Source organism: Phocoena sinus, chromosome 19, assembly GCF_008692025.1.
Source record: "Phocoena sinus isolate mPhoSin1 chromosome 19, mPhoSin1.pri, whole genome shotgun sequence".
In the NCBI taxonomy this organism is placed as follows: domain Eukaryota; kingdom Metazoa; phylum Chordata; class Mammalia; order Artiodactyla; family Phocoenidae; genus Phocoena; species Phocoena sinus.
Genome location: NC_045781.1, coordinates 10,187,239 through 10,331,417, shown reverse-complemented (window position 1 = coordinate 10,331,417; position 144,179 = coordinate 10,187,239). Strand labels below are relative to the sequence as shown.

The 144,179-nt window shown below is 41.5% G+C and overlaps 3 protein-coding genes and 1 pseudogene across 9 annotated transcripts; 1 reads left to right on the top strand and 3 right to left on the bottom strand.

The window, feature by feature from the left end:
- The first annotated feature begins 14,430 nt into the window (after nucleotides 1–14,430).
- On the top strand, nucleotides 14,431–15,691 carry LOC116744439 (annotated as a pseudogene).
- An 11,795-nt stretch (nucleotides 15,692–27,486) lies between these two features.
- On the bottom strand, nucleotides 27,487–86,088 carry ZNF235 (zinc finger protein 235). 7 transcript variants are annotated; one of them, XM_032614126.1, is made up of 6 exons: nucleotides 85,935–86,088; nucleotides 85,590–85,629; nucleotides 68,701–68,764; nucleotides 65,114–65,240; nucleotides 64,015–64,110; nucleotides 30,010–32,908 (listed from the first exon to the last, which is right to left on the bottom strand). In XM_032614126.1, exons 3-6 carry the CDS (start codon nucleotides 68,713–68,715, stop codon nucleotides 30,939–30,941), a joined length of 2,208 nt encoding a protein of 735 aa, XP_032470017.1. In that variant the 5' UTR covers nucleotides 68,716–68,764; nucleotides 85,590–85,629; nucleotides 85,935–86,088; the 3' UTR covers nucleotides 30,010–30,938. The 7 variants fall into 7 exon arrangements, with proteins under 7 accessions (XP_032470016.1, XP_032470017.1, XP_032470018.1 ...); XM_032614127.1 differs by having other exon boundaries at nucleotides 85,968–86,084; XM_032614125.1 differs by lacking the exons at nucleotides 85,590–85,629; nucleotides 85,935–86,088 and adding an exon at nucleotides 70,892–72,597 and having other exon boundaries at nucleotides 27,487–32,908.
- A 10,041-nt stretch (nucleotides 86,089–96,129) lies between these two features.
- ZNF112 (zinc finger protein 112) lies at nucleotides 96,130–129,395 on the bottom strand. The gene is given in 6 exon segments (XM_032614107.1): nucleotides 96,130–97,162; nucleotides 97,165–99,552; nucleotides 108,907–108,999; nucleotides 112,554–112,680; nucleotides 115,233–115,277; nucleotides 129,356–129,395. Coding segments are annotated over 5 exon segments (2,652 nt in total). The 5' UTR covers nucleotides 115,248–115,277; nucleotides 129,356–129,395; the 3' UTR covers nucleotides 96,130–97,133.
- An 8,865-nt stretch (nucleotides 129,396–138,260) lies between these two features.
- ZNF285 (zinc finger protein 285) lies at nucleotides 138,261–143,341 on the bottom strand. Its single transcript, XM_032613058.1, is given in 6 exon segments — nucleotides 138,261–139,656; nucleotides 139,659–139,804; nucleotides 139,806–140,021; nucleotides 140,023–140,495; nucleotides 140,498–140,847; nucleotides 142,796–143,341. Coding segments are annotated over 6 exon segments (1,740 nt in total). The 5' UTR covers nucleotides 143,034–143,341; the 3' UTR covers nucleotides 138,261–139,339.
- Nucleotides 143,342–144,179: the final 838 nt, after the last annotated feature.

The window sequence follows — 144,179 nt, the reverse complement described above, 5'->3', positions numbered from 1 at the left end:
CTTTGTAAAAGCCCCTCAGCCAGAGAGCCTGGGGCTGACTGCTGTTCCTCAATAGCTGCTACTGTAGCCTTCCAAGATTCCTGGACCATGATGGGGAGATGGAGAACGCTCCTCTCTAAGAGGGGTATGCCTGCAAACCAGGAGAGCCCTCTAAAGACGCTACGTATTATTTCAGGCTGATCAAGAACTGGGTTATCATAAGCATGTCCCCACCAAGCAGCGGTTTGTTTTTGTCTCTCCAGGACAGGTCTTAAGGCCTCCTTGAGGAAGGACCCAAGGTTGGGAATGCCTCCTGAGGAAGCTAAATCCTTTGTAGTCATAATGGTCACCTCTGGGACCACAGCAATTATTGTGCAGGAGCCCCTCCAAAGTGTGGGAAGATCTAGATAGACCTCGTTACCACATAGAAACGAAAATCCAGTGCACCTCAAGGATACCCCCGTTGTGGGTCCCCAGAGCCAGGCTCTGACCTTTTGGGAGTTTTCCTCTGGAAATAGACTGGGGTCCCATGGCCTGGGATTAGATTGGGAAGGCCAAACTCTGCGGAAGTAATCATCTATACATGAAGGGGAGAATCCGGACTCTGATTATGAGTGTGACCGGGGGATTGGCATTAACATTTCTGAATATTAGCTGAATTATGTTATATGTTGGAGGAGACTCTTGTCAGGAGGTTAAACTAAGTAAGTGTCCGGTGGTCACACCAATCCCCACCTATTTAGTTCCCAGGGCCGAGCTGTTTATGGGGGTATGGTCTTCATTAATATATTTCTTACTCACATTTTTCCTTGAATTTCCCCAACACAAAGTGAAATTACCTTCGTGTACATTATATCCATCTTCCTCTGACCAGGGATCCCATTCCAGGCTAGTCTGATTAAAACTAAGAGTGTAATTACAAAGAGTCATTTAGCCAGCCCAAAATGGGTCCCCATCCATCTAGGTTTTGGAAACAGAGCTGTGCCTTTCCTAAGAGCCTGGAAACTGTACCTACACAAACAACTAGACCTGTGCCAAAAGCGTCAGGTTCTACCCGTCTTTGGCCTCCGTACAAAAGGTAATCCATCCCATAATATTGGCCTGATAGATTATACAACTGTTCGATGGAGGTAAGGAGGGCCAATAAGTAGAGTTCCTCAAAGTTTTGAGTTCCCTGGGGTATATCCAACAGTCGGTTTTATTAGTTAATTTTGCGACTTGATTTATGGTGTCAGCGGATGACGGGGATATGGAGAAATGAAGGGAAAACAGCAAAGTCCAGTAACTGTAAGAAGAAATGCCACATTAGGGAAGTAAGAGACTGTGCGAATTCATTTTGTGACGATATGCAGAATAGGAGAAGGGCAAGCACAACGAGAAAAGTCAGGAGGTACAGTAGACCTGTTACTTCTGCCAACTGTGGGAATGGTGAGTTCATGTACCCAGAGGGCCTAGGTTTAAAAGGCAATGGACTGTTGTGGTGCATAATCTTGGAAGTCCCCTTGGAGGATTCTGTCCCATGATAATTGTACTATGTATTGTCTCTGATAATTTGGGGGCCATAAATGTAACTGAGGTTCTTGGGAATTTACGTCTTTTAGCAACGCCCAGTAAAAATCAAGTCCAAAAGGGGAAATTGAACGCTGGTGTATAGGGGTCAATGGAAAGAGCAGATTTAGTAGCTATCTTAAAGTGTACATTAGTATTAGAAGGAAGTGAGGTTACTGGCATTAGATCCGTGCCATCCTAGCTAGGCAGTCCCTGGAATACTAGGGAACCGAGTTGCAAGGGAGGGTGATAAGTGCAAGCAGAAATGAAATGGTCCAGAAAATAACAAGGAAAATGAAAAAGTTGTAAATCAGTTTCTCAAGATCCAGAAAGCAAGGAGGAGACATCACCTGGTTGTTTTTTGAAAAAGAAGCGAAGACCTTCCAGAGTTTTGCAGCTATACGTTGAGTCCGGCAATTTTTCTACCTCCTGGGGGTTTCGTTCTTCAGGGGTAGGAGCTGCTTTCAGTCTGGATATGTGAATCCAAGGGGTGAAGCCTTGGACTTCTGCCGCCATGGGGGTGGTCAGCAGGACTCGGTGTAGCCCCGTCCAGATCCCACTTAATGGCTTCCGGTCCTTTGGGAGAGTCTTAACATACACTCAATTACCAGGTAGTAAGTTTTTAGATGTTTCTGTGAGATCAGGGTCAGGTTTGGGACTGTTTGGGTCCTAATATTTCCATATATATTTTTTAATGGATAATTATTGGAGTATAATTGCTTCACAGTACCGTGTTAGTTTTTGTTGCATAACAAAGTAAATCAGCCATATGCATACATATGTCCCCATATCCCCTCCCTCCGCAGCCTCCCTATCCCACCCCTCTAGGTCATCGCAAAGCACCAAGCCAATCTCCCTCTGCTATGCTGCTGCTTCCCACCAGCCAACTGTTTTACATTCGGTAGTGTATATACATCGATGCTACTCTCACTTCACCCCAGCCTTGCCCTCCCACCCCATGGCATCAAGTCCATTCTCTATGTCTACCTCTTTATTCCTGCCCTGCAACTAGGTTCATCAGTAACTTTTTTTTTTTTGGATTCCATATATATGCCTTAGCATATGGTATTTCTTTTCTCCTTCTGACTTAGTTCACTCTGTATGACAGACTCAATAGGTCCATCCACCTCACTGCAAATAACTCAGTTTTGTTTCTTTTTATGGCTGAGTAATATTCCATTGTATATATGTACCACATCTTCTTTATCCATTCATCTGTCGATGGACATTTAGGTTGGTTCCATGTCTTGGCTATTGTAAATAGTGCTGCAATGAACATTGTGGTGCATGTCTCTTTTTGAATTATGTTTTTTTCGGGGTATATGCCCAGTAGTGGGATTGCTGGGTCATATGGTAGTTCTATTTTTAGTTTTTAAAGGAACCTCCATACTGTTTTCCATAGTGGTTGTATCAATTCACATTCCCACCAACAGTGTAGGAGGGTTCCCTTTTCACCACACCCTTTCCAGCATTTATTGTTTCTAGCTTTTTTGATAATGGCCATTCTGACCAGGGTGAGGTGATACCTCATTGTAGTTTTGATTTGCAATTCTCTAATAATTAGTGATATCGAGCGTCTTTTCATGTGCCTCTTGGCCATCTGTATGTCTTCCTTGGTGAAATGTCTATTTAGGTCTTCTGCCCATTTTTTAACTGGATCGTTTTGTTTTTGATATTTGAGCTCCATGAGATGTTTGTATATTTTGGAGATTAATCCTTTGTCTGTTGTTTCATTTGCAAACATTTTCTCCGATTCTGAGGGTTATCTTTTTGTCTTATGATTTCCTTTAGTGTGCAAAAGCTTTTAAGTTTAATTAAGTCCCGTTTGTTTATTTTTTTTATTTCTGTTACTCTAGGAGGTGGGTCAAAGAAGATCTTGCTATGGTTTATGTCAAAGAGTGTTTTTCCTATGAAAGTTTTACAGTGTCTGGTCTTACATTTAAGGCTTTAATCCATTTGGAGTTTATTTCTGTGTATGGTGTTAGGTAGTGTTTTAATTTCATTCTTTTACATGTAGCTGTCCAGTTTTCCCAGCACCACTTATTGAAGAGGCTGTCTTTTCTCCATTGTATGTTCTTGCCTCCTTTGTCATAAATTAGGTGCCCATATGTGTATGGCTTTATCTCTGGGCATTCTATCCTGTACCATTGATCTATATTTCTATTTTTGTGCCAGTACCATACTGTCTTGATTACTGTAGCTTTGTGGTATAGTTTGAAGTCAGGGAGCCTGATTCCTCCAACTACCTTTTTTCTTTCTCAAGATTGCTTTGGCTGTTCAGGGTCTTTTGTGTTTCCATACAAATTGCAAGATTTTTTGTTCTAATTCTGTGAAGAATGCCGTTAGTAGCTTGATAGGGATTGCACTGAATCTGTAGATTGCTTGGGTAGTATAGTCATTTTCACAATGTTGATTCTTCCAGTCCAAGAACATGGTATATTTCTCCATCTGTTTATGTCATCTTTGATTTCTTTCATCAGTGTTTTATAGTTTTCTGAGTACAAGTCTCTTGCCTCCTTAGGCAGGTTTATTCCTAGGTATTTTATTCTTTTTGTTGCAATGGTAAATGGGAGTGTTTCCTTAATTTCTCTTTCTGATTTTTCATTGTTGGTGTGTAGGAGTGCCAGAGATTTCTGTGCATTAATTTTGTATCCTGTAACCTTACCACATTCATTGATTAGTTCTAATAGTTTTCTGTTGGCATATTTAGGATTTTCTATGTATAGTATGGCATAGGCAAACCGTGACAGTTTTACTTCTTTTCCAATTTGTATTCCTTTTATTTCTTTTTCTTCTCTGATTGCTATGGCTAGGACTTTCAAAACTATATTGAATAAGAGTGGTGAGAGTGGACATCCTTGTCTTGTTCCTGATCTTAGTGGACATGCTTTCAGTTTTTCACCATTAAGCATGATGCTTGCTGTGGTTTTGTCATATATAGCCTTTATTATGTTGAGGTAGGTTCCCTCTATGCCCATTATCTGGAGACTTTTAATCATAAATAGGTGTTGAATTTTGTCAAAAGTTTTTTCTGCATCTATTGAGATGATCATATGGTTTTTATTCCTTAATTTGTTAATGTGGTGTATCACATTGATTGATTTGTGTATATTGAAGAATCCTTGCATCCCTGGGATAAATCCCACTTGATCATGGTGTATGATCCTTTTAATGTGCTGTTGGATTCTGTTTGCTAGTATTTTGTTCAGGATTCTTGCATCTATGTTCATCAGTGATATTGGTCTGTAGTTTTCTTTTTTTGTGATATCTTTTTCTGGTTTTGGTATCAGGGTGATGGTGGCTTTGTAGAATGAATTGGGAGTGTTCCTCCCTCTGCAATTTCTTGGAAGAGTTTGAGAAGAATGGGTGTTAGCTCTTCTCTAAATGTTTGATAGAATTCGCCTGTGAAGCCATCTGGTCCTGGACTTCTGTTTGTTGGAAGATTTTAAATTACAGTTTCAATTTCATTACTTGTGATAGGTTTGTTAATATTTTAAAATTTTTCCTGGTTCAGCCTTGGAAAATTTTACCTTTCCAAGAATTTGTCCATTTCTTCATGGTTGTCCATTTTATTGGCATATAGTTGTTTGTAGTAGTCTCTTATAATCCTTTGTATTTCTGCAGTGTCAGTTGTGATTTCTCCTTTTTAATTTCTAATTTTATTGATTTGCATCCTCTCCCTTTTTTTCTTGATGAGTCTGGCGAAGGGTTTATCAATTTTGTTTATCTTCTCAAAAAACCAACTTTTAGTTTTATTGATCTTTGCTATTGTTTTCTTCTTTTCTGTTTCATTTATTTGTGCTCTGATCTTCATGATTTCTTTCCTTCTACTGACTTTGAGTTTTCTTTGTTCTTCTTTCTCTAGTTGTTTTAAATGTAGGGTTAGAGTGTTTATTTGAGACTTTTCTTGTTTCTTGAGGTGAGATTGAATTGCTATAAACTTCCCTTTTAGAACTGCTTTTGCTGCGTCCCATGGATTTTGGGTCATTGTGTTTTCATTGTCATTTGTACGTATTTTTAAAATTTCTTCTTTGATTTCTTCAGTGAACTCTTGGTTATTTAGTAGCACACTGTTTAGCCTCCATGTATTGTGTTTTCTACAGTTTATTTTCTGTAATTGATTTCCAATCTCACAGCACTGTGGTTAGAAAAGATGCTTGATACAATTTCAATTTTCTTAAATTTTCCGAGACTTGATTTGTGACTCAAGATGTAACCTATCCTGGAGAATATTCCATGTGCACTTGAGAAAAAAGTGTATTCTGCCACCTTTGGGTGGAATGTTCTATATATATCAATTAGATCTATCCGGTCTATTGTGTCATTTAAAGCTTCTGTTTCCTTATTTATTTTCTGTTTGGATGATCTGTCCATTGGTGTAAGTGGGGGTGTTAAAGTCCCCTTCTATTATTGTGTTACTGTTGATTTCTCCTTTCATGGCTGTTAGCATTTGCCTTATGCATTCAGGTGCTCCTATGTTAGGTGCATAAACATTTCTAATTTTTATATCTTCTTCTTGGATTGATCCTTTGATCATTATGTAGTGTCTCTCCTTATCTCTTGTAACAGTCTTTATTTTAAAGTCATTTTATGTGATATAAGTATTGCTACTCCAGCTTTCTTTTGATTTCCGTTTGCATGGAATATTCTTTTCCATCCCTTCACTTTCAGTCTGTATGTGTCCCTAGGTCTGAAGTGGCTCTCTTATAGACAGCATATATATGGGTCTTGTTTTTGTATCCATTCAGCCAGTCTGTGTCTTTTGGTTGTGGCATTTAATCCATTTACATTCAAGGTTATTATTGATATGTATGTCCCTATTACCATTTTCTCAATTGTTTTGGGTTTGTTTTTGTGGGTCTTTTTCTTCTGTTGTGTTTCCCACTTAGAGAGGTTTCTTTAGCATTTGTTGTAAAGCTGGTTTTGTGGTGCTGAATTCTCTTAGCTTTTGCTTGTCTGTAAAGTTTTTGACTTCTCCATCAAATCTGAATGAGATCCTTGCTGGGTAGAGTAATCTTGGTTGTAGGTGTTTCTCTTTCATCACTTTAAGTATATCCTGCCACTCTGTTCTGGCCTGCAGAGTTTCTGCTGAAAAATCAGCTGATAACATACAAAGGAATCCCCATAAGGTTATTTTTTGTTTTTCCCTTGCTGCTTTGAATATTTTTTTTTGCATTTAATTTTTGTTAGTTTGATTAATATGTGTATTGGTGTGTTTTTCCTAGAGTTTATCCTGTATGGGACTCTCTGTGCTTCCTGGACTTGGGTGACTATTTCCTCTCCCATGTTAGGGAAGTTTTCCACTATATCTCTTCAAATATTTTCTCAGACCCTTTCTTTTTCTTCTCTTCTTCTGAGACTCCTATAATATGAATGTTGGTGCATTTAGTGTTGTCCCAGAGGTCTCTGAGGTTGTCTTCAATTCTTTTTTTTTTTCTTTATTCTGCTCCTTGGCAGTTATTTCCACCATTTTGTCTTCCAGCTCACTTATTTGTTCTTCTGCCTCAGTTATTCTGTTATTGATTCCTTCTAGTGTATTTTTCATTTCACTCATTGTGTTGTTCACCTCTGTTTGTTCTTTAGTTCTTCTAGATCTTTCTTAAACATTTCTTGTATTTTCTCAATCCGTGCTTCCATTCTATTTCTGAGATTCTGGATCACCTTTACTATCATTACTCTGAATTCCTTTTCAGGTAGATTGCCTGTTTTTTCTCCATTTATTTGGTCTTGTAGGTTTTTACCTTGCTCCTTAATCTGTGACATATTTTTTTTTTGCCATCTCTCTCTTTCTTTCTTTCTTTTTTTTTAATGAGTGGGATTGTGTTCCTGTTTTACTGGTTGTTTGGCTTGAGGCTTCCAACACTGGAGTTTCTAGGCTATTGGGTAGAGGAGCTGGGTCTTGGTGCTGAGATGAGGACCTCTGTGAGACCTCACTCCAATAAATATTACCTGGGGTCTGAAGTTCTCTGTTAGTCCAGTGGTTTGGACTCAGATCTCCCACCACAGGAGCTTCCGCCTGACCCCAGGCTCGCAAACCAAGATCCTGCAAGCTGAGTGGGGTGGGAAAAAAAAAAAAAAAAAGTAAAAATAATATTAGACTAGGAAACTAACAGATATGTTAGAAAGAATGTAAAAATAAAAATATACATGAATTAACAACAAGAAGGTACATCATCAGTACCACAATAGTAAAGAAGAGGAGTAGGGAAAAGGAAAAAAAGAAAAAACAAATTGCGGGGGAGGCCTTGGCCGTGGAGGGTGGGGCCTAAGCAAAGCCAAGGTTCGATTGTGGGTGGGGCCAATGCTCAGGACCCACAGGGCTGGGAAAGGCCCTGGGGGCTGTGGGGGGTGGGGCTTAGGCTCAAGGAAGAGAAGGGGCCCAGGCGTACCCCTCAACCCTGGTCTCAGAGGGCGGGGGACCTCACCTGCGAGCCCCGCAGTCTTCCTGGGACCGAGTGGGCAGGGCAAACGCCCTCCTCTCCTCTCCTGCTCCTCCAGTCTGAGGTCTGGGAGAGCCCTTACCACCTGCCTCTCCTGATCTCCCCGGCCTCAGGGGCACCGATCCTGTCTGGCCTCTGCTTCTCCTCCCACCTCGGTCCACCTACTGGTTCACTCTGGGGTTCCTCTTGTCTCCCTGGGCATCAGAGTTCCCCACCAGCGGCTGGCAGGCGCCCTAGTTGTGGGCAGATGCCAACTCCGCGTCTTCCCACGCTGCCATCTTGACTCCGCCTCCCCATATATATTTTTTTGTGGTACGCGGGCCTCTCACTGCTGTGGCCCCTCCCACCATGGAGCACAGGCCCAGCGGCCACGGCTCACGGGCCCAGCCACTCTGTGGCATGTGGGATCCTCCCGGACCGGGGCACAAACCCATGTCCCCTGCATCAGCAGGCGGACTCTCAACCACTGCGCCACCAGGGAAGCCCCTCCGCATATATTTTTGAGAGTTAATCCTAACACTGGGAGGTGTTGAGCCAGGTAGTGAGTTTCTGGATTGACCAGGAGATCTGTGTTTAAAAAGGGCCTTCCGTATAGGATTTCATATGGACTCAGAGGGGTCTTAGATTTGGGGGTTATTTCAGGCTCTCAAGAGGGCGACGGGGAGAAGTGTAACCCATGTTTGATGGGTCTCCATAGCCAGTTTAGTTAAATACCTTTTGAGGGTTTGATTAGCTCTCTGTACTTTTCTGGACGCTTGGGGGTGCCAGGCTGAATGGAGAAAGTATTTAATCTGTAATTCTTTGCTTTCGCCCTGAGTTAAGCTGGAAATAAAAGTGGGCCCATTATCGGATCGTAGAGACCTTGGGAGTCCGAATCTAGGTATGATGTGTTCCACTAAGGCCGTGGTGACTTTTGAGGCTCTTTCTGTCTTAGTCGGGAATGCCTCTCTCCACCCTGTGAAAGTGTCTGCCATAACCAAGAGATATTTGTAACCCTTGCAGCTGTGCATGTGAGTGAAATCTACCTGCCAGTCTTCCCCTGGTTGGTTCCCCCACCTTTGGACTGGTTTGAGCAGCGTTGGGGGCGTCTTATGGCTCCCTCTGAGTTAACCTGGTGACATACCGGGTGAGCCTGTGATGTGGACTGAAGTGCCGAGAGAATTCCTTTTCCAGGGAAGACAGTCTCGGCTAATTTAAAGAGAGATTTGGCCCCCAGGTGGGTGGCCTGGTGGAGAATGGTTTAAGACCTTCCATTGAGATGCTTCTGGTAGAAGGAGTTTATTGTCTGGGCCTTGTAACCATCCTTCAGGAGTTAAGGTGAATCCCCGACTCTTCCCTTCCTTTAGCTCTAGATCACAATACTGGGGTGGGGAGGCTTTAACTTTGGGATCAAGGGAGCTTGTAAGATTCTTTGAGTGGCTTTCTTTGCTTCCCTGTCTGCTTTCTTGTTACCCTTGGTTATCTCTGAGGAGTCCCTTTGGTGTGCCTTGCAATGGATGATGGCCACTTCCTTAGGGAGTTTTATTGCCTCTAGCAAGTCTAGAATGTCTGGCCCATGTTTAATTGGGGTGTTATTAACAGTCCCCTTTCTTCCCAGATGGAGGCATGAGCGTGGACTACATGGAAGGTATAAGCTGAGTCTGTGTAAATATCTATTCAGAGTCCCTCTCCTAGTTTCAAGGCTCTAATTAAGGCAATGAGTTTCGCCCTTTGGGCAGAAGTGATAGCCTCATAGAGTGGGCCCGACTCTATGACATTTTCTTGACGGACAATGGCATAGCCTGAGACCCCGTGTCCCCTCCTTCATGAAACTACTGCCGTCTGTGAACCATTCTGCATCTGGGTTGGGCAAAGGTGCATCCCAGAGATCTGCCCTAGTGCTGTAATTCTGGTCTAGTGTTTCTAGACAAGAGTGTAATAGGAGGGTGTCAGGATTCGGGTTAGGCAGAAAAGGTAGCAGGATTTAATATATTACAAGGTTTAATTGATGTCTCAGATCTTTCCAGAAATAAAGCTTGGTATTTTTGAATTCTGTTGTCTGAAACCCAGTGGTAAGCTTTGGAGTTGAGAACACCTAGGACCTGATGTGGAGTATAAACTGTAAGGGGTTGTCCCATAGTGAGTTTGGAAGCCTCTTCTGTTAGTAATGCTGTGGCGGCCAGTGCCCTAAGACAGGGAGGCCACCCCTGGGATGTCGCATCTAATGTTTTAGATAAATACGCCACAGGGCGCTGGGATGGCCCCAGAGATGGAGTTAGTGCTCCAAGGGTTATTCCTCTCCTCTTGTGAGTGAAAAGAGAAAACGGTTTGGCTAAGTCTGGTAGGCCTAAGGCCGGGGCCGTAACAAGAGCCTCCTTCATCTGTCTAAAGGCCGTCTCCATCTCAGTGGTCCACTCAAGAGGGAGATTTTCTGGTCCTTTAAGGGCCTCATAGAGTGGCTGTGCCAACAGGCCGTAGGTGGGGATCCAGATCCAGCAAAAGCCAGCCACACCCAGGAAGGTTCTGAGCTGTTGTTTAGTGGCTGGCAGGGCCATATCTAGGATTAGAGTCCTTCGGCGTGGAGAAATACTTCTCCTCCCCGGGGTTAATATTAACCCTAGGAAGGTAACCTGCTGGGAAGTAATCTGAGCTTTGGTTGGGGATACTTGGTATCCCCTTTCTGCTAAATGTTTAAGGACTAAAACAGCGTTGTTGTCTGAGGTTTGCCTGTCGGGGCTACAGATCAAGAGATTCTACATATGGGAGCAGGCAGCCTTCGCCTTCCAATCGTAGAGGTAAGAGGGCTTTTGCTCATGCTTGGTCAAATAGGTGGTGGCTGTCTCTGAACTCCTGGGGTAACACTTCCATGTAAGTTGTTGAGTATGTTTAGTGTCTGGGTCACTCCATTCGAAGGCAAATAAGAATTGGGAGTCAGAATGGGTTGGGATGCAGAATAAGGCATCTTTTAGATCCAGGACTGAATACCATTGGGTCCCCGGTGGAATGTGACTCAGGAGGATGTGAAGGTTTGGGACTATAGGGTGGATGGGGACCACAGCCTGGTTGATTGCCCTTAGATCCTGGACCAAACGGTATGTGCCATCAGATTTTTTTTACTGTGAGAATCGGAGTATTGCGTGGGGAGTTGCAGTGAATTAAAAGGCCGTTTTTGAGAAACTTAGAAATTAGGGGCTGTGGTCCCTTTAAAGCTTCCTCTTTAAGAGGGTACTGTGGGACCCTGGGAAAGGAGTTCAGGTCTTTTAATAACTACCGGGGTGGGGGGCGGTAGTAGATTTGCCAGCAGTAGAAGTGTCCCATATTATTGGAGGTACCTGTTGGTAAATACGGGGTGGAATATTGTCCGGAATGGATTCAATGTTTAAAGCCATAGTGGTTGCAGTGAGAGATAGGGTGGCTCTGAGTCTTGTCAGGAGGTCTCTGCCTAGCAGAGTAACGGGGCAGGCCGGAAGAACCAACAAAGAATGTAAGAGTAGGATATTTTCAAGGGAACATGGTAGTGGAGGTGTAAATCGGCCAAGGCTAAGTTGTCCATCTATTCCTGTTAGAAGGATCAAGGAACAGCGGGTAGAACCAGAGAAGGAAGTTAGGGCTGAATAAGTGGCCCCAGTGTCAATCAGAAAGGTTATAGCAGCCCCTGCCACATCCAGGGTTACCTGGGGCTCCTCTAGCCTTACGGGAACCATAGGGGCCTCTATATTAAGCCCCGGGCACCGTCAATCGTCCGCCTCTAGGATGTCGAGACCCGGGAGACTGTCTGGCTCCTGTTCTTGGTAATCAGCGATCACCGATAATGGCAGTTGGGTCTGAACTTTGCTTGGGGCATTGAGCCCCATCATACCCTTGTTACTGGGAGCCTTGGGTGCCGGCCCACTGGCTTGAGGGTGAGAGGGACAGCTCCTTCTCCAGTGGCCCATCTGCTGGCAAATAGGACAAGGGGTATTAGGCGGTGGGGCGTGACAGTTTCTGACGGTGTGCCCTGGCTGACCGCATTGGTAGCAGGTCATCGGTGGCTTTTGACCGGTAGGAAGAGCTCCCGTTGTACCCTGCCAGAGCGGGACTGGGGGAGATCAAGACCAAAGTATTGAGCATGTTTTCTTAATTTTCTCTCTCTGTTCCCTCCTGTTCCTGGAGGCTTCCTCCCTGTTGTTAAAAAAAAACCTTAAAAGCCATATCAAGTAGCACAGGGAATGGGGTCTGGGGGCCCTGGTCTAGTTTTTGTAGCTTTTGCCTAATGTCTGGGGTTGACTTGCTTATGAAGTGGACCGCAAGTATTGCTCTTCCTTTGTTAGTATCCAGATCTAAGTTGGCATATTTTCTCATGGCTTCTGCTAGCCGGGCATGAAAAAGGGCTGGGTTGTCAGAAGGGTCTCGAGTGACTTCCCTAAGCTTATTGTAATTGACAGGTTTAATGACTGCTTTCCTCATGCCCTCTAGAAGGCAGGTGATCATGTAGTCTCTCCTGGTTCGTGCCCCTGCTGGCCCGTTATCATTTGCCTGGTATCTCCATCTGGGATCCGCTCTCAGGACCGCATCTGCTCCCATTCGATTTTCATTGGGATTTTCAAGCATGTGCCTCGTCTGCCCAAGCTTCGCTTGATGCCCATATCCTGTTTTTTCTCTTCCTGAGTACAAGTGGTCGGGACTACATGAATGTCTTGCCAGGTCAGGTCAAAGGCTATGGTGAGGGCCTGAAATTCCTTGATAAAGGTGGTGGGATCCTGATTGAGGGAACCTAACTTGTTTTGAATTTGGGAAATGTCAGACATGGGAGAGGGAACATGGACTCTAATAGTGACCATGTCTTCCCTTAAGGGAAGCATATTACAATCTGCTTCCTGGCGTTGGGCAGTCCTTGATCTTATGTGGGGAGGGGAGAGCGGGCTTTCACCCTGATAAAGGGGGTGGCTGATGCGGAGCTGTGGGTTGAGGCAGGGGCGGGGGCTGAAGCAAAGGGGGTTGATGAGGTGGGGGACAGGAAATGTCAGGTAGAGTGTCGCCTAGGATATTTGATGGAGAGGGAGACAGAGGGGGCAGGGGGAGAAGGTGGCAACAGAAAGACACATGCGGCATGAGTCCCTCAGATCTGGATTCTGACTATGGGCCATTAAGGTCTGGACATAAGGGATCTCTGAGTTCTTTCCTTGTTTCCAGCAAAAGAGATCAAGTTGGAGGATCATGTTATAATTTAGTGTGCCATTAACAGGCCATTGTTCTCGGTCCCCCAGTTTATACTGGGCCCACGCTGTGTTACAAAAGAAAATGAGGGCTTCCATGGTGGCGCAGTGGTTGAGAGCCCGCCTGCCGATGCAGGGGACGCGGGTTCATGCCCTGGTCCGGGAGGATCCCACATGCCGCGGAGCGGCTGGGCCCGTGAGCCATGGCCGCTGGGCCTGCGCGTCCGGAGCCTGTGCTCCGCAATGGGAGAGGCCACAACAGTGAGAGGCCCGCATACCGCAAAAAAAAGAAAAAAAAGAGAAAAAAGGAAAGGAGCCTCTTCTTTTTGAGATTTTCATGGTCAAATGTTTTCCAGTTCCTGAGGATACAGCCTAGGGGTGAGTCTGAGGGAGGCTCCTAGACATACCAGAACCCGTTCTTAGCCTGTATGCCATAGAAAGAGGGGGTACTGAGAGTCACCGGCTGACAGAAAGGTGTCCCCTTTGTCCCAGTGATCTCTCCGTGCGACTAAGGCATAAAATGGGCCGACCGTCCCAACAATCGCGTCCGACCATGAGAGGTGACCCCTGAGCATGTGACTGAGGCACAAACCATGCAACTAAGGCATCGCGTGGCTCAGGCAGAGAAAGAAAGAAAGGAGAGACAGATTCCCAGGACCCAGCGGGTGACTCTCTGTTTGGCGATTCCCTGAAACGTGAAAAGCATTCCTGGGACGGCTCAGAGGCAACACCGAGGCTCCTGTAAATCAATCTGGCCCGAGAAAAAGGTGAAAGTAACAGAGAAGACAGGCTGAAGAATCGGCCTTGTAGTCCTGCCGGGAAGGCGGCGGCCAAGGGGAGGGGGCTCAGTGCTCTGCTTGAACCAATATGTGCCTCACGGTGCGCGGAAGTTGTCTCGCTGGGGGCAGATGCTCTAACAGCCTGGTCTGTTCCGTGACCCCCTTTCCCTTTCACGGGCGTCTTCAAGCGGCAGGTGCCCTAATGGCTTTTAAGTGCCTGACCCGTGCCCGTACGATATTAATTGGCCCGGTCCTGAGCCCGAGAGAGAGAGAGGAAAAGGAGAGGCCTCACCCGCTTGGGTGGCAGTTACTGGGGAGTAATGGGTTGTGAGGCCTTCAGAACACACCAGAGGGTGCCCCTCGCCTGTTCACAGAGGGTTCGAAAAAAGAAACGACAGTGTGGAGGGGGGACCCCCCGAGCGTCCCCGTACGGGCCACCAAAATACTGTGGTCCGTGTGGGGGTTGGAAGAATTTCCAGACACAAAGTGTTTTAGAAAAGAGTGAGTTTATTGAGAACAAAGAGCAGAGTTAGCGAGGGGCGCTGCAAATACAGCGGGCCCACTTCCTGATAGACCAGGGAGAGCCGACCCCCTCTGTGGGCTAGAAGCCAACTTTTACAGCCGCAAGACAAAGAAAACTCCTGCTGGCAGGATGGCATTAGGTGATTGGTCAGGATGCTACAAGGTGAATATTGTACCTAATACAGAGTTGGGGGCTGTCCGGTTAGGTCAGGAGAGCCCATGGCAACGGTTGCTATGGGGGCTTGGTTAATTCTGGAGATTTTTGTCCTGTGCCCTCGATATAGGGCTCCACACTTGTAAATGGCATTGTTTTTAAATTTCGTACATTGCTAGGGCATAGAAATATTATACATTACTAGGGTTATTAAAAATTGTACAGCTTTTTTTGGCTCTCGGAGCATTACCATGGCGGTTGGAAAGAACAAGCGCCTTACGAAAGGCGGTAAAAAGGGAGCCAAGAAGGAAGTGGTTGACCCATTTTCTAAGAAAGATTGGTATGCTGTGAAAGCACCAGCTATGTTCAATATAAGAAATATTAGGAAAACACTAGTCACGAGAACTCAAGGAACCAAAATCGCATCCGATGGCTGCAGGGGGCGTGTGTTTGAAGCGAGCCCTGCCGATCTGCAGAGTGATGAAGTCGCATTTAGAAAATTCGAGCTTATTACTGAGGACGTTCAGGGCAAAAACTGCCTGACTGATTTCCGCGGCGTGGATCCTACCCGTGACAAAATGTGCTCCGTGGTCACAAAATGGCAGACCGTGATCGGAGCTCACGCTGATGTCAAGACTACCGATGGTTATTTGCTTCGTCTCTTCTGTGTGGGTTTTACTAAAAAAACGCACCAATCAGATTCGGAAGACCTCTGATGCCCAGCACCAGCAGGTCCGCCAGATCCGCAAGGAGATGACGGAACTCATGACCTGAGAGGTGCAGACAAATGACTCGAAAGGGGTGGTCAATAAACTGATTCCAGACAGCATTGGAAAAGACGTAGAAAAGGCCTGCCGATCTATTTATCCACTCCATGATGTCTTTGTTAGAAAAGCAAAAATGCTGAAGCAGCCCAGGTTTGAATTGGGAAAACTCATGGAGCTACATGGTGAAGGTAGTAGTTCTGGAAAAGCTCCTGGGGACCAGAGAGGTGCTAAAGTTGAACGAGCTGATGGATATGAGCCACCAGTCCAGGAATCTGTTGAAAAATCAGACTTTTAATGGTGACAAATAAAAGACCTCATTTGTGATATTAAAAAAAATTGTACATTGGTAGGGTATTGAAAAATGATTTGTGTGTGTGTGTGTACTGCCTTCATGTCGAATGACCTTGATAAACTACTTGAAATTCTAGGTTTTTGTAGATTCCTTAGAATTTTCTAGGATAGAAAATTATTTCTTCCTTTCCAATCTGTATGCTTTTTTTTTTCTTGCTTTGGTGCACTGGCTAAGACTTCTAGTACAATTTTGAATAGAAGTGAGAGTGGACATCCTTGCTTTGTTCCCAGTCACATGGGGAAAGCATTCAGTCTTTATTAAGTATGATGTCACCTGCTGGTTTTTGCTAGGTGCCTTTTATCAAGTTGAGGAAGTTCTCTTCTTTCCCTAGTTAGCTGAGATATTTTATCATTACTGGATGTTTTATTTTGTCAAATGCCTTTTCTGTGTCAACTGAAATGATATGATAGGGACTTCTCTGGTGGCACAGTGGTTAAGAATCCGCCTGCCAATGCAAGGGACACGGGTTCGAGCCCTGGTCCGGGAAGATCCCACATGCTGCGGAGCAACTAAGCCCATGCACCACAACTATTGATGCCTGCGGTCTAGAGCCCATAAGCCACAGCTACTGAGCCTGCGTGCCACAACTACTGAAGCCCACACGCCTAGAGCCCGTGCTCCGCAAACAAGAGAAGCCACTGCAATGAGAAGCCCGTGCACCGCAACGAAGAGTAGTCCCTGCTCGACACAACTAGAGAAAGCCCACGCGTGCAGCAAAGACCCAATGCAGCCAAAAATAAACAAATAAGTAAATTAATTTTTTAAAAAAAAAAAAGATAAAGTGTTTTCTTCCTGAGACCAATATTGGAAAACTTTTTCTGAAAAGGATCAGATAGCAAACATTTTAGGCTTTGTGGGCCAAGAGGCAAAATTTAAGATATTATGTTTGCACTTAAAAAACAAAATTCTTGCCCTAACACTGTTTGTGTAGGTGGACTTCCCAAGGGGTGGGCACACTTTGTGTCTAGTTGTTGGAGACATTCTTAGGATACAGAGCATCTGGCCTGAGGAGGAGGAGCTAGAAGGGCTGAGTCTTTTTTTTTTTTTTTTTTGGTATGCGGGCCTCTCCCGTTGCGGAGCACAGGCTCCGGACGCGCAGGCCCAGCGGCCATGGCTCACGGGCCCAGCCGCTCCGCGGCATGTGGGATCTTCCCGGACCGGGGCACGAACCCACGTCCCCTGCATCGGCAGGCGGACTCTCGACCACTGCGCCACCAGGGAAGCCTGGGCTGAGTCTTTTTGACATAAAGAGTTTCACAGAAAATCAGCGTCAGAGAAGGCCACTTTGTTACCATGATACATCAAGGCAAAAACAAGACCACTCTGCAATCATGTCTCAACAGGGACAATACATGATTACCCAAACAAAAATGACCAACCCTTCCCCTCTCCTGGCTGATCTGACTTTTTTTTTTTTAAACCAATAATACCTTTAGACTTGGTCTTGTTTTCTCTTTCTACAGGTACATAAGATTAATTATACCCAAACATAGACCCACTCAAAGGACATAATTCTATGTACACAGACCCACCCAAAGGACATAATTCTATGTCCAAATCTTTTTCTACATCTAAACTTTCTTCCCTCTTCTTGAAGAGAGAACATTATTAGCCTTTTACAGTATAATTGCATAATTGTCTGAAGTTGGATCCCTTTTTATTTCTCCTGTTCCAGTTCCTTTTTATCCACCCCACCCTTGTGAAACTTTTGAGATTTATTATTTAAAAAATCAGGATTTTTTTTTTGGGGGTGTGTGTGTGCCACACAGCATGCAGGATCTTAGTTCCCCGACCAGGAATCGAACCCATGCCCCCTGCAGTGGGAGCACAGAATCCTAACCATTGGACCACCAGCGAAGTCCCAAAAATCATTCAGTTGTTATTCACACACTTCAGTCAAGATAAACTGTCAAAATGATTTAAAAGAAAGAAATGTTATTAAACTCCAAGTTATTACATATTTATCAAAAGAATATGATTTGGGTCTTCTTATATGAAGTGACTAAGTTAATTCATACCCAAATTAATATAGGTTCCTTTTCTGTCACCAAATTATTCTCTTAAACTCTCAGTTAACAGTCAACAGCGTTCTGCTGTTCTTGGGTGAAGGGTTCTGTAAATATCAATTAGATCAAGGTGGTTGATGTTGTCAATATCTGTCTTCACTGATTTTGTGTAGTTGTACTAACAGTTTGTGGGAGAGAGGCTAAAAATCTTTACCTCTGGTGGGTTTTCCTATTTTTTTCCCTTTAGTTTTATAAGTTTTGCTTCATGTGTTTTAAAACTTTGTGATCTGTCCCATAAACGTTTAAAAATTATGTTATTGGTACTTCCCTGGTGGTCCGGTGGTAAAGAGTTCACCTTCCGATGCAGGGGGTGCAGGTTCATTCCCTGGTCGGGAGCTAAAATCCCACATGCCTTGTGGCCAAAAAAAAACAAAACATAAAACAGAAGCAATATTGTAACAAATTCAATAAAGACTTTAAAAATGGTCCACATAATTTTTTAAAGATTTTTTTTTTATGTTACTGATGTACTTGACCTTTTTATCACTGAAAAAAATTCCGTTTCAGCTCTGTAGGAGTCTTTGTAAAGAAATCTACTTTATCTAATATTAATATAACTGCTCCAGCCTTCTCATGCTTATGGGAAAAGTCCTATGGACTCTTCCATCTGTGTACTTTCAACCCATCTGGCTCTTGATGTTTAAGGTACATTTCTCGAAGAGTGCATATAGTTACTTTTTAATCCATTCAATCCTTGCCTTTGTATAGTTAAGATTTAATGTAATTATTTATGTGGTTATATTTAGGGCTACTGTTTTAGTATTTACGTTTTACCCTCTTGTTTTTTTGTTCCTCTGTCTTCCCCTTCCTTCTCTCTTTGGAATTAAGTATCTTTAAATATATATATATATTTTTTGTTTTGTTTTGTTTTGTTTTTGGCTCTACATTGGGTCTTCGTCGCTGAGTGCGGGCTTTCTCTAGTTGTGGAGAGTGGGGGCTACTCTTCATTGTGGTGCATGGGCTTCTCATTGCAGTGGCTTGTCTTGTTGCAGAGTATAGGCTCTAGGTGTGTGGGCTTCAGTAGTTGTGGCATGTGGGCTCAGTAGTTGTGGCTCACAAGCTCTAGAGCACAGGCTCAGTAGTTGTGGCACACAGGTTTAGTTACTCTGCGGCATGTGGGATCTTCCCAGACCAGGGCTCGAACCCGTGTCCCCTGCATTGGCAGGTGGATTCTTAACCACTGTGCCACCAGGGAAGTCCTAATTAAGTATCTTTATGCGTTCCATTTTAATTATCTATTGGCTTTTTGGCTGTACTGCTGCATCATTTAACTAAGTTGTTTTAGTGATTACAACGTTCTTCATAATTTTTCAGTTAAAGTGTCATTTCATGTAAAGCGAATAATGTATATGTATTGCATCAACATACATTATATATTTTGCATCATCAGTCATATGTATATTAGTAAGTGAAGAAGAAATACAGTATATTATGTTTACATATTTACCATTTCTGTCTTTCTCCCTTACTTCCTGGAGATCCATGTTTCCAGTGTCATTTCTGATCATATTGAAAAACTCCTCGAGCATTTATTATGGTGCAGTTCTGCTGGCAGTGAATTCTCTGTTTGCCTTTATTTGAAGATATCTTTACTTTGCCTTTATTTTGAAAGAACATTTTCTTTGAAAGTAAGATTGGTTTGGTTTTTTTTTCTTGCAACACTTTAAAGACATTGCTCCTCTTTTTTTCTGCCCTAGATTTTTTTTCTGGTGCAGCATTTTTTTTTTTCAAATATCAGCTGTCATTTGAATCACTGTTTCCCTCTGCAATATCATTTTTCTTTAGCTGCTTTCATGATTTGACTTTTATCCTTGATTTCCATCAGTTGACTACAGTTGTATAGGTCTGTCTTTCCTATTTGGAGTACACTGAGCTTTTTTTAAAATTTATTTTATTGAAGTATAGTTGATTTGCAATGTTGTGTTAATTTCTGCTGTACAGCAAAGTGATTCAGTTATACATATATATTTACATTCTTTTTCATATTCTTTCCCATCATGGTTTATCATAGGATATTGAATATAGTTCCCTGTGCTATACAGTTAAGACCTTGTTGTTTATCCATTCTATATATGAGTTTGTATCTGCTAATCCCAAACTTCCAATCCATAGCTTCCCCCAAACTTTGGTAACCACAAGTCTGTCCTCTCTCTGTCTGTTTCTGTTTTGTAGATAAGTTCATTTTACACTGAGCTTCTTGAATCTGTAAAGTTATGTCTTTCACCAAATGGGGCAAAATTTTGGCCTTTATTTTTTCAAATTCTTTTCTGCCTCACTCCCCTCACCCCTCTTTCTGGGACTATAAATACACACACATTGGGGCTTCCCTGGTGGTGCAGTGGTTGAGAGTCTGCCTGTCGATGCAGGGGACATGGGTTTGTGCCCTGGTCCGGGAAGATCCCACATGCCGCGGAGTGGCTGGGCCCGTGAGCCATGGCCGCTGAGCCTGTGCGTCCGGAGTCTGTGCTCCGCAACGGGAGAGGCCACAACAGTGAGCGGCCCGCGTACCACAAAAACAAAATACACACACATTACACCTTTTTATTATCCTTCAGATTTCAGAGGTTCTCTCCAATTTTTTTGCGTTTTTTTTCTCTGTGTTCTTCAGATTTGATAATTACTATTAATGTATCTTCAAGGCCACTGACAGTTTTTTTCCATTCTGCTATTTTAGTAATCTAGTGAACTTCCTTCAGTTATTGTATTTTTTTAAATTAATTAACTTATACAACCATAGATTGTATATCCATTCGCTTGTTGAAGGAACATCTTAGTTGCTTCCAGTTTTTGGCAATTATGATGAAAGTTGCTATAAATATGTGTGCAGGTTTTGAGTATACATAAGTTTTCCACCCAGTTGGGTAGGATCCTAGAAGCATGATTGCAGTCCATATGGAAAGACTCTGTCTAGCTTCGTAAGAAACTGCCAAACTGTCTTTCCACATGGCTGTACCATTTTGCTTTCCCACCAGAAATGAAAAAATCATCCCTGTTGCCACCATGTTCTTAACACCATTTGGTGTTGTCGGGGTTTTTTTTGTTTTTAAATTTAATTAATTAATTTTTGGCTGTGTTGGGTCTTCGTTGCTGTGTGCGGGCTTCCTCTAGTTGTGGTGAGCGGGGGCTACTCTTCGCTGTGGTGCACAGGCTTCTTACTGCTGTGGCTCCTCCTGCTGTGGAGCACAGGCTCCAGGCATGCAGGATTCAGTAGTTGTGGCTCCTGGGCTCTAGAGTGCACGCTAAGTAGCTGTGGTGCATGGGTTTAGTTGTTCCACGGCATGTGGGAATCTTCCTGGACCAGGGCTTGAACCTGTGTCCCCTACCTTGGCAGGCGGATTCTTAACCACTGCGCCACCACAAAAGTCCCGTGTTGTCAGTTTTTTGATAGCCATTCTGATAGGTAGTATCTCATTTTAATTTGCAATTCCCTGATGACATGATGTAGAACGTATATTTATATGCTTATTTTCTCTCTGTATATCGTCTTTGGTGAGATGTCTACTGAGATCCTTTGCCCATTTTTAAGTTGGTTTGTTCTTGTTGACTTTTAAGAGTTCTTTGTATATTTTGGACACATCCTTTATTAGATATGTTTTGTAAGAATTTTCTTAGTCTGTGGTTTGTCTTTTTTTCAATAGTGTCTTATGCAGAATGTGTTTTTAATTTTATAGAAGGCTAACATTAATTTTCTTCTTTCATGGACATATGGTAAGTTCTCTATCTATCTACAACTTATCGTCAACCCCAAGGTCATCTAGATTTTCTCTTATGTTATCTTCTAGAAGTCTTACAGTTTTGCATTTTACGTTGAAGTTTGTGATCTGTGAAGTATGTAAAGCCTGTCTCTAGATTCTTTTTTTAATTTGTTTTTGCATGTGGATGTCTAATTGTTCCCTGTCATTTGTTGAAAAGACTCTTTGCTCCTTTGTCAAAGATTAGTTGACTAGTATTTGTGTGTGGGGGGGGTCTATTTCTGGGCTCTCTATTCTGTTCCACTGATCTACTTGTATATTCTTTTGCCAGTACACCATCTTGATTACACCTTTATAGTAAGTCTATACCTTTATATAGTCAGGTCTTCTGACCTTCTTCTTTTGTTGGCTATTCTGGATCTTTTGCCTCTTCATATACAATTTTTTTTTTTTTAATTTTTTTTTTTTTTTTTTTAGTATTTATTTATTTGGCTGCACCGGGTCTTAGTCGTGGCATGCAGGATCTTTACTTGCGGCATGTGGGATCTAGTTCCCTGACCAGGGATTGAACCCGGGCCCCCTGCATTGGGAGCGTGGAGTTCTAGCCACTGGACCACCAGGGAAGTCCTTCATATACAATTTAGAATCCATTTGTCAATATTAACAAAATAACATGCTGGGATTTTGGCTGGGACTGCATTAAGTCTATAGATCACATTAGGAAAACTGACATCTTGACAGTATTGAGTCTTCCTGTCCATGAACATGGAATATCTCTCCATTTATTTAGATATTTCTTTCATCAAGGTTTTAGTTTCCCTCATATGGATCATGTGCCTATTTTGTTAGATTTGTACCTAAATATTTCTCATTTTTGGAGCTAATGTCAGTGGTATTTTGTTTTTTATTCAAATTCCAGTTATTCACTGCTGGTATACAGGGAAGCAGTTGAATTTTGTATATTGTATTCTATACTTGGCTATAATCACTTTGACTTGCAGGAGTTATTATTTTCTCGTCAATGCTTTGGGATTTTCTGCATAGACTATTACATCATCTGTGAACAAAGTTCCATTTCTTTCTTCCCAAGCTTTCCTTATTTTATTACATTAGCTAGGACCTCCAGTACAATGTTGACTAGGAATGGTGTAAGTGAACATTCTTGCCTTGTCCTTGATCTTTGGGGAAAAGCATCCAGTTTCCCACCATTAAGTATTATGTTGCTGCAGGTTTTTTGGTAGATGTTCTTTATCAAGTTTGGAAAGTTCTATTCCTAGTTTACTGAGTTTTTGTTACAAATGTGAGTTAGGTTTTGTCAAATGCTTTTTCTGCATCTATTGATATGATCATGTGATTTTTCTTATTTAGCCTATTGGTGTGATGAATCAATTTTAACGTTCAAATATTAAACCAGCCTTGTATACCTGAAATAAATCTCTCTTGATTGTGGTATAAATTCTTTTCATACATTTTTGGATTTGATTTGCTATTTCGTTGAGGATTTTTACACCTTTGTCCATGAGAGATATTTGTCTGTAGTTTTCTTGCTTCTAATATCTTTATCTGGTTTTGATATTAGGGTAATACTGGCCTCATAGAATATTCCCTCTGCTTCAATTTTCTGGAAGAAGTAATACCAATTTTCTATAATTTCTTTCTTAAATGTTTGGGAATTTCACCAATGAAACTCTGGGCCTGGTGCATTCTTTTTTGTAATTTCTCACTGGTTCAATTTCTTTAGTAGATATAGGCGTATTCAGATTATCTATTTTTTTCTTGATTGTGTCTTTCAAAGAATAGGTCCATTTCATCTAAGTTATTTTAAAGTTCACTGAAACACTTTTCTCTGTCATTTTCACTTTTGTTACAGTGATCTAATAAATTTGTTAGGATATTTTTTAGTTCTAGAATTTTTTTTAAACTTTTTTTGGCTGCATTGGGTCTTCATTGCTGCGCTTGGGGTTACTGTTTGTGGTGCACAGGCTTCTCATTGGGTGGCTTCTCTTGTTGTGGAGCACAGGCTCCAGGCACGTCAGTTTCAGTAGTTGTGGCTCACGGACTCAGTAGTTGTGGCTCACAGGCTTAATTGCTCTGCAGCATGTGGGATCTTCCCAGACCAGGGCTCGAACCTGTGACCCTGCACTGGCAGGTGGATTCTTAACGACTGCACCACCAGGGAAGCCTGTAGAATTTTTATTTTTATTTTTTTGTGGTACACGGGCCTCTCACTGTTGTGGCCTCTCCCGTTGCAGAGCACATGCTCCAGACACGCAGGCTCAGCGGCCATGGCTCACGGGCCCAGCTGCTCCACGGCACGTGGGATCCTCCCGGACCAGGGCACAAACCCGTGTCCCCTGCATCGGCAGGCAGACTCTCAACCACTGTGCCACCAGGGAAGCCCTATTTTGTTCTTTTTTGAGTTCCAGTTTCTCAGCAGAGAATTCTTATCTTTTCCTTCACAGTGAGTATACGTTCCTTTACATTTTAAGCATAGTTATAATAGCTTTTTTTTTAATAGAGTGGCTTTTTAAAATTTTATTTATTTTTTGGCTGTGTTGGGTCTTTGTTGTTGTGTGTGGGCTTTTTAGTTGCAGCAAGTGGGGGCTACTCTTTGTTGTGGTGTGAGGGCTTCTCATTGCGGTGGCTTCTCTTGTGGAGCACAGGCTCCAGGCGCATGGGCTCAGTAGTTGTGGTGCACAGGCTCAGTAGTTGTGGCACATGGGCTTAGTTGCTCCATGGCACGTGGGATCTTCCCAGACCAGGGATCGAACCTGTGTCCCCTGCATTGGCAGGAGGATTCTTAAACACTGTGCCACCAGGTAAGTCCTTATAATAGCTTTTAAAAATCATTATCGGGCTTCCCTGGTGGCACAGTGGTTAAGCATCTGCCTGCCAATGCAGGGGACATGGGTTCGAGCCCTGGCCTGAGAAGATCCCACATGCTGCAAAGCAACTAAGCCTGTGTGCCACAACTACTCAGCCTGTGCTCTAGAGTCTGCACACCACAACTACCGAAGCCCGTGTGACTACAGCCCGTGCTCCGCAACGAGAAGCCACTGCAATGAGAAGCCTGTGCACTGCAACGAAGAGTAGCCCCCACTTGCTGCAACCACAGAAAGCCTGCACACAGCAATGAAGACCCAACACAGCCAAAAATTAAAAAAAAAAATCATTATCTAATTGCAACATCTGAATCATCTCAGGGCTGATTTCCATTGATGTCTTGTCTCTTGAGAATGGGTCATGTTTTCCTGTTTCTTTCATCTGTCTAGTAACTTTGGATTATATCCTGGACATTGTCATTAATATACTGAGGAAACTGGATTCTATTATGTTCTTCCAAAGGGTACTGATTTTCTTTTTTAAAAAAAGTAGTTTTATTAGTCACTTAATTTAGCTGGATTCAGAATGAAAATTGTTTCTTTCCTGTGGGTGACAGCTCAAATTTCAATTCAGTTCTACTGGCTTGGTAGCTTTGTCTCCTCTGCCTTATATAGTTAAAGAATCAGCCAGACTTTTGGGAAATGCTTATACACAGAATTTGGGGCTTTCCCTCTCTGGCTTGCTTCTTTCCAAGGCTATCCTACACACCTCACCTTCCAGCAGCAGTTGTATAGGCCTTGAACTCCTTTGCGGTTTTCCAGATGGTACTGCCCAAGATACAATCCAAAATTTTAGCTGCCCTAAACAGAGTTGACTGGGACGTGCTCTTGGGATAAAAGCCATAAAAAGCAGAAAACTGACCCTGTCATTTCCTTCTTCTAAGCGTTGACCTATCTCCAGGATCTGCCCACTTTTGTTCACTCACCAATGCTTTTGGATAGTGTGTTTTTATGTTTTAAATTTATTTATTTGGCTTCACTGGGTCTTTAGTTGTGGCTCGCAGGATCTTCGTTGTGGTATATGGGATCTCCTTCTTAGTTATGGCATGCAGGATCTTTTTAGGTGCTGTATGCGGAATCTTTACTTGTGGTATGCAGGATCTTTACTTGTGGTATGCAGGGTCTTAGTTGCGGCATGCAGGATCTAGTTCAAACCCAGGCCCTGTGCATTGGGAGTGTGGTCTTAACCGCTGGATCAGCAGGGAAGTCGCTGGTTTTGGATAGTTTTTAAATTAAAAAAAATTTTTTTAAATATTTGGTGTAGAATTAATACTTTATGTGTTGCAGTTTTGATACAGTAGGAACTTACTTGGTCAACACATTTAAAATACAGAAATGAACAGACTGGTAGGTGACTGTATGGAAAAGGAATGGTGGGTAGTTTGATGACATGAAAATTAATGCTGGGGGGGCAGGGGCTGGAATTTAGGAAGAGGGAGATAATAGTTTGGAAGGGGAAATTAACAAGACACCCATCCCATGTCCAAGCCTAGTGGTACAAGGAGTGTGAGAGAGAACACAGGAGACCATTTGAAAGACAGTGCTTGAGGGGGGAAGCAACTTTCTTCATTGAAAATTCAGAGTATTTATTAAGAATGCCTCACTTACAGGCAGGAATATATAATATTACTGTATGAATAACATATAAGTACATAATATTAATATATACTAACATAAGTAAATATAATATTTATAAATATATTAGTAAATTGTCCAAGTCTCATAGCAAGCACATCAACTACAGAGCTCTGCTGTACATTTTCTGACCCTAAATGTCTATACTCACTAGCTCTTTCTCTTTTATATATTTAAAATTCCTGGCGTATTTCAAATATAAATAAATATATAAGAATGAAACAAATATCCTTTTATAAGCCAGTAAATTGTAAATTCACAATTATGTTTTATGTGGAGGACATACTGAGGACTTAAGTCAGGAGACAGCCTCTCAGATAGCTCTGAGGGACTGTTCTGAAGAGGTAAGAGGGGGGGCACAGGATATTTAGGGGTTCTTGCAAAAAAAAAACAGGTAGTTGGAACATCAAAAGATTACTGTTACTTAAAGAAACTACACATCTTAAGTTAATAAATTTAGCACTTTTCTATATATGGTGAGATGCAAGAACCTGGTCTCATGGAAATCATTCCCTTGATATGTACTTTAATTATCTAAGCCAGTAAATTGTAAACTCACCCAGTTTCCACCATGCATTACAATCTCTCCATTCCTGTGGTCTATCTACTCGAATATAATGCAGTCATTAAAGATTAATTTCATGAAGGATGTGGAACAGTGAAAAGCACTTACTGTGTATTTCCAAGGAGGTAAATAGAATATTTTAAATATCTAAGGAATCAACGCAAATGAAATATATTAGGGAATTCTAGTTTCACCTTAATTTAATTCACTTCCCAATTTTTGTAAATCAAAAGATGGGAGGGATGGGAACCTGAAAGAGACTATAAACATAAAAAATAATCTAACTTTATTTCAAATGAATCATATAATTGGGTTGAATGGGGATAAAAAGAACTAGGTGACATAACTTTTAAACAGAGTACTTCATCTCTACATATGATATAAAAAGACCTGTAAAAAAAAATTCCTGAACACAACCAGGTGTGTGTTTTGCAGTGACATTATTTAGCAACTCTAAAGCTACTTGCTGCATATTGGAGGACTGAACAAATGAGTAAGCAGATTGATGACTGGGAGCCTACTTCCAACTATTGAAGACCTAAATATGGAATAGGGAAAGACCAGAAAGCAATAGTTACTTGAAATGGAAGCTATCAGTATTTTACACACACACATATACATGAAGGATGAAGGATTGCTATCCCAGTAACAAGGAGAACATATAGCCCCTAGATCTTGGTTTCCCCAAAGGATTCAGGGCTCTATAGAATCTGTGGTCGCAGCAGACAATATACAAGATAAACCCAACCTTATTGTACCAGAAAACAAGAGTTCACACTGATGATAGAGAAAGAGACGTGGGGGAGAAGGCAAAGCTCTTCTAACAGTAGAAAGCCAATTGCTAAATATAGGAGGGATGATGGAGCAAGAAAGTCATCCTTTTGCAATCATGACAGTAATAACTGATTCACAGAAGAATATCCACGAATGCTGACTAGTAGCTGAAGGTTATGATGAAGCAGTTATTACACAGTCTCCAAGATTTCCCCACAAATTAGTTATTAATTTCAAAGGCAAACAGCAACTTTACTGTGGAGAAATCTAGTAATTATCAGTGTATCCAAGTGATCAAAGCCACCATCACCAATGAAACAAATACATCTTTCCTGTTCTAATGCACTGAGAAGTATGCATCATTCGTGGAACACTCATGCCAGTTAACTTGAATCTAATCATGATGAGTCAAACCCCCCATTTAGGGACACCCTACACATTAGCTCGTGTTCTTCAAAATTACCAGTTTCATGGAAGACAAAGAAAGGCTGTGGAACTGATCCAGAATTAAAGACTAAAGAAACATGACAATCAAATGCAGGTTATGACACACCTTAAGAGTAGATCCTGATATAGGAAAAAAAAAATGCTACCAATATATATATTGGGACAACTGTGGAATTTGAATAAACTGTAGACTAGAAAATATCATAGCAATGTATGACAGTCTTAAAATATGTTTGCAAATTCTTTGACACTCCTCTCATGAAGTAGGGTCCATGTCCCCTCCCCTTGCTCCTGGATAGGCTTTTGTGACTGTCTCAATAGACTGGCAGATTGACTGTTACTTCCAAGGTTAGATTAGCAAAGGCCATGGTACTTCCGCTGGCTTTTCTTGGCAGACTTTTGAGCCACCACGTAGTGTCCCGTTAGTATGAAGTTGTCGTGCTGGAGGCCACACAGATTTGTAAAGACAAGCCAAGGCTGTCTGGGTTCTCAGTTCAGGTACTAGATAAATAGGTCTGCTTGTAATCACAATAGATACCCAAAGGATATAAAGGAATTCTATTATTCTTACATCTTTTCTGAGTGTTTAGAATGAACTAAAACACTCTAATAAAAGCATTTCAAAAAATTAAAAATTTACTGTAATTCCCTGGTGGTCCAGTGGTTAGGACTCCACACTTTTACTGCCAGTGGCCCAGGTTCCATCCCTGGTCAGGGAACTAAGATCCTGCAAGCCACGAGGTGCAGCCAAAAAAAAAAAATTACTATAATGCCCTTAGGTATCTCATATATATATATATATCATGACATACATGTATGATATTATCGTATGTATGGCTATGATCTGGTTACTTTTAAAGGGAGGGCATCACAGTAAATTAGATATCATTTCATAAGATACTCTACGTCTCTGCCCACTTTCCTCAGCATCTTCTGGGTATCTACTAATGTCGGTAACTATGAACTTATCTTTTCTCATTTGATTCTGCATAGTATTCCACAGAATGGCTAAGCCACAGATTATTTTTGTCAGATCCAACTGATGAATGCAAAGTGTGCGATTACCAATAATGCAATGGTGAACATGCTTTATGTACATCCATAACACAAGTTTACAGGCCATGAGATAAAGCAGTTAAGATTTAGCTGTAAGGGATTTTCATTTATTTTATTGTCCCAGTTTTACTGCTTTGGTAAAATGGATAATGGCCACTGTAAATAATTTTTCAAAAAGGTGAAGAAAAATCATCTGAACCCTCTATGCCAGAGAAAACCAGGTAGTATATTAATATCTTTCCACCTGGGACTTCCCTCCTGGCACAGTGATTGAGAATCCGCCTGCCAATGCATGGGACATGGGTTCAATCCCTGGTCTGGGAAGATCCCACGTGCCGCAGAGCAACTAAGCCTGTGTGCCACAGCTACTGAGCCTGTGCTCTAGAGCCTGAGAGCCACAACTACTGAACCCGCGTGCTGCAACTACTGAGCCTGCGTGCCTAGAGCCCATGCTCCGCAACAACAAAAGCCACCGCGATGAGAAGCCCATGCACCGTGACAAAGAGTAGCCCCTGCTCACCACGACTAGAGAAAGCCCACACACAGCAACGAAGACCCAACACAGACAAAAAAATAAACATATCTTTCCACCTATTAGTGCTATGCACATAATCACATCTTCAGGTACACATCCCCTTATTAATCACATCTTCAGGTACACATCCCCTTATTACTTGAATTATACCAGGAAGTCTCTAACCTAGTTTTTTCGTGGATGACAAATTTTTTCCTGGCTATATATTAGAATATATTTATGTAAATATTTTACTGATACTTCCTTTTTAAAAAAATTCAGTATAAACATCTTTGTGTACAATCTTCTTTACTGTTGCTATAATCTCCTAAGCAAAACCTCTAATGCTAGGATTTGCCAGGGCAGACTATTTTGATACATATTGACCAGCAAATGTTCACTCCTACTAATAGGTGTTGAACACAGAATGCTGTGTATATGACAGTTAATTTAAACTGATAACTTTAATGAAATCTCAATCAAAATCCAAGAGGTTTTTTGTCTACCCCATCCCATTTTTAGAGGGGGAACAATGGGGGTGGAATGTGACAAAATTAATATCCTTGGTTTCTGCCAAAGCTCCTGCTTAAAGAGGTCTGGATGAAGGACCATGCATAGAAAAGGCAACGTGACCTGAGCCTGAATGGAAATAATGCAAAGAAACCGATTATTAATTCAAGTTTACTAAGAAACTTTTTGTTACTAGTAACTACTTTTAACACTTTCAGAGTTACAGTAAAACCCTAAGGAATTAAAGAATTAATTAGTGTACAAAATTTCCAATCATGTAAGTTGCAGTATGTTATTAGATTAAAAAAGTCTTTCCGTCTATAAAATACAAACTAATGGTGCTAAATACTACACTGCACACAATGGGTGATTCTGTACATATAACTGAAGCTGGATGGAGGGTGAAGCCATTCATAAGCCTTGTCCAAACCTGTACTATTGTGGATGGCTATTATATGATTCTGATTTCAGGAAATATTAATTGAAGTACAGTCTTGTTAAGGCGACTTGCAGGATTCTTCTTGAGTATGTTATGAATTTAGGATAGGAAGCCAACCAGAATTTTCAAATATTTGTCCTAATTAGAGGGATTTTCCTCCCCTTGGTTCAGTAATTGCCAGGCACCTATTAGGAACCAAGCACAGTTCTACACAGTAGAGACAGAATGGTGAAAAACAGCCCTCCCTACGTGGAGGGTACACTGCAGCTGACATCAATTGTTTGTCCATCAATCATTATACTTTTGTTCAAGTCCTGCCCATAACCTTCAGGTACGGTAGATGCCAATGATTCTTCTCTTGTGTCACATCTTGAGAATCGGGGCATTCAGAGCTCTGGTATAACCACTGACCATATTTATAGAATACGTTTTCTCTCCTCTGTACCTGTAACCTGATGTTTGTTAGTATAAAGAGTTCACCTCCCAACTGGATCTTTAAAAACAGCATTTTATAGAACTTCTTTCCCATGAAGATTCCTTGATGTTTCCAAGTTCTGCAGGCACTTCCCACAACTATGAGCACAGACTTTCCAAGAGAGTTGAAGACGTGGATTATCTGGAGGCCATTCCTCACCTTCCAATTCTACAGGTTCCCTCCAGTGTGGACCCTCTGATGGTAAACAAGATGTGACCTCTGGCTGAAGCCCTTGCAACATATATCACATATGTAAGGCCTCTCTCCAGTGTGGACCCTCTGATGGGTGTGGAAATGTGAGGCCTGGCTGAAGCCCTTACCGCACTGCTGACACGTATAGGGTTTCTCTCCTGTGTGGACCCTCTGATGAGCACTGAGCCCGGCACTCCAGCTGAATTCTTTCCCACACTCCTCGCATTTGAATGGTTTCTCTCCAGTGTGAATTATCTGATGGACTTGGAGATTCGACCTCTGGCTGAAGGCCTTACCACAAGTATCACATTTATATGGTTTCTCTCCCGTGTGGACTCTCTGATGGGCTTGAAGATGGGAGGCCTGACTGAATCGCTTTTGACATGCATCACATTTGAAGGGCTTTTCCCCCGTGTGGACACTCTGATGAGCTTGAAGATTCGAGGCCTGACTGAAGCCCTTCCCGCACTCCTCACATTTATAGGGTTTCTCCCCCGTGTGGACCCTCTGATGGTTGTGAAGATTCAGGCTCCAATTGAAGCGCTTCCCACACACCTCACACTTGTAGGGTTTTTCTCCAGTGTGGACTCTCTGATGGGCTTGGAAATAGGAACTCTGGCTGAAGCCCTTCCCACACACACTGCATCGAAACGGCTTCTCTCCTGTGTGAACCCTCTGGTGGCTCTGGAAGCTTGAGGCCGAACTAAAACCCTTCCCACACTCCTCACATTTGTAGGGTTTCTCTCCCGTGTGGACGCGCTGGTGACTGTGAAGGTTGAAGCTCAGGCTGAAGCACTTGCCGCACTCCTCACATCTGTAGGGTTTCTCCTCAGTGTGGACACGCTGGTGCGTGTGAAGATTTGAGCTACAGCTGAAGCGTTTCCCACAATCTGCACACTTGTATGGTTTCTCTCCAGTGTGGATTCTTTCGTGGGCCTGAAGGTGGGACCTCTGGGTGAAGCCCTTCCCGCACACCTCACACTTATACGGTTTCTCTCCCGTGTGGACTCTGCAGTGGATGTTGAGGTCTGTGCTACGACTGAAGCCCTTCCCGCAGCTCTCGCATCTGTAGGGCTTCTCTCCGGTGTGAATGGGCAGGTGGGCATACAGGTGTGAGGTCTGATTAAAGCTCTTCCCGCACTCGTGGCACGAATAGGGCTTCTCCCCTGTGTGGACTCTCTGGTGAGTTTGCAGGTTTGAGCTCTGACTGAAGCCCTTCCCGCACTCGTGACACCAATAGCGTTTCTTCCCTGGGAGGACACTCTGTTGAATGGGACTAGCTGAGCTATAACCACTGCCCTTCTCATGTGTCCTGTATGTAGGGGACTTCCTGCCCAAGTGTACCTGCTGATGAAGTTCAAGGCTGGTGTGGTCACTGAATCCCTTCTCACGTTCGTTACACTGGTAGGTTTTCGGTCCAGTTTGAATGATACTGCATGGGGCCAGAGGTGATGCCTTTAAGAGATCTCTACCACACTCTCTGTTGCCGTGAGCTTTCTCTCTTTTGTACACTGTGTCATCATCGAGGTGGGGGGAGCTACAACTGAAAATATCAGCACATGGAACAAATATACAGAACTTGTTTTTCACTGGAGTCAGCTTACAACTTCTCTGATAATTCTGAGTCCCATTCAGATAGAGTTTATTCCAGGAATTCTGAGCTCTCCCAGTTGGAAATTCTTGATTTTCAATAACATTAGAATGATCCTCCAGAAGAGTCATTAAACAGCTGTCTTCCACAGAAGCCTGAATGGACACTCCTGCAGGGGAATTATGTTGTTTGGGGGACTGAGAATTCTTTCTGTGAATACTTACCACAGAGTCCTGACTTTTGGTTAATTTGCTCACAACGTGTCTCTTGATGTGCCAGCACGAAAGCTCTCCCAATGAAAGGAATCTGACTCCTGTTTCATGAAGAGTCTCCATCTCATTGTGATTCCTGGCTCCTGAAAGGAAAACAGTAAGGAATTAAGGACGGAGAGAGTGACGGCAGCAAGATGGTGGGCTAGGAAGCTCCAGGCCTTTGCTCCTGCCGTGAAAACATTAAATAAACAACTAGAGAGTAGTGAAAATGACTTCATAGCAATTCTGAAAAACAAAGGTCTACAGCAACCAAGAGAACGTCCAATCAAGAAAAAGACAAATCTGAAAAGGTAGGATATTTGGGGTCAGTCCAGAGTGAGGTTGCCCATATCCCTGGCAGATCTCTTAAGGATACAGACACGGGAAAGACCAAGGGCCTGGACTGAAAAGCAGCAGCTAAAAGCCAGCCAGAGGCATGGAAGTGTAATACCAAAACGTATTTGATCTACCCAAAAGAACGCAGAAAAGGACAAAGAGATGAGATCTCCCTCAACAAAAGCAACTGCAAATATACTCGGTTTCAGTAAGTATATTATGTGGAAGTGCACTCCCCTAAAATCAAAAGGCAGAGATTGGCAGAGAATATAAAAAGCAAGGTTCAACTACACGCTGTCAACAAGGGATATGTTTTAAATACAAGTAAGCAAAAGAAAAAGGGTAGGAAAAGACGTATCATACAAATATCATGCAAAGCCTAAGAAAGCTGGAATGGCTAAACAGACAAAAAGACTTTACAAAATAGAGCACTATTAGATACAAAGACATTTTATGACAAAAGGATTAGCAGATGTAACAATTACAAGTGTGTATGTATCTAATAAAGGCTCCAAAATATATGAAACAAAAAGAGGGAACTAAAATGAGAAATGGACAAATCTACAGACTTGAAGATTTTTTACACACTTATTAGACCATTAAAAAAAATCAGCAAAGCCATACAAGATCTGAACCACTATAACCAAAACGAAACTTACAGGTCACTGCACCTAACTGCAGTACATACATTTTTTTTTCAAGTACATATGCAACATCCATCAAGATAAACCATACCCAGGGCTATAAATCAAATTTTGAAAGATTTTTAAAGACCATAGCAGAATTAAATTCAAAACCAACACGCAGAAAATGCCTATAAGAAATCACATGGGAAACTAGAAAATATTTTGAAATAATAATGAAAGAAAATAGTATCGCAATTTCTGGCATGCAGTTAAACAGCACTCAGATTATTTATAGCTTTAAATACTCATACAGAAAGCAAGAAAGGCCTAAAGTCAATAACCTAAGGTTCCACTTTAAGAAGCCATAAAAAGAAGAGGAAATTAGGAAATAGTGAAAAGCAATTAAACAAACAAGGGGGGAAAAATCAAGGAAAACAAACTGAATCAAGGAAAAAAATAGAAAAGACAAAACACACCATTGTAAAGCAATTATACACCAATAAAGATGTTTAAAAAAAAAAGACGAAAACTGCCAACATCAGGCATAAAAGATGGGATATTACTAAAGATCATAAAAGGCATTAAGGGGATATGTTCAACAACTTAAATAAAATATACCAATTCCCTGAAACATACAAATCTGTTACAAGAAAAGCAAAATATGTAAGTAGTTCATGAACTGAAATCATAAATAAAAACATTCTCACAAAAGGACCAGACAACTTCACGGGTGAATTCCACTTAGCACGTAGGAAAGGAATAATACCAGTCCTACACAAATCCTTGCAGAAGGCCAAAAAGGAGGGTATACTTTCTGAGGTACTGTGTTTAATAAGGCCTGTATTACCTTGATATCAAGATAGACAAACACATTAAGTACAAAGAAAATTACAGATCAAAATCCCTACTTAATGTAGGTGCAAAGATCCTAAACAAAGAGAAAACCTTGTTTTTTATAGTACATAAGAAAAGGGTACTGTGTAATAAATAAGTGGGGTTAACCCTAGGAATGCGAGGTGGTTTTAACAGGTGAAATCATCAGTGCTTCATGCTCCTTTAATAGCATAAAGCAGAAGGAGGACAAGATGGCAGAGTAGAAGGACTTGAGCTCACCTCCTCTCATGAAAACACCAAAAATCAATTACTTCTCAACAACCATTAACAAAAAAGACTGGGACCTATCAAATAAGATATTCTACATCCAGAGACAAAGAAGAAGCCATAACAAGATGGTAGGAGGGGTGCTTTTGTGATATAACCAAATCCATACCTGCCGATTGGGTGACCCACAAACTGGAAACTAATTATATCACAGAGGTTCTTCCACAGGAGTGAGAGTTCTGATCCCCATGGCATGCTCCTCAGCCTGGGGGTCTGGCATCAAGAGGAAGAGCCCCCAGAGCACTGGGCTTTGAAGGCCAGTGGGGCTTGATTTCAGGAGCTCCACAGGACTCGGGGAAACAGAGACTCCACTCCTGGAGTGCACACACAAGGTCGCATGTGCACTGGGACCCAGGGAAAAGCAGTGACTCCATAGGAGCCTGGGCAAGACCTACCTGTGGGTCTTGGAGGGTCTCCTGGGGAGGCAGGGGTCAGCTGTGATCCACCGCAGGGGCAAGGACACTGGTGGGGGAGCCCCCAGGGAATATTCCTCAGCGTGAGCTCTCCTGGAGGTCACCACTTTGGCACCAAGACCTGCCCCCACCCAACAGCCTTCAGGCTCCAGTGCTGGGATGCCTCAGGCTAAACAACCAACAGGGTGGGAACACAGCCCCACCCTGTGTTCAGACAGGCTGCCTAAAGTCATCCTGAGCCCACAGTCACCTTTTGACATGTCCCTGCCCACCAGAAAGGCCTGCACAAGCCCCTGTACCAACCCCACCCACCAGGGGCTAGAAACCAGATGCAGGAAGAAATACAATCTGTAGCCTGTGGAATGGAGACCCACACACACAGAGCGTCAGACAAAACGAGATGGAAGAGAAATACGCTGCAGACGAAGGAAGAAGACAAAACTCCAGAAGAACAACTAAATGAAGTGGAGACAGGCAATCTGCCTGAAAAAGAATTCAGAATAATGATAGGAAAGATGATCCGAGATCTTGGAGAAAGAATGGAGGCACAGACCAAGAAGATACAAGAAATTTTAAAGAACAAACAGATGAACAATAACTGAAATGAAAAATATACTATCAGGAATCAACAGCAGAATAATAGACGCAGAACAACCAATAAGTGAGCTGGAAGACAGAATGGTGGAAATCACTGCTGCGGAACAGAATAAAGAAAACAGAATGAAAAGAAATGAGGACAGTCTGAGACCTCTGGGACAACATTAAATGCACTGACATTTGCATTATAGGAGTACCAGAAGTAGAAGAGAGAGACAAAGGGCCTGAGAAAATATTTGAAGAGATAAGGGACTTCCCTGGTGGTGCAGTGGTTAAGAATCTGCCTGCCAATGCAGGGGACCAGAGCCCTGGTCCGGGAAGATCCCACATGCTGTGGAGCAACTAAGCCCATGCACCACAACTACTGAAGCCCATGTGCCTACAGCCCATGCTCTGCAACGAGAAGCCACCGCAATGAGAAGCCTGCAACCGTGACGAAGAGTAGCCACTGCTCGCCACAATTAGAGAAAGCCCAGGCTCAGCAACAAAGACCCAATGCAGCTGAAAATAAATAAATAAAATAAATTAAAAAAACAAAAAGAGCCAAAAACTTCCCTAAAACAGGAAAGGAAACACTCAAGTCCAGGAAGCGCAGAGAGTCCCATACTGGATAAACACAAGGAGGAACAAGCTGAGACACATATTAATCAAACTGACAAAAATTAAAGACAAAGACAAAATATTAAAAGCAACAAGGGAAAAGCAACAAATAACATACAAGGGAATTCCCATAAGGTTATCAGTTGATTTTTCAGCAGAAACTCTGCAGGCCAGAAGGGAGTGCCAGGATATATTTAAAGTGATGAAAGGAAAAAACTTACAACCAAGAATACTCTACCCAGCAAGGCTCTTGTTCAGATTTGATGGAGAAATCAAAAGCTTTACAGACAAGCAAAAGCTAAGAGAATTCAGCACAAAACCAGCTTTACAACAAATGCTAAAGGAACTTGTCTAGGTGAAAAAGAAAAGCCCACAACTAGAAACAAGAAAACTACGAATGGAAAAGCTCACTGGTAAAGGCAAACATACAGTAAAGGTAGGATATCATCCACACACAAATATGATATCAAAACCAGCAACTGTGAAGAGGAGAGTACAAATGGAGAATATTGGAAAAGTATTTGAAATTAATAGACCAGCGACTTATAGCAGTCTGTGTATATATACAAGATTGTTTTATCAAAACCTCATGGTAACCGCAAACCTAAAATCTACGATAGATACACAAAAAAAGAAAGAGGAATCCAAACAACACTAAAGATAGTCATCCAATCACAAGAAAAGAGAACAGAAGAGGAAGGGAAGCAAAAAGACCTACGAAAACAGTCCCAAAAGAATTAACAAAATGGGAGTAAGAGCATACATATCAGTAATTACCTTAAACCTAAATGGATTGAATACTCCAACCAAAAGACACAGACTGGCTGAATGGATACAAAAATAAGACCTGGATATCAATGTATGTTTTCTCCAAGAGACCCAATTCACATCTAGGGCCACATGAAGACTGAAAGTGAGGGGATGAAAAAAGATACTCCATGCAAATGGGAATCAAAAGAAAGCTGGAGCAGCAATACTCATATCAGCCAAAATAGACTTTAAAATAAAGACTATTATAAGAGATAAGGAAGGGGGCTTCCCTGGTGGCGCAGGGCTTGGGAGTCTGCCTGACAATGCAGGGGACGTGGGTTCATGCCCCAGTCCAGGAGGATCCCATGTGCCATGGAGCGGCTGGGCCCGTGGGCCATGGCTGCTGAGCCTGCGCGTCCAGAGCCTGTGCTCCGCGACAGGAGGGGCTGCAGCAGTGGGAGGCCCGTGTACCGCCAAAAAAAAAAAAAAAAAAAAAAAAAAAAAAAAAAAAAAAAAGGGATAAGGAAGGGCACTACATAATGATTCAAGGGATCAATCCAAGAAGAAGATATAACGATTGTAAATAAATATATGCACCCCACATAGAAGCACCTCAATATATAAGGCAAATGCTAACAGCCATAAAAGGAGAAATTGACAGTAACACAATAATAGTGAGGGACTGTAACACCCCACTTACATCAATGGACAGATCATCCAGCCAGAAAATCAATAGGGAAACACAGGCCTTAAATGACCCATCAGACCAGATGGACTTAACTGATATTTATAGGGCATTCCATCCCAAAGCAACAGAATACATATTCTTCTCAAGTGCACATGAAACATTCTCCAGGATAGATCACAGGCTGGGCCACGAAGCAAGTCTCAGTAAATTTAAGAAAACTGAAATCATATCAAGTATCTTTTCTGACAACAATGCTATGAGATTAGAAATCAACTACAAGAAAAAATACTATAAAAAACACAAACACATAGAGGCTAAACAGTACGTTACTAAACAACCAACGGATCACTGAACAAATCAAAGAAGAAATTTAAAAAAAACCTAGGGACAAATGAAAGTGAAAGCACAATGATCCAAAACCTATGGGACAAAGCAAAAGCAGTTCTACAAGGAAGTTTATAGCAATACAGTCTTACCTCAGGAAACAAGAAAAATCTCAAACAACCCAACTTTGCACCTAAAGCAACTAGAGACAGAACAAACAAAACCCAAAGTCTGTAAAAGGAAAGAAATCATGAAGACGAGACCAGAAATAGAGACGAAGAAAACAAAAGATCAGTGAAAGTAAAATGTGGTTCTTTGAAAAGATAAAGTTGATAAGCCTTTAGCCCAACTCATCAAGGAAAAAAGGGAGAGGGTTCAAATCAATAAAAATATTTACACAGAAGAAAACAGCATGAAGGAGAAACTCTTACAATTGTCTGAAAAAATGCGAATAAGCATTTGACAAATTACCATACCCACACATGATAAAAATGCACATTAAATTAGGAAGAGAAAGGAACTCAGTCCATTAAGGACACTAAAAAATCACCTCCAGTTAACACCATGCTCAGTGAGGAAAGACTGAATGCTGTCTACCTGCAGTCAGGCAGAAGGAAACAAAAGCCATACAGATTGGGAAGGAAAGTAAAATAATGTATTTACAGAAGTTATAAATCTATATATAGAAAAATCTTTAGGAATGTACAAAAACGCTTCTAGAACAAGTGAATATAGGAAGATTGCAGGCTACCAGAATTGATGTACAAAAATCAACTGTATTCCGACAGAAGCAAATAATTGAAAAACAGAATTCCATTTATATAGCATCAAAAAACAAAACACTTCTGAAAAATTAGAGATACAGTTCCTATACGCTACATGCTATAAAAGGTGACATTGTGATTTATAATAAATGTTTCATCTTCTTCCATGGTTCCTGGCTCACAGCTCCCAAAACCCTTGGAATTTCCTGAGAGATAAGAGCAATCAGAGCATCTCTTGTTCTAATATTTAGTCTTTTATCCTCTGTTCCTGAAATGGCTTCAGAGCCCTAAGGGTGAAATGGGTGTCTTCTTATTCATGATGAGCCCTGGGATGCTGAACCTATGATTAAGGCCAACCAGATCTTCAAATTTACTCAGTTGAATTTTGTTTTTTTATCAGATTGGTGGCAGTGACAAGATCCCAAGTGGAACTTCCGAATGCATTCAGAAGAAATACAGGCACGGCGCCCTGGAGAACCATTCTGAGCTCAGTCTTTCTTGCCGTTTCTGAGGGCTGCTGGTACATGTTATAAGTGTTTCAGAAATTGTGTGATATCTCCTGCTATAAAATGTCTGTCACCTAAACTGAGGCTCACACCAAAAGGACTGAACCCTAGCGACAGGGAACTGCCCTCACTTCTCAGGCAAAGGTAGCAGCAGTAGAATCTATAGATTGTGGGGCATGTGGATGAAGTCCATTCTGCTTCTGCAAAGAAAGACCCCTCAATGCCAAACTTTTGCCACGCTGATGTCCTTGTCACCTGGCAACAGTCTGCTTCTGTATCAGATAAACTGAGACAGGTAAACAATGGCTGTAAATTCAACAAACAGTCGGGGCTCTGGGAAAACCAAGATATATGGCCACTTGGTTCTTCCCAGCTCCCTGGCAAACCCCCTTTTTTGGTGTTTGCATTCCTTCACCCACCATGGTGCATTTAAAAAAACATTTCTTTTTAAAAGTCAAAACTCTGTACAGCTTGGCGACTATAGTTAATAATACTGTATTGCATATTTGAAAGCTGCTAAGAGTAGATTTTAGAAGTTCTCATAACAAGAAAAAAAATTATAACTGTGTGGTGACAGATGTCAACTAGACTCATCGTGGTGATATTTTTGCAACATACACAAATGTTGATTCATTATGTTGGACATCTGAAATCAATGTTATATGTTAATTATATCTCAATTTTAAAAATTAAAAAAGAAAAACTATCTTTGTCCCTGGAGGCGTCCTCTTTCTGGACCCTTTGAATACTTTGCAGCTGGACTTCATTCAAGTGCCACTCACTATGGGTCATCAGTCTGGATGTTTTCCAGATAGTAAAGCCTTTCCCTGCTGCAAGACCAATGCCCTCATCGTGGCAAAGAAACTATTAAAGAAGGTGTTTCCTGCTTGGGGTACACCTTCCACAATCTCCAGTGATCTATGTACCCGCTTCACTGGGTATATCACACAGAAACCTTGTAAACTTCTTGGAATGATCACTGCCCTACTGGCTTCAATCATCAGGCAAGGTCAAGAGAACTAATAGAAAAAAACAGATTCAAGCAAAACGAGTGTTAATTATGTGGGACGACATGAACTGGGGAGGATGCTCTGATATTTTCGTTTTCCCCTTTTAAGGAGACCTTTTCTCTTAAGTTATATATGACTTACAGAAATCTGGTAAAATATACCTTTGTGAGCAAAGATGAAACATCTACTTTTTCTCCCTACCTGATCCTTCCAGAATTCAGAAAGTCTCTGAGTACCCTTATTTTCCTGATAGTATATTTGTTCACATAAGTTCAGTAAGAATCTGTTCTCCCTGTGACAGGACACAGTTAGAAACACTGGCTGTATTACCAAGGTTTTGACTGAAATGTCATATTTGAGATATGCGTAGACTCATATATGACCACACAGCTTCATGGAACTACTTGGAAAAATCGAACTGGTACCTTGCATACACGGTTCCAGGAAACCAGTCTTAAAAAAGAGTTTTTAAATAATCAGGCCAAATTTAACAGAAACCTTTTTTTTTTTTTTTAAAAAAAAAAGGGAGGTGGAGTAATTGTAGAGAAAAAAAATTATGTTTCCACCTTTGTAGATATTAGATTCTAGTCCTGCTAATTGTCTTGGAGGTAATGTTATCTGTAAACTGGACTGGATCCTGAATGTTTTCTAGTTTCCTCAAATATCTGGCTCTGACTCACCAAACTAACACTTGCAATTTTCTCCTACCCTTCTGATTTGGAATCAGGAAGAAGGCAGCCCCCGAGCTCCGTCCGAAGGGACCTCACCAAGTGCTCCTGCCCACTGACACTGCAGGGAAACTAGAAGGTACTGAACCCTGGATGTACATCCCACGGCTACAAAGACACCCCACCTGACACCAGGTCCTATACAGATGCTGGGGACCTCCAAATCAAGGTGATGGGCGAGAAGTAGCTGACACACCAAGGTCGACTGCTTCTGCCCAAGAAGCCAGATCCAGACTTTACCTAACCGTGAAACCCCTTCTTTCCTTTACTCTGGCATTGGCCTGCAGAGATTATGCCCTCATCTGCATCCCCCAGGCCACTGCTAAGGGGGGTTAACCTCTGGAATTTAGAATAGATTTTCTCCCAGCCTGAAATATAAGTTAACTGACCCCTGGCTTGAATAGGCACAGGCAACAATTCTTACAAATGAATCCATTAACAGTGCCACCTTCATGGAAGTAGTTTGTGCCCTGACAAGACTTATCTTTGTGGTGGTTATGTTTCTCCTTGGGCCTACAGATGCCTAGATGGCTGGTGCACAGCTGGGCAATGCCTCTTGGTTATCTAACCGTGCCCCTACCTGTTCTAGAAAGGACCTACCAGGAGGCTTTTCATGATTCGGGGCTTGCTTCCTTTGGTAGGGCCCTACTTCCCCGATTATTCGGGGCTTGCTTCCTTTGGTAGGGCCCTACTTCCCCGATTAGGAGTAGATATAAATGAGACTGTCATCAGAAACCACTCCTTAACTCTTGAAGAGACTCTTGAAGAGACTGTAGATTTCATTGCTAAGACATCAGCTGCCCAGCAGAATATGTGGACCCTCTGGCCAAGGCCACTCCTGATAACAGGACAGCCCCTGATTAGCTTTTAGCTGAAGGAGGAGGTGCCTGTGCTGTGGCCAACACCACATGTTGTACCTGGGTTAACACTTCTGAGGAAGCTGAAACTCAGGTACAGAAGTTCATTGAGGAGGCCACTGTGCTTAAGAAGATGACTCTTTTGATACTATACATAGAAAACCCTAAAGACGCTACCAGAAAACTACTAGAGTGCATCACTGAATGTGGTAAAGTTGCAGGATACAAAATTAATACACAGAAACCTCTTGCATTCCTATATACTAACAATGAGAGATCAGAAAGAGAAATTAAGGAAATAATCCAATTTACCATCACATCAAAAAGAATAAAATACCAAGGAATAAACCTACCTAAGGAGGCAAAGGACCTGTACTCTGAAAACTATATTTAAGGCACTAATGAAAGAAATCGAAGATGACACAAACAGGTGGAAAGATATACCATGTTCTTGGATTGGAAGAATCAATATTGTCAAAATGACTGTACTACCCAAGGCAATCCACAGATTCAATGCAATCCCTATCAAGTTACCAATGGCATTTTTCAGAGAGCTAGAACAAACACAAAAGACCGTGAATAGCCAAAGCAATCCTAACAAAGAAAAATGGAGGACTTCCCTGGTGTGCAGTGGTTAAGAATCTGCCTGCCAATGCAGGAGACACGGGTTCGAGCCCTGGTCTAGGAAGATCCCACATGCCACAGAGCAGCATAGCCTGTAGGGCACAGCTATGGAAGCCCGTGTGCCTAGAGCCCGTGCTCCACAACAAGAGAAGCCACTGCAATGGGAAGCCCGCGCACCACAACGAAGGGTAGCCACTGCTCGCCACAACTAGAGAAAGCCTGCGCGCAGCAACGAAGACCCAATGCAGCCAAAAATAAATAAAATAAATTAAAATCCAACAAATCTATGGTTACGAAAGGGGAAACGTGGGGGATAAGAGGGATAAAGTAGGAGCTTGGGATTAACACACACATACTACTATATATAAAATAGATAACCAACAAGGGCCTACCATATAGCACAGGGAACTCTACTCAGTATTCTGTAATAACCTATATGGGTAAAGAATCTGAAAAAGAATGAACATATGTATATGTATAACTGAACCACTTTGCTGTACACCTGAAGCTAACAACATTGTAAATCAACAATACTCCAAACAAATTTTTAAAAAAGGAGGGGGGGAGCTTCAAGATGGTGGAGGAGTAAGACGTGGAGATCACCTTCCTCCCCACAAATACATCAGAAATACATCTACACGTGGAACAACTCCTACAGAACACCTACTGAACGCTGGCAGAAGACCCCAGAATTCACAAAAGGGTCTTGGTGCTCTGGCCAGGTGTCAGGCCTGTGCCTCTGAGGTGGTAGAGCTGAGTTCAGGACATTGGTCCATCAGAGACCTCCCGGCTCCATGAAATATCAAATGGCGAGCGCTCTCCCAGAGCTCTCCATCTCAACACTAAGACCCAGCTCCACTCAACAACCAGCAAGCTACAGTGCTGGACACGCTATGCCAAGCAACTAGCAAGACAGGAACACAACCCCACCCATTAGCAGAGAGGCTGCCTAAAATCATAATAAGTTCACAGACACCCCAAAACGCACCACTGGATGCGGTTCTGCCCATCGGAAAGACAAGATCCAGCCTCATCCACCAGAACACAGGAACTAGTCCTCTCCACCAGGAAGCCTACACAACCCACTGAAACAACCCTACCCACTGCGGGGAGACACCAAAAACAACGGGAACTATGAATCTTCAGCCTGCAAAAAGGAGACCCCAAACACAGTAACTTAAGCAAAATGAGAAGACAGAGAAACACACAGCAGATGAAGGAGCAAGGTAAAAGCCCACCATACCTAACAAATGAAGAGGAAATAGGCAGTCTACCTGAAAAAGAATTCAGAATGATGATAGTAAGGATGATCCGAAATCTTGGAAATAGAATAGACAAAGTGCAAGAAACAGTTAACAAGGACCTAGAAGAAATAAAGATGAAACAAGCAATGATGAACAACACAATAAATGAAATTAAAAGTACTCTAGATGGGATCAATAGCAGAATAACTGAGACAGAAGAACAGATAAATGACCTGGAAGATAAAATAGTGGAAATAACTACTGCAGAGCAGAATAAAGAAAAAATAATGAAAAGAATGGAGGACAGTCTTACTGGGGCAACATTAAACACACCAACATTCGAATTACAGAGATCCCAGAAGAAGAAGAGAAAAAGAAAGGGACTGAGAAAATATTTGAAGAGATTATAGTTGAAAACTTTCCTAATATGGGGAAGGAAATAGTCAATCAAGTCTAGGAAGTACAAAGAGTCCCATACAGGATAAATCCAAGGAGAAACATGCCAAGACACATATTAATCAAACTATCAAAAATTAAATACAAAGAAAAAATATTAAAAGCAGCAAGGGAAAAACAACAAATAACATACAAGGGAATCCCCATGAGGTTAACAGCTGATCTTTCAGTAGAAACTCTGCAAGCCAGAAGGGAGTGGCAAGACGTATTTAAAGTGATGAAGGGGGTGCTGGGAAGATGGTGGAAGAGTAAGACGCGGATATCACCTTCCTCCCCACAGATACACCAGAAATACATCTACATGTGGAAAAACTCCTACAGAACACCTACTGAATGCTGGCAGAAGACCTCAGACCTCCCAAAAGGCAAGAAACTCCCCACGTACCTGGGTAGGGCAAAAGAAAAAAAAAGAAAAAACAGAGACAAAAGAATAGGGACAACACCTGCACCACTGGGAGGGAGCTGTGAAGGAGGAAAGGTCTCCACACACTAGGAAGCCCCTTTGCAGGCGGAGACTGCGGGAGGCGGAGGGGGGAGCTTTGGAGCAGTGGAGGAGAGCGCAGGCACAGGGGTGCGGAGGGCAAAGCGGAGAGATTCCCGCATAGAGGATCGGTGGCGACCGGCACTCATCAGCCCAAGAGGCTTGTCTGCTCACCGGCCGGGGCGGGCGGGGCTGGGAGCTGAGGCTCGGGCTTCGGTCGGAGCGCAGGGAGAGGACTGGGGTTGGCGGCTCAAACACAGCCTGAAGGGGTTAGTGCACCACGGCTAGCCGGGAGGGAGTCCAGGGAAAAGTCTGCACCTGCTGAAGAGGCAAGAGATTTTTTCTTCCCTCTTTGTTTCCTGGTGCGCGAGGAGAGGGGTTTAAGAGCGCTGCTTAAAGGAACTCCAGAGACGGGCGCGAGCCGCGGCTAAAAGCGTGAACTCCAGAGATGGGCGCGAGCCGTGGCTAAAAGCACAGACCCCAGGGACAGGCGGGAGACGTTAAGGCTGCTGCTGCTGCCACCAAGAAGCCTGTGTGCGAGCACAGGTCACTATCCGCACCCGTCTTCGGGGGAGCCCATACAGCCCGCCGCTGCCAGGTTCCCGGGATCCAGGGACAACTTCCCCGGGAGAACGCACGGCGGGCCTCAACTGGTGCAACGTCACACTGGCCTCTGCCGCCGCAGGCCCGCCCCGCACGCCGTGCCCCTCCCTCCCCCCACCCCCCCACCCCCCCCACCCCGGGCTGAGTGCGCCAGAGCCCCCGAATCAGCTGCTCCTTTAACCCTGTCCTGTCTGAGCAAAAAACAGACGCCCTCCAGCAACCTACACGCAGAGCCAGGGCCAAATCCAAAGCTGAGCCCCTGTGAGAACAAAGAAGAGAAAGGGAAATCTCTCCGAGCAGCCTCAGAAACAGCAGATTAAAGCTCCACATCAACTTGATGTACCCTGCATCTGTGGAATACCTGAATAGACAACGAGTCATCCCGAATTGAGGAGGTGGGCTTCGAGAGCAAGATCTATGATTTTTTTCCCCTTTCCTCTTTTTGTGAATGTGTATGTGTATGCTTCTCTGTGAGATTTTGTCTGTATAGCTTTGCTTCCACCATTTGTCCTAGGGTTCTATCCATTTAAAAAAAATTTTTTTCTTAATAATTAATTTTAATAACTCTATTATACTTTACTTTCTCTCTCTCTCTCCCCCCTCCCTCCCTTTCTCTCTCTCTCTCTCTTTCCTTCCTTCCCTCTAGACGAGTCATCCCGAATTGAGGAGGTGGGCTTCGAGAGCAAGATCTATGATTTTTTTCCCCCTTTCCTCTTTTTGTGAATGTGTACGTGTATGCTTCTGTGTGAGATTTTGTCTGTATAGCTTTGCTTCCACTATTTGTCCTAGGGTTCTAACCAGCCATTGTTTTTTTTTTAATTTTTTTCTTAATAATTAATTTTAATGACTCTATTATACTTTACTTTCTCTCTCTCTCCCCCCTCCCTCCCTCTCTTTCTCTCTTTCTTTCCTTCCTTCCCTCTAGACAACGAGTCATCCCAAATTGAGGAGGTGGGCTTTGAGAGCAAGATCTATGAGTTTTTCCCCTTTACCTCTTTTTGTGAAGGTGTATGTGTATGCTTCTGTGTAAGATTTTGTCTGTATAGCTTTGCTTCCAACATTTGTCCTAAGGTTCTATCTGTCCCTTTTTTCTAAATAATTATTTTTTAATTCAATAACTATTATACTTTATTTTATTTTACTGTATCTTCTTTCTTTCTTTTTTCCTCCCTTCCTCCCTCCCTCCTTTCTTTCCTTCTTTCTTTCTTTCATTTTCTTTCTTCTTTCCTTCCTTCCTTCCTTCCCTCCTTTCTTTCTTTCTTCCTACTTCTACTAATTCTCTCTACTTTGTCTCCCTTTTATTCTGAGCCGTGTGGATGAAAGGCTCTTGCTGTTCCAGCCAGGAGTCAGAGCTCTGCCTCTGAGGTGGGAGAGCCAACTTCAGGACACTGGTCAACAAGAGACCTCCCGTCTCCACATAATATCAAACGGCAAAAATCTCCTAGAGACCTCCATCTTAACACCAGCACCCAGCTTCACTCAACGACCAGCAAGCTACAGTGCTGGACACCCTATGCCAAACAACTAGCAAAACAGGAACACAACCCCACCCATTAGCAGAGAAGCTGCCTAAAATCATAATAAGTCCACAGACACGCCAAAACACACCACCAAACGTGAACCTGCCCACCAGAAAGACAAGATCCAGCCTCATCCACCTGAACACGGGCACTAGTCCCCTCCACCAGGAAGCCTACACAACCCACTGAACCAACCTTAGCCACTGGAGACAGACATCAAAAACAACGGGAACTACAAAACTGCAGCCTGCAAAAAGGAGACCCCCAAACAGTAAGATAAGCAAAATGAGAAGACAGAAAAACACACAGCAGATGAAGGAGCAAGATAAAAACGCACCAGACCTAACAAATGAAGAGGAAATAGGCAGTCTACCTGAAAAAGAATTCAGAATAATGATAGTAAAGATGATCCAAAATCTTGGAAATAGAATAGAGAAAATGCAAGAAACACTTAACAAGGACCTAGAAGAACTAAAGAGGAAACAAGCAACGATGAACAACACAATAAATGAAATTAAAAGTACTCTATATGGGATCAATAGCAGAATAACTGAGGCAGAAGAACGGATAAGTGACCTGGAAGATAAAATAGTGGAAATAACTACTGCAGAGCAGAATAAAGAATGAAAAGAACTGAGGACAGTCTCAGAGACCTCTGGGACAACATTAAACGCACCAATATTCAAATTATAGGGGTTCCAGAAGAAGAAGAGAAAAAGAAAGGGACTGAGAAAATATTTGAAGAGATTATAGTTGAAAACTTCCCTAATATGGGAAAGGAAATAGTTAATCAAGTCCAGGAAGCACAGAGAGTCCCATACAGGATAAATCCAAGGAGAAATACACCAAGAAACATATTAATCAAACTGTCAAAAATTAAATACAAAGAAAGCATATTAAAAGCAGCAAGGGAAAAATAACATACAAGGGAATCCCCATAAGGTTAACAGCTGATCTCTCAGCAGAAACTCTGCAAGCCGGAAGGGAGTGGCAGGACATACTGAAAGTGATGAAGGAGAAAAACCTGCAACCAAGATTACTCAGCAAGGATCTCATTCAGATTTGATGGAGAAATTAAAACCTTTATAGACAAGCAAAAGCTGAGAGAGTTCAGCACCACCAAACCAGCTTTACAACAAATGCTAAAGGAACTTCTCTAGACAAGAAACACAAGAGAAGGAAAAGACCTATAATAACGAACCCCAAACAATTTAGAAAATGGGAATAGGAACATACATATCAATAATTACCTTAAACGTAAATGGACTAAATGCTCCCACCAAAAGACACAGATTGGCTGAATGGATAAAACAAGACCCATATATATGCTGTCTACAAGAGACCCACTTCAGACCTAGAGACACATACAGACTGAAAGTAAGGGGATGGAAAAAGATATTCCATGCAAATGGAAAACAAAAGAAAGCTGGAGTAGGAATTCTCGTATCAGACAAAATAGACTTTAAAATAAAGACTATTAGAAGAGACAAAGAAGGGCACTACATAATGATTAAGGAATCGATCCAAGAAGAAGATATAACAATTGTAAATATTTATGCACCCAATATAGGAGCACCTCAATACATAAGGCAAAAACTAACAGCCATAAAAGGGGAAATCGACAGTAACACATTCATAGTAGGGGACTTCAACACCCCACTTTCACCAATGGACAAATCATCCAAAATGAAAATAAATAAGGAAACACAAGCTTTAAATGATACATTAAACAAGATGGACTTAATTGATATTTATAGGATATTCTATCCAAAAACAACAGAATACACATTTTTCTCAAGCACTCATGGAACATTCTCCAGGATAGATCATATCTTGGGTCACAAATCAAGCCTTGGTAAATTTAAGAAAATAGAAATTGTATCAAGTATCTTTTCCCACCACAATGCCATGAGACTAGATATCAATTACAGGAAAAGATCTGTAAAAAATACAAACACATGGAGGCTAAACAATACACTACTTAAACAAAGTGATCACTGAAGAAATCAAAGAGGAAATAAAAAAATACCTAGAAACAAATGACAGTGGAGACACAACGACCCAAAACCTATGGGATGCAGCAAAAGCAGTTCTAAGAGGGAAGTTTATAGCAATACAAGCCCACCTTAAGAAGCAGGAAACATCTCGAATAAACAACCTAACCTTGCACCTCAAGCAGTTAGAGAAAGAAGAACAAAAAAACCCCAAAGTTAGCAGAAGGAAAGAAACCATAAAAGTCAAATCAGAAATAAATGAAAAAGAAATGAAGGAAACAATAGCAAAGATAAATAAAACTAAAAGCTGGTTCTTTGAGAAGATAAACAATTGATAAACCCTTAGCCAGACTCATCAAGAAAAAAAGGGAGAAGACTCAAATCAATAGAATTAGAAATAAAAAAGGAGAAGTAACAACTGACACTGCAGAAATACAAAAGATCATGAGATTACTACAAGCAACTCTATGCCAAAAAAATGGACAATCTGGAAGAAATGGACAAATTCTTAGAAATGCACAAACTGCCAAAGACTGAATCAGGAAGAAATAGAAAATATGAACAGACCAATCACAAGCACTGAAATTGAAACTGTGATTAAAAATCTTCCAACAAACAAAAGCCCAGGACCAGATGGCTTCACAGGCTAATTCTATCAAACATTTAGAGAATAGCTAACACCTATCCTTCTCAAAATCTTCCAAAACATAGCAGAGGGAGAAATACTCCCAAACTCATTCTATGAGGCCACCATCACCCAGGTACCAAAACCAGACAAGGATGTCACAAAGAAAGAAAACTACAGGCCAATATCACTGACGAACATAGATGCAAAAATCCTTAACTAAATACTAGCAAACAGAACCCAACAGCATATTAAACGGATCATACACCATGATCAAGTGGGGTTTATTCCAGGAATGCAAGGATTCTTCAATATATGCAAATCAATCAACGCGATAAACCATATTAACAAATTGAAGGAGAAAAACCATATGATCATCTCAATAGATGCAGAGAAAGCTTTTGACAAAATTCAACACCCATTTATGATAAAAACCGTGCAGAAAGTAGGCACAGAGGGAACTTTACTCAACATAATAAAGGCCATATATGACAAGCCCACAGCCAACATCATCCTCAATGGTGAAAAACTGAAAGCATTTCCACTAAGATCAGGAACAAGACAAGGCTGTCCACTCTCACCACTCTTATTCAACATAGTTTTGGAAGTTTTAGCCACAGCAATCAGAGAAGAAAAGGAAATAAAAGGAATCCAAATCGGAAAAGAAGAAGTAAAGCTGTCACTGTTTGCAGATGACATGATACTATACATAGAGAATCCTAAAGAAGCTACCAGAAAACTACTAGAGCTAATCAATGAATCTGATAAAGTAGCAGGATACAAAATTAATGCACAGAAATCTCTGGCATTCCTATATACTAGTGATGAAAAATCTGAAAGTGAAATCAAGAAAATACTCCCATTTACCATTGCAACAAAAAGAATAAAATATCTAGGAATAAACCTACCTAAGGAGACAAAAGACCTGTATGCAGAAAATTATAAGACACTGATGAAAGAAATTAAAGATGATACAAATAGATGGAGAGATATACCATGTTCTTGGACTGGAAGAATCAACATTGTGAAAATGACTCTACTACGCAAAGCAATCTATAGATTCAATGCAATCCCTATCAAACTACCACTGGCATTTTTCACAGAAATAGAACAAAAACTTTCACAATTTGTATGGAAACACAAAAGACCCCGAATAGCCAAAGCAATCTTGAGAACGAAAAACGGAGCTGGAGGAATCAGGCTCCCTGACTTCAGACTATACTACAAAGCTACAGTAATCAAGACAGTATGGTACTGGCACAAAAACAGAAAGATAGATCAATGGAACAGGACAGAAAGCCCAGAGATAAACCCATGCACATATGGACACCTTATCTTTGATAAAGGTGGCAGGAATGTACAGTAGAAAGGACAGCCTCCTCAATAAGTGGTGCTGGGAAAACTGGACAGGTACATGTAAAAGGATGAGATTAGATCACCCCCTAACACCATCCACAAAAATAAGCTCAAAATGGATTAAAGACCTAAATGTAAGGCCAGAAACTACCAAACTCTTAGAGGAAAACACAGGCAGAACACTCTATGACATAAATCACAGCAAGATCCTTTTTTTTTTTCTTTTTTTTTTTTTTTTTTTTGCGGTATGCGGGCCTCTCTCTGTTGTGGCCTCTCCCGTTGCGGAGCACAGGCTCCGGACGCGCAGGCTCAGCGGCCATGGGTCACGGGCCCAGCCGCTCCGCGGCATGTGGGATCCTCCCGGACCGGGGCACGAACCCGCGTCCCCTGCATCGGCAGGCGGACTCTCAACCACTGCGCCACCAGGGAAGCCCAGCAAGATCCTTTTTGACCCACCTCCTGGCGTAATGGAAATAAAAATAAAAATAAACAAATGGGACCTAATGAAACTTCAAAGCTTTTGCACAGCAAAGGAAACCATAAACGAGACCAAAAGACAGCCCTCAGAACGGGAGAAAATATTTGCAAGTGAATCAACTGACAAAGGATTAATCTCCAAAATTTACAAGCAGCTCATGCAGCTCAATAACAAAAAAAACAAACAACCCAATCCAAAAATGGGCAGAAGACCTAAACAGACATTTCTCCAAAGAAGATATACAGATTGCCAACAAACACATGAAAGGATGCTCAACATCATTAAATATTAGAGAAACGCAACTCAAAATCGCAATGAGGTGTCACCTCACACCGGTCAGAATGGCCATCATCAAAAAATCTACAAACAATAAATGCTGGAGAGGGTGTGGAGAAAAGGGAACACTCTTGCACTGCTGGTGGGAATGTGAATTTGTTCAGCCAGTATGGAGGTTCCTTAAAAAACTACAAATAGAACTACCACATCACCCAGCAATCCCACTACTGAGCATATACCCTGAGAAAACCAAAATTCAAAGAGTCATGTACCAAAATGTTCATTGCAGCTCTATTTACAATAGCCCGGAGATGGAAACAACCTAAGTGCCCATCATCAGATGAATGGATAAAGAAGATGTGGCACATATATACAATGGAATATTACTTAGCCAAAAAAGAAACGAAACTGAGCTATTTGTAATGAGGTGGATACACCTAGAGTCTGTCATACAGGGTGAAGTAAGTCAGAAAGAGAAAGACAAATACCGTATGCTAACACATATATATGGAATTTAAGGGAAAAAAATGTCATGAAGAACCTAGGGGTAAGACAGGAATAAAGACACAGACCTACTGGAGAATGGACTTGAGCATTTGGGGAGGAGGAAGGCTGAGCTGTGACAGGGCGAGAGAGAGGCATGGACATATATACACTAACAAACGTAAGGTAGATAGCTGGCGGGAAACAGCCGCATGGCACAGGGGTATCGACTCGGTGCTTTGTGACCACCTGGAGGGGTGGGATAGGGAGGGTGGGAGGGAGGGAGGCACAAGAGGGAAGAAACATGGGAACATATGTATATGTATAACTGATTCACTTTGTTATAAAGCAGAAACTAACACACCATTGTAAAGCAATTATACCCCAATAAAGATGTTAAAAAAATAAATAAATAAAGTGATGAAAGGGAAAAAGCTATGACCAAGATTACGCAACCCAGCAAAGATCTCATTCAGATTCGACAGAGAAATTAAAACCTTTACAGACAAGCAAAAGCTAAGGCTAAGAGAATTCAGCACCACCAAACCAGCTTTACAACAAATGCTAAAGGAACTTCTCTAGGCAGGAAACACAAGAGAAGGAAAAGACCTACAATAATAAACCCAAAACAATTAATAAAATGGTAATATGAACATACATATCAATAATTACCTTAAATGTAAATGGATTAAATGCTCCCACCAAAAGACACAGACTGGCTGAATGGATACAAAAACAAGACCCATATATATGCTGTCTACAAGAAACTCACTTCAGACCTAGGGACACATACAGACTGAAAGTGAGGAGATTAAAAAAAGATATTCCATGCAAATGAAAATCAAAAGAAAGGTGGAGTACCAATTCTCAGACAAAACAGACTTTAAAGACTATTACAAGAGACAAAGAAGGGCACTATGAAATGATCAAGGGATCAATCCAAGAAGATATAACAACTGTAAATATTTATGCACCCAACATAGGAGCACCTCAATACATAAGGTAAATGCTAACAGCCATAACAGGGGAAATCGACAGTATCACATTCATAGTAGGGGACTTTAACATGCTACTTTCACCAATGGACAGATCATCCAAAATGAAAATAAATAAGGAAACACAAGCTTTAAATGATACATTAAACAAGATGGACTTAATTGATATTTATAGGACATTCTATCCAAAAACAACAGAATACACTTTCTTCTCAAGTGCTCATGGAACATTCTCCAGGATAGGTCATATCTTAGGTCATAAATCAAGCCTTGGTAAATTTAAGAAAATTGAATTCATATCAAGTATCTTTTCCGACCACAATGCTATGAGACTAGATATCAATTACAGGAAAAAAATCTGTAAAAAATACAAACACATGGAGGCTAAACAATACACTACTAAATAACCAACAGATCACTGAAGAAATCAAAGAGGAAATCAAAAAATACCTAGGGGGCTTCCCTGGTGGCGCAGCAGTTGAGAAGCTGCCTGCTAATGCAGAGGACACGGGTCTGAGCCCTGGTCTGGGAGGATCCCACGTGCCGCAGAGCGGCTGGGCCTGTGGGCCACAACTGCTGAGCCTGTGCATATGGAGCCTGTGCTCCGCAACAAGAGAGGCCGCCATAATAAAAGGCCCACGCACTGTGATGAGGAGTGGTCCCCGCTTGCTGCGACTGGAGAGGGGCCTCACACAAAGGCGGAGATGCAACACAGCAAAAATAATTAATAAACTGCTACCCCCAACATCTTAAAAAAAAATACCTAGAAACAAATGACAATGAAAACACGATGACCCAAAACCGATGGGACGCAGCACAAGCAGTTCTAAGAGGGAAGTTTATAGCAATACAGTCCTATCTCAAGAAACAAGAAACAGTTCAAACAACCTAAACTTACACCTGAAGCAATCAGAGAAAGAAGAACAAAAAAACTCCAAAGTTGGCAGAAGGAAAGAAATCATAAAGTTCAGATCAGAAATAAATGAAAAAGAAATGAAGGAAATGATAGTAAAAGATCAATAAATCTAAAACTTGGTTCTTTGAGAAGATAAACAAAATTGATAAACCATTAGCCAGACTCATCAAGAAAAAAAGGGAGAAGACTCAAATCAATAGAATTAGAAATGGAAAGGGCGAAATAACAACCAACACTGCAGAAATACAAAGGATCATGAAAGACTACTACAAGCAACTGTATGCCAATAAAATGGACAACCTGGAAAAAATGAACAAATTCTTAGAAAAGCACAACCTTCCGAGACTGAACCCGGAAGAAAGAGAAAATATAAACATACCAATCACAAGCACTGAAATTGAGACTGTGATTAAAAGTCCTCCAACAAACAAAAGCCCAGGGCCAGATGTCTTCACAGGCGAATTCTATCAAACATTTAGAGAAGAGCTAACACCTATCCTTCTCAAACTCTTCCAAAATATAGCAGAGGGAGGAACACTCCCAAACTCATTCTACGAGGCCACCATCACCCTGATACCAAAACCAGACAAAGATGTCTCAAAGAAAGAACAGGCCAATATCACTGATGAACATAGATGCAAAAATCCTCAACAAAATACTAGCAAGCAGAATTCAAAAGCACATTAAAAGGATCATACACCATGATCAAGTGAGGTTTATCCCAGGAATGCAAGGATTCTTCAATATACGCAAATCAATCAATGTGATAAACCATATTAACAAACTGAAGGAGAAAGACCATATGATCATCTCAATAGATGCAGAAAAAGCTTTTGACAAAATTCAACACACATTTATGATAAAAACCTTCCAGAAAGTAGGCACAGAGGGAACTTACCTCAACATAATAAAGCCCATATATGACAAACCCACAGCCAACGCCATTCTCAATGGTGAAAAACTGAAACCATTTCCTCTAAGAACAAGAACAAGACAAGGCTGTCCACTCTCACCACTATTATTCAACATAGTTTTGGAAGTCCTAGCCACAGAAATCAGAGAAGAAAAAGAAATAAAAGGAATCCAAATTGGCAAAGAAGAAGCTGTCACTGTTTGCAGATGACATGATACTATACATAGAGAATCCTAAAGATGCTACCAGAAAACTACTAGAGCTAATCAATGAATCTGGTAAAGTAGCAGGATACAAAATTAAGGCGCAGAAATCTCTTGCATTCCTATACACTAACAAGCAAAGATCAGAAAAAGAAATTAAGGAAACACTCCCATTTACCCTTGCAACAAAAAATAATAAAATACCTAGGATTAAATCTACCTAAGGAGACAAAAGATCTGTATGCAGAAAACTATAAGACACTGATGAAAGAAATTAAAGATGATACAAACAGATGGAGAGATATACCATGTTCTTGGATTGGAGGAATCGACATTGTGAAAACGACTATACTACCCAAAGCAATCTACAGATCAATGCAATCCCTATCAAACTACTGATGGCATTTTTCACAGAACTAGAATAAAAAATTTCACAATTTGTATGGAAACACAAAAGACCCCGAATAGCCAAGGCAATCTTGAGAAAGAAAAACGGAGCTGGAGGAATCAGGCTCCCAGTCCTCAGACTATACTACAAAGCTACAGTAATCAAGACAGTATGGTACTGGCACAAAAACAGAAAGATAGGTCAATGGAACAGGATAGAAAGCCCAGAGATAAGTCCACGCTCATATGGTTACCTTATTTTTGATAAAAGGAGGGAAGAATATACAATGGAGAAAAGACATCTTCAATAAGTGGTGCTGGGAAAACTGGACAGCTACATGTAAAAGAATGAAATTAGGGGCTTCCCTGGTAGCACAGTAGTTAGACTCTGCCTGCCAATGCAGGGGACACGGATTCGAGCCCTGGTCTGGGAAGACACCACATGCCACGGAGCAACTAAGCCCGTGCACCACAACTACTGAAGCCTGTGCACCTAGAGCCTGTGCTCTGCAACAAGAGAAGCCACCACAATGAGAAGCCTGTGCACTGCAACAAACAGTAGCCCCCACTCACCGCAACTAGTGAAAGCCCACGCACAGTAATAGAGAAAGACCCAACAAAGCCAAAATTAAAATAAATAATTTTTTAAAAGAATTAAATTAGAACACTCCGTAACACCATACACAAAAATAAACTCAAAATGGATTAAAGACCTAAATGTAAGGTCAGACACTATAAAACTCTTAGAGGAAAACATAGGCAAAACACTCTATGACATAAATCACAGTAAGATCCTTTCGGACCCACCTCTTAGAGAAATGTAAATAAAAACAAAAATAAACAAGTGGGACCTAATGAAACTTAAAAGCTTTTGCACAGCAAAGGAAACCATAAACAAGACGAAAAGACAGCCCTCAGAACGGGAGAAAATATTTGCAAGTGAAGTAACTGACAAAGGATTAATCTCCAAAATTTACAAGCAGCTCATGCAGCTCAATATCAAAAAAACAAACAACCCAATCCAAAAATGGGCAGAAGACCTAAACAGACATTTCTCCAAAGAAGATATACAGATTGCCAACAAACACATGAAAGGATGCTCAACATCACTAATCACTAGAGAAATGCGAATCAAACTACAATGAGGTATCACCTCACACCAGTCAGAATGGCCATCATCAAAAAGTCTACAAACCATAAATGCTGGAGATGGTGTGGAGGAAAGGGAACCCTCTTGCACTGTTAGTGGGAATGTGAATTGATACACCCACTACAGAGAACAGTATAGAGGTTCGTTAAAAAAAATAAAAATAGAACTACCATACGACCCAGCAATCCCACTACTGGGCATATACCCTGAGAAAACCATAATTCAAAAAGAGTCATGTACCACAATGTTCACTGCAGCTCTATTTACAATAGCAAGGACATGGAAGCAACCCAAGTGTCCATCGACAGATGAATGGATAAAGAAGATGTGGCACATTTATACAACGGAATATTACTCAGCCATAAAAAGAAACCAAATTGAGTTATTTGTAGTGAGGTGGATGGACCCAGCGACTGTCATACAGAGTGAAGTAAGTCAGAAAGAGAAAAATAAATACCGTATGCTGACACATATATAAGGAATCTAAGTATGCTGACACATATATAAGGAATCTAAAAAAAAAAAAAAGGTTCTGAAGAACCTAGGGGCAGGACAGGAATAAAGACACAGACGTAGAGAATGGACTTGAGGACACAGGGAAGGGGAAGGGTAAGCTGGGACGAAGTGAGAGAGTGTCATGGAGTTATATATACTACCAAATGTAAAACAGACAGCTAGTGGGAAGCAGCCACATAGCACAGGGAGATCAGCTCGGTGCTTTGTGACCACCTAGAGGGGTGGTATAGGGAGGGTGGGAGGGAGATGCAAGAGGGAGGAGATATGGGGATATATGTATAGCTGTTTCACTTTGTTATAAAGCAGAAACTAACACACCATTGTAAAGCAATTATACTCCAATAAAGATGTTAAAAAATAAATAATTTTTAAAAAATTTTTAAAAAGAAAAAAAGATTCTTTCAATGGCATTTCTTTGACTTACTTGATTTTGACTGGTTTGGGTCTTGGGGACCATGGTTCCAAGCATATCCAAACAGAGGGAATTATCCTGCATATAGTTATAAAAAGAAAAAAAAATCACTCTGGCTCATGGGATTCTCTCAAAAGCTTTAAATGCGTGTTCACAGCTGCTGACTGCCAAGCATATGATTTCCCTAAGATGAGAACATCAGAAGAGGAAGAAAAGAGGCTTCCCTGGTGGTGCAGTGGTTAAGAATCCGCCTGCCAATGCAGGGGACACGGGTTCAAGCCCTTGTCCGGGAAGATCCCACATGCCGCGGAGCAACTAAGCCCATGTACCACAACTACTGAGCCTGCGCTCTAGAGCCCGCGAGCCACAACTACTGAGCCCACATGCTACAGCTACTGAAGCCCACACGCCTACAGCCTGTGCCCCACAACAAGAGAAGCCACCACAATGAAGCCTGCGCACTGCAGCGAAGATCCAATGCAGCCAAAAATAATATAAATACATTTTAAAAAAAATTTACAAGGAAAAGGAAGAAGAGTGACTGACTAAAGGATTATGTATCTGGAACCCATGACCTGTGAATGTCACGGGGATTAAATAAAACCACGACCTATGGACTCCACGTCAGGGATCAACAAAGTTGCAAGAATCACAGGGCAGTAGTGGAGAATGGCATTAATGCCTTACATTTTGATGACATCTCCCAGGTAAGTTGAGACTTTGATTAAAAGGGGGAAAGGTTAAGAAATAACAAGCCCCAAATGGGGTCATCTGCCCCCATGACAGCAAACCAAGACATAACTGCAGTTTCAACCCCTCTCAGGAAGGTGACCTTTAAACAGACACTCTGAAATCTCCACATCAGCACTAGTGAGGTAACCTGCATAAGAAGACGCATGCCTCCCTAAAAAGATGAGCTGGCCTAAAACATTTCTTTTCTTTTGCTAACAACTTCCTTCCCCCACCCCCTTTCTGCCTATAAAAAAACCTTCCATTCTGTACAGCTCCTTGGGGGGCCCTTGTAATTGCTAGGTAGAATGCTGCTCTATTCAAGAACTGCCTGCAAACTATTATACATAGGATGGATAAACAACAAGGTCCTACTGTATAGCACAGGGAACTATATTCAATATCCTGTGATAGACCACAATGAAAAAGAATGTATACATATAACTGAATCACTGTTGTACAGAAGAAATGAACACAACATTGTAAATCAACTCTACTTCAATAAATATAAAAAATTAAAAAAGAATTGCTTGATAGGGCCAATTAGATTTTAAAAAGTACTATACCAACGAGAAATTTGTAGTTTTGACAAATTTACCTTGGTCAGGGAGGGTGTTAACAGTGGGCAAACCAGGTGAGGCACTTGCGGGAACTTTCTACACTATCTACGTACCATTTCTGTAACTCTCAAATTATAAATCTTCAAAAAGGGTGAATTTTACTTTATGTAAGTTGTTTCTCGGTAAGGTTGACTAAGAAGCATTTTGACTAAAAAGCATTTTGATTAGTGCACAAATATTATACTATTCTCCACTAAAAGGAACCAGGAGTCCTTGGGCAGATGGCTGATTCTAAGGCTGGGTAAGAAAAATACAAGATGACAGGCAGGACTTTGTAGAGTCAGAAGGAAAGGAAACGCTCCAAAAACAAAAGGATGGGGCGAGGCACAGGGGTATAGGAGCCAACCTGAAAGAGCTCCCAATGGTCAAAGCAGGAACAATTTGACAGCAAAATAAACAATGCCATGTTGGATATAACCCAAAGTAAAAATAAATATACACGCATCCATACTGATCATAGGATAGGCATGAGGTGAGTTCTTGCTGTGGACAGACACTGATGTATCTGTGGGTGATGTGACATACTCCAGCAGAAAAGGAGTGGGAGGATACGTACAACGGGAATGGCAGAAAGTGACGACTGTTGAGACGGTATGAATATACAGACTATGCTATACTATTTTCATTACTTTTGCATTTTAATATTTCCAAAATAAAACGTTTAAAGCCACGGAAAGGAGAAAAACCAGATCATCCAGATGGTGTGTGTGTGTGGGGAAGGCGGAGAAGCAGAGAATTAACTTTTTAAATCGTCAGTTCAATTTTCAATAAAAAACATGATGATGAATGTTAAAACAACTCAACTGTGGGGTTACACGTGGGATCCCGTTAGATCATTTTTTTTTATCACGTACGCCCCCAGGTTGGTGGTTTATTACATGATTATCTTAATGAAGCACATACCCAATTTTAGGATTAACTAACTTTCTACGTTTCATATGTTTTTGAAATTCTTCCACTTCTGTAGTAGATGTTGCACTTTCAGGAAAATGGCAAATTGGCAGTTTGGGGTCCACAGAAACGTTAACAGGTTTAAATCGGCGCCTCTACTAAGAGCAAACAGGCTTTGTGGCCTGACTCACCCACTTACAAGCTATATGACATTTTCAAAGGCATAAGTTTCATCCCATAAAAAACAGATAATCACCCAGGTGGTCAGGACTATTGCAAGGATTAAATGTATAAGGTGCTTCGTCTTTTTTTTTTTTTGGCTGTGCTGGGCAGCTTGCAGGATCTTAGTTCCCCAACCAGGGATTAAACCTGGGCCCTCAGCAGTGAAAGTGCAGAGTCCTAACCCTGAATTGCCAGGGAATTCCCAAGGTGTTTCTTCTAATACTTATGATAAATGAGTTCAGAGTAATACCAAATTACACAAATTAAACTTACTCAGAATTGCAGAAGGTTCATTTCAGTAATTTCTTCTCTTTTCCTACACAGATTCTCCTTGTCTACACAGCTGCATCTGTGACGTCTATAAATATCACATTTGAAATGTCTACCAGAAAACTTCACCTAGGTCATGTGATTGTTTAAGTATCAGGGGAGAGGGGCAGAGAGGACAAGATAAATGGCAGAGAAGATGACTGCCTGGCTGGGAATACGGATTCCACACACAAAAAACTGTTAAAACCAGCAAATGATTTAAAAGTAGCAAGATACAATGTCAACATACAAAAATTAGTTGCATTTCTAGCCACTGTGGAAAACAGTATGGAAGTTCCTCAGAAAACTAAAAACAGAGTTGCCATATGATCCGGCAATCCCACTCCTGCACATACATCCAGACAAAACTACAATTCAAAAAGATGCATGCACCCCTATGTTCACAGCAGCACTATTCACAATAGCCAAGACATGGCAACAACCTAAATGTCCATCAACAGATGACTGGATGAAGAAGATGTGGTTTATGTATACAATGGAATACTACTCAGCCATAAAAAAGAATGAAATAATGCCATTGGCAGCAACGTGGATGGAACTAGAGATTATCATAATAAGCCAAGTCAGAAAGACAAATACCATATGATATCACTTATATGTGGAATCTAAAAAATGACACAAATGAACCTATAAAAAAAAGAACCTATCTATGAAACAGAATGACAGACACAGAGAACAGATTGGTGGTTGCCAAGGCGGAGGGGTGGGGAAGGGATGGAGTGGGAGGTTGAGATTAGCAGATGCAAACTATTATATATAGAATGGATAAACAGCAAGGTCCTACTATATAGCACAGAGAACTATTGATATATTCAGTACCCTGTGATAAACCATAATGGAAAAGAATATTAAAAAAAAGAATGTATATACATGTATAACTGAATCACTTTGCTCTACCGCAGTAAATTAACATTGTAAATCAACTACACTTCAATTTTTAAAAATTGCATTTCTATACACAATGAACAATTTGAAAACGAAATAAAACAATTCCATTTACAATAGCGTCAAAAAGAATGAAATACTTAGGAATGAACCAAGGAGGTGAAAGGCTTGTACACTGAAAGCTACAAAACACTGGTAAAAGAAATTAAAGACATTAAAAAAATGGAGTGACATCTCATGTTCACGGACAGGGAGATCGAATATTACTTTGTCAATGCTACCTAAAGGGATCTACAGATTCAACTCAATGCCTGTCAAAATCCCAACACACAAATAGGAAAGCTCATTCTAAAGTTCATATGGAATCTCGAGGGCACCCAAACAGCCAAAACAATCCTGAAAAATTAGAAAGAAGCTGGTGGACTCACACCCTGATTTTAAAACTTATAAAGCTAATCAAAAGTGTGGTATTGGCATCAAGACAGACATACAAACAGACCAAGGCAACACACCAGAGAGCCCAGAAATAAACCACTGAATAGACGGTCAAATGATTTTGCACAAGGGGGCCAAGACCATTCAATGGGGAGAGGACCATCTTTTCAACAAATGGTTCTGGGAAAGCTGGATATTCACATGCAGAGGAATGAGGTTGGACCCCTCCTTACAGCATATACAAAAATCAACTCAAAATGCATCAGACCTAAACATAAGAGCTAAAATTATAAACCCCCTAGAAGAAAACAGTAAAAGCTGCATGACGTTGGAGTTGGCAATGGTTTCTTAGATATGACACCAAAGGCCCAGGCGACAACAAAAAAAATTGACAAATTTCACGTCATGAAAATTAAAAACTTTTGTGCATTAAAAGACCTTCTCCGGGCTTCCCTGGTGGTGCAGTGGTTGAGAGTCCACCAGCCGATGCAGGGGACACGGGTTTGTGCCCTGGTCCGGGAAGATCCCACATGCCGCGGAGTGGCTGGGCCCGTGAGCCATGGCCGCTAAGCCTGCGTGTCCGGAGCCTGTGCTCCACAACGGGAGAGGCCACAACAGTGAGAGGCCCGCATACCGAAAAAAAAAAAAGGACCTTCTCCATAAAGTAAAAAGGCCACACACAAAATGAGAGAAAATACTTGTAAATCATATACCTGATGAGGGATATTCAAAACACACAAAGAACTCCTAAAAACAACAAACACCCTGATTCAAAAACAAGCAAAAGACTTGCAGACATTTCTCCAAAGAAGATAAACACGTGGCCAATAAGAATATAAAAAGATGCTAAACATCACGAATCATTAGAAAAATGCAAATCAAAAACAATGGGATACCGCTTCATAGCCATTAGGATGGCTACTATAAAAAACAAACAAAAAACAAGTATTGGTGAGGATGCTACAAACTGGAACCCTTCTGCGTTCCTGGTGGGAATGTAAAATGCTGCAGCTACTATGGAAAAAAGTATGGCAGTGTCTCAAAAAATTAGAGAATTACCACATGATCCAGCATTTCTACCCGGGGTATATACACGAAAGAATGAAAAGCAGAGACTTAAACAGATATCTGGACACCCACGTTCACAGCAGCATTATTCACAATAACCAAAAGGTTGCAAACAACCCAAATGTCCAGCGACAGATGAAGAAAATGTGCTACATACATACAATGCGGTATTATCCAGCCTTAAAAAAGGAAATTCTGACACACCGTAACATGGACGAACCTCGAAGATACCATGCTAAGTGCAATAAGCCAGACACAAAAGGACAAATACTATATGACAGAAGGTAGAACAGCGGTTACTAGGGCCTGCGGGTAAGGAGAGAACGAGGACTTGTTTAATGGGGACAGTTTCTGTTTGGGAAGATGAAAAGGTTCTGGAGATGGATAGTGTTGATGGTTGTACAACAGTGTGAATGTACTTAACACCACTGAAGTGTATACTTAAAGATGATTAAAATGATAAATTTTGTTAAGATTTTCTACAATTAAAAAAATATATATATATACTAGGAAGTCTGGAGGTGTCGTACTTAGACACAAATGAAGGTGATGGAGTGAAGATGGTATTTTAAAAGGGGTGGTCAAGGAAGGCTGTAGGTGAGATGAACTTCCGAGCAGAGACATGAATGAATAAGAGAGAGGGGTTGGAGGTTTGTGGGGTAGCAGCCTCCCGGCCAGAGAAGAAAGAGGAAAAGGTCCTCACGCTCGAGCGTAATCCTCCTAGCTGAGGAACCAGTGAGACTGGCAGAGGGCAAGGCGGGGGAATGAGAACCAGTGAGTCTGGCAGAGGACAAGGCGGGGGGAATGACAGGAGAACGGTGCAGCCCGTTAAGGCTGGGTGAACGGACACCACTATAGGGGCCCCTCAAATACGTCGGATTTTATTCTGAGTGAAATGGGGAGACAGGGGAGGGCCTGAAGTAGAGGAGTGGGACGTGACTGAGGTTTTCAAAGGGCCTCTTTGCCTGCTGTACAGAGAAGAGACAGATTATCCAGGACAGAGGCAGGATAATGGGACTCTGGCAGCGAGGTCCTCACCTGAATGCCCACCTCTCTGGGTCTGGACCTCCGTCATCCAAAGTTTTTCCTCTCTCTCCAACTGGGATATCATATCTGGCTTGGAGGACTGGTGCCCTGAGAAAACATTAAAGGGAAAAAAGTACTGAACAGGGCTTCCCTGGTGGCGCAGTGGTTGAGAGTCCGCCTGCCGATGCAGGGGACACGGGTTCGTGCCCCGGTCCGGGAAGATCCCACATGCCGCGGAGCGGCTGGGCCCGTGAGCCATGGCCGCTGAGCCTGCGCGTCCGGAGCGAGAGGCCCGCGTACCGGAAAACAAAACAAAACAAAACAAAAAGTACTGAACAATTTTGGTTCCAACCCCATGACGGAAGGCTCCGCCCCTCCCCCGAAGTTTATTGAACATTTTTGATCAGACCTGTTGTGAGAAATACACTCTCGTTAGAAACACGTGACTACCCCCACGAATCACTGAAACAAAAGGCTAAATGACCTGTGTCATCACGTCCTTTGCAGAGTCTCACTATATTTACTGCAAGCGCTGCAGTTATTGCTATGATGTGCACCGTTCTTGCTAAGGAGCTCTGACACTGCTACTTTATTCTACATTATTACAAGACTTAGTACTAAATTAATTTCATGCCCCACCAATGGATCATGACCCACCAATTTAAAAAATATATAATATGTAAAGCAACCATACTCCAATAAAAGTTAATTTAAAAAAATTTAAAAAGGTATGAAAGCGGGGGAGAGAGGGATAAATCAGGAGATTGGGATGATAAAAAAAAGATATAATATGAAATAAGGAGCCAGGTGCAGCCAAGCTCAACTGTTCACTTATAGTGCAGTTACAAAAGACAAACGTTTGCCTTGGAACAAAGACTAGAAACATCTTGTCTCTATGCTCCAAAGGGACTGGAAAACTCTGGGTCTCTAAGGAGTCCCAAAGCCTGGAAGTCATGGGCAGAGGCCAGGGATGCTACTAAACATCCTATAATGCCCAGGAGAGTCCCCATGGCAAAGAAACCATCTGGCCCCGAAAGGCAGTAGTACCGAGGTTGGGAAACCTGGCCCATGGCGAATGATGCCAAGTCACAGGGAGGGCGCCCGTCCTCACCCACTGAGAGCAGGTTCCGGAAGTTCTCCAGCATCACCTCTCGGTACAGCTTCCTCTGGGTGGAGTCCAGCAGCCCCAGCTCTTCCTCCGTGAAGGTCACGGCCACGTCCTTGAAGGTGACCGCCTCCTACGACACCAAACACATGTAGCCTTAATCTTACAAGCAACCGCCCCTGGGAGCAGGGCAGCACTGGGAAGGTGGAGGAGGCACGTGGGAGGCCGTTCCAGGTTCTAAGCGACCTGAACCACTCTTCTTAGGACACCGTCTCCTCTTCCCCTTCCACAGTCACACCGAAGATGCTGGAGTGGTGGGGTTGGTGGAGGAAGGAACGACAAAAAAAAATCTTAAAACCTTACATACGTGCAACACGGTGCCCTTTATAGAGCTGTGTCTCTAGAACTGTCACGGTTACATCAAGGCATACACGCATTTTACAATTTCACTGAAAGTGCCAAATTTTGTAAGAAATGTTGAGTTAATTTAGTCCCAACGGTATTTACAATAATAGTGCCTTTCTCCTTCTCTCACTGGGCAGTACCACTGTTTTGTCAATGACTGCCAATCTAAACAGGCTTCAGTACCTCCGCGGGGGCAGGAAGGTAGTTCATTCTGTCCCAGGTACACGCTGTACCTGTCAACTGTGGCAGCGTTCAGTGTCAAGGTTAAGAGCACAGGCTTTGGAGACTGACTGCCTCAGTTCACACTCTAAGGCTCTGTCCATTACTACCTTTGTGACCTTGGACAAGTCTCAGTACCTCAGTAACTTCTCAATACCTCAATTTCCCCATCTGTACAAGGGCACACCATCATAGGGTACTTGATGGGATTAAATGAGAATATGTGAAGGGTTTAGGATATATCTGACACTGTTTTTTTCCCCCCCTCCTGCCTCGTTGCACGGCATGCGGGATCTTAGTTCCCCGACCAGGGATTGAACCTGTGCCCCATTCAGTGGAAGCGTGGAGTGTTAACCACTTGGACCTCCAGGGAGTATCACGTTAGATACTCAAAAAACGTCAGCCATCACTATTATTATTATCATCATTATTCACAGCTGCATGGTATTTCATAAAAGTGGAAAAATATACATTTAACCATTCCAAATAATTAAACAATACAATAATTTAAGACTTTAAGCTTACTAATAATGCTGCAAAAAACGCATTTTCGCATAGATCTTAGCCAACTTGTCTGGTTATTTCCTTAAGCTAAACTCCAAGAGGTGGCAACTGCACTGTCAAAAAAAATACGCACCTTCGCTAGTAAACTGGCGATTCTCCCAGTTAACTCTTCCCGTCACAGACCAAAAGCGTTCCTGATTCGCCATACTCTGGCCCAAACTGGACATTATCTTAGTTTTTTTTTTTTTTTTTTTGCGGTATGCTGGCCTCTCACTGTTGTGGCCTCTCCCGTTGCGGAGCACAGGCTCCGGACGCGCAGGCTCAGCGGCCGTGGCTCACGGGCCCAGCCGCTCCACGGCATGTGGGATCCTCCCGGACCGGGGCACGAACCCGCGTCCCCTGCATCGGCAGGCGAACCCTCAACCACTGCGCCACCAGGGAAGCCCTATCTCACTTCTTAAATCTTGGGTAATTTGGTAAGTGATAAAAACAGCTCTTTTTAAAAATTTCCATTTATTTAACTTCATCAAAACATCGCTTTCCATATTTTCCCCCCACATATCGCTTGTTCATTTGCCTTGCTTGTAATCCTACTGAGGTAGCTGATGCATCAGTAGGATTCCTATGAAGAATATTACGCCTTTTCTAGCATGTACAAATTCCCACCTTCAACCCCTGACTCCTGTTTCCTGTGTCTCATGCCTTAGCATATGGTGTTTTCCTTTTTGACAATTAAAATTATTTCTCTAGGGAATTCCCTGGCAGACCAGTGGTTAGGACTCAGTGCTTCCACTGCCAGGGTCCCGGGTTCAATCCCTGGCCAGGGAACTAAGATCCCACAAGCTGCTCAGCCAAAAAACAAACAAACAAAAAAAGTTATTTCTCTAAAGACTTAGCCCATCTCGACATTTGTTCTGACTGGAGTCCTGAACATATGTGTATTAAACAACTAGTTGACACATCTGGCAAAGAAGAGACAGGCACTAAGAAAAGGAACAAACTGAGGGCAGTGTTATTTTTGGAGTCCTCCAGCCACGCCAGGCATAAATACAACGTGGCCTCAGGGCCCCATGTGGAGCAGTCTCTTCTTCTGGGTCTCTCCACTCATCCTCATTGGACACCTGAAAGTCCTGGCTCGGGCAATGGAAACTTTAGTGTCAGCTGGGGATTGAGTGGATTTTCACAGGTATCTGAAAGTTCACAGATCTGTCTCTGTTAAAATGCAGATAAGACCATCTATATCCTTACACAGCTGCTTCATGAAGTAAATGCCTGGCAAGTCCCTGCTGCTACTAGACTTTTCAAAATCAGTGTGTACCTCTTTAAAATATACTAACATGGCAGTGAACAAAACAGATACTTAACTATAATACATACGTGGTGTAACTTAGAATTAAAGAATCTAGTTCTTTTGAAAACAAAATTATTTTCTCTTAGTTCAGTATCAGCTGGACTCTGCTGCACGAAACCATGCTTTAGACATTCCAGCCACAAAACGTGAGGCTCCCCATGAGAAAACAATTGAGTTCCCAAACTTTTAGGAAGAAAATGGCAGAACTCTCAGAATTCCTGTTTGGGAAGAAAGGTTATATGTAGGAAAATGGTCACTGCAAACATCTTAAAATGGGAAAATTCATTAACCACATAAACATGGACAATAGAAAAAAATACTAGGCAAACTATGGAAAATGATGTGACCTTTTAAATTGGTGGGAGCTATACAATTTAAAAAATCCAAAATGCGGGGCTTCCTTGGTGGCGCAGTGGTTAAGAATCCGCCTGCCAAGGCAGGGGACACGGGTTCGAGCCCTGGTCCAGGAAGATCCCACAAGCCGCGGAGCAACTAAGCCCGTGCGCCACAACTACTGAGCCTGCACTCTAGAGCCCGTGAGCCACAACTACTGAGTCCGTGAGCCACAACTACTGAGCCTGCGCGCCTAGAGCCCATGCTCCACAAGAGAAGCCACCACAATGAGAAGCCTGTGCACGTCAACGAAGAGTAGCCCCTGCTCACCACAACTAGAGAAAGCCCGCGTGCAGCAACGAAGACCCAACGTGGCCAAAAAGCAAAATCAAATTTAAAAAATAAAAATCCAAAATGGTATTGAAAACTGTGATTACAAATCAGCACATGTAAACGCTAATGAAAAGGAATGTGAGAAAACGAAAACTGATTTGTAAACATGTTTATAACGTGGGAACTGTTCTTTTTGGGGGGTAATGAATTTTTTTTTTAACTTTTTGTTTTATACTGGAGTGTAATTGATTATGGGAACATTTTTATTTTAAAAAATTATTAATTTTCACACCATTATGTGGAAATAAACAAAAAGCAAGGGGCCGCCATACAACAGTTCCTCAAGTGCCTTTGGTTCCCTTTACCCTTCTCGAGCAGGAGAAAAATGTGTAAAGTCTTTGTGAAATGAGATGTCATTTTAAGAAACAGAAAAGCAAACCTGACTTACCTGGAATTTGGTCATTTTTTTCCCTCTTCCTGCTGGGGAAAGGCCGAGTTCTGGGAAGGCAAAACTGGGGAAGGGAAAGAAAGCCATCATGAGAGAGATACTGGGAACTGTGCTAGTCCACGTGGTACTTCGTGTGATCTGGAAGAGGGGCCCCTTTCTCTAGGCAAATGCAGTGACAACATTACCCAGTGAGAACAGGGGCTGGATTCCAGCTTCCCCTGGGCCTCCTCGGCCAGCTGCCTTAGTTCATGAACAATCCATAAACAGCCCTCACCCACATGTTTCTTGTAGCTCCCAGAGTATTCCTGAGGCTGGCTATTAGAGGAAATGAGAGGCAGACGGGAAGTACCAACAACTTAATGGGGCTGATATCGAGCAGGGCCCTGTGGGGCTCCTGGGCACAAAGCCTTTCTGTGTCCCCCATTTCTTTGACTACAGGAAATAGCCTTCATTCAGCCTCCATGACCCTGAGTTCCAACGGGCAGATTCAAGCAGCTGTTCATTAGGGAAGGGAGGGGATGCAAGACTAGGGAGAAACAAACAGTCGAGAGAAAAAATAGAGCAGCCTTGGGGCAAGGTCCTGCTTCCCCACCAATGGATACACACAACAATGTCTTTGAGCTGTTTTGCAGATACTGAAACCCCCTCCAGGTGGGAGAAGTTAATGATGGTATGGTGCCCACAAGCATGTAGACCCCAGACCAGTTGGAACCTGAAGGTTGATGATGCCGACTCCCACTTACCTCACCGCCAACTCATCAGGAGAAGGTCCACGAGCTGATCACGCCCTTCTTGAAAAATTACTATAAAACTTCCCACTATCCTCTCCAAGTGGGGACACAGTTTTTCGAGGCAGGAGCCCACCGTGTCCCCCTTTGCCTGGCAAAGTAATAAAGCTATCCTTTTCTACTTCACGCAAAACTCTGTCTCCGAGATTCAATTCCACACCCGTGTACAGAGAAGCTGAGTTTTTGACATCAGGGCCAAAATGCCTGGGTTCAAATTCTGTTATTTCTACTTACCACTTTCTACTTACTAGTCGCATAAACCTTGAGCAAGTTATTAATCTCTCTGTGCCTCAATCCAGTCTACCTGTAAATGGGTATAATAGTGCCAGAATTCCCTCCTGCAGCTTCAGACAAGTAGGTGCTCTTAAGATTGATAAAACTGCCTTTGCGAATCTGCTTTACAGAACATGAATCTTAGGAAACACAGACTTCAGAGATGATGACTCTGTCCCTTTACTTACCCTTACTCTCCAAAAAAAGCCTAATTCTGACTGGTGGTCTCACAGATTATTTGTGCTGTTGTTAATGAACGTTAAATTGCCACGGGTTTTTTTCCCCTTAACAGGTGTAACTACTTGCACGTGTTATTAAGCTGAAAGAACGAAGTTTCTTCTCGCATTGCATGAGGGTAAACAATGACTAATAAAAACCTGAAACTAAGAAATCGTGTTGCATTTAAATTAACAATACGGGGTTGTTACACGATACTAAACATTTTTAACTGAAGCCTGGCTACATCGCAGGCACTGTGCAAAGCCGTGACCACGATCATTTCTCGGTCTGGGATAAACCACAGAGGACTTTTCCCAGGGTCCAGCTGAAAATAACTCTCCTTCCTAAACAAGCGTCCAGAAAGAATCCAGGAATCCAAGAACAAACCCACCTCAGTGATCAGGGAACGCACAATGGGTCTGCAGCTGGAGCTCCGACCCCATCCCAGGCTCGCAGGAGCTTCCCAACAACAGGGCGCCTAAGTATTATCACCGAATTTATGGTAACATCCAACATTTTACCGTGCACTAGGCACTGTTCTTAAGCTTTTAAAATATAATCTCACTTAATCCTCAAAAGAACATCATTGGGAAGGAACTAACCGGAGGAAACTGAGGCAGAGAGAGATTAAGCAACCCGCTCAATACTTTACCGCAAGAAACAGAGCTGGCCCGTAGTAGCGGTAGGAGGGCTGGGGGAGCAGAGAGCGCGGGAGACCATCAAACTCAAGGTAGGACGCGAGCCCGCCCCCGACGCGGGAGGCTCGCCGAGGGAACGCACACCGCCGCCGCTGCCCCCTCCCGCCCTCCGCCGCTCGCCGCGGCTTCCCTGCCCCAGGAGCGAGGACCGGGTGGCCCCACGCAGAGGCCGAGAAGGCTCGGAGGGATCACAGGGACGCTGGGTTAACTCACCGCCCTAGGAGTAATCTCGGCCCCGACCTCGCCTTCCCGGAGCGGAAGTGCCTCGGGCTACACACAGTTCCCGGACTACACTTCCCAGAATCCCCAGGCGGAAGCCCCCTCAGATTTCAGGAACCTCCTGGACTACATTTCCCAGAATGAAGTTCGCAGAACCGCTCTTCCCACCAGCTGTCTTGGGTTTTGACTGTGGAGCGGGCTCGGATTTAGTCACTGTTGGTGGAACTGTCAGATTCCTTTTCTTTTACTCATTTCTTAAAGCTCATGAGAAAATAACGTAAGCAGATAGTTTTTCGGGTAACAATAATTGCGAATTTTTAAAAAATGCGCCCGTATAAGAGAGAAAAGAGAGGCTTGTATTACGAAAATAAGTTAAAACCCAACATTTTTAGCGGAGGCAAAGGGTTGACTAAAAAGTGGGAAACGTAAAAGTGACCTAGGCGGAACTGCCTAACAGAACTTAAGGAACACTGGATTTCAAACTTGTTTCCGATGCTGACTCCCCAAATATCAGCAATAAAACCTGTTAATGAGACAAAAACGTAGTTTATTGCTACGTGGTGATACCACCTCCACAGAGCTTCCGCACCTTGACAGTGTCCGCGGAGCCAGGAAGACAAGGCTGGAATTCACTGAGAATTGGAAGTGTGGTTTAAGGCGGCGTCTTTCAGTGCAAAAGACGAATGGGATTGCAAGACGGTCATGATGCTGCAGTCCAGGATTGGTGGGAAGAGCAAGGAATTTTGTAGGCGAGGAACCTACAGGTGCAAACTGTTGATGTTCTTTAAAGAGATAGAAGAGTTGATGGGTGCTTGTGGAAGTTCCTTTAATGAACAATCAAGCAATTTGGGCAGGAATCTTCTGGAATAGTAAAGGCATGCTAGTAAAACTGACTAGTTATGTGAATGTACACAGTAAATTGTGGGAGGGAAGGTAGATAGGTAGGAAGTCTCAGTCTTCAGTTTCCAAGCTGTCTGTCTTGGGGGGAGGGGAGAGGTTGGAATAAAGTGTTTCGACTCCTTTGCTTCCTTTATTCAGCAAGGCACCTAAGGGCTCTTGAGAGGGTTCTGTGGAATGAGCGGTTCATTCCAATATGCTAAGAATTTGCAAAAAGGCTATACGCACATCGATTAGGCTGTAAAAGCGAAATATCTTGAACTTCATTTTAAAAAAACATAGTGGTTGTTATGTCAAACAAAAGCAGCTCCATTGCAGGGAATTTAATACTGTGATGTGTGCATATATAAAATCCTGAATCGTTTTCTAATTCATTTGGCTTCAGACATTTCAGTATATATTTCTATTCTGCTCCTGATATAAATAGCGTCTGGTGAGTGAATAAGCCAAGTGAACCAGGAAACCATGGTTTTTCTCCTAGGCAGGGAATATATTTTGTAGCTTTTTATTATGAAAGTTTTCAAAAACTGACAAAGGGGGGGATGGGGATGACAGAAAAGCATTTGTGCCCAGGAGGACCCCAGAGGGTCCTGCTCAGTTTCACCCCATTGTTTATTTTTTGTGTCATTAAATAATTTCTTCTTCTAGCCTATGTGTTTCCTATCAAGTAAAATTTAAATCTAAAGGCCTGATTAGACTTTTTGTTTTGCAGTTCACATTTTGAAAAATATTTATTAAATGGCCTGATATGAAATGTCCTAATTTTTTAAACATCTTTATTGGAGTATAATTGCTTTACAATGGTGTGTTCATTTCTGCTGTATTACAAAGTGAATCAGCTATACGTATACATATATCCCCATATCTCCTCCCTCTTGCGTCTCCCTCCCACTTTCCCTATCCTACCCCTCTAGGTGGACACAAAGCACAGAGCTGATCTCCCTGTGCTATGCGGCTGCTTCCCACTAGCTATCTATTTTACATTTGGTAGTGTATATAAGTCCATGCCACTCTCTCACTTCGTCCCAGCTTACTGATTAGATTTAAGTCCATCTCTTTTGACAAAGAGACCACTTCATAGGTAGAACTGGAAACATCTGAACAAAGACCAAATGAAGCCAATACAAATCCTGGGCAAAACACCTTTGAATAGGAAAAAAAATAAGAGCAAATATGTGAAAAACAGTGGCCTTATTTTATTTTTTTGGCCACGTGGCTTGCAGGATCTTAGTTACTGGCAGTGAAAGTGTCCTAACCACTGGATGGCCAGGGAATTCCCTAAATTGGGACATTTTTGAAAGTGAAAACAGTTACAGTTCCTAATTACACTAAGGCAATAGGTATAATCTGGCACTATTATAGACAACTGGGAGATAGGGTCACCGCACTCATGGGGATTGATATAATTCTATTTTCTAGTACCTAGATGTCCGCTGTCACCTAGATGTCCCAATAACCAAGACAGAAAACTAGCTGGAACAAAAAACACACACCTGCAGAAACTGAGCTGCAAGAGGAGAGGGATGAAACTTGAATTTAAAAAAATGATAATAGGATTATTTAAGGAAACTGAAGTTCAGCATGTATGTGTGCATAAGTGCATAAGCAAGGGCACACACACTCATCTAGGTCCCATCTCCAATTTACCAATTGAAAGTAGATGAATTTAAGGGGAGGATTACCAATGATGAGGGCAAAGATAGTAATCTCAAAGACTAAGTGAAAGAAATTTCTCAAAATACAGCACAGAAATACAATCAGTTGGAAATCAATGATGGGAAGAGAGGAGATGTGAAACGTATATCCTGGAAATCTATCATGTGAGTAAAAGGAATTCTGAAAATTGGAGAAGGAAACAACAGAGGCAAGAAAATAATGAACTAGATAATGAACGAACGTTTTCTTGATCTGAAGAAACGACTCTGCAGGCTGGTAAGGCTACCAAAGGTCATGCCTGGATTGATGAGAAAACAAAAAATTCCCATCTTGGCAGAATTCTGGAATTCTAAGATTAAAGTGAAACTCTTAGAACCCTCCAAGCAGAAAGAACAAGCTACTCATAAAAGCAAAAGAATCCACTGATATTGAGCTCTTCCTCTACAAAACAGGAACACAGAAGTAAGTAGAAGCACTTTCTCCTTACTAATAGCAAGCCAACAGTTCTGTACTGAAGCTAGACATCACTTACTTGTCAGGGCAAGAGGAAGGATGAGCATGGATTCAGACAGTATTGCCCCACAGGAGGAAAACGCTCAAGATGAAACAGAACTGCTAAGCAGCAAATGCTGTCTGTCGCTCCTAAGAGCTATAAGCCTAAAGAGAATGAGTAGCCTCGTGACCTAGGTGGAACCAAGGCGCCCTCTGGTTCTGTGCTGGTTCCATTTATTTCCGTATCACCAGGAAGCAGCAACTCCGGAACATCGTTTTATCAACCAGGAGAGGCTGGCAAATAAGACCAGTGCAGTATCCTGCTCATCCAGCAGAGGTCGCACTCCACGAGAAGCGGGTCACTGTCCCAGCCCCCGAATCTAGGCAGTGGCGAGATTCTCCCCAGGGGGAGAGGCAGCCATAAGAACACAGCTCTGTAGCTCTAAGGGGGATGACCTCACTTGAAAGAGTGTGGGTGAGTTTACTTGATAATTTCAGAGATCCCATTTTACACAGATTTATTGCTTGAGTAAACTGACATTCACTGCAAAATCTAAAAAGTAGAAGAAACATTCCATAAAATCCTTATCAGAACAAGTCGTTGTTTATACAAGATGTCCTTCACGTGCTATCTGATGCACATATACACACGTACATATGTTGTTTTTGATATTAATCTGTAGACAGAACCTATTTTCCGTAAATCCGATTATATCCCGTCATGTTTGTGCCATCATTTTAACAGCTCCATGTTATTAAAAGCATATCAAAGTATATCAAATCTTACGCAAATTCTTATTGAGGAACGCTCGTTATATCCACTTGTTGAAAACTTAGTGACGTCATTCATGGTACTTATCTTTTCTATGCTTTAAATTTCCTAATTTAAATTTAAATTACTGTTCTAAGATTTGCAGATCGAAGAGAGATACACATTAAACATTTCAAAACATACTAACTCCTCTCTGAAATTTATACATTTTTTACAGCTACCCATAGAGAAAACTGTGTAAGAATGTCAAGCCTACACCAATAATGAAAACATTTGAAAATAAAATGACCACATGCAACAATTAAAAAAAATTTTTTTTCTTGAGGATTAGGAGGGGGAACGTTGGATAGGGAACTTGACAAAATTAATATTCTTCAACTCCAACACAGCCCTACCTAACAAATGTTGATGGGAGAAATGCTATAGCACTCTGAATATAATCACATCAAAGCCTCAACGAAAAGATGAAGAATAAAAAAACGAATTATCAGTTTAAAGTTTACTGTGACAACTTTTGTCATTAGCAAATACTTTTGACACTTTCTAAGTGTTACAGTAAAATTCTACTTTAACACTCTAGTGGGGTCAAAAGATTTAAGTGTTACGCAGTATCCAGTTAGTGAAAGATTAACGAAGGTAATTTTTTAGCCAGGCTATACCATCACAAAAATCATAAAGGATAGCTGAATTCAGATTGTTTACAAGAGATGGAATATGAAACAGAGTCCCAAATACTAAGAACCCAATTTGAGAACTGTTTTGTAAATTAGCCAACGATAGCCCCTGTTTATTGGCCCTATGTTGTTTATTTTTTTTAATTGAAGTATAGTTGATTTACAATGTTAATTTCTGCTGTACAGCAAAGTGACTCAGTTATACGTGTGTGTATATATATATATTTATATATATATATATATCTTCTTTTTCATATTCTTTTCCATTATGGTTTATCACAGGATATTGTATACAGTTCCCTGTGTTATACAGCAGGACCTTGTTGTTCTGTTATTTACTTCTTTATAGCCGCCTGGGACCATGAGCTCAAAAGCCTGCTGGTGCCAAACTGAAATCCTCATGTAATCAATTACTTTAATACAGCCCAAATGAGCACATTTTAAGTCATTTGGAGCCCGCTTATTTTGTACACTCTGCAAAATTGCATCCAACATCTGCTAGCCAGAGATTAAGACAAACCCTGGCGCTGTAACAGACCCTAAGCAGCTGATGCCTTTCGGAGTTCTCTGACCCCAAGGCTCCGCCTTGTACTGCCGAGCGACATCACTTAGACCCGTAAGCAGCCCCCCTCCAATCCCCACCTGCCCCAGAAGTTCCCTTGCCCTCTTTCTCTTCTCAGTGGTGGTGGTGGCCACCCACTGTAGTCTCTGGAAGGTCTCATGCTCTGAGACTTCCCTTCACACATGCGGTCTTATCAAAGTACCATCCCGATGAACCTGATTGGGTACCACTGCTACTTCCTGGTCATATCTTTTTCCTTGATGAGCCCCGAAATCTTCCCACTCACTATAAGAACAAAGGCTGGGGAGAGAACAGGAGCCAATCACACACCAGTGTAAGACGACATTAGATGATGAATTGTAGTACCATTGGTCTTCTGCATTTTGACTATCTACTTGAATTAGTTTTATTAAGACCGTTGGATTCTTCTGAACATATTTTATATGAAATTTTTCAGATGAACCTAATATAATTTTCTCCCTTTTATATACATTTTCTCTCTTTAATCATGTAACAAACAAGTTCTGAGCACACCTACGAAGCACTAAGCAATGCTGTGTGGCTTCAGCGGTGAACAAAAGCTCTGCCCTTGGGCTTCCCTGGTGGCGCAGTGGTTGAGAGTCCGCCTGCCGATGCAGGGGACACGGGTTCGTTCCCCGGTCTGGGAAGATCCCACATGCTACACAGCGGCTGGGCCTGTGAGCCATGGCCACTGAGCCTGCGCGTCTGGAGCCTGTGCTCCGCAACAGGAGAAGCCACAACAGTGAGAGGCCCGCGTACCGCAAAAAAAAAAAAAAAAAAAAAAAAAAAGCTCTGCCCTCATGGAGCTTACATCCTAGTGGAAATCAGTTTTGGCATGTCTATGATCACACTTTTAAGGACCTGATCATAGTCATCCTTTCTAAAGCCTCCCTCCTGAGTGATGTGTGATAAATGCCACCGTTCTGACTGCTGCCTCTCTGATGGGCCAGAATGGCCTGACCGAAGCCCTTTCCACAGTCCTTGCAATTACAGGGTTTCTGTCCTGTGTGGATCCTACAATGAATTTTAAGATCTTCGCCATGACTGAAGTCTTTTCCACACTCCTTACATTTGTATGGTTTCTCACCAGTACAAAACTGAACCTGACATCGCAAGCTCCAACTTCAAGCCCTGCCCATACTCCTCACGCTTATAAGGTTTCCTTCAATTGGATGCCTTCTGATGAACTTTAAAATATGAATTGATAGAAGCAGCTCTTTTTTAAAAAACAGGGATTCTCTCCTGTATGGACTACCAGATGGATTTCAGAATGGGAGTTTCTCCTGAAGTGCTTCCCACAGGCTCATATGTGTTTCTCTCCAGTGTGGACTCCTTGACGGGCCTGAAGACTGAAGCCCTCATCACTTACTTAGGATACACACGGTTGCTCTCCAGTGTGGATTTTATGATAGGCCTAGGAACGTCAGAGCTGGCTGAGGCCTTACCGGATTCCCTCACATTTACAGGGTTTCTATCCCGTGGGGAATCCCCTGATGAATGTAAAGATTTGAGCTACAAATGAAGCCCTTCCTGCTTGCCTCACATTTGGACAGTTTCTCTCCCACGTGAACTTTCCAGTAAGCATTCTGTGCGGGTGCATGACGGAAGCTCCGCCCACATACATCAGGGTTGATGGGTTTCTCCTCCGTGTGGATTCTCTAATGGCCCTGAGGATGCAAGGTGTGAACAAAGGCCCTACCGCACTCGACAGTTAATAGCGTTTCTCTCCTGTCTGGATTTTGCAGTGAACACTAAGTGCTGATCTACAGCTGAAGCCTTTCTCGTATTAGTGAGCTCTGAACGAAGCCCTTGCCACACCTAAAGCATTTTCCTCCCATGTGAAGCCTCCAACGAATACAATGAGCTGAGCTGTAACAGAAGCCTCTCCCGCATTCGTTACATGTGTAAAGCGTCTTTCTGAAGCAGACCCGCTGATGAAGATCAAAGTCGGAGACATTCCTGAAGGCTCTTGCACACGCAGGACACTGGCAGCTTTTCTTTGCTGTGTGAATTATTCTGCACTGATCACTGGTTAATAGCTTCATTCTGGCTTTTCCATAATTACTGGAGTTATGAGATTTCTCCCTTTTGCAAACTCTCTGAATGTCATAGTGGTCTAAGATACAACCAAGCTGCCAACACACCAATCATACTTCGTGGTCCTTTTCTTTTTTTTTGCGGTACACGGGCCTCTCACTGTTGTGGCCTCTCCTGCCGCAGAGCACAGGGTCTGGACGTGCAGGCCCAGCGGCCACGGCCCACGGGCCCAGCCGCTCCACAGCATGTGGGATCCTCCCGGACCGGGTCCCGAACCCATGTCCCCTGCATCGGCAGGTGGACCCTCAACCACTGCGCCACCAGGGAAGCCCTCATGGTTCTTTTTTCATGGGAACTTGCTGACATCTACTCTTATTATCCTGTGCTTGGGTCAGACATGTTTTCCACCAAGAATGCGAGCCTCACGAGGAGGGAAGCTGAATTTTTTACATTATTGGAACCACTCCCTTTATGGTTCAAGATATGATTTTTGTCTTCAGAAAACTGAGCTAGTGCTCCCACCTATACTTACAGGAGGAATTGCCTCGTTTCTGGAAATGAGAACCATCTATCATAGACTTTTGACACCTGGTTAAATCACTGGCAAGCTGTTGCTAGAATTGCTAGTAGGAAAGCTTTGTTTCCACCTCATTTTCTTTGTTGCCTCCTACGAGGACAGAGAATTCAGAAATGTGGACAAGTGACCTGCCTTGTTCAGAGATTTCAAGATTTCACACTTAGGACACAAAAGGAAACTTTAATAAACTCTGGGAAGGTTCAGCTTACGTCTTTCACCATGTAACATATTCTCTGATTTACAAGGCTTCAGAAACCAGTAAGTGGTCCACTAGGCTCCACTTGGCATTAAGTGAGACCCACTGAAGACCAAATTAGAAATCAGTTGGCTGCAAAGTGACAAAAAAGACAACACTAACAAACAACTAAAACAAAAACAAACAAATGAAAAGAAAACCAACCAAAAAATTCCACCTCAATGAAGACTGAAACTTCACAAGTTCTGGCAAAAGAATTCACTCCTTATGGTAATGGAATTACAATGAGAAAAGCAGATGGACATACCATGTATTTAGAGGTTGTGCTCCTCCATGGAGAATATTTTGAGGCAGAGTTTAGAAGAGTTTGTGCTATAGAAAAGATTAAGTCACAAGGGAGAATTAAGTATTATGTGTAAGTGTCAGTTTTAGACTGAGAGAGGTTTTGGGTTTGATACATACTGATAACTTGTTGCGCTTCTTTTTTAACTGAGTTTCACTAAAGTCCTGTAGAATCTTACATAATAAATGATGTAGTTGCATTAAGTGGAAATTTTAATGAAAACCAATAACATAGTCAATACTCTAGCACATTTGGGCTTATGTTATATAGTCTAAATATTCAATATTTAAAACTAGAAGTTTAAAGTCTAGATATTTAAAACATGTCTGGAAATTTCGGCACAACCTAGATTTCTGGACACCTAGTCTTATTTTTCAAGATTGATATTGACTATGAGTTGTCTCACAACTATTGTGAGTTCCTGATTACCTCCAAAATAATTTCAGGTTTAGAAATTTCTAAACTGTTTATCGTTACTATGATTCCTAAGTTTCTAAATTTAGACAGACACCTAAACGTTTGAGATTTTTTTTTCAATTTTTCATCTCACTGTTACATGACTTCAGAGGAATTGTTTTGAGAACTTCACTTCCCACCCTATAAGAACAGTCAATTAAAAGTTGTCTCTCCTTGGGCTTCCCTGGTGGCGCAGTGGTTGAGGGTCCGCCTGCCACTGTAGGGGATGCGGGTTCGTGCCCTGGTCTGGAAAGATCCCACATGCCGTGGAGCGGCTGGGCCTGTGAGCCATGGCCGCTAAGCCTGCGCGTCCGGAGCCTGTGCTCCACAATGGGAAAGGCCACAACAGTGAGAGGCCCGCGTACAGAAAAAAGAAAAAAAAAAAAAGTTGTCTCTCCTGGGGACTTTCCGGTGGCCCAGTGGATAAGAATCCACCTGCCAATGCAGGGGACACGGGTTCGAGCCCTGGTCCAGGAAGATCCCACATGCCGCAGAGCAACTAAGCCCATGCGCCACAACTACTAAGCCTACACTCTAGAGCCCGCGAGCCACAACTAATGAGCCCTTGTGCCACAACTACTGAAGCCCGCGCGCCTAGAGCCCGTGCTCCGCAACAAGAGAAGCCACTGCAAGGAGAAGCCCGTGCACCACAACGAAGAGTAGCCCCCGCTCGCCACAACTAGAGAAAGCCCATGTGCGGCAATGAAGACCCAATGCAGCCAAAAATAAATAAAATTAAATCTTTAAAAAAAAAAAAGTTGTCTCTTCTGGAACAGACTGGTGGTTGCCAAGGGGGAGGGGGTTGGGGGAGGGACGGAGTGAGAGGCTGGGGTTAGCAGATGTAAGCTTTTATATACAGAATGGATAAATGAGGTCCTACCGTATAGCACAGAGAACTATATTCAATATCCTATGATAAACCATAATGGAAAAGAATATTTAAAAAAAGAATGTATATATATGTACTACTGCACGGCAGTAATTAACGCAACATTGTAAATCAACTATACTTCAAAAAAAAAGAAAGTTGTCTCTTCTGTTGTCGTGGCAGGGGCTTGATGAACAGGCCCTACATAACTCTGCTGAGCTGAACGTTCCAGAATCAGGGCCACACTGCACAACCTACACATCTGGACATCAGGGCCCTACTCGAAACAGTTAATAAAATGTTCACGGATGGGATTAGCAGGGGATTTTTCAGACAGAGTTTAAAGTCATTTTTGCCTTAGAACATCACACTGGAAACTTATGCTAATGTCTAAGGGGCTGTGAGGCCTTGGAATGGTTGGAATAACTTGCAACCTTGGGAGCAAAGTACCTTTATCACCCACTGCCTGGAATGCAGTGTGAAAGCAGAGAGTGGTCCTTCAGCTCTTGCTGGGATATTTCTCCCATGAGAATTAAGGGGAAAGAAAGCTGATGTGGTAACATACGTGGTTTTAAAAACCTAGCAGTAATTCAGAGCTCCATAAATTCCAGGAAAAAAAAAAGTAAAAATCTGGAAGCTAATCTTTTACAACAGAGACAGAGTCTGGGAGGATGAAGAGAACAGGGCTCAACGCAAACTCTGAAAGCCAACTGTGGAAATGGACTTATAATGTGTCTGGAACCCTCATGTGGATGACCCCTCCCTTCCTTCAGGTTCCCCACTCAAATGTCAGCCCATCCATATAAAATTGGTTACTTTAGGGGCTTCCCTGGTGGCGCAGTGGTTGAGAGTCCGCCTGCCGATGCAGGGGACACGGGTTCGTGCCCCGGTCCGGGAAGATCCCACATGCCGTGGAGCGGCTGGGCCCGTGAGCCATGGCCACTGAGCTTGAGCGTCCGGAGCCTGTGCTCCGCAACGGGAGAGGCCACAGCAGTGAGGCCCACGTACCGCAAAAAAAAAAAAAAAAAAAAAAAAAAAAATGCTTAGGCCCTGCTAAAACTAAATTAGAATCTGTCAAGGCATCCATAATTTTGGAAAGCTCCCCAGGTGATTTCAGGATGCAGTCAGGGCTGAGAACCACTGCACTAGGTGATGAACCCAGATGATTTGTGGCCTGAGTCCTTGCTCCCAGCCCCTACACAACCTGCCTCACTAGGAGTAAGGGAACTAACTGCCCAAGGGCTCCCAGCGAGCCAGGAAGGGAGCTAAGCCCAGCATCCAGGCCTCCTGACTTCCACCTTCCCTCTTCTGTCCATTATAGTTACCAGTGGAGCAATCTCTAAGAAGAAAGAGAAGCATCACGGTTTCTTAGTGCCACTGGAGGCAAATACCTGGAGTGGAAAGGCAGACCTGATTTTAGATCTACCAGATCAACTTTTTAAAAAAAAAAAAAATAGAGGCAATTCTTATAAGCCCCTCCCTGTGCTGAAACATTCTGAATTCAAAGGATAAAGAAATCACGTTAAGCAGATTTTTTTTTTTTCAGCCGTGCTGTGCAGCTTGTGGGATCTTAGTTCCCCAACCAGGGATTAAACCCAGGCCCTTGGCAGTGAAAGCACAGAGTCCTAACCACTGGACCGCCAGGGAATTCCCAAGCAGATATTTAAAAAGTAGTCTTCAATAGGCAAGACATGGAAACAACCTAAATGTCCATCAACAAGTGAACGGATAAAGAAGATGTGGTACATATATATACAATGGAATATTACTCAGCCATAAAAAAAGAATGAACTAATGCCATTCGCAGCAACACGGATGGACTTAGAACTTAACATACTAAGTGAAGTAAGTCGGACAGAGAAAGACAAATACCATATGATATCACTTATATGTGAAATCTAATATGACACACGTGAACTTATCTACAAACAGAGACAGACTCACAGACAGAGAGAACAGACTTGTGGTTGCCAACGGGGAGGGATGCATTGGGAGTTTGGGATTAGCAGTGGCAAACTATTACATATAGAATGGATAAACAACAAGGTCCTACTGTATAGCACAGGGAACTATGTTCAATATCCTGTGATAAACCATAACAGAAAAGAATATGAAAAAGAATGTATATATGTATGTATGTATAACTGAATCACTTTGCTGTACAGCAGAAACGCAACATTGTAAATCAACTATACTTCAATTAAAAAAATAAAAGAAGCTTTCGTATAGAATATTTATGTTTGTTCAAAGGTAAGATAGCATCCAAGTTTCAAAGTGAAGGGGGTGAGAGAGAAGAGGATACCTTGAAATACCTCTATGTGCTCTACATATTCCTTCTGAAAACTTCTTGCTTTTGTCATGCTTGGTATTACAAAATAAAATGTCTTACATATATTTAGTTTTTGCCAGACTCCAGCACCTATGTATAATCCAACCGATGATATATAGTCTCTTTTAACCCATACAATAACCTCATGAAATATGTAATGATATTGTTTGTATTTTACATCTTTGACCCTGAGGCACAGAGAGATTAAGTAACTTGCCCAAGGTCACTGAGTAAGTGTTAGAGCTCAAAACCAGCAGGTCTGGATCCGGAGTCTGAGCCTTAAGTGCTCAGAATATTACCCCTAATCAATTAGCTCCCCTTCTCGTTGTCAGGGTTCTGCCTAAGATGGAAATGTGGTTTTGTTCCTGCATGACATACCTCTAGGGCTCCCCTGCGCCTTTAAAATAAACACACAATTCACAGAAACTTTCCAGGTCAGACCTTTTCTCTCCCTCTCACCACACGGAATTTCGGGCCTTAGTATTCCACTTGCCTTCCCACAAAAGCCTCCAGGCCTCTCCTTGGGCTCTTCCTCTTTTACCATGGCCTCTTCCTGCTCATCTAGCTTTTAGACTTTAATTATTCTCAGCTTAAACATCCTCTGCTTCAATATGTTTTCTCCTGGTTTTGACCTCATCCTCAAAAACTTCTAAGCCTACTTGACATCCTAATGAAAGCAGAATATGCTGGCCAAGAGCCCAGGCAATGGAACCAGGCTGCTGGGACTTAACTCTGGCTCTGCCATTTCCTGGCTGTGTGACCCTCAGCATAAGCCATTGTTCAAGGAACCTCTCTGTGTCTCTGTTCCCTCATCTGTAAAACAACAGGGTCTTATGAGGAATACGCAAATTGATACCTGCAAAGCACTAGAGTCTCTGCCTGTTATTAAGTGCCCAACAGATGCTAATAATTATCATCATTATGATTAAAGTTACCATATGATACATATAGGAGCCACACATTTGTGCTGGTTTGTTTCTAAAGACATGTGTCTTAGATCATGAAAATATTATCAATAATTATATGTCAACTTTTGAATATTCTGAAAGTTGGCAGATGCTCCAAGAAATAAAGCAGCAGTTCTCAAGGGACAGCCTGTGGACTCCTGGGGGTCCCAGAGACCCCTTCAGAGAGTCTGTAGGGTCAAAACTATTTTCCTAATAATACCAAGGCACTGGTTGTCTTTTTCGCTGTCTGTAATCACAATGATGGTGCAAAAGAATGCTGTTTAAAATCACTAGCACCTTGACATAAATCAAAGCAGTGACACCAAAAATGTAAGCAGTCACTGTATTTTTTTTTTTTTTTTTTTTGCGGTACGCGGGCCTCTCACTGTCGTGGCCTCTCCCGTTGCGGAGCACAGGCTCCGGACGCGCAGGCTCAGCGGCCATGGCTCACGGGCCCAGCCGCTCCACGGCATGTGGGATCTTCCCAGACTGGGGCACGAACCCGTGTCCCCTGCATCAGCAGGCGGACTCTCAACCACTGCGCCACCAGGGAAGCCCCATTGTATTCTCTATTGCTTTTCACTCATAGTAAAAACAGTGATAGTTTCACTTAAGAAAGTTCTTGATGAAACAGTAAAAGTTATTAATTTTAAAAAAAGTTATTAATTTTACTGCATCTCAGTCCTGGGGTATACGTCCTTGTGATAGTCTACAGTAAAATTTATGCTTACTTACTGCATATGCTTACTGACAACAATGGTTGTCCCAAGAAAAGGCAGCTGTGGCCATTCTTGGAGTTACCAGGAATACTAGGCATTCCTTTCTGGAAAACATCCCTTTTCTTGAAAGAACAACTGACAAACTATGGTTGCTCAGATCTAGGTACCTGGCAGAACTTTTGGAAATGAGCAAAACAAGTCTGTTACTTCAAAGAAAATTACTGGCAGCAAAGTATCGGAATTTTGGAAAACTTGTATCACTGAGAGCTTGACAGCCTCCCAGTGCTTAAAGACTTAAGGTCTTTAGAGACAGAACTTTTCTGATGAGACTGGTGATGGTATTGACAAATATGATTTTTTAAAATCTTGTAAAATCAAATCTGTCAATATTTGAAATATCTGTAAAACTCAGCCATTAACATTTTCCAATTGAGCGATGCATCATTTCATAAAACCATTAATGGATAAAAGACTCAAAGTACACAAAATACAAAACTGACCAAAGGGTTGTATGTAATGTAGTACAAAAAGTACTCTGATATGGTTTCAGATTCCACATAACCTTAAGAAACTATCACTTGTGGCTCTTGGGTACAGTAACAAAGGAGATTATTATCTGTAAAGTCTATTAAAATAATCCTTTCTTTCCTAACTATAACTGTGGGAGGCTTGATTTTCTTCATTACTTTAACCAAAACAATATCTCACAACAGATAGCACAAGAGAACATGAAAACCCAGCTATTTTTCTTATAAAAAGTCAAGAATTAAAGAGATTTGCAAAAATGTAAAACATCGCTACTCTTCTCATTAAATATGTATATGGAAATACAGTTTTCTCATAAAAGCTAGTTCTGCTATAGGTTTATTTAAAAAAATAGATTAATAAAAAACTTTAAAGTAATTTTTTAAAAGTATTACTATTCCTGAACAGTAAATACACTTTTCATAGGGCTACTCTAAATGTAATTTGTATAAAGCCCTTAGACTGGAACTTAACAACTAAGGCTTAATTACTGGCATCGCTCACAACCAAATAAATACACAACCTACCTTTTCTTCCATTTATGTGAATATCTTTTACAGAAGAAGAATGCCAAGTCCTACTCACGTGGGGCCCTGGGCCAGGAGCCAAGGGGTTACTTACCCCCTGCACTTCGGTGCAAGTCCTTCTTGTGAAGTCAGGGCTGGGGAAGGAAAGGAGGCTGTGAAATATCACCGTTGCCCTAATGAACTACAGAGGACATTCTAAAGCTATTAGGAAGGTACTGCTATCAACCCATTTAACAGATGAGCACACAGAGGCACAGAGAGATTAAATAACTTGCCCAGTGTTATACTGCCAGAAAGTGGCTGACAGGTTGGGGAGGCGAGCTGGGGGAGCCGAGCGCGGGAAAGACTGCAACCCGGGCCCGCGCCCAACTCCGGGACAGGAGAATCTCCCCAAACTCGAGACGACTTCGCCTAACTGAACTAAAACTGTCGTCCTTACATCTCAAATATCCGCTTTTCCCCTTAAACTCACAACCGGGTTGCTGTTGCTCGAGAGCAACTCGAGGAAGTTCCGAAGGGTGGCGGGACGTGAAACTGACGATTATTACTCGAAAAGATGGTCATAACCTCGCCCACCTGGGCCGGAAGTGCCTGCAACTCCCAGGAGCCCTAGATCAACATTTCCCAGAATTCCCCATCACGGCCCTTTGGGAACGGAAGTGCCTGGGACTACACGGAGTTCCTGGACTACACTTCCCAGAATGCCCGAGGACAACATCCACAGCCCCGCCCATCGGGGCGGAAGTGCCTGCGAGTACTCGGAGCTCCTGAGACGTGTTTCCCAGAATGCCGAGGGGGAGCGCTGTCCACGGTCCTGCCTGCCTGGTGCAAAAGTGCTTGCAGTCGTTGGGAGCGCCTGGACCACACTTCCTACAGTGCCCTAGGGCAACAATGACTACAGCCTCGGCTTCCTGGGCGGAAATGTGGATTACTACACTGAGTACATAGATTAAATTTCCCAGAGTCCTGGAGGGGAAAATCTTCTATAGACATGTTGTTCTGGAGCCCAAATGTCTCCAAAAGAACACAGAGCTCCAGTGGACTGAGTGCCACTGACCTGCTTGCCTGGACATAAGTTTCTTTTTCTAGATCTGGATCTTCTAGACCAGTTTCCAGAGTGGCTGCATGGGGGTGCTTCCTGCCATGCAGCCCTTTGGTGTTACAAATAATTGGGTTCAGTTTGGATGAATTCTGTGCCGCTGGTTGAGCCCAGTTTTCCCTTTTCTTTTCCTCACTCCGCCCCCCCCCCCCCGCCTTTCTCATATAACTATACTAATAAGCGGTTGTCAAGGAAATATGTTGTATAGGAGAGAAAAGTGAAGCTTGAAATATGGAAAGAAAATAAAAATCATCATAGAGTGGGAGCGATGTGTGGGTTAAAAACGGAGATCTTGAAAGAGGATTGGCCTGAACTGCACTGAACAATTTAAGGAACACAAGATCTTAGTCTTACCTTGACTGGATTGCCTTCTTTGTTCCATGTGTACCTGGATGCATCTGGAACTCTTAACGGTGTCAGCTAGGGTGGGCTGTTGATTCCGAAGTACCAAGAAATCACAAAAAGGCAAATGTTCATCAGGTCATAATGCAGAAACATTAAAAACTTCCAGCATTTCCTTGGTTTTAATTTCTCACTTTAAAAGTGAATGAAAGCTGCACTGGCAGGGAACTGGAATAAACACTGCAATATTGAAAGGGGTAAATCCTATATAAAATCTTGAGAATATTTCTTTTTTGAGTTTATCTTCAGATATTATATCACCTACTACCAACCTGATCTTTGCACAGTAAATCCAATAAATTAATAACATGCTTTAGTATTCCACAAGCCAGCTGAAATCAGAGAGGCCATGATTTATCCTGTGAGATATGGGCTCAAGTCCAGAAAAACTGTAGAACAACAAAAACTACCACCACCAAAACCAAATCCAAACCAAAACAAACAAAAACCCCCACAAAACCCCAAACCCAGAAAGGTTGTCCTGTCTACAATTTTCTCTTGCATAAGAATGAAATATTCTATTATGAAAACTTTAAAAAACACTAGTGGAGAAAAAAGTTAAATGTGCATAAACCCATCTTACAGATTAAACGTTATTGATGTGTTGCCCAACATGCTTCATCTAACTTTTTTCTTCCTTTTTTATTATTGAAATAAAGTACAGATCCATGACATCTTGTCATTTCTCCCTAAAATATTTTCATATATTTCTCAAAAACATAAGGACATTTATTTGCATAAACACAATATTATCACACTGAACAAAATTAATAATACCTCCTTAATATTAATTTATTCTATCCTTATTTGAAGTCCCAAATTCTTTCAAAAGTCTTTCACACTTGGTTTTTTTGAATATCAAAACACGTCCATTCATTGCATGATTGTTGCATAAGTCTCGTGACTCTCCTGCATCTTCTTGACCTACTGAAGAAATTATATCAGTTGTCATGTAGGATTTCCGTATAGTGGATCTGTCTGACAGTTTCCTGGATCTGTCATTTAACTTTTTCCTCAATTGTTGTTTTATGTGGAGGACTCCAAAGCAATGCACACTGAGAGTAAGAGTGAAAAGGGAAGTAGACTTTCAGCCCAACTCTGAGTCATCTTTATCCCCTGAGAGTGTATTAAGGAAATCCTGGATTGCTGATGGCCTCACAGCTAACTGTTGGAAGAAAATGACATTTTCTCTGGAAGAAAGACATTACCAACCTTGGCTACAAATTATCACTATGTTAAAAACTACAACATAGGGCCTTCCCTGGTGGTCCAGTGGTTAGACTCCGTGCTTCCACTGCAGGGGGCACCAGTTTGATACCTGGTAGGGAAACTAAGATCCTGCATGCTGCATGGCAAACAAAACAAAACAAAAAACAAAACCAAAAAAACTACAACATAAATAATGGACAAAGTAAATTTTAACATCAAAAAAACTATGCTGGAACTACTATAGGATACATCATAGTGATAAAAGATTAAATTATCCAAGAACATAACATAAATATATATCTACATACATGTAATAAATATCCTCAAATATATTTTTTAATCTGGCAAAACTAAAGGGAGAAATACTCTCTGATTACCTAATAAAATACACACACATGCACGCACACACACAAACAGTAAAAAACAGTTAAGTATATGGAAAAATTAACCCAATTAGGAAATCTGATCTAATTATATGTAGAATACACATCTGCTCAGGTACATATAGAATGTTTACAAAATTTGACCATATGCTGGACCATAAAGCATAAATAGCCAATTTCAAAACACTTTAATAATATAAAGTATATTCTCTGGATAAGGTGCAATAAAGCTAGAAATCAGTAATGAAATCCTTACTAGACAATTGTAGCATGTCTGTAAATTAAGAAAATCAATCTTAACCATGAATTCTTTTTTCAATTTTTGGCTGTGTTGGGTCTTAGTTGCTGCCCACAGACTTTCTCTAGTTGTGGAGAGAGGGGTCTACTCTTTGTTGAGGTGGGCGGGCTTCTCATTGCAATGGCTTTTCTTGTTGTGGAGCACGGGTACTAGGCACGCATGCTTCAGTAGTTGTGGCACATGGGGTCAGTAGCTGTGGCACACGGGCTTAGTTGCTCTGCAGCATATGGTATCTTCCCGGACCAGGGCTTAAACCCGTGCCCCCTGCATTGGCAGGTGGATTCTTAATCACTGCACCACCAGGGAAGTCCCTGTAGTAGGTCTTGAGATCAGACATTATGAGTCTTCCAACATTGTTCTTCATTTTTAAAGCTACTCGTTTCATTGCTTTTTGTATAGATTTTAGAAATAGCTTGTCAATTTCGGCAGTAACTCCTGCTGGGATACTGAGTGGGACTATGTTGCACTTATAGATCAACTTAGGATAAATGGCTTAACAATATTGAGTCTTCCATTCCATGGAACAGGTCACATCTCTTCGAGTAGTCTTCTAAATCTTTCATCAGTATTTCATAGTATCCAGCACAGAGATCACACACACTCACCCCCACCCCACCTACCAACACACACACAAATTATATATTTGGGGCTACTGAACTGGTACTTTTTTCTTTCTTAATCTCAGTTTCCAGTAGTTTAAGACTAACATAGTGATTTTGTATATTTACTTTGTTTCCTATGACTTTGCTAAACTCACCATTTCTACTAGCTTTTCTGTTGATTCTTTGGACTTTTCTACATAGAGCATATTGTCTTCTGCAAATAGTTTTATTTTTTCCTTTCCTATCTGTATATCTTTTCTTTTTCTCACTTCAGTGCACTGGCTATTAGCTCCTGTATGATGTTGACGTGGTGGTGAGAATAGAAATCTTTGACTTGTTTCCAAACTTTGGGTGAAAGTATTCAATCTTTCACCATTAAAAATGATGTTATCAGTATTTTGTCAACATTCTTTATCAGCTCAAGGAAGGCTCCCTTTGATTGCTAGGTGTTTCTTTTTGTCTGAAGTCATAAATGGATGTTCAATTTTGTCAAATGCTTTTCCTTCATCTTTTTCTTCTTTTTTTCTGTGGATACAGGGAATTAGGCAGTTTGATTTTCATATATTGAAACAATCTGCATTTCCAGAATCTATACCACTTTCATGATGCATTATACTTTTTATAAATTGCTGAATATGATAATATTTCATTGAGGATTTTTGTGACTTTGTTCATGAAGGATATTAGTCAATAGTTTTCTGTTCTTATCATGTCACTGTTGGATTTTGTTATCAGGGTAATGCTAGCTTTGTAAAATAACTTAGAAAGGCTTCACTTCTATTTTTTTTGAAGCTTTTTTTGGTAGAATTAGAATCATTTTTTCCCTTATGTTTGGCTAGAATTTGCCAGGAAAATCATCTGTCCCTAAATTGTCTTTGTTGGTTTTTAATCTGTAAATTCAACTTCTTCAGGAGATACAGGGCTATTTGTGTCTTTCAAGGAACTTGTACATTTTGATTAAATTGTCAAATTTATAGGCACAAAGGTGTTCCTAATATTCACGGGGACCTCAACACCTAGAAACCATGCAGTGGGTGCACACTCTGGGACGGCTGCTCCAGGTGGGAGGCAACAGGTATCACTTGCTCAGTGTAGTTTAATTACTTTGGGGTCAGAGAACACTGTATAGTTTTACTTCTTTTAAACTTGGCATGGCTTGTTTTATGGCCCAGAATATGATTTATCTTGGTGAATATTCCAAATGCACTTGAAACGAATGTGTACTTGATCACTGTTGGATGAAGTGTTCTCTAAATGGCAAATAAGTCAAGTTGGGTAGAAGTGTTGTTCAAGCCTTCTCTGTCTTTATTGATGTTGTCATCTTGTTTTTATCAATTACTAAGATAACTACTGAGGTCTCCAACTATACTTGTGGTTTTCTACCAGGTTTTTTTTTCATGAATCTTGAAGCTCTGTTGTTAGATGCATACACATTTGGCACTGCAAGTCTTCCTGGTATATCCTTGGTAATATTCCTTGTATGAATTCTTTGTTGATATTAATATAGCTAGCCCAGCTTTCTTTTTTTCTTTCCTTCCTTCATCCCTCCCTCCTTCCCTCCCTCCCTCCCTCCCTCCCTTTATTGCTGTGTTGGATCTTCGTTGCTGTGCACAGGCTTCCTCTACTTGCAGCTAGTGGGGGCTACTCTTTGTTGCGGCGTGCAGGCTTCTCATTGAGGTGGCTTCTCTTGTTGCAGAGCACAGGCTCTAGGCATGTGGGCTTCAGTAGTTGTGGCACACGGGTTTAACTGCTCCGCAGCATGTGGGATCTTCCCAGACCAGGGCTCGAATCCGTGTCCCCTGCATTGGCAGGCGGATTCTTAACCACTGTGCCACCAGGGAAGTCCCCTCCAGCTTTCTTTTAACTAATTTTAGCATGGCATGCCTTTTTCCATCCTAGTCTTTAAATCTACTTATCTCTTTATATTTAAAAAGGGTTTCTTGTAGAAAACATAAAGCATATAGTTGGGTCTTGCTTTTTAATCCAATCTGACAAACTCTGTTTTAAGTGGTGAGTTTAGAACATTTACATTTAATGTAATTTTTGATACCACTGGATTTGAACCTACCATCATGCTAATTGTTTCCTATTTGTGCCATGTTTTATTTGTTCAATTTTCCTGTCTGCTTTTGGATTATCTTTTAGAATTCCAACTTATCTCCACTACTGGCTTATTAGTTATATGCCACTTAAATTTTTTAAATGGTTGCTCAAGGGCTTATAATATGCATCTATTATTTTTCAGTCTACTTTCTAATAATATGATGTCCATTCACATAGTATATGACAGCTACTTCCAATTTCTCTGCCATTTTGTGATATCATTACATTTTATTTTTATATATGCTATAAACTCACAAAACTTTGCTCCTGTTTTTGCTTTAGAAGTTGTATTTTCCAGTGATTAGAAATAAGAAAAATTATTTTATATTTTACTTCCTTTTTAACCATTTTAAAACTTCTTTATTAGATCCAAGTCTGTTTCTGGTATGATACTCTTCCAGCCTATGGAAAATTCCTTTAATACTTCTTGTAGTGCAGATCTGCTGGCAGTATATTCTATTAACTTTTGTTCATATGAAAATGTCTTTATTTTGCATACTTTTTTGGAAGATTTTTTCATTGGGCTTGGAATTTTTGATTCACGGTATTTTGTTTCAGAATATTAAAGATGTTATTCCAATGTCTTCTGGTTTACGTTTTTTAAAATTTTTTATTTATTTATTTTTGGCTGCATTGGGTCTTCATTGCTGCATGCGGGCTTTCTCTAGTTGTGGTGAGTAGGGGCTACTCTTTGTTGTGGTGCACTGGCTTCTCATTGCGGTGGCTTCTCTTGTTGTGGAACACGGGCTCTAGGCCTGCGGGCTTCAGTAGTTGTGGCTCGCACACTCTAGAGCACAGGCTCAGTAGTCGTGGCACATGGGCTTAGTTGCTCTCAGGCATGTGGGACCTTCCCAGACCAGGGCTCGAACCCGGGTCTCCTGCATTGGCAGGTGGATTCTTAACCACTGCACCATCAGGGAAGCCCCTGGATTTTAGCCCCTGGTTTTTTTCCTTTAAGTTGGGGGGAGAAGAAATCTCTCTAGTTTTATTTATTTATTTATTTATGGCTGTGTTGGGTCTTAGTTGCGGCACACGGGATCTTTGTCGAGGCATGTGGGATCTTTGGTTGCAGCATGCGGGCTCTTCATTGTGGCACACAGGCTTCTCTCTAGTTGTGGTGCATGGGTTTTCTGTTCTCTAGTTGTGGTGCACAGGCTCCAGGGCACATGGGCTCTGTAGTTGTGGCGAGCGGGTTCCAGAGGGCATGGGCTCTGTAGTTTGCGGCATGTAGGCTCTCTGGTTGAGGCACACAAGCTTAGTAGTTGTGGTGCACAGGCTTAGTTGCCCTGCGGCACGTGGGATCTTAGTTTCCTGACCAGTTATTGAACCTGTGTCCCCTGCATGGAAGGCGGATTCTTTACCACTGGACCACCAGGGAAGTCCCTTCTGGCTTACATGGTTTTTGATGGGAAGTCTCCTCTCTTCCTCATCTCTGTTCTTTGTATGTAATGTGGCCTTTTTCTGTCAATATTTCCTGCATTGTTCATTTGCTGCTGTTTGGCAATAATGTGCCTAGTTTTTTGGTTTTTGCATTGTTTGTCTTAAAATTCTGCTTGTGTACTCTTGAGTTCTTGGATTCGGTGAAGTCTTTTATTATTTTAAAAATATTCGCAGCCACTATCTCTTGAAATATTTTTCTTCTCATTCTCTCTCTCTTTTCACCCTGTGTTTCCAATTATACGTAAGTTTGACCACAAAAAGTTTCCCCATAGTTCTTGGATACCCTATTCTGTTTTCTTTACACTTTTTGTTTCAGGTTGGATGATTTTGATTAGCCTTTATTCAAGTTCTTTGACACTTTTCTCAGCTGTGTTTAGCCTACTTACAAGTCCTTCAAAATCATCCTTTGTGATAAATTTTCTTTTCTAGCATTTCCCATTTGATTCTATATTAATTTCCACTGAAATTCCCTCAACTGTTCATGTATATTGTCTGCCCTTTTCATGAAAGCATTTAACACATCAACCAGTCATATAAAATTCTCTGGCATTTCCAAAATATAGTCATCTCACGTTTCAAACAGTAGAGACTGAAATAAATAGTATTTTTGTCTGGAACTGGGCACACCTGTTCTGCTAGGATGTTAGGGTGGGGTGTTGAATCAGTCTGGTCAGGAATTAAGTTGAAATTGGATTCTGTTGTTGCAATAGTTATCTTCAGTACACTGCTTCAAAATTTTCTAATGTTACCTTGTGCTTAGGGTGGGGGCTGGAGTGCTGGAGGATTTTCCTCAATGTTCCTTCTCCACCTTCAGCTTTTGGCTCTCCCTAGGCACCTGTGCCACAGAAGGATTCTCTGTCCATGTTCTTGCCTTTTCCCCAATGTAGCCTGCTATTGCTTGTCACTAGGAGAAAGCTAGCATGTTTATGGGGACCAGGGATGTTCTGTATTGTCTTGGTTTAGTCTTAGTCTTGAGTGGGGATTGGAGAGATCAGACACCTTGTGAATTTGGGGGAGCTAGGACTACATAACACTAAAAATGAGACAAACTCTCTTCTCTAGGCTGCGAACAATAAAGCAGGTGATACTTTCATTTGTGAGCAAACTGAAGACACGAGTTCACATAAAAGGACAGAGGTAAGAGACTTAAAGCAAAATAAAGTCTCCTTGACTGACCCAGACCCAAGTCTTACCTTACCTACATCTCTTCACTTATATGAACTGAGAAACATTTTTGGTTTAAGCAATTCTGAGCTACATTTTGTTACCTACAACTAAAAGCATCCTAACTGATAAAAGCACCATGAGCTCTCATGATCTTCCTTTGGAAGTGATTGTAGTAAAGAAATGCATTAGAAGCCCTGAATTTCTGATGATACTGTGAAACTTGAACTAGCACCTTGGAAGCCAGGTTAAGCCAGTGCCTTGGTCACCCCATTCACCCAATGGGCTGAAATCTGACAGAAAAACTATGGTGCACCAATTTATACTACTACTGAATTGTACTAGGAGATTTAAGGCTGCATGTGCTTTGAGACCTAAAGAAATTTTATAGAAAGGTAAAGCTGCTAACACCTAATTTATCTGTATTCTCTAGAGACTTTTTTATGCCATCTAATGAAATAGAGTGATCACATTATAAGTTCTTAACTATAAGGGACAATATCTCAGTAGTTTATTGCTTTGGTAAAATGTTAACTGTGAATTTTTAAAAATGAAGTACAAGAAAGACTAAGCCAAAATTCTGCTTGCCACAGAAAACCACTGTATACAGGACAGTGAGTAATCTTTCACAGATAATCTATTAAGCATGTACTTGAACATATATGTATACAGACCTAAGATAACTGGATATTATGAAGGTACAATCCGCGTTTTTACTAAACAAGATGCGTGAGTCTTCTCTGTCATTTTAGATTGATTTCATACTTTCTGTAGCTCCATATTATAGGAACACAAAGATATTTATCTAAACTCTTATTAATTTCCAATTTTAAAAATTTCCCTTATGTACACATCCTTTCTGTTAAAACTGCTTTACCTTAAATTATTATTCTATGATTTCCAGATGGGTACGTACACTTTACATTTTGATACATATTGTATGACTCTTCTCTAACAAGCTTGTATTTTTCACTCCCTCCAACAAAATGCATTGTTCTTGAAGACAGAGACTAGCAAGTAAAAGGAAATCTTATCCTAATAATCAATACATTTGAAAAAATGTTTAGAGAAGTTCAATATTTTTCCTTTCTTTACTAAAAATAGAATTACCATACGATCCACCAATCCCACTTCTGGGCATATATCTAGACAAAACTATAATTCAAAAAGATACATGCACTCCCTATATTCATAGCAGCACTATTCACAAAGCCAAGACATGGAAACAACCTAAATGTCCATCAACAGGTGAACGGATAAACAAGGTGTGGGACATATATACAATGGAGTACCACTCAGCCATAGAAAAGAAGAAAATAATGCCATTTGCAGCAACATGGATGTAAGTAGAGATTATCATACTAAGTGAAGTAAGTCAGAAAGCAAAGGACAAATAACATACGATATCACTTTTATGTGGAATCTAAAATATGACACAGAAAAACCTATCTATGAAATGGAAACAGAGTCACAGACATAGAGAATAGACTGGTAGTTGCCAAGGGGAAGGGGGTTGAGGGAGGGATGGAGTGGGAGGTTAGGGTTAGCAGATATAAGCTTTTATATATAGAATGGATAAGCAATAAGGTCCTACTGTATAGCACAGAGAACTATATTCGATATCCTATGATATATCATAATGGAAAAGAATAAAAAATAGAATGTATATGTATGTATAACTGAATCATTTTGCTGTACAGCAGTAATTAACATAACATTGTAAATCAACTATACTTCAATAAACAAATATTGATATTTTTCTTTCTTTGTGTGAGTGGAAGAAGTATGGGGGTGTGAAACTTGACAAAATTAAAGTCCTCCAAACTTGTCACAGATCCTGCCTAAGGAGGTCTGAATTGGACAAAGGCTATAACACCTAGAAATCAGTCAGATCAAAAGGATTTTGATGGAAATATGGAGACTAAAAAACCAAGTATTGTAATTTTGACATTTATTAAGAAAGTATTTGTCATTAGTAACCATTTCTGCCACTTTCCAAATATTACAGTACAACTCTGTCCTAACACACAGGGCAGGAGTAAAAATTCAATTATGTGAAATGCAGTGTTCCGTTTTTGTAAAGTTAACCAGAAACATTGTTTTATCAGTTTGTACTGTCCTTTAAAGTGCACACAGGTGTACATACTCACAGCTAAACTTGAACGGATAGTATACTGTAGAGAAAGAGACCAAATGGTAAGAAATTCAGTTCATCCCTGCTTACACGAGGGACAAGGGGAGAGAACCATTCCCAAAAGGGTTACAACCAAATTCATGTAGTTTCAGATTGCGATATTGCTGATATATTTCAAATAATATTTACTTGAAGTGCTTACATTACTTGCAGTATTCCTCCTCCAAATACATTTTTAAATGACTTTTTGGAGAAAATAAGCTTAATAAAAATTCCAAACATGATACCTTTACACACTTTTAGTCATTTAGCAAAAAGTACTGAGCACCTAATATTGAGTTATGCAGTGTCGTGGCTTTGGAGACTTCACAATGCATGAAGCCCCTTCTCTCATTAACTTTACATTCCAGTGGACGTGGATTTAGGCATGCTCATCACTGTGTTTCTGTTAAAATCCTGACTATACTCATATCTTGTTTAAGCCCTAGTACAACAACTGCTTAAAGTAACGTGCAATGACATGTTAAAGTTCTCACAAAATCCCGTATGGAACCCTCTCGTTGGATGTCTCTGCTGTGTGGTCTCCTGACTATTGTGAATGTTGATGTTGGGCAGAAACATTACCTTTTCATGAAAGAAATTCTTTTTCTACTTTAAGGACCGGAGTGAATGGAAAATTTCAGCTCTCGTTTGAGGACTTCAGAACGCAATAGAATACCATTTTACAGAATTTCACTTTTGTATGGATTCTCTGAAGAAAGATAATCCTTACCATACTCTTCACTTTTATAGAATGTATCACCACTATGGACTCTTTGATGAATTAGAAGACCTGAGCTCCAACGGAAACCCTTACCACATGCATCGCATCTGTATGGCTTCTCTCCCGTGTGGACTCTCTGATGAGCCTGGAGGTTTGATCTCTGACTGAAGCCCTTACCACACACCTCACATTTGTATGGCTTTTCCCCAGTGTGGACTCTGTGATGGGCTTGAAGACTTGAAAACCCACTGAAACCCTTACCGCACTGTTCACATTTATAGGGCCTCCCTTCTGTGTGGACCCTCTGATGTGCCTGAAGGCGTGAACTTTCACTGAAACCCTTTGTGCACACCTCACATTTGTACGGTTTCCCTCCTGTGTGGACCCTCTGATGTGCTTCAAGGCGTGAGCTCTGACTAAAGCCCTTCCCACACATCTCACATTTGTATGGCTTCACTCTGGTGTGGACTCTCTGATGACCTTGAAGATATGCTCTCTGACTGAAGCCCTTCCCACATACCTCACATATATGTGGTCTCTCGCCAGTGTGGACACTCTGATGGCTTTGAAGGTATGATCTCTGACTGAAGCTCTTACCACACTCATCACATTGGTATGGCTTCTCTCCTGTGTGGACTCTCTGATGGGCCAGAAGAGTTGAGGCCTTACTGAAGCCCTTATCACATTCTCCACATTTATAGGGTTTCTCTCCTGTGTGAACCCTCTGATGAATTTGAAGATTAAAGCTCCAACTGAATCCCTTCCCGCACTCCTCACACTTGAATGGTTTTTCTCCAGTGTGAACTCTCTGATGGCCTTGAAGGTGTGAACTCCGACTGAACCCCTTCCCACACTCCTCACACCTGTATGGTTTCTCTCCAGTGTGAACTCTCTGATGGCCTTGAAGGTATGAACTCCGACTGAATCCCTTCCCACACTCCTCACACTTGTATGGTTTCTCTCCAGTGTGGACTCTCTGATGGGCTTGAAGGTATGAACTCCGACTGAATCCCTTATCACACTCCTCACATTTAAAAGGTTTCTCTCCTGTGTGGACCCTCTGATGAACATTAAGAATTGATCTATGACTGAAGACTTTACCACATGCGTTGCATTTGTATGGCTTCTCTCCAGTGTGGACTCTCTGATGATCTTTAGGTTTTGAATTCCAATTGAAGCCATTCCCACACTCCTTGTAAGGTTTCTCTCCAATGTGAATTTTCTGATGGCCTTGAAGATATGAATTTTGGCTGAAGCTGTTACCACATGTAAAATGTTTATATGGTTGTTCCCTAGTGTGGACTATCTGAAGGTCTTGAAAATGTGAGGCCAGACTGAAGCCATTACCACATACCTCAGAATTATAGGGAATCTCTTCCATGTGAACTCTGTGCTGAATGTTACAATCTGAGTTACAAATGAAACCCTTCTCACACTCCACATCTGTGTATAGTTTCTCTTCAGTTTGGATTTTCTGATGGGCTCGAGGGCAAGAATTCTGGTTAAAGGCATTCCCATTCTCCTCAAATTCATAGGGCTCCTGCTCAGTATGGACCCTAAAACTACTACTAAGGTCTAGGCTATGACTGAAGCCCTTCTCATAAATGTTGCATCTGTTGGACACCTCTCCTGTGTGAGTAAGTTCATATGTGTTATGAGAGGAACACTGATTGACATTCTCACCATATTCATATTTAAATGGCACCTCCTCTGTGTGTACTTTCTGATGGCATTGCAGATGTGAACTCTCAGAAACACAGTTATCTCCTCTACAAACACTTTGATGAGTATGAAGAACTGAACTGTAACTACAGTCCTTTCCACATGGACTGTAGGTACAGGGCTTTCCTTCTAAGTGTAACTGCTGAAGAACTTCAGAACTGGAGTCATTGTTGAAGGCTTTTCTGTACTCGTTACCAGGGTAGGGCTTTTGCCCTGTCTGAATTAAGTCTTGATTAAGCAATGAAACCTTCATGACATCTTCTCCACAGTCATGGCAGCTATAGATTTTTTCTGTTCTGTGTACACCCAGATTATCATTGTGATGTGAGATCCAACTGATACTTTCAGACATACGGAAATCATTTTTCATGGAAATTTTCTGACATCTACACTGATAATTACGTGACTCTGTAAGATACATTTTCCTCCAGGAATGCTGGGCTCTCCAAGAGGGAAATTCTTGACTTTTTATGTCATGGGAACCATCTCCTATATGAGTCAATACGTAGTTCTCATCTTCAGAAATCTGAATCGGTATTCCTGCCCAAACTTGGCAGGGGGAATCGCCTTGTTTTTGCAGCTGAGAAATATTCTCTTGAAAAATTTTCATCGAATCTTGACACCCAGTTAACCTGCCTGCACCTTGTTGCCAGGTCTGCCAGGTGGAAAGCTCTTTGGGGGAAAGGCAGCTTAATCCCACTTCTTGAATACTTTCCATATTATGTTGACTCTTGGTTCCTATAAGAATAAAGAGATTTTAGACGTGTACACAGTGAATGCTTTTATTCAGAGATTTCAAGATTTTGCACTTAGATGATGATATGCAACTTCAATAAACTGGAGGAAAATTCATGTTACTACCTCTGATGATACTTAGAAAATGGCTCATCTTTGGCTACACCAGGAATATAAGTAGGATCCACAGAATTCAGGCTATCTGCATGCCTCAAAATCAGGGCTTTGCAACACAACCTGGACATCGAAGATGGTGGCCCTGTTCAAAATGCCTAGTTAAACCATACACATATTATCATGGGCTGCCTGGATATTTCAAGAAAACAGAAGGGGACAGTCTCAAATCGGAAAGAGTATAGTTTCAAGTGGATAAATGCTTTTTGCCCTGATAGTAATGGGCATGGTAACATTTTTGTTTTTAAGAAGACTGCATGTTAAATGCTGTGCAGATGAAGGTAAAAGTAGATCTTTATGCTTGAGGCATCAAACTGCCTATCTCTAATTCACTCTTTATCTTCATGAGACTAATAAGCTCTTCTAAGTCACTGTAAGCCATTATCAGCTTTAACTCCTTTCAAAAGATATTTTGCAATTATCAAGGGCTATGGTGCAGGTCAGAACGTAAAACACGGGTGACAGAATTCAACTCCAAAGACATCAGAATAAAATGGAAGCTGAGGGAACCATAGGCAAGTTTTATGGCACCAGTAGGTGTCCTTTGTTATCAAACAAACAAAACTCAGCGAACATTGACTTTGGCTTGCACCATTTTGCTGGAAAATTACTTTAATGTTTAGGGAATTTGAGGCTCCAGAAGAGTTGAAGATGCATATGTTTGGGTGGAAATGGCTTGTCCCTTAGTTATGAAAGCTCAGATTATCAGCAGGCAACAGATCTTCATATCCTGGTGAGAAGTATACTCCCTGAGGACCGGTGGTCCAACGGGGTTGAAGTAATAACGTGCACTCTCCTAACACTTGGCAGTACGTTAATTCTCTTTCAGCATCCGGCGGAGGGGGCGGGGAGCAGTAAAAGAGGATTCTTTTCATAACATAATTATCCTCAAACATAATAATTCTTTGTGTTTTTCTGTCTCTCCACACTGGGGTGGATTACCCACAAGGACAAGCACTTCACTGTGTACACAGCATTACCCTCACTGCCTGTAACACTCCTAGTGAATAGTAGTTGCTCAATAAGCACATAATGAATAGATCACAGCTTGAGTCACTCTCGCTCACAGAACTGAAAGTGCATATATGTGTCGAGTTATTTTTCATGGGAAAGGAATTGGTGATGGCAGTTTTACTGCAATGTTGAAAGGCTGTATGAGAGGTAGGGCTACACTCAGATATCACCTGCTGATGAGAAAAGCAAAGGTCACAAGAATCTTGTGGATTGTGTCTTTTTAATTTTGAAAATAAATGGTGTAGTTTTTCTTGTATAAAATCTTACCTGTAGCCCCACCCTATGCCCAATTTATAAAAAAATTCAAAATAAAAGGCCACACTGATGATTGCGTGGCAGCAGGATCTGGGGCAGTTCACTGACTGCAGGGTAACACTTTACGGCATGTCTATGAGTACTCATCTCAGTAGTACTTTAAAAAAAAATGCCAACCAACTATACTCCAATAAAAAATTAATTTAAAAAATGCCTAGTGATGTCTTTGGTTTCTCAAAAGCAAAGCTTTCAATTACTATGTTAATATTTTATATAATAATGAAATGAAGGGACACAGTATATGAGGCATGTCAAATAAAGTAAATAGCTTTACTTTTCTTTTGGCAAATGTGTCTTTCAAGGAATTGGTCTATTTCATCTAGGCTGTCAAATTTGTGGGCACAGAGTTTGTTCATAGTATTCCTTTTTTATTCTTTTAATGCCCACAGGTTCTGTAGTCATGTTCCCTCTTTCATTTCTGATATTAGTAATTTGCATTTCTGTGATATTAGTAATTTGTGTCTCTTTTTCTTAGCTACCCTAGCTAAGAAGCTTATCCATTTTAGGCATCTTTTCAAAGAACCAGCTTTTGGTTTCACTGATTTTCTCTACTGATTTCTTATTTCCAATTCTTTTTCTTGTCTTCTACTTACTTTTCTTCTGCTTACAATTTGCTTTTCTTTTTCTAGTTTCCTAAGGTGGAAGCTTAGATGATTGATTTTAGACCTTTCTTCTTTTCTAATACATATATTCAATGCTATAAATTTTCCTCTAAGCAGTGCTTTTGCTGCAGCCCACAAATTTTGGTAGGTTGTGTTTTCATTTTCATGTAGTTCAAAATATCTTAACATTTCTCTTGAGATTTCTTCTTTGACCCACGTGTTATTTGGAAGTGTATTGTTTAATCTCCATTTGAGGTTTTCCAGTTATTTGATTTATTGACTTCTAGTTTAATTCCATTGCAGTCTGAGAGCAGGCACTGCATAATTTCTATTCTTTTAAATTTGTTAAGGTGTGTTTTCTGATTCAGAATATGGTCTATCTTGGTGAATGTTCCATGTGAGCTTGAGAAGAAGAGTTCTTTCTAATCATGTACATTAACAATGGCTACAACATCCAACTCTATGCCACAAAGCTATCACTTTAGAAGCCATTTTAACTCAGTCTACAGGGAAAAATATACTCCGTACCTTGTTTTATTGTGCTTTGCTTTATTGTGCTTCACAGGTAGGGTTTCTTACAAATTGAAGGCAACCCTATGTTGAGCAAGCCTACTGGCACTATTTTTCCAACAGAATTTGCTCATTTCATGTCTCTGTGTTACATTTTGGTAATTCTCACAATATTTCAAACTTTCTCATTATGATATTTGTCATGGTTATCTGTGATCTTTGATGTTACTACTATGACTCACTGAAGGCTCAGATGATGGTTAGCATTTTTTAGCAATAAAGTATTTTTTAGTTAAGGTATGTGAATTGTTCTTTTAGCATAATGCTACTGCACACTTAGTAAACTACAGTATAGTATAAACATGACTTTTATATGCACTAGGAAACCAAAAAATTTGTGACTTGCTTTATATGCAATATTTGCTTTATTGCAGTACTCTGGAACTGAACCTGCAATATCTCTGAGATCTGCCTGTTTGAAAACAAGAACAGGGTTATGTGGGGTGGAGACAGAAGAAGTGAAATGCAGAAAACAAAGACTATTCTAGCATAAAATGGCCAGCCTATCACAGCCTGAGATCAGATGTCACCACTGTAAATGATCAAAAAAAATCTAAAAATTATAAGAAAAAAGTAATCAAACATATGTATAATTTAAAAAACAGATGTGTCATATTTTATTACCATGCTATTTTACCCATATGTACTTTATGTCTGCAGTTAGTTAATGCAAATGTAGTAAGTTTTCTATTAAAAAGGAAATTCTGGCAAGGAATTGTAATGCTAGATCAACATGATTGGCATGTGTAAGACATCATAAGGTATTTATGAAAGGTTGCATTAGAACTTAAGGTTTAGTTAAGGTTAACATATAGGTTAAGTTATGACTTCAAAAACTCTTAACCCAGTGATGTCTGATATTCTAATTAAGCCATAAAGGAATTAAAATTATCAAAGGAAATAGCTGAGAACAGCTACATGAGAACTACTGACAGGAATGGTATTCAGATCTCGCTGGAACCAGCAAACTACCAAGGAAAGAGAAGAAAAAGCAAGATAATTTGCAGGGAACATCTTATTACTTGAAAGATGGAGATTACTAAAAGTATCTCCTGGTTAATGAAGTAGATGGTTTTGCCATAATTAGAGATGACACTGGAAATGAAAAACAGGAATAATCTGCTATGCGGAAAAAAAAAAAAAGCCCAGAAGCCCTTGGTTTATACAGCAATGATGCTTGCCTGGCTCTACGGACCAGAAACTTCCCTTTCCATCCCTGCTGGGAGTTTCAGATTGCATCAGTGGCAGTCAGCAGCATTAAGGTATAATGTTGGTAAAGGATCACCTTTCACAGCCCCTGGGGATCATGAAGCTTCATGTCAGCAACAGGTGTAGGTGGCTCTAAAAGGTTGTTGACTCTGCACCTCTGATCAAATTAATCAGGCAATTCCATGAAACAGATTCTACTTATGTGGACTGACAAGCTGATTTTATGTAAACATGGACTACAAATCATCTTTTTCACTCCAAGTAAAATTATTTTTTCTTATCACTTTCCAATAGAAGACAAAATTTAATCACTGGCAGAGAAGGCTGAAAACAGATTATGGAATATTACTGGATGTATTTGGAATGAATAGCCTATAACAGCACAAGAACACTAATGGTGGGAAACCATTAGTGAGGCTTAAGATCAATTTAATAGATTGTGACATGCAATTTTTTTTTTTTTTTTTTTTGCGCTATGCGGGCCTCTCACTGCTGTGGCCTCTCCCGTTGCGGAGCACAGGCTCCGGACGCGCAGGCTCAGCAGCCATGGGTCACGGGCCAGCCACTCCGCGGCATGTGGGATCTTCCCGGACTGGGGCACGAACCCGCGTCCCCTGCATCGGCAGGCGGACTCTCAACCACTGCGCCACCAGGGAAGCCCGTGACATGCAATTTTAAAAAGGACAGAAAATATCACAGTTGCACTGCATGTCAGGGTATCCGTGCATAAATGCTTGTTTCAGACTTGCGGATATGTATACACACCTAGGTCTGTACTGGGTTACATTACATACTGAAGGCCATGGCCAAAAAAGTATGAAAACCACTGGTGTAAATAGTTGAGGAAGGCATAAAGTTTGTAATGAAACAATCGTAAGGCTCAAATGCAAAGTTCAAATACGGAAACTTGGAAAAATATCAATAGGTAGGTTTGTACCTCTTAGTTTCATGCCTACATGGACTGAAGTTTCAAAATACTGGGAACAAATTACCACTTGAGATATATTCTTTCTTTCCCTCAGGATGTATGAAACCTGAGAGTACAACTTTTTTCAGGTTATAATGGTCACCAGTTGAAAATTATACACTAGATCTTTATGGGGATGAAGGCTTGAAAACTGTCTAAAATCTACATTAACATTTGTTTATTTAATGGCTAACGTGTACAAAATAAAGATGAAGAAATATATACTTATTTTTGAATAGGGGATGAAAAGAAAGACAGGGGCTGGTCTTCCTACCTCTTGTTTTTCTCACCTTGAAACTTCCTTGCCTGGCCTGAAAAATACTAGGAAATTTATGCAGATGATGACTTTGGGAGAGATGGATGGGTTGCGACTTGGAACATCTTGCAAGGAGATGGACAGTTAAGCCATTATTGGGACTTCCCTGGTGGCGCAGTGGTTAGGGATCCGCCTGCCAATGCAGGGCACATGGTTCGAGCCCTGGTCCAGGAAGATCTCACATGTTGCGGAGCAACAAAGCCCGTGCGCCACAACTACTGAGCCTGCGCTCTAGAGCCTGTGAGCCACAATTACTGAGCCCACATGCCACTACTCCCATGTACCTAGAGCCCACTCACTGCAATGAAGAGTAGCCCCCACTCACCACAACTAAAGAAAGCCCACGCACAGCAACGAAGACCCAATACAGCCAAAAAAAAGAGAAGCCATTATTTATTGACATTGTTCTCCTTCCTAGTGGAAACTGAGATAGTTCTTCTGCTAACAGAGTGGTTGTAAGACTATCATTTTAAAAATATTTCTTTGCCCACGTCAATTAAATCAGCTCCTAGAGGCTGCAGGAAAGTCAATGGGGATAATTATGTCTCTCTTGGTTACAACTCCAAAGTTAAAGCTCAGTAAGGGGACTTCCCTGGTGGTCCAGTGGTAAAGAATCCACCTTCCAATGCAGGGGACGTGGGTTCGATCCCGGTCAGGGACCTAAGATCCCACATGCCGCGGGGCAACTATGCCTGTGAGCCACAACTACTGAGCTCACATGAGAGAACCCGCCTCAATGAGAGAACCCGCCTCAATGAGAGAACCCGCGTGCAGCAAACTATGGAGCCGTGCTCTGGAGCCCACGCACCCTGGAGCCCGCACGCCACAACTAGAGAGAAAACCTGCACACTACAACCAGAGGGAAGCCTGAGCACTGCAACGAGGAGACTGCACCATAATGAAAATATCCCGCATGCTTCAACAAAGATCCCATGTGCCGCAACTAAGACCCGACGCAGCCAAAAAAAAAACAGCTCAGTAGGATGGTTTTCCTATTTGAATCTCTGAGTCACCAGGTAATTTATTCCACAGAAATAAAATCACTAGTACCCAACGACATTTGGATTGGGGTTTTTATTGCTGTATTTTCTATATTAGTAGTAAAAAAACAAGGGAGACGGCAGAGAAATGAATGCCCATCAATTAAAAAATGGGTAAATGATGCATGTTATAGCCACATATTGGATTATGTAGTGATGATTATTTTTAAAAAGAGATAATCTCAGATTGGGAGGGATTTCTTGCTCAAGGTACCATGAAGGAGAAAAATTAGTATATTAAAAATAAGAATGTACATTTTCAAAAAAAAAGAATGTACATTTTCAAAATTTTGCATTAATATATGGTATATACGTTAGTATATGTAAAAATTTAAATAAAAAGAGATTTTAAAATATGACATTACATTCCTACTGATGCTATCAGGCAGGGGGACTGGCACACTATGGCTCTAGCCCTGTTTTTGTGTAGCTTAAGAACAAGAATAGATTTTACATTTTTTAAACTGGTGTACAAAGAAGCATATGTGACAGAGACCACATATGGCCAGCAAAGCCTAAAATATTCACTATCTGGACCTTTAGAGAAAAACTTTGCTGACCCCTGCTCTAGAGAGTATATTGCCTGTTATGACTCTGAATGTTAACTGAGATGGAAACAAAAAATTATAGAAGTGAAGTAATTTGTTTTGAAATTTTCAATTGACTTTCCTTCTCACCCAGGAGCATCCTTGGCTACACAGGTGTGACCATGGCTTCTGACACCAGGGTCTGAGGACTTAAAAACATTACTAAAATGTTTGGACTCGCATATATGTCCAACTTGGAAGTACCACTTCAAAAAGAAAATTACAGGCCAATATCTCTGATGAACATAATGTAAAAATCCTAAACAAAATATTAGCAAACTGAATTCAACAACACATTAAAAGGGTCATACACCAAAATCAAATGGGATTTATTGTAGGGATGCAAGGATGGTTTGACATCTGCAAATCGGTAAGTGTGATACACCACATTAACAAAATGAAGGATAAAAATCATTTTATCCTTCATCAAAAGCAAAAGAAACAAAAGCAAAAATAAACAAGTGGGGCTACAGTCAAACTAAGAAGCTTCTGCACAGCTAAGAAAACCAACAATAAAACGAAAAGGCAAACTATTGAATGGGAGAAAAATATGTGCAAATCATATATTTGATAAGGGGTTATATCCAAAATATAGAAAGAACTCATACAATTCAATAGCAAAAAGCAAACGATCTGATTTAAAAAATGGGCAGAAGACCAGAATAGGCATTTTCCCAAAGAAGACATACAGATGGCCAACAGGTTCATAAAAAGATGCTCCACAACATTAATCATCAGGGAAATGCAAATCAAATCCACAATGAGATTATCACCTCCCACCTGTTAGGATGTCTGTTATCAAAAAGACAAGAGATAACAAATGGTGGCAAGGATGTGGAGGAGAGGGAGCCCTTGTACACTACTGGTGGGAATGGAAGTTGGTGCAGCCACTATGGAAATCAGTATGGAGGGTCCTCAAAAGATTAAAAATAGAACTATCATATGATTCAGCAATTCTACTTCTGTGTATTTATCTCAAGAAAACGAAAACAGTAACTCGAAAAGATATATGGGGCTTCCCTGGTGGCACAGTGATTAAGAATCCGCCTGCCGGGATTCCCTGGTGGCGCAGTGGCTGAGAGTCCGCCTGCTGATACAGGTGACACGGGTTCCTGCCCCAGTCCGGGAGGATCCCACATGCTGCGGAGCGGCTGGGCCCATGGGCCGTGGCCGCTGGGCCTGCGCGTCTGGAGCCTGTGCTCCACAATGGGAGAGACCACAACAGTGAGAGGCCCGTGTACCACAAAAAAAAAGAATCTGCCTGCCAATGCAGGGGACGTGGGTTTGAGCCCTGGTCTGGGAAGATTCCACATGCCGTGGAGCAACTAAGCCCATGCGCCACAACTACTGAGCCTGTGCTCTAGAGCCCACGAGCCACAACTACTGAGTTCGCGTGCCACAACTACTGAAGCTCACGCGCGTACAGCCCGTGCTCTGCAACAAAGAGAAGCCACCGCAATGAGAAGCCCATACATCACAACGAAGAGTAACCCCCGCTCACCGCAACTAGAGAAAGCCCGTGCACAGCAACAAAGACCCAACGCAGCCCAAAATAAATAAATAAAAATAAATAAATTCATACAAAAAAGAAAAAATATATGCACCCCCATGTACACTGCAGCATTATTTACAATAGTCAAGATAAGGAAACAAACTAAGTGTCCACTGATGGATGAATGGATAAAGAAAATTCAGCCATAAATAAAAATGAAATCTTGCCATTTGCAACAATACGGGTAGACCTTGAGGTATTTGAAGACAAATGCCGCTCGATCTCTCTTATATGTGGAACTTAAAGTCACCACCCCCCGCCCCGCAACAAACACACAAAACCAACCAAGCTCACAGATACAGAGAACAGACTGTTGGCTGCAAGAGGCAGTGGTTGGGGGATGGGAAAAGTAGGTGAACTGTTGTTTTTTTTAATTTAAGTAAATTGAATAAAACTTTTTTAAAAAACCATAGCTAGGTCAAGAGACTGTTTAGGTGTTAGGGGATGCGACGGTGAGAAGAGAGGACAGAATGGGAAGATAAAGAGCTGGGCATCTGAATGAGGAAGTTAATGCAAGAGTGTCTCCCTTGAAATTGCTGCATGGGAAGGGTCACTTATAATGTTGGCATTGATCATTTCTGATATTTCCTTTAGCTGACTGGCTATTCATCTTTTAGGAATAATGGCTACCTATCCATGAATACTCAAGGACACCTGAACAGTTAGAATTAGGACAGGCATTCATCAGTTGACAGACAATATTCTGGAGTATCCTTCCACCACACTGATTTATTCTATACCTATTAGCTGCCTCAAGGAGGACCGAAGACAGTGAAAGACCACACGTGCATTAACCGATTCAGTCCGTCACGGCACAGAGCAAAGCAAGCCAAGTAACCTTGGCTTGTCTGATGGGCAGCAATGGGCCAGTGCAGCTGGGACAGGATGAATGAGCTAGAATATGGAAAGCTAGAGGGGGTGAGGGGACAGACACCTCAGGGCCTGACATTTTCTGACTCATGTTTCAGGAGGGGCTCTCTGGCTTCTGGGTCACTGCTGGATGGATCTCACCTGAACACCCATCTCTCTGGGTCTCCGTCTCCATCATCAAAAGCTCTTCTCTCTCCAGCTGGAATATAAGCTCTGGTTTGAAGGGCTGATTCCCTGCAAAAAGGCGAGCGAGGACAGCAAAAGTTTTAAATTTTGACCAAGTCCCACTTGTGTGTTTTTTTTCTTTTCTGAATCATGTTTTTGGGATCATATCTAAGACCTCTTTGCCTAACCCAAGGTCATGAAGATTTTCTCCTGTGTTTCTTTCTAGAAGTTACATTTTACATTATGTCTCTTATCCATTTTGAGTTAATTTTTTGGTAGATGTGAGGCATGCAAATGTATGCATATGGAAGTCCAAATGCTTCAGCACCATCTGTTGAAAAGATGATACTTTCTCCACTGAATGGCCTTGGCACCTGTAGTACATCTAAAATAGTCTCAGAATTGCTTATTCCATATCAGAGCAATAAACAAATCCACTGAAAAGTGTTCAGGATTGCAAGTCATTCTCCCATCCCCCTCCCACTGTACCTAAAACTAAGGGTATAGAGTTATACACCGTGTTCCTTAGCTACTTCCGTGAATACTTTTTCTCTATTCATTGTGGTTAAGGTATTAATTTCAAATACAATTCATTTTTCTTTTAGATGATCATCCCTTTGCCTTCTTATTGGATTTAATTTTCAGAATGTGTTGAACCAACATATTTTCAGAAGTCCAAACTAGACAAAAAGGTGTATTCAGACAAGTGTAAGTCTCTCAAACATCCCTTCCACACTATTACCTTCCACCCACTTATAAGAAACTAACTTCATGATTTCCGGATTAATCCTTCCTGTGTTTCTTCTTATAAAGGTCGGCAGATGTTCATATATTTACTTATTTTCCCTTCCTCCTTACACAAACTAGTATACTATTAATGCTCTTTTGCACTTTGTTATCTTTAGGGAAAATTCCTTCAAGTGAACTGGGAAAAGTTAACTCCATAGTTCTGTTAAATATTGTCAAATTCCTCTCCTTAGGGGTGGTATTGAGTTGCACTCCTACTTTCAATGCATGAAAGTGTTTTATTCCCCACAGCTTTGCCCCCAAAATACAGTGCTATGTTTTTGAATTTTTGCTAATCTCATGGATGAAAAATGGTGTTTCAGTATGATCTGAATTAACATCTCTCTTATTTTGAATGAAACTGAATAACTATTCATATATATACATATTTATATCAATATGTGTGCATGTACATGTGTATGTATATGAATATACACACACACAGACACACCCTACCTCCTAGCTCTAAACCCTGAGACCAGGAAACAAAGAAACCACAGTGGCAAGGACAATCCCTAGCATCTAGACCTTGGTGTTAAATACCATTCCCTAATAAATCAAATAAATGATTCCGGAGCTGGGGCAAAGTAAAGGATGAGCCTAGGACAGCATGCTATGCCCCCAAATAAGACAGTGCTCAAAAAAAGGCTGGGGGCATATTGCAAGGGCAAGGAGTCAGCTTAAAGGGGTCAAATTTGGAACAACTTTAGCAAGATAATTATTACAGTAATAAATTACAAATCATTTTTATAAGAGAATTCACAAGTCCCTACAAATAATAAATAAATAAATGGTTAAGAGAGAGGGGCTCTTGCTTTCTGTAGAATGCCAAGTGCTCACTGCTACGTGTGAAGGAAGCACGAAGTCAGAAAATCATCATTTGGTAACTATCGTGGTAAAGACTGGATACGGCAAGAATCATCAATGGATGCTAAGTCTATAGGGAAATGTTTGTGTGGTCTTAAGAAGTGTTGCCTTGTGACTGCAAGAGGAAACAAAGCAGTAATCTTAGAGTGGAGAAATTGGACATCTTGACAGGGTGATGAAAATTAGCATCACTAATGAGGGACAGATGGTGTGTCTCTAGATGTGATACCCTCAAAAGGACACACCACTACCAACTGCAGAGGTCCAGCCAGAATGGATCATCTGAATCTAATTATGAGGAAATACTAGGAATGCTCTATTGAAAATGGGGGGACGGAGTAGCAGTATTCCTTAAAAAGTCACAGTCTTAAAAGGCAAAGCAATGCTGTGAAAATGTTCCATATTAAAGGAGGCTAAAGAAACACCGACAGCTAGACTAGACCATAGCCTGGATCTTGCCCTGGAGAGAAAAAATTTGCTTTAAGTTAGATAATTGGCTCTACTGATAAAATTAGGGTATAAATGATAGATTGGATAAAAGGACTATATCTGCACTGGGGATATGTAAGAGAATATTCCTATTTCTACAAAATATACTGTTCAGTGAAGTATTAACCTTGCCCAAAGAGAGGTCTGGCTTTTGCCCTCAGCTCTTGGGAGATGATCTCTAAGCACTGGCCATGTACTGCCTGATAAGAGTGTCTTTTTTTACCTGGAGGCCCTGGGCCGCACCAGAGAGTTTAACAATGTGATTTATGGTGGGGCCTTTAGGCCATGTGTATCAGCTTGATTTCCGGGAGTGAGGGGGCAGATGGAAACCAAAGTCAGCCACGTAGGTGCCCAACCACATCTATGTGACCAAGCCGCCATCAAAGCTCTGGACACCAAGGTTTGTGTGAGCCTCCCTGGTTGGCAACACTCCACAGGTACGGTCACCCGTCACCGATAGGGAGACTGAGTGCTGTCCACGACTCCACTGGGAGAGGACAGCTGGGAGTTTCTGCTGGAAACTCCCCTGGACTCTGCCCCAGGCATCTCTTCTCTTGGCTGATTTTATTCTGTATCCTTTCCATGTAATAAAGTGTAGCTGTGAGTATAACAGCTTTTAGTGACTTCTGAGAGTTCTAGCAAATTACTGAGGCTCAGGGGACCCCCTGAGCTTGCAACTGGTGTCAGAGTAAGGGTAGTCTTGGGATTCCTGAACTCTGCATATACACTGAAGTATTTAGAGATAATAGGGCCATAGTGTACGTAAATTACCCTCAAATGGTTCAGAAAAAAAATTAGGTATATACATATGTTTTCATACATATAAATATTTATGGAGATAGAAAGAACACGCACATAAATGATAAAATTTAAATGGGGTAAAATGTTACTATAGGTGAATCTAGGTAAAAGCTATATGGGTGTTCTTGTTCTATACTTTTACTTTTGCAAATTTTCTGTAAGTCTGAAGTTATTTACAACTACACTGTTAAAGCAAAAAACAAAATACCTGGAAAAATCACACTTATAAACAACTACAGTGGGAATTCCCTGGCGGTCCAGTGGTTAGGACTCGGTGCTTTCACTGACGAAGGCCTAGGTTCTACCCCTGGTCAGGGAACTAAGATCCCGCAAGCCGTGTGGTGTGGTGCCCCCACACACACCAAAACAAAACAAAAACAAAAACAACTACAGTTACTGGAACCCTGAAAGACAAAGAAGCTGGGGCAACTCACTAAACTGATTTTATGACAAACCAGTGGGGGCAGCACCACAAGCTGCCCATTTATAGTCCAAAGGACAGACTTTTTTCCTGGACAGAAACATCAGAAACATCTTGTCTCTGCTGCACAGGGATTATTAGGACTCCCAGGTACCCAAGCTCAAAGAATGATTTTAGGAGTCCCAGAGTTTCAAGCAACTGCACACACAAAGACACCCCAGGAGGCTGACACTGCGTCACAGAGGGCGCCCGTCCTCACCCACTGAGAGCAGGTTCCGGAAGTTCTCCAGCATCACGTCTCGGTACAGCTTCCTCTGGGCAGAGTCCAGCAGCCCCAGCTCCCCCTCGGTGAAGACCACGGCCACGTCCTTGAAGGACACTGGCTCCTACAATACCAAACACACACAGACTATGTTTATGGAAGAGGGGCAGCACTGAGAAAGTGTCAAGAATGGGAAGCTGTTCCGGATTCCGAGGGACCGAGTCAAGTTTCAGTAGCTGCCTGCTTTTCACACTGCCAATTCCATCCACCAGAAGGGCTGCAGGAAAAGGCATCCTTGCACTTTAAATGGCTGCCTTTTGTTCGTACTCCTACAGGTAAGTCCCTGGGACTCTGGTGCATTGCGTGGGCTGCTAGAAAAGCTTTAGTTCCAACAGCGTGTGATGGAGTCTGTTTTCCCTCTTTTATACGCTTACACTACTTATTTAATGTGCTGATCCTACAGGGCACGAGTCACCCTTACTGTTCGAGTACGTAGCTCCTCCTCTGTGCCCCATCTAGATGTGCAGCATTTGTGGGCGCGGCTCTGGAGCCTGAATGCCTGTGTTCACATCAGGATGCTCTGCTGTGGGACCTTGGACTTGGTCCTCCTCCTCTCTTCATTTGCAGGCTGCTAACTGTACCTTAGGGTACTGGTAATAAAACGAGTGACTATAGGTCAAGCACTCGGGACCAGTGACTGGTACATAGTAAGTACCCAATAAATGATAACTATTATTGTGATGATGGATGATGATGAAGGATAACGATGACGATTTCTGGCATCCCACTTCAGGGCTGCACAGTAATTCAAGAAACTGATGACTGAGAATATAGTGAACGGATCCAAATAATGCACGCTTAGGTTTAGATTACTTATTATAAACAATGTTGCAAAAAAAAATCTTTCCATATAGACCTTAGTCCCTGGAACTCTGCTGGTTATCTCCTTAAAATAAATTACAAAAAGTAGAAATGGTAATGTTGAAGAATAACAAACTTTAAAGTTTTGAAACCATAATGGTAGATGTTTCCTCAAAAAGATTTTCTTAACTTATTCTGCTTCCAAGAAAGTATAAATCCCTAAAACTCTATACCCTGGCCAACAATGGACATGAATATTAAAAAAAAAAAAAATCTTTGATAATCTCAGAAGTCAATTTGGGAAGTAAAAACTAGTTATCTCAAAAAATTTTCACGGAACTTCCCTGGCGGTCCAGTGGTTAAGAATCCGCGCTTCCACTGCAAGGGGCACAGGTTCGATCCCTGGTCAGGGAACTAAGATCCCACCCGGTACGGCAAAAAAATTTTTTTTCACAAACTTGATTAGTAATGAAGATCATTCCCTTTTCATAGGTTTGCTGGTCATCTCTATTTCTTGTTTTGTAATAACATTCATTCATTTGGGGATAGTAAGGCCTTTTCTTCCATGTATGTGATAAAGATTTTTCTTTCTACCTTGCTATTTGTCTTTTAATTTTTTTCCTATAGGGAAATTTAAAATTCCTATATGAAGACTTGCTCAACAGTGTATTTGTTCTGGCTGGAGCTCTGAACATCACAACTTCAAGTCTTGGTCTCTGAGTGAGAACTCTGGTTTGTTTTTTGTTTGTCTGTGTGTTTGGGGTTTTTTTTTTTTTTGCCCCTCTTTCCACCCAAATGGTATGCCTGATACTCTTAATCCAGAGGCAAAGGCTTTGGAGTTGGCCAGATACTTGCCTACTGCAGGAACTTGAACAGGTTTTCAACTTACATGAACCTCTTATCTTCATGTTGACAGTGAAGATGATTCCAAGTCCCTCTTAGAGCAGTGAATAGCACGACAGACGGAAAGTGCCTGTGTGCCTTATAGTATGACTAAAATTTTAAAAGTAAGTACCCGTAATGCTCTAATAAATTATTTCATGAACGGTGTGACACACAGGCACACAGACACAGACACACACAAAGGAAGCGTTCAGGTCCTGGAAAGAAAGAATCTAGCTCTTTTTGAACAAAAACAGCTAACACTATTTTTTTCTGAGTTCAGCCTCAGTATGACCCTCTTAGACAAAACCATCCTTTAAGTAGTCTTTTTACAAAGGTACCACTTAAGAAAAAGAAAATTTTTTTTAAGTTTTGAGTCCCTAGAACATAAGGACAAATAGTACCAGAATTCTCTCAGAACTGCTTTTTGAGTAAAGATTAGATGTAGAGAAACTGATACTGTTGTGTAAAACTATGAGAATCCTCACGAATTTAAAAGCTTGTGAATGACGAATAGTTAAAAAAATGGGAGAGAGTGTATAACAGTTCATTGAAATAATATTAGATGACAAAAATTAAGTGCTATAATTTTAAGTGAAAAAAAATTCAAAATTGTATCTATTATTACAAGTATAGTTATGAATACACATGAAAAATGAGCATGGAAAACAGGTGATTTGTAAGCAGGGTAATAATGTGTGGGCTTTCCCATTTTAAAAATTCCTATTCTCTTTCACACCATTAGTTGTGAAATACAATGATAATAAAAACTGAAAAGGGAAATTTAAAAAAAATGAAACAAAAGAGCACGGCACACAAATGGTATTAAATGTCTGCTGTCATTCTTTACGCTTGGCAAGGAAGAGAAAAAAGGTGTCCACTTACTGAGAAATGAAATACCCGTTAAGTGACGGAAATAAAAATCCAACTCACCTGGAACTTGATCATCTTCTCCGTTTCCTGGGGAAAGGCAGAGACCTGAAGAGGCACAAAAGGTAAAAAGAAAGAAGCCATGAGAGAGGGGGAAATGCATCTCTGTGCAAATCAGAAAAAGGTGTCCCTCCTCCCAGGCACACACACCTTCACAAGCAGGGTGTGGGCTGGGGTCCAGCTGCCACTAGGCTATCCTGGCAGGATGCCCACGAGCATGGGACAGCCTGCACCGCCATACCTGGCAGTTCTCACACACCTCGAGGTTCCCCAGGTACTCATTCTGATCCTGGGAAATGTGGGAAAGGAGAGACAGTTAAGTGGGAGAGGAGAGGTGCGGCGAGCCGCTTCTGACCAGCAGAATGACGAATCACCACACGCTAGATTCTTCTCGCATCACACTTCATTGGAGTACAGCTTGGTTTCGGGCGGATGGAAGGAAGACCCCGTACGCTCGAGCCTGTCTGCTTATATAAGGGCTTAAGGACTCGTGTAAGTCCCTGATTCGTCCGTATGGTTATCGCATTTCGCAAGCCGGACTTTGGATAGGCCACTGCTTCAAAACCTGATTAGCATATTAGGTGCATACGCCCTAGCGGCATACTTAGTGCATGCGTAATGGCTATCCGGCCGCGCCCTACATCTCCCCCTTTTTTCTTTTCGACCATTGCAGCGGACATTGACCTGTACCAGTGCTCATACCGGGGTATGTACACGGTGTACCGGTAGTTTCCGCTTGCATTCGCAGACACCCTCCTGCGTGCAATGCTCGCAATCGAACTGCAGGGTGCAAGGGCTGTCTTCACGTGGCATGGGCTCCTCATGGAGGTGCAATGGTAACGAGACCTCTCCGTGCAGAGGCAGCCCCTAGGGCCGATCCCCTATAGAGGTGCAATGGCGGCAAGGCCCCTCTGTGCAAGGGCGATCATATGTTTTTTAGGGTGGAGAGCCAGGCTGCGGGGGACTCGCCTTCACTGATGGCCACAAGCGCCTGAGTGAGCATTATCCTATCTCGCCGGGTTCGAATGCGAATACGACAGACCAACCAGAGACACAACACTATCCCAAACAAACAGCAGGCTGCGAACAGTCCCACACCCACCCATTCCTTAAAAAAGGAAAATGCTCTAGCTAGCCATGCGGTAAATTCTCCAAGAGTCACTGGATCCACTCTGGTTGCATTCAGCTGCAGGATATTCAACTTCTGCTTAAATATCCCCTGGCAGCCTCTGCAAGATCCTTAAGTATTTTATAATCCACCATCTCATAATATCTTTGACGCGTGGCTGGGTCTTCAAACACCGGAAAAGCTGTGGGTACCTGAGACCAGACTTCTCTGGGTATGAATGTACACTTTGGCGGTTCCCGAACCGCAGCGCCGGGGGGGCGCTAGCAATAAAAGCGGAAGTCTGAGTACATGTTAAAGCTTTTGATTTAGCAGAAGCACAAAATGGCGGACGAGCACCCGCAGAGGCACAAAATGGCGGACGAGCACATGGGGAACTGCCATATCGTCCTCTTTCATATTCAGCAGCTGCTTCTTCCAGATCCGCCTCCTCCTTGGGATTCAACTCATCCTGAGACAAATAAAGCGCTTTGAATTCATCTAAAAGTGGATACAATCCTGGCGTTGCATCCGATTTTTCTATTTGTTTTTCTCTCTTTTTCCTAGGATTCTTAGGCCTATCTACCGTAGTCCCTATATTTTCACTTTCTGACGCACTATCTTGATGTATGCTAAGAGCTTTACGGCCCATCTGTACAATATCTTCGCATTTCCCTTCTCTTAAGCACGAATGTATCATTCTCCATAACGGAAACGTGCCTCGAGAGAGCTCCCCCATTTTGTGACGATCAGCCAAGTCCTTCCCCAGTTTTTCCCAAGATGGAACAGTCAGGCTCCCAGACACCGCAAACCATGGGGCGGCACCATCAATATCCTGCAACAGTTTACTAATAGTTTTATGTGAAATCTTAAGTCCTCGATCGTTCAGAAGGGCTTGGATGGGCTCATGGAATCCAACGGTTGGTTCCGCGGATGAACTATTCCCCATAGTTCACTCTCATATATGAACAACTTGCTAAAGCGGGAAGATCTCTGACCTATCTAATGGCCAGGGGAGACACACTCGGTCGGGCTGATGGCACCGTAGCCACACGCAGACAAAAAGTGCGACAGCTACGAAGAGAACGAAAGCGAAAATAAAAATCTCGGGCTCTATTGCAGCAAAAACATACCTAAACTGGACTACTTAACGGCGGTTCACTCCGTGTGTCGAGTTCTGAATCGGTCCTCCATGCGGGGCGCGCAGGTTCCCGGGTTTCGGCACCACTCGCGGCGAGCCGCTTCTGACCAGCAGAATGACGAATCACCACACGCTAGATTCTTCTCGCATCACACTTTATTGGAGTACAGCTTGGTTTCGGGCGGATGGAAGGAAGACCCCGTACGCTCGAGCCTGTCTGCTTATATAAGGGCTTAAGGACTCGTGTAAGTCCCTGATTCGTCCGTATGGTTATCGCATTTCGCAAGCCGGACTTTGGATAGGCCACTGCTTCAAAACCTGATTAGCATATTAGGTGCATACGCCCTAGCGGCATACTTAGTGCATGCGTAATGGCTATCCGGCCGCGCCCTACAGAGAGGTACTGGTTAAAAGTGGCCTCTGGGGACAATTCGTTTTCAAAACCTCACATTGCTATAAAATTGCTGTATATTGGCACTGCTATATATTTGCTATATATTTTTAATCATGGTTAAGTTAATTAACCTCTCTAGGTCTCATTTCTGCAAGCTGCAGCATTGGGATCGTAATAGTACCAACATTTAAGATTGCTGTTAGGATTATGTGCATAAGTAGTGGAAAACTGTTGTAACTATACCAATGTTTTCTATTATCTTGTAGCTGCAGAGAAGCAGATACTATTCTACATCATAAAACTGTCCTTGCAGATAGGGTTGAAAGAAATCTGCGTGGCAGAGATTATGGCTTTTCACTTAATAAGTTGTTGCCCTGATAAGAACATTTGTTTAGACACTGAGCCCACCCTTCTGAAAAGTTTAGTGGCTGGTGAATATTCCTCCTGAAGCGGGAGGAGGCTCAACTGGTATTGATACTTCCCTCTTCCCACATGGATATAATAAAGATTAAAGAAGCCCGTGATGCTACTATATCTGTATAAAGCATTGGCTCACTGCTTGACCCTTGGGAGGATTTGGAGAACAGGAGTGTAATTTCTTGGGTTCTTCCTCAAGGTTATTTACTGTTCTCAATAGTTATTTACTGTTATTTATCTTATTTACTATTCCCAAGCAACTTCAAAGTCATCTGTGGAAGAAGAACTCAAAAAAGGGCTAATCATGGGCTTTGTGGCCACAAACTGTCTCTGTGGAATGCTGTTCTTTCTGTTCTTTTTACAACCTTTCATACGTATTGGGTTGGCCAAAAAGTGCCTTTGGCTTCTAAGTAAAAATAAAAGACACATTTTTCATTTTCACCAAGAACTTTATTGAACAATGTATTCACCCTTTTGTTCCACTACCTTCTGCCATTTTTCAGGCAACTTTATAATTCCATCTCCCCAAAAGTTTTTACCTTTCTGAGCAAAAAACTGTCCCAGGTGCCTTTTACAGTCTTCCAGGGAATTGGAATTTTTTCTATTAAGAGAATTTTGTAAAGACCGACATAAATGGAAATCCAAAGGCGCAATGTCTGTTGAATATGGCAGATGAATCAGAACTTCCCAGCCAAGCTGTGACAGTTTTTGCCTGGTCATCAAAGAAACATGTGGTCTTGCGTTATCCTGATGGAAGATTTTGCATTTTCTGTTGACTAATTCTGGACACTTTTCGTCGAGTGCTGCTTTCAGTTGGTCTAATTGGGAGCAGGACTTGTTGGAACTAGTTGTTTGGTTTTCCGTAAGGAGCTTATAATTGAGGGCTCCCTTCCAATCCTACCATATACACAACATCACCTTCTTTGGATGAAGACCGGCCTTTGGTGTGGTTGGTGGCGGTTTATTTCACTTGCTCCACAATCTTCTCCATTCCACATTATTGTACAGTATCCATTTTTCATTGCCTGTCACAATTTGTTTTAAAAACGGAATGTTTTCATTACGTTAGTAGAGAATCGCATGCAGAAATATGGTCAAGAAGGTTTTTCTTCACTTAACTTACATGGAATCCAAACATCAAAGCGATGAACATAACCAAGCTGGGGCAAGTGAGTTTCAATGCTTGATTTGGATATTTTGAGTATGTCGGCTATCTCCCGCGTGGTGTAACGTTGATTGTTCTCAATTAATGTCTCGATTTGATTGCTATCAACTTCAACCAGTCTACCCAACCGGGGAGCCTCGTCCAGCAAGAAATCTCCAGCATGAAACTTCGCAAACCACTTTTGACATGTTCCATCAGTCACAGCACCTTCTCCATACAGTGCAAAAATCTTTTTTCACGTTTCAGTTACGTTTTTACCTTTCTTGAAATAATAAGGCATAATATGCCAAAGATGTTGCTTTCTTTTCCTTCCATCTTCAATATTAAAACGGCTACACAAAAATTCGTAAGTCTTTTTTTAAATGCACACTGATATGACAGCTGTTACGTACAATCTAACAAAATTGTTTTGAATGAAGTTAAAGACAACTAAGGGCTACTAGAGCCATCTAAAGGAAAAAACCGAACGAGCCTTTTGGCCAACCCAATAAGAACCATTCTTAGCTGGGGAGGAAAAGGGGATTTACAAAAATAAGCCATGGGCAGTAGTTTGCCCACCTGCATCCTTGACCCTGTTAGCTTTTAACACTCAGCTGCTCCAGGATACCTTTTAACAGGTTTGGCTACAGCCTTATTAATTCCTAAAACTTTGCCAGTCTAATAAAATCAGGGCTTTGGCCAAGAGCCCAGGCTATAGAATCAGGCCACCAAGCTTCAATCTTGATTCTGCCACTTACTGGCAAAGTAAACATTTACAAGTTAATTAACCTCTTGATGCCTCTGTTTCTTCATCTGTAAAATGGAAATAAAAATAGAGTTATTATGAAGAACAGATGAGTTAATGCACCAAAGCATTAGAAAGCCAGTGAGGTTCATAATAAACACCTAATAAATGTTAGCTATTATTTGTATCATCCTCATTATCACCATGAAGTATACAGAAGCCACACATTAGCCTTGGTTTGTTTCTAACTATATTTACTTTAGGTAGCAATTATCAAAAGGTGTATATTACCCTTGGAATATTCTGAAAAAGCTGGTGGCTTCGGCATCCCACCAAAACTTACTGAGATAAAGGACAGGGAATAGTTATACTGTTTATTCTCCCACATGCATTTTCAGAAAATCTGAACACAATCTCACATAGCTGAAGGTTCCTATTTTCTGCTGCCTGTTGGAAAACTACACCAACCCCTAACAGATACTGAATAACTCTTTTCTGCTAATCCCTATACTTGGCAATGAACACAATGAGAAATTGACCTAGTCCCTGCTACACAGAAACCTGCAACTGAGTGGGAGAAACAGATCAGAAGGAGCAGAAACTCCAGTGAACTCAGACAGGTCAACAGAAATTGCTAAAACTGAAGCTTATGCAAGTAATGTGCACTCTGTTGTATTTGATAGCATGTTCTAGAAATGTCAACAAGGTCAAGCTGGTTAATGGTATTGTTCAGGTAGGAATAATCAGTTTTGTATTCTTAATGAGTTTCAGTCTGCCTGTATTGATTACTGAGAAGAGTGTTGAAATCTCCGTATTTAATTGTGGATTTCTCTATCTCTTCTTTCAGTTCTGTCAGATTTTCTTCATGTAGTTTGAAGCTCTGTTGTTTTCTGGATACACACTTAGGATTGTTATGTCTACGTGGTGAACTGACGCTTGGTGTAATGTCCCTACTTCTCCCTGGTAATAGTCCTTGTTCTGAAGTCTATTTTGTCTGATATTAATATAGTCACTCCAGCCTTTTTTGATTGATGTTTGCATGGTACTTTTTTTTTAATCCTTTTAACATATCTATACCCTTATAGCTAAAGTGGGGCTCCTTTAGACAGCATATACTCAGTTTTTGTTCTTCATCCAATCTTAACAATCTTTTAAAATTAGCATATTTAGGTCATTAGCATTTCATGTAATTTTTAATATGGTCAGATTTAAGTCTACCATTTTATTATTTTTCCCTGTTTTTCCTCCTTGATTTTCTTCCTCTATGACCCTTTTTCTGCCCTCTTTTGGGATGAATTTTTTTAGAATTAAATTCATCCCTTTTCATCTATTACTTTTTGGCTATTATCACCTTTTTTTTTTCCTCCTCCGGGGTTGCAATATACATATCTTTCACAGAGTACTTAGTGTTATTATTTTACCAATTCCCCTGTTCTTTAATTAGTTGTCGTATGTATTCTCTATATACAGTGCTCTAGCCAAGAAAGCTATAAATTTTATTTTAAACAGTTGCATTTTTAAGAGGAGAAAAAGAATATTTTATATTTACAAAAAAACTTACTATTTTTGTTGCTCTTTTTTCATTTCTGAAGTTCCTAGTTTCCATTTGGTATCATTTCTGTTCAACCTAAAGAACTTCCTTTAACACTCCTTTTTAGCATAGGTGTGACATTTCCCCCCCTTCTTCCTGAAGGAAATTTTCACTGGATATATAATTCTGAGTTGACAATTTGTTTAAGCACCTCAAAGATGCTGTTCCAATGTTTTCTGGCCTACATGATTTCCAATGAGAAATCTGCAGATGTATGAATCATTGTTCTACCACATATTTTCTCAAGAATTTTTATCTTTAATTTTCAGAAGTTTATGATGTATCCAGAAGTGATATTTTCTCTATTATAGCATTAAACAAGAAGTGAATAACAAAAAGATATCTGGACAATCTCCAAACATTTAGAAATTAAACAGCATACTTCTAGCAACCAATGGACCAAGTCACAAAAGAAAGTAGAGCAGGGACTTCCCTGGTGGTGCAGTGGTTAAGACTCTGCGCTTCCAATGCAGGGGGCTTGGGTTTGATCCCTGGTCAGGGAACTAGATCCCACATGCATGCCGCAACTAAGAGTTCACATGCCACAACTAAGGAGCCTGCATGCCGCAATTAAGAAGCTGGTGAGCCGCAACTCAGGAGCCCACCAGCCACAACTAAGGAGCCTTCGAGCTGCAACTAAAGGAGCCTGCCTGCCACAAGTAAGGAGCCTGCCTGCCACAACTAAGACCCAGAGCAACCAAAGAAAGAAAGAAAGAGCATATTTTGAATGGAATGAAAATGAAGACACAACATTTCAAAATGTATGAGATGCTGCCAAAGCAGATATTTTTTTAAAAAATGTATTCAATGATGTATATATTAGAACAGAGGAGGAGTCTTAAATCCATTATCTAAGCTAAGAACTAGGGGGAAAAGGGCAAATAAATTAAACCTAAAACAAACAGAAAAAAAGGAAATAATAAACATAAGACAGAAGTCAATAAATCCAAAATAAACATAAAACATAAATCGATGTAACTGAAAACATGAAAACACTAGTCAAAATCAGCGTTGGCAAAATATGGCCAATTATGGTCCACTGCTTCTTTTTGTATAGGCTGTGTGTTAATGATGGTTTTTAACATTCTTAGAGATGGACTGAGTTTTTTAAATGGTTGGGAAAAATTTTTTAAAGAATATTAGGACACATAAAAATTACATGAAATTCAAATTTCAATGTCCAGAAAGTGTTACTGGAACATTATCATGCTCATTTGTTTACATATTGCCTATGGTTGCTTTCATACTACAGCAGCAGAGTTATGTAGTTACAACAGAGACCGTATGTGCCCCTCTCATTTCTTTATACTGTTGCTAAACTCAGTACAAATCATAGTGACCTAGCTATAGCTCAACAGCAATTGAAGTATCACATGTGTTTTTTAAAGTATCGCATGTAATGATGTACCACAACATTTAATTTTTTTTATTACTAGCACATACTCATCATGTCAAAACAAGAAGAGAAAAAGAGACTTCAAATGTTGCACTTTTAAGGCACATTGGAAGTAAAATATTTTGTTACAGAATTAGATGGCAAAGCCTTTTGCCTTTTATGCAGCAACAACATAGCTATGCTAAAAGAATACAATATATGTGAACATTAGCAGACTAAGCATTCATCACAAATATGCTCAATTCACAGTAAAGCACTGGTCAGAAGGATTTAAAAATTTTAATGAAACGTCTCATTGGAACAGATATTCTTCACAAAAGTAATGAAAATGAGGCTGTAACCAAAATAAGTTTTGGATATTCAGATATTCAGCTTCTATTTCTGTCCCAAGCAAATAAAGCAATTTACCAATGATGAGTTAATTAAATCATGTTTGACTGTGGCAGCCAAAGAAATGTGTCCTGAAAAAATAAAACTTTTCTAAGATTATTAGACTTTGGGCAAGAATCGTTGCTCAAAGAGTTGAATACGATGGGAACACTATAGTCAATTACAATACAAGGGAAATAATTCTGATAAACTTTATTTGGCTCTTGGCAATTCAGCATATGTCACAGATGTTGCTCGGTAACGGTTTATTGAAGGAATCATTGCCAAGTTTGAAGTGACTAATCAGTAAGTCACCAGAACAGCCTGCGTGGAACAACTACAAGTGAAAATATTTTCAAAGAAGTTGAAAACATACTAATTCAGTGTAACCTGAAGTGTAATCTTCTGGACTGTGTGAAAACTGATTACAAATTTATAAAGCTGGTAAAAATGTAAGTTTGTAGTCTATGGTTCTTTGTTGTATTATTCATCAGCAGGTACTCTGCAGAAAATATTTTAATATATCAGGTGCTACTGAAGCAGTAGCATCAACAGTGAACTTCATTTACTCTCATGGACTTAATCATCAAAAGTTTCATGAATTTCGTCAGAAACAGAAGCTAAATATCCTGACTTGCCTTACCACCCAGCAGTTCAATGGCTGAGCTGCAGTAAAGTTTTATTGCGATGTTTTAAGTCTCGGGCTTTCTAAGTGAGAAAAGCTGCCCTCCACCACTATTACTGAATACTGAATGGCTTTGGAAATTAGCTTTAGCTGCAGACTTCATGATGTTTTTTAATGAATTCAACCTAGAAGGCAAAAATAGCACTTATACTGTAGTAAAGTCATTTCAATGATAACTAATTTTGTTTGAATCCCAAGTAGTGCCAAGCTACTTTATAAATTTCCATTGTTGTCAAAAGTTAAAACAAGGCAGATCTTCACTCCGCACAAATTTTTAGTGTGATGCAATTGCCAAAACTCAGAATTGTGCACTAAAAATAATTTTACTGTATGTAGGTTAAACAATAAATGTTAAAAATTAAATGAGGCTGTTCAACAAGCACTTGTTCACGCTTAAAGTAAATAAAGATCACCTGGGGCTCCTATTAAAAGGAAGAGCCTTGGTCCCACCCCTTCAAAATTCTAAATAAATTGGCATGAAACTGGACCCAAGGACCTGCCGTTCTATAGAGCTCCCAGGTGATAATGCTGCTTGAAAGCAGCCAGAGAAGAACAATGCATTACCTACAGGGGTACAATGGTTCGATGGAACCCAGATTTCTCATTAGGAACCATGAGGCCAGAAGGAAGTAGCACAATACACTTTTAAAGCAGTGAAAGAAAAGAACTGTCAAAACAGACTTGTATACTAAAGATAATAGTTTAGAAAAATATTTAGGAATGAAGGTGAAATAAAGATATTCTCAGATGAACTAAGAATTCACAGGGAGCAGACTTGCTCTAAAACGATTGGTGAAGGAAAACTTTCAAAGGAAATAAAAGAAAGAAATTTGCATCATCAGGAAGGAGGAGCAACAGAACAGTAAATATTCGGGAAGATATGATAGGTTACTCGTCTCTTGAGTTCTTTAAAATATATTTGACCATTGGAAGCAAAAATTATAACACTATAGGGTTTTCAAGTTATATACATGCAATATATGACAACTAGAGCATAAAGGTAATGCATTAGTTTTCTCTGGCTCCTTTCTAGTTTCTTTCTTTGTCTTTAGTTTTCAGCAGTTTGATTAAAATGTGCCTGGGCTTGGATTGCTATGAGTTCATCCTGTTTGGGATTTGCTCAACTTCTTAAAAGAAGTTTCTTTTCTTAAAAGAAAACCTATAAGTTACACTTAAGATACTAGAAAAGAGAAGCAAAATAAACCCAAGTCAAGCAAAAGAAAGGAAATAATAAAGGTAAATATAGAAATCAATGAAACCAAAAGTAGCTCTTGGTTTTTTTACCATAACAAAAACTCTAGCAAGAGTGGCAAAAAATAAAAGAGAGATAACAAAAGTTACCAATATTAGGAATAAAAAAGTAGATATCATTACTTCTAGAAGAAAATATAAGAGAAAAATCTTCCTGACTGGGAATTAGGCAGAGTTCTTAGACATGAAAGGCACAATTCATAAAAGAAAACACTGATAAATCAGACTTCATCAAAATTAAAAACTTTTGCTCTGCAAAAGACACTGTTAAGAGAATGAAAAGATAAGCTATAGGCTGAGAAAAAGTATTTGCAAAGGACATATCTTGACAAAGGACTTGTATCTAGAATACATGAATAACTCTCAAACATCAACAATATGGAAAACACAACTCAATCACTCAATTTAAAACTGGGCAAAACACTTTAGTAAAGAAGATAAATAAGCTGAAAAAAAGGTATATCTGCTGAACATCATTAGTCATTAAGGAAATGTATATAAAAGTCACAATAAGATCCCAACACATGCCTACCATATGGCTAAAATTAAAAAAATAAAAACAGAAAATACTAAGTGCTGACAAGGATGTGGAGCAACTGGTACTCTCATATATCATTAATGGGAATGCAAAATAGTAGATACCCTGGAGAACAGTTTGGCCACTTCTTAATGTTAAACATACATTTTCCTTATGACCCAGCAATCCCATTCCTGGTTATGAATTCTAGAAAAATAAGCAAAGAAAACCTTGTACACAAATATTTATAGCAGCTTATTCACAAATGCCAAAAGCTAGAAACATTCCAAATATTCTTCAATGGGTGAATGGATAAACTATGGTATATCCATAAATGTAATATTAATCAGCAATAAAAACAAAGTACTGATACACAACTAGGATGAATGTCAAAGGCGTTAAGCTGGGAACAGTTCTTGGAGCTCTCTGAGATGCTGTTCCCAGGTTATAATCCTTGATTTGGCTCAAATAAAATTTTTCATTGACAAAAACGCATTATGCCGAGTTAAAGAATCCAGCCCTAAAAGGTTACACGTGGTATAAGGCCATTTATGTGACATTCTCAAAAAGATGAAATTATAGGGTTATAGCGGTCACCAGTGGTTACAGATGCGGTGAGGGGTGATTATAAAAGGAAAATAGGAGAATGTTTTGGTGTGATGGAACTGTTCTGTGGCTGATGAAAGTGGTGATTATATGAATCTACACCTGTGGTAAAATTAATAGAATTGTACCCCAAACAGGAAAAAAATACTTAATTTGACTGTACGATGATTGTTTTAAAAAACCTGCTTCTCATCTGTAAAATGAGGGTAATGATAGGTTTGTTATGAAAAATAAGTTAGTATCTGTAAGTCACTGGAAACACTGCCTGGTCATAAAACACAATCTATAAATGTTAGCTGTTATCATTTCTATCAATGTATATCTCAGGAAATTTGTTTTAGATCATGAAAATAATTGCTCATAAGCATTTCAACAATCTGAAATAGATGGTGGATTCTATAGCTCACCAACATTAAAGGTTAAGGAACATCTCCATGGGTTATTTCTATTCTGTTTTGTTACCTAATTCCAATTTCAGGAATTCTGCACTGCAAACTCTTGATGCCGGCAGTCTGTTGAGTAGCTACTCTAACTCCAAACCCTTGCCAATCTTGTACTGTGTGCTGGGCACACAGAAAAAAATATGACATGGTCCCAGCAACAGAAAAACTTTCAGTGTATGAAAAGAGAGAGATGAGAAACAAGGAGCCCCAGGACATAGGTAAGTCAAATTGTATACGGGAAAACAGAGAGCATTGGACTTTGGAACCATCCCTCTCCAAAGTGCAATGCTCGTGTCCCCTAGCTTTCTCAAATGAGTGCCATTCTCCAATCTGCAAAAATAAAAACCTTGGAGTAGCTGCTAACATCTCCCTTTCCTGGTCTTGGATATAAACAACGGATGATAATCAATTTTTGGCAATTATAACAATAAATCAGGGCTTCCCTGGTGGCGCAGTGGTTGAGAGTCCGCCTGCCGATGCAGGCGACGCGGGTTCGTGCCCCGGTCCGGGAAGATCCCACATGCCGCGGAGCGGCTGGGCCCGTGAGCCATGGCCGCTGAGCCTGCGCGTCCGGAGCCTGTGCTCCGCAACGGGAGAGGCCACAACAGTGAGAGGCCCGCGTACCGCAAAAAAAAAAAAAAAAAAAAAAAAAAAAAAACAATAAATCAATCAGTATCATACTGACTCAATGTTGGGGACTTGCTTTAAAATATTGAAACAAAAATAAATTGGAGCAGGGGTGTGTTGATACAAGACTGACAAATGTTAACAAGGGTTGAATTTGGGTGATGGTTCCACAGGGGTTCATTATTTTATTCTTATTACATTTGGCTCCGTTTGTAAATTTCCACAGTAAGAACTTAAGGGGAAAATAAAACCTATGATAAGTATTTTGAAAAACTTAAGTAAAAGTCCAAAAATAAATCTACAGAACAGGAAAACATTAAAATATTAATATTGTTATCTCTACATCCTGTACTACATCCTTCATAAATTTTCTTCTCTAGAATATGCAATTTTTATGATCAGAATATGAACTATAATATTATTTCAAATAAAACTCAATTAAATTGCAGATAACTGAAAAAAATCTCATCAAAAACTCAAAGCTTTCATGACCCTCTATAAAAATCCAAACATGCCTTCTCAACCTGACACTAAACACATTAAGAACTAAGGCAGCAGATCGAAACTACCTAAATTCAAATCCCAGCTGAGCCTCTTACTAGCTGTGTGACCTAGGATAAACAACTCAGGCTCTGTGTCTGTTTCCTCATCTTTAACATGGGACTAACAGTATCCCCAGTTCCCATAGGGCTCTTGTGAGGATTAAGTATGTTCATTCATATAAAGCTCCTAGATTAATGTTTAGCACTAAATGTTTAAACATTATGATTATTACTCATGCTCACGTATTCCCCCGTCCCTTCCTGCATTTATTCAACAAATATCAGGGCATCTTTGTAGCAGAATTTGCCCATGAGTGATGGAAATGTCTTCTCCCCTGCGAAGAGATGACATAAGAGGAAGAAGGATGCTAAGTCCTAGTCAGGTGAGTCTCTGCTGCCCGCGGCCAAAGGGTCATTCCCTCCTCACTGCAGCCTTTTGCAAGAAGTAAGGCTGGGAGAGGAAAAGAGGCTGAAAGAAATCAGAACTTCATCAGTACTCCCACATAAATCACAGTGCACGTCCCAGACAACAGCCAGAGTGATCCTCTCCAAAAATTTTAATTAAAAAAAATTAGGAGTCTGGGTTCAGCCCCGATTCCTTCAGGGATCAGAGAAGGGCCAGGGACACTGTACCAGGAGCTCTGACCCACAAAAGCTTTCAGGGACCTGAGCGCTTTTCAGGAAATTAAAAAATATTAGTAACAAGAGACCTTGTGATTTTTAACCACAAGCCAGCCTCTGTTCTAAGTCTTTTCCTGTACATTCTCATTTAACTCTCACAATAGCCCTATTAGGTAGACACTAAGGCCAACTTTAAAGAAAAGGAGACAGAGACATGAACATACTCGCCGAATATACTGTTAGGAAGCGGCAGCGCGGGCTGGTGGTCGCTTAAAAAGGGGGGGAGGCAAGTACAGAACCCAGGAGACTCCCAACCCCAGAGACATACGGCCCTGGCCCGGGCCCCTAAATCAGGGATGCACCAACAGTCCCACGCTCCAGGAGGCTCATTCAAAGGGAGCACCAACCGCGCCCTTCGCCGCAGATGGATTCCTTCCCCAAGGTCGAGGGCCGGGTCGCTACTGGCCCACAACAAAGCGAAGAAAGGTCAGTGTAGACGCGGGGTGAGGGACCCGGGGGAGGGGAGGCTCACCTTTCCGAGAGGAAAGAAGGCCGCGGCCTCGCGTACCTGGGCCGGAAGTGACTCTGCCTACAGAGACCTCCTGGACTACGCTTCCCAGAATTCCCAACGGGAGCAGGGACACAGCCTCATCCTCCTGTAGCGGAAGTTATCCAACTACGGTGTTCCCGGGCTACACTTCCCAGAATTCCCAGGCACCTCGTCGCCTTCCCAGGGCGGAAGTGCTGGCTGCTATACTGAGCGTGTGGATTGTACTTCACAGCGTCCCATAATGAATTTCGTAACCCCGCCTTCCTGGAGCCGAAATGCTTCCAAACCTAGAGCGCTCTACTACACAATTCTGTATTTGCTTAAAGGCGCCTTTTCGGAGCGTAACTATCTCTGATTCTGTGGATCTTCTGAGCTGCCATTACCGAATCTCCTGGGGGGCAGCCCTTTCCGCAAGACTGCCTTTTCTCTTTTGGGTAGACAGTATTTGGATAGTCAGTATTCTCTTTAGGATAGTCAGTATGAATCAACTCTATACTGTTAGTCGAGCTTGGTCTTTCTCTCCCTTTTTTCTTAAAAAAATTTTTTTTAAAACGTGACCAAAACAAAGCAAACTCAACCAGAGCAAACTCTATTTACCTATCCACCTACCTATTCATAGAAACTACCCATAAAGACAGACTAGAGAAACTTGAAATGTGAAAAAAGAAGAGAGAAAGGGAAGGAGGGAGTAAGGGAATAGATTATATAAAGAAAGCGATTTGTAGGCAAAAAATGCAATACTAAAAGGAAATTGTGCTGCCTGCACTGGGCACTGAATGTAAGGAATACAGGATCTCAACCTTACTTTGACTGGATTGCTTCTTTTATTCTGTATGGGTGTGAATGCATCTAGAACTCTTGACACTGCTACCTCCCATAAGCTGTTCATGCCAAGATCCACAAGAATGGACGTGAATGCCAAGAATCCACAAGAAGCAGATGCAACCACTGACCAGGGCATAAAGCAGCAGCAGCAAATGTTTTCCACATTTCCTTTGCTTTAATTGCTAACTATGAAATGTGGGTCATAAGGCAAATGGAAGGAGCTGTAGTGATACAGATGAAACATTCTAATATGGGAAGGGATAAATCCTTTATGAAATCTTGAATTTTTTTCTTTTTTGAGCTTCTAGTATCACATCACCTATTTTCACCCTGCTCTTGATATCATAAATACTATAAGTTGTCAGAAAACTAGCAGAAATAAAGAAAAAAAGAGAGGAGAAAGTTTAATTGCCCACTCTTCTCTTGGGGAAGAAATACAGATTATTTTCCTTGGGCTTCCCTGGTGGCTCAGTGGTTAAGAATCTGCCTGCCAATGCAGGGGACACAGGTTCGAGCCCTGGTCCGGGAATATCCCACATGCCTGTGTGCCACAACTACTGAGCCTGCACTCTAGAGCCCACGCGCCACAACTACTAAGCCCGTGTGCCACAACTACTGAGCCTGCGTGCCTAGAGCCTGTGCTCCACAATAAGCGAAGCCACCGCAATGAGAAGGCTGCGGACCACAACGAAGAGTAGCCCCCGCTCGCTGCAACTAGAGAAAGCCCGCGCGCAGCAACGAAGACCCAACACAGCCAACAATAAATGAATTTTTAAAAAAAGAAATGCATATTATTTTCCTTTATGCTGGTACATTAATTGTATTTGATGTTATATCACTTGACCCTCTTGTAATCTAGAACAGCTCCCCCTCCCCTTTTTTGTATGCCCTTCACCTACTGAACTAACTAGATCAGTTGTCATGTAGGATTGCTTACATTCTGCATTTGTCCAATGGCTTTTTTGACCTGGCATTTATTGCCCTGAAACTTTGATATATTCTGTGAACTGGAGGTTAAAGGTTAGATTTTTGGCAAGAATAAGGAAAACATGGTGTTGAAAATAGCTGAACAAGGTCCCATACAGTGTCCAACTGAAACCAGTTCTAATGCTGGGCAAGTACTCTCACTAAGGAGTAAAAGAAAAATGACGTAACAGCCACTATGTGAAAATGCTCAGTGGTTTAAAGAAGGGGATCATTTAAAGAAATTATACGACGTGACTCTTTAACAACCCCTCCCAAAAGGAAATTTTTTTTCAAAATACTTATCTAATACGTAGCTTACGTATTAAGGAAGATCAATCCGATAAAAGGTAAGTTTGGGGGATAAAATGACAGGGAAGTTTAAAAATACACTAGACAAAATAAAGAAAATGTTTTGGATACTTAACGCTTCCACTAATAAAAAAATAGGTAATTTGGGACAAACATCTGGCACATGAAAGGTGGATACATTTTTTTTAAGTATTGGAAGGCATCAAAACACAAGGTAATGGAGAGTTAGTGGACTAAAATTCAGAAAAAGTTGGGGATACATGTATTAGGGGCTGCTTTTCTCCTGGGGTGATGGTCTAGTCAAAGAGCTGAAAAGCCTAGAAGCTCTGTAGCACTCTTGACACCCATGTGGGGCTAGGGGAACAAAAGGTGCTGGAAATACCTATAGAATACATATCTTTTCAAGCACACATAAAATATTTACAGAAAGGGGTCATAAGGTGCGCCAAAAAGAATAACAACAAATTTCAAAATATTGAAATAAAATTAAATGCTTTCTGAATACAATGAAATTCAGCCAAAAATCAATAACAAAAAGATAATTTAAAAATGTCCATGTATGCATTTAATAAATTATCTCTTGGCTCCAAACCCAACCTTCTTTACATTGCTTTGTGGGGCTGGAATGAGAGGGAAATCTGCAGCTATTCTCTTTACTTTGCCATCTGGGTCTATGTTAGGCTCTGCCAATAGAGGGCGACGGTGATTCACATATTTGGTATCAGGATTTTAAAGTCACGTGTATCAGAATCTTCTGAAGAGGGACTTCCCTGGTGGTCCAGTGTCTAAGAATCTGCACCCCCAATGCAGGGGGCCCGGGTTCGATCCCTGGTCAGGGAACTAGATCCCGCATTCATGCCACAATTAAGAGTCCGCATGTCGCAAAACTAAAACAAACAAACAAACAAAAAAACCAGATCCCGCATGCTGCAACAAAGATCCCGCACGGCCTAAATAAACATTAAAAAAAAAAAAACCAACAAAAACACGTAGGGACTTCCCTGGTGGCGCAGTGGTTAAGAATCCGCCTGCCAATGCAGGGCACACGGGTTCGAGCCCTTGTCCGGGAAGATTCCACATGCTGCGGAGCAACTAAGCCCATGCGCCACAACTATTGAGCCTGCACTCTGGAGCCCGCGTGCCACAACTACTGAAGCCGACGCGCCCAGAGCCCGTGCTCCGCAACAAGAGAAGCCACCGCAATGAGAAGCCCGTGCACCGCAACGAAGAGTAGCCCCCGCTCGCCGCAACTAGAGAAAGCCTGCGCGCAGCAACGTGGCCAAAAATAAAATTAATTAATTAATTACTTTTCAAAAAAGAAGTTAAGGTTGGGAAAGGAAAGGAGGTGGGGGGGAATCAGAACTGTGTCTCCCTTCTGCACGAATCACAGAACACAAACTCACTATCCTGGAGACACACACACACACACACACACACACACACACACACACACACACACTCTTTCTCTCTCTTCTGAAAGAGAGAAAATGAACCCAGAAGAAATTCAGGAATAACCTGGATTCCTGCAGGGATCAGAGAAAAGGTCTGGTAGCACTGCCAAGTGGGACTCATCTCTTCCTGGGCTCATGTGAGTTGTCAGGTAACTGAACATTTCTCAGGAAATTAAATACATTAAGCAAAAGATACAATTACCTTTGGCTTTAAACCTTTTATTTGTGACTATCCCACTTAACTCTCCAAACAACTCTACTAAGTAAGTACTATTATTTCCCTCTTCTTACAGGAAAGGAATGCAAGGCACAAACAGATTAAGTTAGCTGCTTAATCTCACACCCCTAGGAGGTGGCAGAGCTGCAGGGTCAGTTGGCGATTAGGAACAGACAGCACAGAACACAGGAGACTCAACCCTCGACCACCAGTCGTGGCACTCAAGAAGGCTCAATCCAGTAGGGCCCAACCCCACCCTCTGCCTCTGGCTGCACATTCCCTCTCATAAGGCCAAGGACATGTCACAGTTGACCCCAGCCAAGCAAAGAAGCATTGCCGTCCCGTGCCTGCGTTTCTCCAGAAGAAGGACTGCCAAGACCTCACTTCCCTGGAGGAAGTGACTCTACCCACAATTCTTGGTTACGCTCCCAGAACTCCCGACAAGATACTAGTCACAGCCACGCCCCCCTGTAGCGGAGGTTAGCCGCCTACAGAGCTGTTAGACTACATACACTTCCCAGAACCCTCACGTCATTGCCCTCCTAAGGCGGAAGGTTGGCTACTACCCTTAGAGCCTAGATTATATTTCATGCGATTCCAGAGGAATCAGTGGAGAACTACTTGTTTAAACACGTTCACTTATTTGATAATTAATCACATTTTTCCCATGTATTTACTTGCTATAGCGATTGCTTCTTTTAAAAACTTGACTATTCATATCCTTTGCTGTATTCATATCCATATTCCTATTGAGGTTTCATTATCTTAAGATTCCTGTTAAGGATTTTATTAAGGATTTTAAGCCATTTTCTAGCATATATGTCAAATAGGTCAATATTTTCGGCCCAGTTTACTATGTCTTCTACCTTTATGTATGTTGCTTTTTTAACATGGGGAAATTAACTTTTTTCCATACAGACTTAATCATTGTTATATTTGCTTCGCTTAGAACTCTGTGCATCCATAACAAGCAACCTTCTCTGTGCTCCATTACTATTCCACACGTTTTAAAAGTATTAATTTCATTTAACTCTCACAATCCCACTAAGTACTATATAATTATACCCTGGCAACTGACTCACAGAGATTAACTCGCCCAAAGTTATAACACTAGGAAGTGGCTGTGCTGTCAAGGAGAGGCTGGGGAAGCACAGAACCCAACAGACCATCAAACCAGCGATGCATTACCCCAACCTGGGACGCGCTAACCACTGCAAACGCTAGGAGGTTCTGCCGGGAGGGAGGCGCAAATGCCTCTACCCCTTGTCCTCTGCCGACCATCGCTTCTCTTCCTCAAGGCAGAGGGCCGAGCCACTGCTGTTCCCTCGTCTAGGCTGAGTAGGTGCGGAGTAGCTGCTGGGACTCAAGTCTCCACTCCACATGGTATATGACGGCCGCAACCTCCCCTGGAGCGGAAGTTCCTGCAACTCACTTCCCTGGATCCGGAGACCACCCGAGAGAGGCCGCACCTCTCACTCCTGGAGAAGAGGAAGTGTTGTCGATTGCACGCAGCTTCTGGACTACACTTCCCAGAATTCCCAATGGGTCTACAGCCCTGCCTGTCGGGGTGGAACTGCTTCAGACTACAACTCCCAGAATGGTCTGCGTGGTAGTGCTTCCGCCTTCCCTCCACTATTTCTTTTGGGAAAATTCAACCTTGTATTTTTTTTTTCCAAGAAAAAACTAAAACGTGGGAATTTAAAGGAAATATGGATATTTAGGGGTAAAAAAGAGATGCATTTCACATTAAAAGAAAATTAACACATTTTAGCAGGAAAGCTATGCCTATGACAAAAGACAAGGGACTTGGTCTGTGCTGCACTGGATATCGACCTTAAGGAACATGGAATTTCAGACTTGGTCTGACTCCATTGTCTCTTTATTTGTGCCTGTCTTCATCTACTTCTGAGTTTGCTGTCCGGTATAAACTATTTACTGCAAGATGCCAAGAATCCACAAGGAGTTTCACGCACTGTTCAGGCCGTAAAACAGAAACTGCAGTGCTGTTTCTGACAAATGAGAGGAGCTGCACTGGCAAGGAACTGGAGAAAATATTGTTTTAGGGAAAAGGTCTCTTTCCTCGAAATTTTTTGAGTTCAAACTCAGGCTTCCCTTTGACTACTCCTGTGTTGTTCTCTTTGACATCATATATTTGCTAAGAATATTTCTTTTCTATAGATCTGTTTAAACAAAGTGAGGTCATGATTATTTGAGGCTGTGGGGTAGGTAGGTTGATGTAGGAGATGAAGTCATATAACTATAACAAGTGAAACTACAGGAAGTATGTACTTACCGCTTTCCTTCTGGACAGGAAATAATTTTTTAAAACGAAACTTCTAAAAATAATATGAAAGTATGGAGAATAGTAATATGAAATATCAATACTAAATACATATACCTTAAATTTAACACTTATCAACATGCCACACTGGCTTCACTTATCATTTTAAAATTTTGTAAAAAAAAACAAAATAAAATTTTGTTACTAAAGGATTTTAAAACAGTCTTTGACATTATCATTTCCTTCCAAATACCGTATTGCTTAAAAATAATAATATTTTACAGCTGGTTTATTCTAGTTACTATCCAAGTAGATCAATTCATTGCATTTGATTGTTACCTCAGCTGAGGCTCATTTATTCTAGAACTATATCCTACATACATACACAAGCACTGCCATTTTTTAATGTCCTTGAACTGTTGGAGAAATCAAGATGTCAAATTAGGTGTCTGAATTCTGGATTTGTCTAACGGCTTCTCATACTTTCTCCTCTAATCTTCTAGATCTCCTGTAAAGTAGAATTTTGCTTTAAAGACTAGATTAGATACAGGTTTTTTTGTTTTTGTTTTTGTTTTGGCAAGAATACTTCATAGAAGGGACTGAAAGTATTTGAACAGAAACATTCTGTTCAACCAAAGCCAATGCAAATCCTGGGCCAGTTTCTCTCCAACAGAGAAAAACAAAAAGAAATAACAGCAAATATGTAAAACAACACACATGGCCTAAAAGAAGGAAACCACTATCACAAATCACATCACATGATCTTCTATATAACAGATTCTATCTTTGTGAGAGGAAAAAGAATATTTGGTAGTCTGTTTTGAATTTTCACATATATTAAACAGGGTAAGATAAAAGCAAAGATTTTTCAGATGAGGAAAATAATTTGGGGAAAGCCTTACAACACTGAAAAGTGAAGTGTAGAGTGGTGGAGGGGGATGGTTCCCGGTGCTTCTCTGCATTCTAAAAATCTTTTCTATTAGTCACAGATTGTACTTGATCTTTTATAACTTCATTTTTTTCCCTCCAAACAATATGTGAAAAATTTGTAGGTCTAGATCATTTTTAATGGTGTATATTATTCCATTACATGGGGATACCATAATTTGCTCAATCTTTCTTTTTTTTTTTTTTTAAACATGACTCTCTTTTTTTCTTTTTCTTTTTTGGCCACACTGAGCAGCATGTGGGAATCTTAGTTTCCTGACTAGGGATCGAACCAGCACCCCCTGCAGTGGAAGTGCAGAGTCTTAACCACTGGACTGCCAGGGAGATCCTTCCTCAATCTCTTATTCATGGATCTTTAGGTTCTTTGCAATTTTTATTATTGCAAAATTCTTAGAAGATGTTCCCTTCTGAAACCATCTTTTCCAACTTGTGCAATTATGTCTGAAAGATAAATTCTGAGCAGTAGGATTAGTGGATCAAAGACAATGCTCCTTATACACTTTGATACATATATACAAAATCCTCTCCAGAAATGTTACACCTGTTTTTTTTTCCCCACTAACTTATGTGAGGATGCTAACTTTTTTCTACTCCCTTACTGACAATGAGCTTTGTTAATCTTTCACTATTGCCCACCTGAATCGTTAAGAAAGTAATACTTCAGGGATGGTTTCATTTGCATTTGAATGGCTGTTTCAGATACAGACAATAACTAGTATGAAAATGTAATGTAAGAAAAACTAGGAATAAAATATGATCCAAATGAAGAAACCTATAAATAAACTAAGATACAAAAAAATACATTGTTATTGAAGATGAATAAAGATATTGTAAAGTATCTCCTCCTCCCAAATCCAACTATAATCCGAAACTAAATCACTATTTTGGTAGGAACTTGACAAAATGAGCACCTTCTAAAAACCCATCATTAAACAAGACTGCTCAGAAACAGTGGTGTCTGCTTCTGACAATGAACACTTTGGCTTGGCCTTCTATAGTTGTTACCCACTTGAGAAAAATGTTCGTTTTACTTAATTTTATTAAGACTATTTGCAGGGCACCATTTTTTAAAATTGCGTTTAAGATGTGAGCTGACATACTTTTTCACTACACATTACGGAAGTTCTCTGCTGCATGGGATTTCTTATGTCCATAGATAGCACTTTCGGTAAAGTTTTATCACATGCACAGCACCTGGAAAAGGTCTCTTTTATGTACAGACCAATGAATGAAGATTCTCACTAAAGAAGCCCTACCGGGCTTCCCTGGTGGCGCAGTGGTTGAGAGTCCGCCTGCCGATGCAGGGGACGCGGGTTCGTGCCCCGGCCCAGGAGGATCCCACATGCCGCGGAGCGGCTGGGCCCGTGAACCATGGCCGCTGAGCCTGCGCGTCCGGAGCCTGTTGCTCCGCAATGGGAGAGGCCACAACAGTGAGAGGCCCGCGTACCGCAAAAAAAGAAGTCCTACCTACACCACTTAAATGCCTGCACTGCCACAGAGTGCCTCAAAGATTTAAGTTTTAGGGACCTCCCTGTTGGTCCAGTGGGTAAGACTCCACGCTTCCAATGCAGGAGCCCGGGTTCGAGCCCTGGTCAGGGAACTAGATCCCGCATGCATGTAGCAACTAAGAGTTCACATGCCGCAACTAAGAAGTCCGCATGCCGGAACTAAAGATCCCTCATGCCACAATGCAGATCCTGCGTGCCGCAACTAAGAGCCGGCACAGCCTAAATAAATAAATAAATGTATTTTAAAAGTTTTGAACTCTAATTCTACTGTTGCTTCCCTATGTGGACGCCAGTGACTGTGAAATATGTTGCTATTAAATCCCTCTGTACTAGGCAGTACAGCCTAGGCAATGTTGTAACAAATAAACTGCCCAAATCCCAGTAGTGTAACACAATAAATGTTTATTTCTCACTCAAAAGAAACAAAAACAAAAAGTCCAACACAGACAGCCACCTTCCCATCTGGAAGAAACAGCCTCCAAAACCACCATGACAGGAAAGAGAAGCCTGGAGGACATGGACAGATGCTTGTAAGGGCCAGTCCTGGAAGTAGCACATATCACTTTTGCACACACTCCATTGGTTGAAACTCAATCACATGGGCCCACCCTTAACTGCAAGGCCTGCTGGGAAATGGAATCTTCCTATGTGCCCAGGAAATAGAACCAGTACGAATATGAATACGTATCACTAACTCTGCCACACCCTAAAAATATCACTTCTACAGAGCTTCTCCTGTGTGGAAATTCTAATGGATTTGAAAACCTGAGTATGGCCTAATTCTTACCATACTAATAACATAGCTCTCATGTCTGAGCACTATTTTGAATGTTCTTAACGGAGACTGTCTTTCTAGAGGAGACTCCAAAAACAAAAAACAAAATCACCTAAAGATTATGGCTGGACTGAAGTTCTTACTCTCCTCATCCCAATGAGAATGTCCTTCCTGGGCATACCCATTAATGGAAATTTGACCTGTAACTATTGCCACAAACAACCCATTTGTCAAGAATCACTTTCTAAATTCAATAAATAAATAAATAAACAAACAAACAAAGCTTCAAAACCTAAAAAAAAAAAAAAAATCACTTTCTTTGCCACGACAGCAGATGGCAGCTGATAAGAGCTTCAAGGAAGGTGTTGAGATCCACAGTGGTTTCCTGGAGTGCCCTTAAGAACCACGTGCTTCAGTGCGGCCAGCTGACATCACGGGTGGTCGTGTCCCTGTCCTTTGCTCCCCCCGGCCCTCCCAATGGCTGAGTAAGCCTCTGTCATCTGGAACACATAAGTGGCTTCTGTTTTCCTGATTGAACACAGACTGACTACATTTATAATGTTTCTGTTCTCTTGTGCAGTCTTGGCTGAGTACGAAGGTCTGAGCTACGTATTTCCTGAGCCTTGCCAGGCTCATGACATGCATAGTCCATCTCATCCCTATGTGCTGTCTGACGGGCAAGAGGATTAAGAGTTACGACTGAAGCCCTTCCCGCATTCTTTACACTTACAGGGCCTCTCTCCTGTGCGGACTCTGAGATGAACGTGAAGATCGGAGTTCCGAATGAAGCCACTCCCACACTCATCACATTTATGTGGTTTCTCTCGGGTGTGATCTCTCTGATGTAAGTGAAAATAGGAGCTGTAACTGAAGTCCTTACCGCACACTTGGCACATGTAAGGCTTTTCTCCCGTGTGAACCCTCCGGTGAGGGTGCAGAGACGAGCTGTAGGAGAAAGCCTTCCTGCACACGTCGGATTTGTAGGGTTTCTCCCCCGTGTGGACCTCTGGTGAATGTGCAGGTGTGTGATTTGGCTGAAGCCCTTTCCACACTTGCCACACCTATAAGGCTTCTCCCCCACGTGCAGCCTCCAGTGGACTTGGAGGACGGAGCTGGAGCCGAAGGATCTGCTGCACTTGCTGCATTTGTACTTCCTCTCCAGCGTGGACCCTCTGACGGACAAGAAGTCTGGAGCTCTGACCGAAGCCCTTCCCACACTCTGTGCATATATTGGGCCTTTCCCCTGTGTGGACTCCCTGGTGGATACACAGAAGCGACCTGAATCCGAACCCCTTCCCACACACGTCACACGTGTAGGGCATCTCCCCCGTGTGGACTCGGTGATGGCTGTGAAGAGAAGAACTGCGCTTTGCCACATTCAATGCCTTTATAGGGTTTGTCTCCCAAGGGGCCTTTCTGATTCCTGGGAAGGCCTGAGCTCTGTTTGCAGCCCTTAGCCCACTCCTGACCCTCACAAGTTTTCTCCCCTGAGTGGGTGTTATAGTGAACAGTAAGTCCTGAGCTCTGACTAAAGTCCTTTCCACACTGGTCATATTTCCAAGATTTTTCTCCTGTGTGAGCGCTGGGATGACCATGAGCATTTGCATCATCTATGAAACCCATTCTATAGTTATTACACCTGAAAGGTTGCCGCACTGCATAGACCACGTGACTGTGTTTGACTGCTGACTTCATAACCAAATGTTTCCCACAGCCGGTGTATCTGTAAGGTTCCTCTCCTTTACATTCTTGGAAATCATTACAATCACGTGAGGTCTGAAAGAAGCTGCCATCACACTGAGCACATCCATCCGATTTCTCTTCCATATGAATTCTCTTGTATACTTTCCCTGAGAATTCTCAGGCTCAATCATTACGTTGGCTTTCTTCCAAGATCCTGGGGTAAGGACCTGTGCCAGGCCTTTCCGAGCTGTGATGTCTTGGTTTTCTAAATTAATGGCATTTATTACATACCTTTCATTTTCAGACACTTCTGCCCACTCTTCACAGAGGGAAACATCTCCTTCTAAATACTGGGGACAGTCTCCTTGAAGATGCATGACATAATCCTGACTCACACTCAATTCACTGATCCTTCGTTTCCAAATCTGCCAAAAGTAGAGCACTTCTGGTGACAGGTAACTCAACCCTTTTTCCTGAAGGTTCGTCCCAATGTTGTTTATAATCCTGTCTCCTATGAGGAGAAAGAGAATTTGGCTAAGTGAACAAGTAGATCATCTATCCAAAGGCTTTGAGAAAATGAAGTAGGATGGGATGAGAAGTTGCCACTGGCTCCTAGTCATATAGGAAACAATTAGAAACCCAGTAATTCTAATCGGTGAGCTGCTAATTAAAAACCAGGTATTGCAGGGAAATCAAAAGAAATCTTGGAAATAGTTTACAAAGGAAGAAATTCACCTCTCGGTTATAAGAGTAGTTGATAAAAAGCCTTTAATCATTTTACTACAGAAGGCATGGGGAATGCTCCCATATGATTCATGTAATATGCATAATAATGGAGTTCTGGACATGGTGAGAGGCACAAACGATCACAGGGACCTTCCAGGATCCTGTAAAAGGTTGCAGAAACAAGTAACAAGTCCTATTCCCTAACGATGTCCCTTCCCTTACATCACTGTTATATGGGATAGAACTATCATGTATGTTTGTGTACAACCTTCACAACTGTACAGGGTGGGCCTACAGCTGCAGTGGGGATTGAAACGGGGATAACATTGTGAAATATGAGACATCCTTTTTATCTTTCCTGAGGTTCCCTGGCTGCTTCATGAAGAGACAAAGTCCACCAAGATCCTGCCATCCAATTCCTTAACTTCTCCCCTTTGAGGTTACTGCAGAATCTCAAACAGCCATGGCTATGAGAATTGGCAGCATGAAACTGTCAATGGCCTGGCACCCAGGGAAGCAAGACTGTACTAAAGGGACATAAGAAACAGGGGTTTGAGGCAGAAGAGGATGGTCACACCCTTGGCACCCAAAAATAGGCTTCAAAATGTCACAAAAACCATGGTTAAAACCGTCTGGACACTGCTTCTGGTTCAAGGTAATTTTCTGAGTCATTTTACTGACAGTGACTCTGGTTCATAAGGTGGTGTCAGAGAAAAGGGAAACAGGTTTAAAGCAGCAGTTTTCCACCAGTTTTGACTGTACCCATAGTAAGAAAAGCATTTACACTGTGACCCAGTACCTACACGTAGACACATACCATAAACTAAAATCGTTTTATCAGCTGAGATTTACCTTACCAGGTGCAATCTACTCTGATAAATCCTTTTGTGTTCTAGTCCGTTAATCTATTTTGCTTTTCAAAAACTGCTAGTTATGACATGGTCACTTGATTTCAGGACTCACCAATGGGGTTGCATCCTGCAGATTTAGCCCAAGGAGCCCTGTTTATAATCTATGGACATAGTGGTACTTAAGTGTCACCTGGTTATTACAAGCACAGGGTCTACAGCCAGATTGGGAAGGTTCAAATCCTAGTTCCTCTGACAAGCTGGGTGGCCCTGGACAAGTTACTTACCCACTCTGTGCCTCAGTTGTTTCCTCTGTAAAAGGGGGGCAATGATAGCAACTATCTCACAAACTAAACTGAGGTAATACATATCTGTATATGGGGCTCTGAGAAATTGAAATTAGGTTAGATATTGATCAGCACGGAAGCAAATCAGCAGACACTTATATTGCATTGACCACCAACCAGATCCTAATTTGGTTCCTTTAACACTAGTTTGTCCAAAACATTGGTTTCGCTCTAGAGGCAACCAAGGGACCAAGGCCTTGGTAATGTGTGAATTTTCTCAATCTCACTCTGAGAAATATGAGGAGAGAATGAGAGCCTAAACGTGTGAGGAGGTCAGGGTAGGCTTGCCAACTGCATCAGATACCCACAGGGCAGGGGGCGCAGCGTTGACAAGGGCTCCCTCACCAGCACCTTACAGGGTACCACCGGCTCACAGTTATCTGCTAAAACTCATGAACTGCAGGTTCCCACCTGCACGTGCATCTCTTAGGAGATTTCTCTCTGGTGGCCAAAGTTTCCCTTTGTGCTCCAACTGGAATATTCTACCTGGTTTGAAGCTGACCACTTGAGAAAACAGGACCAGTGGTTTGATGCTTACTTACAGGGAGGTCGCTGTCCTCACCCACAGAGACCAGGTTCCTGAAGTTCTCCAGCATCACGTCTTGGTACAGGTTTATCTGGGTGGAGTCCAACAGCGCCAGCTCTTCCTTGGTGAAGACCACAGCCACGTCCTTGAAGGTCACAGTTTCCTAAAACTTCAAGCACATGCCACATTCATCATCTGCACAAACGACCCCTGGAAGAAGAGCCACGTTGGAAGCTTTTGTGCCAGTCATTAAGTTGTGGTCTTCTTGCTCCAAACCCTCTTAGTTCCCTGACCAGGGATTGAACCCGGGGCCACGGCAGTGAAAGCACCAAGTCCTAACCACTGGACCGCCAGGGCATTCCTGCAAACTTTTTTCTATAATCTCTCTTCATTAGAGAAAGCTTTATAAAATAATATCATGTATGGAAAAAAGTACTTAAAATTCTGCATTCACTTTGACTTCTTTTCCCCCAATTTAAAGATAAGTTACAATATACACGTGTACATATAATGAGAGAGAGAGAGCGTGCACACACATATTTCCATGTCCTAATATTTTCACCCACTTTATCTCACTTGATAGCAGCACAGGGTCGAGACAAGAGGACGAATGAAACCACGATAATCCACTGATCCAACACCAATGCAATGGATGGACATGGAGTCCACGCCACCATCTTTTTCTTTTTCACTGTTACAAACAATGCTGTGATGATCATCCTTTGAACACTTGCTCTGACTTAGAATTCTTGGAGTGGGAAATACTGGAGCAGAGGTTTGCAGAACTTCTACAAGGGCTGAAATGCCCCTGCAGTTGTGTGGATGTACCCATTTCTCCATATGTTAGCTAACAGTGAACACCGATCTTTCAAATCTTTGGTCATCTGCTAGGAAAAGAATCACATCTTGTTTCGATCTGCATCACTTTGATTACTAGAGGCTGGTCATCTTTTCATATGATTATTGGTCATTTGTTTTTCCTCTTTTCTCCCTTCCTGAACATGAAGGCTCAGGTCTTTATTCCCAGCTCCTGTTTTTAAAATAAGGATATTAAAATTTTGTTGTGCATGAAGCTTTTTTCACCCAATATGCTGTCTTTTAACTTTGTTCATAGTATAAGTTTTGGTAGCGTGTATTACGTGGAGAATACAACATCTGGAAATGAATAAGAAGAAATGTCCCACTGAGGAGAAAAACCTGGGCAGAAAAGGAGGATTCATTATTTGGAGTCACTTCTCTACATAATGTGGGCTCAGGGCCCTGAGATGAAACCATTATTGACTGGCCGTATGTAGAGCAAACAGGCACATTACAGAGTCCTACAGACCTGGGCTCAAATCCAGGATTCACCACTCATTTCTTCATCTCTAAAGCAGAATCATACCACCTCTCTCAC

Bases quoted from the DNA above. Each gene is read 5' to 3' on its own strand.
- ZNF235 (XM_032614123.1), bottom strand. From the start codon at position 68,790: ATGATGGCTTTCTTTCCCTTCCCCAGTTTTGCCTTCCCAGAACTCGGC. The intron at 65,241-68,700 runs GTAAGTCAGGTT...TTGGTGTCGTAG, and splicing joins AAAAAATGACCAAATTCCAG to GAGGCGGTCACCTTCAAGGA. The intron at 64,111-65,113 runs GTGAGGACGGGC...ATGTTTTCTCAG, and splicing joins CCGGAACCTGCTCTCAGTGG to GGCACCAGTCCTCCAAGCCA.